This window comes from Barbus barbus (assembly GCF_936440315.1).
Source record: "Barbus barbus genome assembly, chromosome: 10".
Lineage (NCBI taxonomy): Eukaryota > Metazoa > Chordata > Actinopteri > Cypriniformes > Cyprinidae > Barbus > Barbus barbus.
The window spans coordinates 18,794,259-18,914,290 of NC_136738.1; the positions used below are offsets into that span (position 1 = coordinate 18,794,259).

General features: G+C 37.8%; 4 protein-coding genes across 4 annotated transcripts; 3 read left to right on the forward strand and 1 right to left on the reverse strand.

The window, feature by feature from the left end:
- Nucleotides 1-15,059: 15,059 nt before the first annotated feature.
- tmem163a (transmembrane protein 163a) lies at nucleotides 15,060-50,090 on the reverse strand (the record flags this gene model as incomplete). The annotated part of the gene is made up of 8 exons (XM_079427218.1): nucleotides 15,060-15,120; nucleotides 15,215-15,356; nucleotides 18,350-18,461; nucleotides 23,892-23,988; nucleotides 25,451-25,542; nucleotides 25,944-25,987; nucleotides 46,544-46,663; nucleotides 49,901-50,090. 8 exons carry the CDS (start codon nucleotides 50,088-50,090, stop codon nucleotides 15,060-15,062), a joined length of 858 nt encoding a protein of 285 aa, XP_079283344.1.
- Nucleotides 50,091-52,344: 2,254 nt separating this feature from the next.
- acmsd (aminocarboxymuconate semialdehyde decarboxylase) lies at nucleotides 52,345-58,311 on the forward strand (the record flags this gene model as incomplete). The annotated part of the gene is given in 12 exon segments (XM_079427196.1): nucleotides 52,345-52,401; nucleotides 52,986-53,030; nucleotides 54,198-54,227; nucleotides 54,231-54,294; nucleotides 54,483-54,532; nucleotides 54,820-54,951; nucleotides 54,955-55,056; nucleotides 55,214-55,307; nucleotides 57,277-57,372; nucleotides 57,499-57,686; nucleotides 57,944-58,042; nucleotides 58,249-58,311. Coding segments are annotated over 12 exon segments (1,020 nt in total).
- Nucleotides 58,312-58,809: 498 nt separating this feature from the next.
- Nucleotides 58,810-66,363, forward strand: ccnt2a (cyclin T2a). Its single transcript, XM_079427197.1, is given in 11 exon segments — nucleotides 58,810-59,005; nucleotides 59,612-59,693; nucleotides 60,199-60,327; nucleotides 61,382-61,442; nucleotides 61,810-61,872; nucleotides 62,086-62,131; nucleotides 64,497-64,660; nucleotides 64,754-64,824; nucleotides 64,913-66,015; nucleotides 66,017-66,045; nucleotides 66,048-66,363. Coding segments are annotated over 11 exon segments (2,094 nt in total). The 5' UTR covers nucleotides 58,810-58,847; the 3' UTR covers nucleotides 66,236-66,363.
- Nucleotides 66,364-85,508: 19,145 nt separating this feature from the next.
- LOC306875624 (kinesin heavy chain-like) lies at nucleotides 85,509-107,600 on the forward strand (the record flags this gene model as incomplete). The annotated part of the gene is made up of 26 exons (XM_079426310.1): nucleotides 85,509-85,634; nucleotides 90,498-90,585; nucleotides 90,681-90,754; nucleotides 91,256-91,360; nucleotides 92,046-92,094; nucleotides 92,198-92,253; nucleotides 92,359-92,446; nucleotides 92,592-92,716; nucleotides 93,127-93,231; nucleotides 93,402-93,550; nucleotides 93,678-93,826; nucleotides 96,129-96,295; nucleotides 96,384-96,452; nucleotides 97,637-97,843; nucleotides 98,152-98,295; nucleotides 99,053-99,241; nucleotides 99,729-99,846; nucleotides 100,014-100,087; nucleotides 100,249-100,358; nucleotides 100,532-100,633; nucleotides 100,780-100,840; nucleotides 100,967-101,038; nucleotides 101,642-101,746; nucleotides 101,876-102,064; nucleotides 102,310-102,461; nucleotides 107,414-107,600. The coding sequence occupies 26 exons, from the start codon at nucleotides 85,509-85,511 to the stop codon at nucleotides 107,598-107,600; spliced, it is 3,060 nt and encodes a 1,019-aa protein (XP_079282436.1).
- Between the last annotated feature and the right edge of the window lie 12,432 nt (nucleotides 107,601-120,032).

Here is a 120,032-nt window from a genome sequence, read left to right on the forward strand (position 1 = left end):
TTCCGAATGACATGCAAAATTCGCAGTGCTGCTTCTCTGTAGCCCAGGTCAGGCGCTTCTGCCGCTGTTTCTGGTTCAAAAGTGGCTTGAGCTGGGGAATGCGGCACCTGTAGCCCATTTCCTGCACACGCCTGTACACGGTGGCTCTGGATGTTTCTACTCCAGACTCCGTCCACTGCTCCCGCAGGTCCCCCAAGGTCTGGAATCGGTCCTTCTCCACAATCTTCCTCAGGGTCCGGTCACCTCTTCTCGTTGTGCTGCGTTTTCTGCCACACTTTTTCCTTCCCACAGACTTCCCACTGAGGTGCCTTGATACAGCACTCTGGGAACAGCCTATTCGTTCAGAAATTTCTTTCTGTGTCTTACCCTCTTGCTTGAGGGTGTCAATGATGGCCTTCTGGACAGCAGTCAGGTCGGCAGTCTTACCCATGATTGCGGTTTTGAGTAATGAACCAGGCTGGGAGTTTTTAAAAGCCTCAGGAATCTTTTGCAGGTGTTTAGAGTTAATTAGTTGATTCAGATGATTAGGTTAATAGCTCGTTTAGAGAACCTTTTCAAGATATGCTAATTTTTTGAGATAGGAATTTTGGGTTTTCATGAGCTGTATGCCAAAATTATCAATATTAAAGCAATAAAAGGCTTGAACTACTTCAGTTGTGTTGTAATGAATCTAAAATATATGAAAGTCTAATGTTTATCAGTACATTACAGAAAATAATGAACTTTATCACAATATGCTAATTTTTTTAAAAGGACCTGTATATGATCTCACCTCTTTCTTTTAAAAACCACCCAAAAATAAATGATCAGCTCATTTCAGCAACAGGACGTGCTAAAATTTCTCAGTATGAGTGTCTCTGAAGGTGTGAAGTCAGTACTCACACCTTTAAAAGCTGCTCCTGGTTTACTATTCCTTGCAAAAAAGGTTTTTCTGTATACTGGCACAACATTTGCTAGGAAGCTAAATGTTGTGTGTTATATCCACATACTACTGTTCATAAGTTTGGCATTGGTAAAATTGAAAATTTTGTAAAAATAAGTCTCATCACCAAGGCTGCATTTATTCAATAAATACAGTAAAACAGTATCATTACTGTTTTCTATTTCATGTTATATGTAATTTATTTCTTTGGAAAGCTGAATATTCAACAGCCATTACTCCGGTCATCACTGTCACATGATCATTCTGAAATCATTCTAATATGATGATTTTTATTTTACTATGCTTTTCATATTATTTTCAATGTTTTTTTTTTTTTTTTAATGTGTTACTTAATATTCATCAAGATTCTTTAATAAGCACAAAGTTCAAAAGAACAGCATTTATTTGAAACAGCAATTCATCCTTGCAGAATAAAAATAATTTATTTCAAACATTTTACATGGTAATATAAATGACTTTTCAAAAATCAGTTTTCAAACAAGTGGCCCATGCAGGTGATTGATCCGTGAGAGGCATTCATTCATACTGACCAACCTGATTCCATCCCATGATCTCGTAATGACATACAGCTTTGTTTATGATCAGCCCACTTTCACAAGAGTGAGAGGGAATCAAGAGGTTGACATGGCAACCGGTCCATCTGGTCACACTCCAGCTGTCTTGAGAGAATCGAAGGGTTTCATTGGGGGAAACTATTCACAAGAACGCCTTGAATGTGAAACTCTGTACTTCCTCTAAAGCCACAGATAACATTAAGTCCAATGTTCAACAAAATAAATTCAGACAAGACAAGCATCTTTCAAAAACAGAATCTAGTTCATTGTAATCTTTTTCGGCAAACAACTCTGTATTATAAAATGAATACATGTGGTTTGACAGACTTAGAAATTAACATTTCCTTTGTCTTTGAGCTGACTGAAAGTCTTCTTTGTGTGATGTCAACATTAAATTCCTATTTGATTCCTAAATATTTTCATAACTTTTTGTAAAATATATATGACACCACATGCTTCTGTTTACACCCCTTTCCACTTCTCTTCACCTCAAAAAGTTGCTATATAGTCCTCTCCCATTCTTCTAGTGACTGTTCTGTCAGGAAAGGTCTTCTGTGGTCAACATCTGTCATGCCATCTTGCTTCCATCTTCACAGGGATCTATTGACTCTCTTGTGGTTTTTCCCGTTTTCATTGGTCACGGTCAACAGTTGTTTCTTCTGCTCCATGCTGTACAGTTTGCAGTTGTTTCTTTGTACGAAGATTAACACTGTAATCATTCTGCATCAAAGATTATATTTCAAACTAATAAAGACACAGTCATATCCTCTCAGAAAAAAGTTATAGCACCCCTTTAAAAGGTATTTATATAATTTAGGTTGTAATATGTACTATTTATGCACTATTATGTCTACTTTACAGTTTCTAAAATCAAGTAAATGATCATGTAACACATTTTTTTTATTAAACAGTACAGTCTGCAAGCACATTTTTTAAATTGTATGTTTGATATTAAATGAACAATCTATTTTTTTTGGCTCAAATCTATCCCTGATAGCACATGTACATCTCGGAGACGTCTATTTGATGTCTGCATTTACATCTGGAAGACGTATTTTTTAGAGTGTTTGCTCATCTGCAATACGTCTATAGGACGTTTCCTTTTAGATGTCAAATAGACGTCTATTAGATTAAGATGTTTATTATTTAGAATGTATGTAAAACTGACATCTGAAAGACGTCTGTCAGACATTTGTAGACAGCAGATGCTTTCCAGATCAAGAGATCTTTATCTTGCAGAGGTACGTGTGCTATCTGGGATCTGGGCTGTGATTTCTAAAGGCTTTCCCAACTATTTATTCTCCCCCTCTAGACATGCTTTGCGCTGAGCATCATTTGTTATCTTTAGCTGTGACAGAATTGTGTGTGGGAATGTGATTCATTTGGCATCTTAAATGTCATTAGTCAAATGCTGACCATTCATCCACACTTTTTGATGACTCTGAAATTTATTTAGCAGATTCTGTGAAAAATATTGAGAGTGCTAGGCTGTTAGCATTGCTAAATCAATAGCATGAGTCAGGGGTTCATGGTGCAAGTACTGTGACTAATCTTTGTGCTTTAAAGATTTAGACATTATGCAATTTATTCAGAACATACAACTGGATAACAGCGAATGTATTCAGACAGATAATATATAAAAATTCCAATGAAACCAATATCGGTTGAGGAATATTTTGGTGAATGAATTGATGAATTAACATGCTAACATTTACTAAACAATAAGTAGGAATATTACCATTCCACAGAATGTAAACAACCTGGTTGGACATATTAGTGAGTCAAGCTAAACAGAACCTTTAATTTAATCAAAGGGCTGAAAGGCATTTCTCCAGCATCATACAAATAGCCAAAATACCTATCTAAAACTGCTGACTACTGAAGCCCTAAATTCAAGTTACCTTTACTGGCCCTCACAGGCAAACATTCCTCATGGAGAAAAGGACCTAGTCATTCATTGTTCCTTCTAAAGCAGGTAGAATGGCCTTTCTTTGCACAACTACAAAAACAGCAAGAGTGAAAAGTAGGCAGAGAGAAAGAGAGAGAGAGAGACTCCTTGTACAAAGGTTGATTCATGGCTGAGACATTATTAGTCAGTAATAGAAGAACAACTTCACCCTGATGAAAGCTGGGAGGTGGTGGGGGTGGAAGCTAGCAATGAGGAAGGTGATTCTGCCAAGTAATGTCACAGGAACTCAAACTCATCGTTGTGTCCTCTTATAAAGTCTTTTATAAAACAATTATATTATAGTAGAAAGCTTGCATGAGCAATGCAACTTAAGGACATTAAGAGTTATGTAATATTTCTGTCCTTGTTATATTGATGGGGAGAACTTGTAATAATGGCTAAGCTTTGAAAAGTCAGGAAGCATTTATCCTGAACTAAAAATCTACACAATTATCTCTGAAAAAACACCTTAGACATTGGAGAAACAGTATCTTGCCACATTAGATTAAATGATGGGTGGTTTTGGGAATTACAACAAAGAGTTCTTTGTTCTTCTCTTTGTTCTTCTCTTTTTTTCAACCACTCCCTCTCAGGAAGCAATTCCCACACACAGACAGCCTCACTGAGACTACAGCCCTGGTCTTTGTGGGACCGGAGGGTCAGAGGTGGTCGTGAGGGGTCCCCAGCTGGAGAACGTAAATCCAGACAAGCTTTGACTGCCTGTCTTCTGGGCTGCTTGGTTAATTAGCTTTTCTTCATTTTGGTTTGCACTGGGCTACATGTTCTCAAACAAATGGGCAGTGGTGGAAAGAGTACTGAAAAAATATACTCAAGTAAAAGTACAATTACCTTCCAAAAAATGTAGTTTGAGTAGAGTAAAAGTACTTGTCCAAAAAACTACTTGAGTAAGAGTAAAAGAGTAACCTGTTTAAAAGTACTCATGCGTATTGAGTAGCGAGTATGAGCTGTGGATTCTACCCCCTCATAATAATCGCTCTACACTGCAATTTATACATGTGTGACCCTGGACCACAAAACCAGTCTTAAGTCGCTGGGGTATATTTGTAGCAATAGCCAAAAATACATTGTATGGGTCAAAATTATTGATTTTTCTTTTATGCCAAAAATCATTAGGATATTAGGATCGTGTTCCATGAAGATATTTTGTAAATTTCCTACTGTAAATATATCAAAACTTAATTTTTGATTAGTAATATGCATTGCTAAGAACTTCATTTGGACAATTTTAAAGACGATTTTCTCAACATTTAGATTTTTTTGCACCCTCGGATTCCAGATTTTCAAATAGTTGTATCGGCCTAATATTGTCCGATCCTGACAAACCATACAACAATGGAAAGCTTATTTACTCAGCTTTCAGGTGATGTGTAGATCTCAATTTTGAAAAATTTACACTTATGACTGGTTTAGTGGTCCATGCATGGTCACATTTAAAAAACGTTGTACATTCTGTAATTCACATTATCTTGTTTGTCATAAAGAATGAAGAATATCTATCATCCAAAAGTTTTAATTTTGACTGCCAACTCTTTAAAATGCGTCAAAACAGCACGGAAACAGTATTCAGTTGAAGAAAAGATGAAAGTTATTCTCAGTACAATTATCCCCATTTAAATCATAAAGTTAGAAAACTAGATTTAAAATCATGTGTAAGGCCATTGAGACATGCATGCTGTCGTTGCACATAAAATATTAATGTTTAGAACAGTGCAAATACAAACACCATTAGAAACTCATATTTCAGCATCACACACCATGAAATGGGTTAAAATGAGAGCCCATTTATCTCCAAAACGGTGTCAGTTTTAGCATTTTGCAATAAATATGCCTTAAAATACAGATTAAATACAGAGCGCATTACATAATTTGACCATGTAAGATGTAATTATGATTTGTAGAATATCTTTACATCAGTGTAGTTGTGAGAGCACTCAGACATGTCTTAGCTTGCTCCTGTAGTGTTTGTATTCTGAGTCAAACATTATCCAGTCAGAACAAGCACTCTGGGTGTTTCTCAATAACAGGGTGTAGCAATAATAAGAGCTCGACTTTCATGAACACACATGTTGTTTACGTTTAACAAACAAACCTGAAAGTAACACACAGTTGACATTTCATTTATAGCAGAAAACAGTAACTAAGTGCAATTTTGGGATTCATGATGTACGTTATCACATCTGTATGATTTCTGCGAAGATATGCCCTTTTAAGTCAGAAAACAGCTTATTATTAAATAGCTAGCTAAACTTTACAGTTATTTTAAACATAATTTACTGCTATTTATGGAAATGAGATGCGCAAGCTGTCAATTGCTAGCAAACATTAACATGTTAATGCATATCTGATGAAGAGTTTTGTCAGTACAGAGCGTTTCTATTCACAAAGAATTCACAGATTGAGGGTAAACCTGAACAATTAGCTGAAAGTGACACATATATTTGAGGTAAAGTATAGAAAGTGTTTCTAAACTATTTTTTTCATGACATTTGAAATGTTGCCAGAAATTATGCACTGAAGTAAAAAAAAATTATAGATAGTTAGCATTTCCATTAGCTATGTAAACAGTTAAACCTTTTTTTCTACATAAATAATATTTATATATTACATATGTTGTCAAATTTGCATAAAATATAGGGATTTGTAAATCACATGTTTATGAGAATGTGGTTTATGAGATCATGTTGCAGCAGGAGATCCAACCATAATCACATCAACCCCGCAGCTGCTCTTTTACTGTAAACCGTTCTAAAGCAAAGGTTGAATGATATTATCTGATTTACCTCAACCTGCTGACTGTCCAAAAATAGCAAGTATATTTATAGATACGTATAAGTGATAAACCTGATAAGCCCAAAATGGCATGTTAAAGCCAAAACTGTTTTGAAGGAGATAGAAAAGATTAAACACAAGGAGACATACTAAGTGATATATCCACACAAGCTGTTCTACAAATCCCCAGCAGAACAGATAAACTATTTTTGACCTCCTTGTATTTTTCCATTCCAGTTCTTGTTAGCTTGCACACAAACTCACAGTTACATAAATTCTCATGATTGGCCTGAAAAGAAAGCATGTTTCAATCTTGGTAGGATTGACCTAACTGGTTTGTCTTGAATAAATATGAATAAGTTTGGACAGCTAATCCTTTATAGTCAATTATTTCTCTGTTCATCGCACCATTGACGCAGTTATTTCATGGCATGTCGTAACACAAAAGTCTGTGTATTTATTGCGTATAATGTAGGCACAAATCCAGACCTACCACGCCTGTTCTGTGTTCATTCATTATGTTTAAGGAATTCTGTCTGTTGAGATTACACCGGAATCTTTGGGTGTTTGCCATACATATAATTACTCGAACCTCTGTGTCCTCCCTCCATTTAATTTTGTTTGTAAACAGTGCTTTGGAAACCAAGAGCTATACACTCTAATTGCCATTCACACAGAAAGCATTATTGTATTCCAGTACACTGTTTTTCCCAATGGTTTTCTTGGTAAACATGCACTCCCATTTTTCTGAAATTCTCTCTCTGAATGGTCCCTAATTCTGGAAATGAAGGACACTGGTGGAACATTTACTCTGTGATAAAGTTTACACATTAACATCCCCAGAGGTGTGTAAGGCCAGTTCTGTAGTCCTATTCCTTCATGAAACCTTTACACACACCCTCTGGTGCCTATTTGAGACACAAAACTACCGTTTTATGGCACTGGTGCATTTAACTTGACCATGCTGGAATTTGATTCTAAAACATGGGAACATAGAACAACTATGTAAGTAGTAACAAAAACCCTTCGCAAAAACCTATCTCCCCCTATGCTACTGTTTTCTATGTATAACAAGCCATGGTGCTCTCTCTCTCTCACACATTGAAAAATACATTGCAGAGCAAAGAGGACACTGACAATGTGCCGACAGACAAGACAGAGCAGGTTACTTTTGGTATGAAATAAAGTCTCAGCTTTTAAATTTTGTCTTTTTTAAGAAATTAAATCAATAAATATTGTTCTGTTGCTCACAGTAGTGCCTCTGTTCAAGCGGCAATTGCATGAAATAGAATGAAATAAACATTAATGAACATCAGAAGGTATCTTGTTTCAGTCGCAGAAAGACATCAGTACACACCATTTTTCAAGTTCAAGTCCACTGAAGTTAATCTACTCTCCTGTTTGCTTTGTTTGTCAGATGAAAACTGGTGTTGTGCTGTTGTGTCAGACGCGGATATGCTGTTTGGTCATTTACACTTTGATTTGAATGAAAACAGAGTATCCGTGTGGCACAGCTGACACATAACTGCATACGCTGTTTGTGTTCAGTGGATACTCTCCAAAATAGTGCTAGGGTGACGCAGAGGAGACGAATAAAGTTGTTATTTTTGTTTTCTTTGCGTACAAAAACTATTCTCGTAGCTTCATAACATTTCAGTTGAACCCCTGATGTCACATGGATTATTATACCGATCTCCTTGCTACGTTTCTGGACGTTGATCGTGTTAATTCCATTGCTGTGGGAGGGTTCGAGAGCTGTCAGAATGCATCAAAAATACCTTAATTTGTGTTCCGAAGAAGAACAAAGCTTTTACGAGTTTGGAACGACATGGGGGTAAGTGATTAATGACAAAATTCTCATTTTGGGGTGGAGTAACCCTTTAAATATTTGCCAGTTAAATTTCTTTTCTTTTCAACATCACTTGTGTCTTCCCTTGTATTCAGCTTCATTTTTCTGACAGCAAGGCTGAACAGATTCAGAATACTGACAGTTCTGAAAATATACTGGCACATCAGCAGAAAAGCTTTTTTTCTGCCGCTTAAATAATTTCTCAGGTTTGTATATGTGAATGTTCCCTGTGGTAAATTGAGTCCATCTGCCAACACTGCAGACATCTCCATCCACTGCTCATTGGCATTTATTAGATGCCTGTTTTCCCCCTCCCCCTCCATATGGCAAGCTTATGGCTGTTGTCATGGCAACAGCTGCTCCCCCCTCCTGTCTCCCATTGGCTGATACAGACATTCCATAAGCAGCGAATTCTGAGGTCTCAATCAGTCAGTGTCAGTGTGTACTGATGGGTGTTCATTTGTGTACATTGTTCATCTGTCTGGACCACTGTATATATTAATATATATAAATTTGCTACAGCACAACACCAGTTACCATTAGCATGACCCTCAAGGCCTTTGGATCAATACAGTGCTGTCTTCTGTCTGGACTCTTAACCCCATGATACCTGATTTTCATCGAGGAAACTGCATCGTTTGATTGTTTGGTGGAAGACAGATGACTTGACCTACTTCTGACAAAGCACACAACACCTCACAGCAGGGCAAGTGGCTGCAAAGACTCTGAAGCACTTACTAAAGCATGACCTGATATCAGTCACTATACTAAAAATAAAGAAACATCAATGCTGAATATCAGATTACAGTTATCTGCCAAACAAAAGAAGCTGTGGAAACCTGAAATATTATTTATTAATTTTATACTGATTGTAATCACATCATCATGATATATGATGTGCACTCAGCAATGTTTTGTTTATGTTGCTTCCAGTTGTCTTGGACTTTATACTGACATCTAGTGGAGCGGATGCAGCGTCATGTGAAAGATATCAGGTTCAGTTTTCAATGCAACTACACAAATACCTTTTTACAGATGCATGATTAGTTCATTTAAAGTGTTCATAAATGTCCAAAGAGGTGACCATGTAAAACAGATCATGAATCATTGGCCAACAACTAATAAAACAGGTCTAATAATCTAAGTCTTCATTTCACTTTTAAATGCATATCTTAATAATTACAAATAAGTTATTGTACTGCTTTATTCGTTTTATTAAGTAATGTAGGTACACATTGTCGGGTTTGTAATTAAGGGCTTGTTTGTGGTGAACTGAAAACATATCGATCTGAGTACTTAGAACATAAGTACTGTCTTTATTTATCCCTGTACTATAGATTATTACCAAATTCTAATCAAAATGGTTCAAAGAGATTAACTTTAAAAAGCCAACCCCCTGAAAGTCATGGAATAATTCACACACTGGCATAAACCTTATCAATGTAATCATAAAAGACCCTGCATTCAGAAGTTGATACTCTGTTGCTCTGTGGCCATGGAATCCAAAGCAAGGTCAGAGGAGATGAAGATCTGCAGCTGTGAGCTGTAGCTCATATGATCTTTTGTTGTGGTATGCTCACATCACCTCTGGAATGCTGCTCCATTCAGCGAACAAAGCTTCACCCCTGCTTTAAGGTTCATCTACCTCAGAGGGGAGGAGAGTTTCGAACATGTTCTGAGTTACTGAAGTAGCCTGACCAGCCTGGGAACATGCTGGAATGAGAAATGTGAACCACCTTCTTATTAGTCAGATCCAAAAAGCATACTGTACAGAACAAGAGACTTTGACATCCATAGGCCTCTTTCTTTCCAGCTCGCATTGATTCATAGCTTGTGTGTGTGTGTGTGTGTGTGTGTGTGTGTGTGTTTTTATGTGGTTTATGAGGACACAAATATGTATAATGACATGGGTATGACAGCGGTATTACAATATGAAGGTGGTTTATGAGGACACTGCCTATGTCCCCGTAATTCAAAAGGCTTAAAAAACATACTAAATGGTGTTTTTTTGAAAATCTAAAAATGCACAAAGTCTCCTGTGAGGGCTAAGTTTAGGTGTAGGGCAATAGCACACACAGTTTGTTCAGTATAAAAACCATTACGCCTATGGAGAGTCCCCCATAAACCACAAAAACCAACATGTGTGTGTGTGTGTTATGTATATATAGCCTATATTAAACATTTAAGAATGAATGTTTGATACTTAGCTTTAAACAGCCACAGTGATTCTAAAGTAAGTATCCTTGACATGTAAGAGTGATGGAATCTGGATAAGTCAAAGTCCATTTTGCATATAGACTTAAGAGTCCAAAAACAACACTGAACAGCTGTAACTGTCATTTCCAACATGTGAGTCTGGGATTTACACCCGAGGCGGGTCTTGCAGGGGAGGAATGGATCAGGAGATTCCAGCCATTCCCTCTGGCTTTGGGACAACATATGAAAACTCGACTCCCCTCTGAACCGCACTTCCAATTGCCCAAGAGAATTCGGCTGTTGTGGTCTGTCTGTCACCATGGCTCCAAGCTTGAGTTTGACTCTGTGCCTGCATCCAGTGTGAAATCTGTTCATTCAGCACAGTCTGATTCCAGTGTCTCGCAGTCAGAGTTTCTCGCAGAAGCGCTCTGAAATCCAAGTGCTGTCAGCTGAAAAGGCAGATGGTAGTTTGCACAAGTGCTGTTTATTACAGTAGATCACACTGAAATCACAATGAATCTGTAATAGAAAATGACATAATTATATTTATACACGTGACTTACACAACAGATCTAACTCATTGTTAGATGTAATGTTAAAAATGCAATGTATACTTTAACTTTAGATTATCAAGCTTTAGTTAAACATCTGACTCTGATTATCTTTCACCATAAAAAGATACCAAACACCATGGCATTACCATTGTTTACCTGCAGAGTTTACGTGTGAGAAACAAATTTTTTTTTTCCCTGCCTCCCACTGGTTGTATGAAGTATTACAATACGCCACTCAAAAATCTTAAAAAAGTATGCTTACTGAACATAAAATCACCACATAAAGCCCTTGATAACAAGCCCGTCAACTTGTAATTGTATTGCTTAAAATGAATAAAATAGTACAATAACTTATATGTAATTAATAAGATATTTAAATACATTTAAAGTTGCATTGCTTTGTTTAGATGAAAGAAGAATAAAAGGTGTTCTTTAGAAATCTGTAGAATGCGGTTCTCTAAAATAATATAAATAAATACAAAATACGGACACAAATAAGATTTTTGGCTGTTCTGTTGTGTCCTGGTGAATTTTCGGTGTTTAACTACCTGTTAACAGCTCTCCATCTAGTGGCCATAAATGAAAAGTGCAGAACACCTCCTTCTGAAATAAATCAAGATTAAAGTCATATAAAGTGCTGATTATGTTGTTGGAATAGGTCAGGGGCAAGTTGTCACACATTTTACTTGAGAACATTTTTCCTTAGGTAGATTTAGTTGCTGTAACTTAAGCATGTTTATACTTCATCATACACGTCTAACAGATTAAATTATATTCACTGAGGCTTCTCATATATTCATTAACATAGTCAGCTGTGCAGCTGTTACTGTTACAGTATACTGAGTAATGTCACAACAAAAAATAATAGGCCTACAAAATAAGTATAGCACACTATTGTACACAATCCAAACTATGATCAATTAAATCAAGCAGTGTTTTCTTAGGAGATTTTATTTTTGTACAACCTTTATGTCAAGCCATATTTCACACGCTCTACAGAAATATAGATCAGTATTATTATTGAAATAAATGTACATTCAGAATCTCTCATCTATGTGCCAGACATTAGATATGTGTTGTGTGTGCATCTGCTTGTGCATGCGTGTGCTAGTGTGTATCAGTGTGTTTGTGCAGCATCTTGTGGGTAAGTGGTTGTTTTCATGCAAAGCGTAGCAGTGAGTAGGCCTAGGCTATTGCTTAAGACTAAACTACAGCATTAGTACAGACTTCAGGCCTGAGCCAACTAAAGCAGGGTCCAGCTGTCAGTTTTGTCTTTGGAATATAGACTGATTTATACAATCGTCACGACCTAAACTAAGCAAAAGTAACAACTGTGTGACCCTGATGATCTTTATAGTAATGGATAAGCAACTACAGCCACTGAAGTCTATGAACAGACAGCGCTGTTCTCCTACGTGTCAGCTGATGGTACATTACAGCCTAACACATGCGCAAATTTACAAAACTAGCACAATATGCCTGATGAAAATAAATGAAAGCAACTGACTCATAAGAATCCACCTGTCTATCTGGCAGTTGTGACCTGACATTTGAATATTATAAGTACTCAATACCAAATTTTGTAAACATAATACAGCATTAATTCGGCACATTACCATAGGCAGTCTACACACACACATATACAGTCTAGTCAGTACAGTTTATATAGGATTATGGAACACTGAATTTGAAGAAATATTCAAGTTATAACGCAAGGACGTCCACTGATACATATATGGAAGGACGCTATTGCATTACGGCACAAAAACACCAATGGCATCACTTAAGTACAAATCAATAATAAATAAAAACAACTTTGCTGTGATGTAAAAGAACATAAATATGAAATGTCCTGCTTTAAAGTTTACCTCTTCAGATGAGATCACATTGAGCAGAAAGTCAAAAGGCTTTGGGAGTCTGTGCTGCAGTTATTGGTCGACTCGTGATTGTCTGGTAATATCGGTGAGATACATAAATCAGTATGTGTGCAGTAGATGAGCTGTGAACCAATCACAGTCTTTTACATTCAATTACATTTATGTTCCAATTATGAGACACAAGCAAAAATAAGTTATGTTTAAGTTATGATTGCTGATGTTCAATATTGATGATGTAAAAAGAGGAACCAGGAACCCTTTGTGTGACACTGTGCTTGTCAGACAGTAAAAAGATCTTCCACTGATGCTCAGAATTAACAGAATTAGAGTTAATGTACTTGGGATCGTCAGGGACAAAAGCATTAGATTCAAAAACACATCTTTATGCTTAGGAAGCAAGTCGTGTAAAACGTGTGAATAAATAATGTTAATTCAAATTAATGTGCATTTTTATATTCACTGATGTCTTTTATATACGAATAAAATAAATGGATTTTAAAATACACTACGGTTCACAAGGTTGGCGTCAGTAAGATTTTTAAAAGGTTTTTGAAAGAAGTCTTTTGTGCTCAACGAGGCTGAATTTATTTGATCAAAGATAAAGTAAAAACACTAAAAATGTGAATTATTACCAATTTAAAGAACGTGTTTTCTATTTAAAAATGAAATTGTGATGTCAGTGCTGAATTTTCAGCAGTCATTACTTCAGTCTTCAGTGTCACATGATCACTCAGAAATCATTCTAATATGCTGATTTGCTGCTTGATAAACATTTGTTATTATCAATGTTGAAAACTGTTTTTTTCAGGATCCCTCGATGAATAGTTCAAAGAAATAGTATTTATTTGAAATAAAAATCTTCTGTAACATAAATGTTTTACTGTTACTGTATCCTTGTGAAATTAAAGTATTAAAAAAAATCTTACTGACCCCCAAAACTTTTGAACAGCAGTGTAGATCTGTAGGTCAGAAATGACAAACATTTGGATTTATGCTTCAATCTCTTTGGAGAAACAAATGAAAGGTGAAAAACTCATTATACTATAGATTAGTTTTGTTAAACAGTGCAGTAAGACACTAAAATGTGCTGTTTTTTCCAGTGATTTGCTCTCCATTGTGGAATAAGCTGCCCTGCCTCACAAACCCACCATAATACACCAATCGTTCATTCTGTCTGCTGGAGCCCAAATCAATCATTTCTACATCAGACGATACTTCAGGCCATTCTAATCTTATTCTGTCTTGGCACAAAAAGAATATCTGATAAATTCAATAGCAAGTGGCAAATAGACACAGCAAAGCATGCCACAGAAACCACCGGTTAAACATAGCAGATCATCGCACAGCAAAGTTCAGATTAATCGATTGCTATAAAAAATACAACAGTGCAGCTAAAAACATGAATAAAGATATTTTGCATTGAATTGCACAGTATGCAGTACAAGCGAAAAAGTACATAGATTTAGGAACATTTCCATTTTTGTGGTGCTAGAAATGGTTCATGATCAGGAAGTTCAAGCTGCTTTCTGCGCTGGTTAGTCATTTTGACTATTGACTCATAAGGACTCAATGTCTATGACAGATCACTGATGCATTATGGGCCTTTCCTGTTAATATTGAAGCTATTTTTCCAATATCGATATTTCATATAATTATTTTACTGACCCTGAACTGTGGTCCTATAGTATAGTTGTGCCTAATTCAGGACATTTCTGTGTGCTTTCTTCATTTAAATGAGTATCACCTCTAAACTGGAAAAGATGCTGGTCTCTAGCTCTGAGAGGATATATACATTATACACTAATATATAAACATACCATATAATTAAATCATTCTGGGGGACAACAGGTGGGACGATGTGCTGTAACAGAATGATCTCTAAAACTGACCTAAAATGAATTATAATCATGTGGCTTCACATACACATTCACATGATTTTTCATTAAACAAAGAGTGTAATATGGTATAAATCAATGTCTTCCTCCATAATTTAAGAAACAACAACATAAAATGTGGCATAATAGAATTTCATGGATGTGACCAATAAATGCTGATCTCTGTTTAAAACCAGTGACTCCTTTCTGGATGATATCTTGAGTGCCAGGAGTGACACCGATCCACTGACCAGCTCATTCTTCTTCCTCCTTCCTTCGCTTAAACATTGTGCTGAGTGAAAAAGGACATCAGGAGCTGGTCAGAGTGGTGATTCTACAATACATGATGCTGAATTGGCTGCCAGCAGACTTTATTCCTGGATGTATTTGGGTATTATGTGAGTTGAGAGAGCAGCAGGAGCCGAGAGGGATAACTGGATCCATATGATCCTTTTTTGTACTTCTGAACCAGCGTTACTCAAAGCGCTCATAGTTTCGAGTTTGTCTTACTCGTGGCACCATGTCGATCAACAGCCTGCAAGAGAAATGAAGAATGGAAAGATTCATATTAGAGATATTATAGTGTGAATGACATATCATATCAGTATCTTCTCAGTGAATACACTTACTTGACCCCATAAGCTAGAATGATGAGTCCGATCAGGACCCCAATGGTTCCGTCCAGGTACCAGATGTTGGGATGATGTTTAAACACCTCAGCACTGATGAGGATGGAGAATCCCATGATGCCTCCAACCATAGAATTAAAGCCTTTAGAAAAAATAAATGCATTACATTTTATGTGTTGCTATGAATTTCATCTTCATGCGACACCTTCATTTAAGGTTTATAAACAGCAGTGTTATTACTGTTAACTAATTATTTTCATTCATTGAAATAAAGCTTGAAAATTAAATGAAAAAGTTGAATAATAACTTGATGAAAATTAGAAATATTGCCTGAAATAAGCTTATGTATTAAAATTACTAAAACTAAAACTGAAATAAAAAATTAATAAAAGCTAAATAAAAAAAACAAATAAAAAAAACAAGAAAATTACTTAAACCATAATTAAAATGAAAACTCCAATATAAATTCAAAACATTACAATATAATTTATTATTATTGTTTTGAATCGCTTTCCCAGCTCAAATTTTTGATGTTGCTTATTTTTTTCTGAAGAAAAATAGACATGTATAGTTATGAAAGCCAAGATATTAAATATCATGGATGAATATTTACTAACTAATCCACTATTTTGTAGAGGGGGGGTCAAAATGGCAATTTTCACCTGAGATTCAGAGTCAAATTACAGGGGGGTAAAAATGACTTAAGCATCATAATGCTACTTTTACACAGAGATTGGTAGGTCTGTTAGTAAAAATCTGTTGACTTTAGACATCTTTGTTGAATTATGTGCCAATAGTGACTATTCAAAAATGGGGAAACAGCTAGTTTTTCTCCAAAGTTTGCATGCCTGTAACTCAAGGAGTTTTAAATATATTTCAATGTCCTTTTAGATATTGGGTCTTAAACTTTCCTTTTGGTATCTTTATTTTTAAGGCCCCACATAGCTCAGTTCCAGAGATATTGGAATTTGAATATGGCTCCAGGAGTAAATCGTTAAAATGTACACATTTCCAGTGGTCAAAATCCAAAAGTGGGTCAGTTTGCAAAAATATGATACTTCTTTTCTTTTAAAGATGAATGTCTGAAGAACTAATTAAGTTGAAACTAGAGCTGTATCTTGTTTCCTTCTGTCAGGACAACTGCATTTAACATACCTGTCTGAGTGCCATAAATATTATTTTTCCAAAGTTTGCATGTCTATAACTCAAGAAGTATTAAAGAAAGCAATATGTTTTTAGATTATAGTTCTTAATAATTTTTTTTTCTTTTGGAATCTTACATTTCAAGGCCTTACATCATTCAATCCCAGAGATATGGGGATCTCAATGAGGCTCCATGTCCAGATTGTTGAAAATTACCCATTTTCAGTGGTCGAAAACTAGATTTGGTCACTTTGTATGCAGCTGATTCTTATTTTATTTAAAGAACAAAGTCTGAAGAAGAAATAATGTTAATTTTAATTGTATCTTGTTTCTCTCTATCAAAATATTTGCATCGAACATACTCGCCTGAGCGCTAAAAATGCACTGAAATGGTCAAGTAGAGGCACATTATCTTGCTCTCTGTAGTCTATTCATAAGATTATATATTTGAATCAGTTTCCATGATATTTGGAAGAAGGGATTTTGTTCATTTTAACAGCTTCTGCAGCTACTAAGACTTTAAATATGCAGTATTATGATGCTGCCATCTTTCTGAAGTCATTTTTACCCCCCTGTAATTTGACTCTGAATCTCAGGTGAAAATTGCCATTTTGACCCCCCCTCTACAAAATAGTGGATTAGTCAGTAAATATTCATCCATGACATTTAATATTTTGGCTTTCATAAATGGAGCATAGCGGTAGTTCTGGCAGGCCACGTTAGTCAAGCTCGCATTAGCTGACACTCAGCTGATCCACGTCTACCTACAGGATCATGACACCAATCATAATTCCCTTCATAAGGTCCCTTTAGTCATTATTCAGCAGCTATCACTTCGCTCAGGAACTAATCACCCATCTCCATCCCCAGCTCCTCCTCTCGTCCAGTCAGGGTTTGGCAGTGAATATATCATTGAGTCAGACCACTGAATCATGTTGTTAAAATAATCACGTAGAACATTAATGGTATCTGCTACATTTATCATTGATGTTGGTTCTGTTCCGTTACCCTAGGGGGGGTATTCTGCTCTCACTGCTCCTATCCATGCTAGGCTGCGTGGATGGGCAGGGAGTGTTTGCCCAGAACAGAACCATTCCCCCAACCTAAAATGTATGTTAAACGTATATATTATAGCTATATTGACGATAGTGGTCCTGACAGAACTATACATGTCTATCTTCTTTCAGAAAAAATATTAGCAAAATCAAAAATTTGAGCCAGGGAAGTTTTTGAAATTTGGTTCATTTGACACGGAATGACCCTATAAGAAACATTTCTCAATACTTGTTTTTTATTTTTTTTTACTTTTTTTTATTTTTTTCTCCCAACCAACTTTCATCTTGGCACAGCAGTTCATTTCACATTCAAAATACTAAAACTACCAAAACACTTCACACATCTCTAATCAAGTCTGTAACACCAGCAAATTGAAACTGAAAGACTAACACCTGTGTAAGTGTTCAGTTTCATCTAATTGCTTTGATAGGATTTCATTTTTATAGATTTAGAATAGATTTCAGTATGGTATTACTGTAGAAATGTAGCAAATGGTTGTCTGTATTATTTTTAGGTATTTAACTTAAGTTTAACAGTTTTGAACAGAGCATTTAAATATGCAAACTGGCCTTTAGATACACAGGCATTTAGTTGTGTCTAAAATGAGAAAAGATTTCATGTAATTTTAAAGATGTAGTCAGAGAATGCATTTGGGGCCAAAGCAATAAAAATGATCCACAGTTTAGCCCACATAGATAGCTGTTGTGCTCACTATGTGAAGAGTTTTGAAAAAGTGATCAAAGTAGTAAGAAATTGGTTCCTGCAATTGTAAAAAAAAAAAAACTGTAATATATTCGTAGTCACAGTGGCAGGTGGCACCATGATGTTGTGAGCTAATAATATGAACTGAATTAGAAACAGTGACATGGTACGTGCTCATGATGTGTGTGTGTGTGTGTGTGTGTGTGTGTGTGTGTGTGTGTGTGTGTGTCATACCATCAGTGATTAGGGCTCTGCTGGTCAAAATCCTTCCCAGCATGAACTTGACAACTGCAAGAATGACACATATGAGGCCACTGACGATAGAAACGCTGAACAGGAAGTCATCCTGGCAGAGAGACAGAGAGTAACAGACAGAAAGCAGAATTGTTCACAGTAGAAATGATTCAGGGTCCATATGGTCGAATCATAAATTGGGAGGGGGGCACAGGCAATACCAACACAGAGACATTAAAGCCTGAACTCTTATGGAAGTAAAAGTATTAACAATATCATTAGGTCTTTCAGTTATGTCTTGTCGGCTCTTGAGGCGATACAGAGGTGAAGTGCGGTTCATTTTAAGCACAAGTGAAAAGTATCCAACTTAATATTTAATAATTCATTGAAAAAGCATGATAAGAGGATTAGACTAGACTAGATATAAGACTCACAAAAACTGATTTACACAACAAACATGATGGCTTTAAATACAGTTAACAGAACTATTCTAATAGCTGTGGAAAATGAACATGTCTGTATCAGATATATGGAAAAAACTAAACATACATGGTCAGTGAAACTGATCACAAAGGCATCGCAATAAAAAGACATGACAAGATGCAAAACCAAAGACACATGAAAACATTAAGTGAAGATCTCCAAACAAAACACCAACAAAAAGGAAAACAAAAAGGTACAAAAAATAGCTATTATAAATAATAAAACTGCATAAATGACTCGTGTCAGTCCTGAGGACATTGTCAGGTGCATCACAGATGAACTACAGCTGTTTTTGTCTCTTTTGTTTTTCTCTTTTCTCTCCAAATTAAGAATGTGTGCTCTCCACCCACACAACATCCAGAAGCATTTCTCTTACATTTCTAATAAGACAGTTTGTTCAGAGAGCTTCATCTCCGAGGAACAGCTGAGAGACAAAAAATGTGTTTAAATTCAGACTTCGATATTTTAAACTGTAGACTGGCTAGTTAAGACTGGCAATTTGAATGAATTGGACCACACAGTTTTCAATAAGGTCACCTTAGAGATTCAGAGTGATGGCCATTTGCCAGTGAAGGGTGCTGACAAGAAGAGACCAGGTCTAATGAATGTGGAACTGCAGGCTGATAGAATGAAAAAAAGCACATTAAAGAAGGTGGAAGCCCATTTCCGAATCATCCATCCTAATGCAACAGGAGAGGGCCGACAGAACCGATGGCTTCCGGCCAGCACAAATCTATCATTAAAGCTGCTGCTGTGATCTTTCATTAGCACTTATGGGGCTAAACAAGGCTTGAATGAATATATGAATAAATTTAACTATCTGTGATGACAGTAAATATTTACATCAGATCAGCTTTGCAAGGAAGAGGTGACATTCACTTGTTGAGTGATGACACCATACACACACACACACTTAGATGTCAGTCTAGTGGAAAATGTCAATATATCATTTATCATTACATGTACATTTACACTAAATTAGCCATTTAAGTAATAATAAAAAAACATACATAAAAAAAATTAAGGTGAAAAATAACGTGTTAAAATTAATTATTAATCATTTAACGCACTTGCCCCACCCCAGACCTGTCATTTCATAGGCTACAGCTGATTGGTGACAAATATGATGCAGGGCAACAACTCACTGCATTATGGAGCCAAGAGAACGTAGTTAGAATGTCCCTAAAATTCAAGGTCTGTTGAGTTTTTTTTCTCATATTTACAAGGGCTGGACCAGAATATTGGACCGATTATTCTAATATTTGTGCGGTGGGTTGGCATTCGATTTTCAATTTTGAGATTCGAATATCCTTTTTTTTTTTTTTTCTCGAACACCTGGCATCCCCCGCGAAACAGTTCTCAACTTGTCCGCCTGGCTGAACATCTGCACCAGCAACAGACCTTTCGCGCTGTATGGCGTTTAAATAAACAGTGAATATTTAAATAAATAAATAGTTTAAACAGTGCTGACCTATAGCATGCATATAAGCCCGCTTCTATTATGAGCGCGCTTGCCGAAGTTGCCGCACAAATACATTTGAAATAGTGAACTATATAATATATAAAGTATATAGCCTATATATAAATATATATAAAGACGCGACATTAACGGACCCTCAGCTATCACAAAACCGAATGCGATGCATGCGTTTTCTTTCTGTCAACGGTCCAGATGCGAGCGAAAGTCTGGGTCACTGTGCAGTAGAGGTCTTCACGGAGGACCCGAGACCCGAAGACCCGACCCGGGATCCGTACGGGTTCGGGTCTATATTTTAAATGGTTAGCCGGGTCCGGGTCGGGTCCCAATCTATTACTTCGGGTCCCGGGTCTGTTTAACATTGTACGTAGCTACCCAGCTAACAATTTTTGGTTCCCAGAACGTTCTGGGAACATTCGTTTTTGGTTCCCAGAATGTTCCCTTTAGGTTATAAAAATAGAACCTAAATATAACCTACAGGGAACGTTCCCAGAACGTTCCCTTTAGGTTATAAAAATAGAACCTAAAAATAACCTACAGGGAACGTTCCCAGAGCGTTCTCCTTAGGTTATAAAAATTAAACCTAAAAATAACCTGCAAGGAACGTTCTGGGAAGGTTCTCTTTAGGTTATTTAAAAAACAACCTACAGGGAACGTTCCTAGAACGTTCTTATTTGGTTCCCAAAAAAATAACCAAATGGGAACCATACGGGAACGTTAGAGGAACGTTCTGTGTTTGTTGGGTAATACCCGAGTCGATCGGAGAATACCGCACCCGGCAGTGATCAGAGTCAGTCAGCATGCGTAACTTAAAGTTTGTAAAATTAGGATGAGAAAAGTGTGAGCGGGAAATATGGTGAAAAAAAACATGTTACCTCAGCCGCAAGAAGCAGAGCGCGTGCGGAGTTAATGTAGTAGGCCTAGGCTACTGCAAGCGGACAGTGATCGTGGATTCCTTCATGAGTGATATGTGAAAAAAAAGCTGAAACAAAACTGAAGAGACACCTGTTATCGAAAACGCACGCAAGTGTAAAGCACTTCTTGTTTTGTGCGTTTTTTGTTTTTGTTTGTTTTTTTGCAAAAAAAAAAAAATTGCTCCGAGTCTTTATTACAACCAACAAAAAGTTATTGTAGGTTAAACGCAACAGTCGAAGTTGACTCGAGATGAAAAACAAACAAACAAACAAACAAAAAAAACCTGCGAAGTTGCATTAGTCATCCGTCACCGACCATAACAGCAAGTAGACTTTTACAGCTGGAATGAGTGGATTAAGAAGGCTTTTTGGACCCGTGAAGACCTCTAGTGTGCAGTAGCTCTTATAGTGCAGACGAGATGCGCCGATGTGAAGCCGCTTTGAGAGTGAAATAGAGAAGAGAATCACTCACGCTGTTTTCAAATGACTGATTTAATCTGATATTTTGTGTGGATTTATTCACTCATCTAACCTACATGCTATATTCAAAGCAACTGGTGAAAAGCTACTGATGCACGCTTTCAATCACTAAAGAGCCTCTCCCTCCTCTAATCAAATGTCGGATCCGTTACCCCCATTTATTTCGGGACCTCTCAATTTACAAATTAAGCACTGGGCTACCTTATTAAAAGTTTTGCTCTTAACAGACCTGTGTGTGTTTTGTATCACCAGTGCAGTGTCCGTTCTCGGAGCATAAGCTCTGCCCACGTGAAGCGTGCCACGTCCGGCTCGCGCTGTTCTGTAGTTTATTAAAAGTTTATTAATGATGAACATGTTGCGTGTCCATATTACACCAAAATGCAACACTGCACTCCATTGGGTCCGCAGCAACACTCCTGCCACGCGTGAAGTCATTGGATGAACGGTTCAACTTCTCGACATAATAAAAATGCAAACAGACAGACAGACACACAGAGACTCCTGCCTTTTTTAGAGAGAAGAATATGTTCAGCCCCTCCCTCCGAAGCTTCGAATATTCGGTGTTGATTACTCTCGAAGCTTCCAAGCTCAGAAAATGGTATTCGGACCAGCCCTAATATTTACATCACATAGTTAAGCAATATCACACGAGCGATAGGCTAAGTGCAATATGAGTGCAAATATGATACTGATCTTATACAACAGTTCAGTAAGTAAGAAGTTAACATTGTGTTATTTTAGACACAATGTTGTCTGTTTTGCTCAATTTGCAAACGAAAATATAAAGACAAAGCAGAACTGTTCGTCTCCAAGCAACACGGCATTTCATTGCTTAATACACATTTTGAATGAATTGGGTGAATCATTTGCATTTTATAGTCTGGGAAGATGAAAAGGGTGTGAACTGCTATTTCCCAGCCAGAAAAAATAAACACTAAACACTGATTTACATTTAGATTTTCTTTGATTAGAGAGGTGCCTTTAGGCTGTCAATGGCAAACAAAGGGGAAAATATATAGTTTTGGTTGTCATTATTCTTTTTAATTATTTTTTTAGTATAGCCATTTTTTCCATCTGTTATTCTTTTTCCCCTCCTTATGTTTCCTCACTCAGCATAAACAGAGACAGCATTTCGTGATGAACCGATAACTGCAAGTCTCCAGACCTGGATATCAGTTAACATTTTGTTGGTAGTGGATCATAAAAATAATGTTCAGTAATGTCACAGTAGGGATGTATCAGTGCTCAGAGATTTATCAGCGGTGTAAAAGAGATGATTATCATTATTGAAATGATTATCCTGCAGCTATTTGGAGTGGTGCCAGTCTTTAATTAATTAATGGATAAAGACTGAACACACTGCTGTTGTCACGTGTTGGTTTCTGTTTAGTCTCCTGTCCCGCCATGGCCTCCCGAGTCTCCTGTCCCGCCATGGTGTCCCGAGTCTCCTGTCCCGCCATGGCCTCCCGAGTCTCCAGTCCCGCCATGGCTCCCCAAGTCTCCTGTCCCGCCCTGGAGGCTTCCTGTGTCTCCTCCCTGTCCTGGCCCTGCTCCAGCCTCCAGGGCACCCGCCCCCCCTATGTGTATATTACGGTGCGGGACGCACCTTCCGGGAGGGGGGCGATATCTGTCACGTGTTGGTTTATGTTTAGTTCCTGTTTTTCCTTATTTGGGGTTTCCGGTTCTAGTTAAGTTCATCATCGTTTATTCTTTTCACCTGTTTAGTATTAATCATCTCATTTACTCCTTTGTTTCCTGTTCCTTATAAGCATTCAGTTTTGTTGCAGTTTTGTCCGATCTTAGTCATAGTTATATTGAAGTGTGTATTACCTTATGTCCTGAGTTTTTTTTAATTAAATATTATCACCATCGAAATCTCCGTTGTCTCAGCGCCTTCCTGCCTTGACACACTCATAACAGCTGTTAGCTGTGACTGTTGGAAAAATCCACAACTGGCAGTGAGATGAAACACTGCAGTGTTAGAAAGACTTTGTCGGGTAACCTAAAGTCATTTTTAAGGGTCAAAAAAGGTAGAACAAGGTCCTTAAGTTAACAATGTATCATTTGATTTTTTTAATGTGTGAAGATGATTGTATTCCATTTATTTGTCAAACTCACCATCTATTATATTCAATGTAGGAACATTAATCTTAAAATGATAAATATGACACACTGCCAATGAACTCACCACTTCAGGAAGAAGTTTGGTGGCCAGATCATGGATGGCCTTCCCCAAAATACACAAAGAAGACAAGATGAAAATCACTCCCAGGATAACACATGCGCTGTTGATAGAGAAAACCAGAAAAAATATGCCGATAAAATAATACATTTAATTAAACCTTGAATTAGTTTATATGTTTTGAGTTTATATGATTTGAGTTACTTTATCGTTCAAATGTTTGGGGTCAGTAAGATTTGTTTTAAAGATATTAATATTCAGCAGAGATGCATTCAATTATTAAAAGTGACAGTAAATACATTTATAAAGTTACAAAAGATTTGCATTTAAAATAAATGATGTTCTTTTGAACTTTCTATTCATCAAAGAATCCTGAAAAAAAACACATCATGGTATAAACTTTTCAATATTAATAATAATAATAATTGAAATGTTTCTTGAACTCCAAATCAGGATCATGTGACAACGAAGACTGGAGTAATGATGCCAAAAAAAAATCAGATTTTTTAGCACAGAAATAAACTACATTTTAAAACATATTCATATCACAGTCATTTTAAATTGTGATAACATTTTACAGTATTACTGCTTTGGTCACACTGATTTTTAAGCTCTAATTCTTACTATTAACAAGTTATGAACTATGGCTTTTGCCTCAATAAACTCCTATTTACTGCTTATTAATAGATAGTAAGGTAATTGCTAAGTTTTGGAATGTAGAATAATAAACAGCCTGTATACAAGTAATACGCATGCTAATAAGCAACTAGTTAATAGTGAGAATTGGTCCCTAAACTAAAGTGTTACCACTGTTTTAACTGTTTTAATGGTAGGGTATATATTATACCTCTTCTATACTTTGTATATTTTTTGTAGCTGATGTTGATTCAAGGTTGAAGCAACACTGACAGTTTCACAAAGGTGCACCTGGGGAACACTGGCCTCAATTGACTTACAAATGCTTCAACTTTTTATAGTAAACCTGCAGAAACCTGATCCACTCTGAAAATATGAAAGTGCCCACAATACACGTTCAGATTCTCTGTATGACAAGCGGCCACCGGTACACCTGCAGAGACCTGCAATTCCTCTCTAGCATTGCACTATAAATCTCCTTTTCTGACACATCGACCAGAAAAATGAGATTCACAAACCTCCACAGACTGAGGATGAAACCAAGCAGCACAGGCCTTTATCAACGTAATACATCTTCAATTGAGACAGTCAAGGTGAAAGCCAGAAACAAGGCAGATCACTCAACAAACCTGATAAATCGAACATGTTTAGACTTAAAACATGTCGCACTGAATGTTGGTAGGATCTAGTCGAAAGAGAATAGATTGTGTGTTCTACCATGCTCCACCGCAATCCCAAATGCACTAGCTTCACTAAAAATAGCACTGACACTGAAATGTTGACTTATATTTTAAAATGTTTGGAGTGTATTTTTTTGAGTGTTGGTCACAGAGGAAGCATTATTCATCCTTTTTAGTGTTTTGCTGCAGATTTTTTTGTACTATGCAGTGCCCTACATACCACAGACAGCTTGTCTTTTGTTTACTTACATGTATTCTCTATGGGCAGAGTGCACTGCTGCAGCGTTGCTATAGCGCCACAGCACTATAATGGAGGAAAGAACATCTAATATCGCGTCAAACTGAAAAACAACAGTGATTCATCAGTGCTATAGAAATAATGCTCATTACATCTCACCATGTCACAAACTTAGGTCCAGTGATATATTTATTCTAATGAAACACTCCCAAAGCTGCCTTGAGCACAAGAGTGTAATGAATGTAAACGTAATAAATCAAAAACAAAACCTGGATCATAAAAAATATCCTGTTAAGCAGCTTGTTTTATTTTTTTCCCATTGTCATTAGCAACCATCCCTCATATCCTACATTAGGTGTTGGGATATGCTTAACACGGACACCATTTAAATAATATTTACACATAGCTTGACAACTGAACATTAAGCATTAATAAATGCACACCTTTCCAGAAAATCTGCCTAAAAATAAAATGTAGTTCATTAACACTGAAGATTATACTTACGGCAAATCCAAAAGCTGAGGCACTGTGTCTCATGAAGGATACAGCTATTGGGGGAAAACAAAACAACAGAGAAAAAAGAGAGAAAGACATTTATATATTAATGTATTTATATATGTGACCCCTGAACACAAAACCAGTCTTAAGTCGCCGGGGGAATATTTGTAGCAATAGCCAAAAATACATTGTATGGGTCAAAATGATCCATTTTTCTTTTATGCCAAAAATCATTAGGATTATAAGTAAAGATCATGTTCCATGAAGATATTTAGTGAATTTCCTACTGTAAATATGTCAAAACTTAATTTTTGATCAGTAATATGCATAGCTAAGAACTTCATTTGGACAACTTTAAAGGTGATTTTCTCAGTATTTTTATTTTTTTGCACCCTCAGATTTCAGATTTTCAAATAGTTGAATCTCAGCCAAATATTGTCCGATCCTAACATCATATCCATACATAAATGGAAAGCGTATTTATTCAGCTTTCAGATGATGTAGAAATCTCAATTTCGAAGAATTGACACTTATGACTGGTTTTGTGGTCCAGCGTCACATATTAAGTCACAACGCGTAAATAATGCACAGTACATCCCTTTACAGCACTGACTAATGTAAAGAAGCGTCTGATGGATGTTAAACTGTTTCTGAACTATACTATGTCTATTATTCTGAGTTAATGTTTGGTAACAAAACATTAAAATGACATAAAAATAACAGTATTACCATTGTTGTTGGAAATGGTACAATGACAATACTTTTAATTTTTCTGAGCAGCCTATTTCCATGTAAATATTGTCTGTATTATATAATATGTATTATTCTATTCTATTCTATTCCACATTATGTTTAAGGAAAACGCGTCACACAAAAATGTATTTCACATCAAAAACAAACAATTATAAAATAGTAATATAATATTATATAATATAAACCTAAAAGCTGTAACTGAAAATCTAGAAAACATAAAAAATGGAATAAAACAGCATGTCTTTAGGACAGACCAAATCATAGACAGTCAACAGAGGGCAACAGACAAATTGCTTTTGGAAAGTCTGGTGAGATTGTTACATTTATGAAACATCAGTGAGTTTCACACAGAGAGAAAATGCCTCCTGTACATGTTGAGCTCAAAGCACAGGTCTGTTGTACAATGTCAGCCGTTGTAATCAGATGGAAGTGCAATTGTCAAATCATATGTTAATTTATCCGTAACAGAATGCACAGTCAACTCACCCCTCTATTTGCATCTATTAAAATGTGAATTGAAAAAGGCTGCCCACTGTGTTTTGACTTTTTTGACAAAGCTGTAGAGATATGAGGCTCTCCATTTTACCAAGCGTGAGTTTGCATTTGAGAGGCTCTATTTGCTGCCCCCCTCTTGAGTGGAGAACTCTCACCGTTCTATTGATCTCCAACTTTAAAGACAGACTCAACCACCATGTGTCATAGCAACAGAGGTGCTGCACATTGCATGATTTCCCACACTGCCCTTGAAACAGAACAAAGCTACTCGGGAGCTGTTGTTATGTATGAAAAACAAAATATTTTTTTGTCTATTAAATCAAATGATAAAACAACTGAGGACTCTTCTGAGCCTATAACAAATGTTGATGCATTGTAATATATAATATCCAACAAGTCAGTAGAAGTGTTCATCAGTGGTTTAGTTCAAGTTTGGCCCAGATCGTGTTTCTATCACATTCTCTCTCTTCATTTTATTTCTCAACTCTCTCGATCAATAAAAATGTGGCAAAAAGGAAAGAAAAACACTACTAGTTGCACAGCAAAACAAGTACATCTAGATCCCTTGAATTTCAGCATTTAGCAGACCAACAAAGGGCCCACAATTGTGGCTGAGGGGTCATAATACTAGAACGAACAAGCTTACATTCTTAATAACTATGAACTATAGATTTTGTGAACTTGCCAATATAAGCAGCTAAAAAAGTACAGGTCTATCTGGAAAAGATAACATCCACATTCTTCCTGGCCTATATGCATATGAAATATTCCGCCAAAAAACTGAGCACATAGGAAGGAATGTGATGATCAAAGAACTCAGTGAGTGTAGTTACAGCAGAGGAAACATGCCTGAAGAAGTAGGTCAAAATCAGTGTGAATGTCTCCAGTCCTGCATTACATCCATATTAGTATTAACAAGAAAAATGTATTTTTCTGTTGATGTAAATACATGGTTTTGAAATGTTCAATAAGCACATAGCTGTGCTGTTCAGGTGTCAATATACTTTGATTTGTTTACCGTATTTGTTTACTTAAGGCTCAGGTGGAAACCGGAGGTGGAAAGTGTAGGTTGGTCCAGATCTTTTGACAAACAGCATGTCTGAATTGGGGAAATTTCTGCATACTTAAAGTTTCCAAGTCGGAACACAAAACGAAAACTCCCTGTTGGGGGTTTGCTAATAAGACACAAGACACGTATTAACAGGAGAAAAGCTGTAGAGGAAGAAACAGAGAAGAGAGAGGGAGATTGTTGTCTCGAGTGTATGGTCCAAAGGCCCTTTCAAGGAATCTCAGTTCACGCAGCAGCTCTGTTTACAATGTCTCTGGATAGCTATTTCAGGCAAGATCAACTCTTATCTTATTGAATGGGGGAAATAGTGAAATTCCCAAAAATACCTTCCTCACATTTAAATAACATCACAAATCAGCAACAATATCAAACAAGAAATGTCTCATAAAAGTTGTTTTAAATGCTCAAATAGTATATAGTATAGTATATATATATATATATATATATATATATTACAGGTTGGTCCAGTCCAATCAAAACACTAGTGCAGTTCTAAGGGAAATCACAGGTTTTCTAACAGAAACGTCAGTGATGCAATGATTTTACCAATTTATTTAGAAAGGTGAGTTCACATTTGGCATTGTTTTCAGAATTTTCGAGGGTGGAAACCAATCATTTCAATGGGAATCCTTGCAATTCACCCTTTGCAGGGAGTTTGATTGACAGGCAATCTGACCAATCACAATGTTGAATCCGCCATTTTGTCCAACACTCAAATCAGACAGGAGAGTAGATTAACATCGGTGAACTTAAACTTGAAGAATTGTATATATTGACGTATTTCCGTGCATGAAACAAGATACCTTCTGATGTTCATTCATGTTTATTTCATGCTATAACTAGTAAAGAGGAAGAGATAATCAGTTCACGTGCCACTTGAACTGAGGCATGACACATTAAAAAGCCACAAAATGTTATTTATTGTTTGAATTTCTTACAAAATTTGAAAGATGAGATTTATTTCATACCAGAAGTAGCCTGCTCTGTTTTGTCTGTCAGCGTGTTGTCAGTGTCCACTTTGCGCCACGATGTATTTTTCACTGCGTGAGAACGTGTGGCATGAGAGCGGCAAGGCTTGTCAGACGTAGCAATGGTAATGAAGGGTGGCAGGTCTTTTCGAAAGGGTAAATAGGAATTTCGAATGATTTGAATGATTTCCCCACACAGCTTACACAAATTCGCACTGTTTTGAATGTGTCTTCTGTGTGTTTGGTGCTTTATACAGTCAGGTCCATAAATATTGGGACATAGACACAATTCTAACATTTTTGGCTCTATACACCACATTTACTTTTTGTGTGCAAAAAAAACAAATTATAAAAAAATTATAATTTGTTTTTTTGCACACAAAAAGTATTCTCGTAGCTTCGTAAAATTACAGTTGAACCACTGATGTCACATAGATTATTTTAATGATGTCCTTACTACGTTTCTGGACCTTGCTCGTGTAAGAATGATTGCTGTCTATAGGAGGGTCAGAGAGCTCTGGAAAATATCTTGATATGTGTTCTGAAGATGAACGAAGGTCTTACAGGTTTGGAATGACATGAGGGTAAGTAATTCATGACAGAATTTTAATTTTTGAGTGAACTATCCCTTTAAGATGTGAATGAAGATTTAAATTACAGTCTGTTCATCACACAAACCTATCAAATGACTTTGAAAGACTTGAAATATAGCACTTGAATTGTATGGACAACACTTGTATGATCATATTATACTTTTGTGGCACTTTAGTTTTTTGTGGCACTAAACCCCATTAAATCAATATATCTATTAATTGTAACTGCATGGAAAAATGAAAAAGGTCATTCTTCAAAATTTGTTCATATGTGCATATGTGTAAATGATGATACTATTTTCATTTTTGGGGAGGACTGTTCCTTTAATTAGATTGTTAATTTTATATAATTTCAAAAACAATAATCCTACACTGGTCAATAAACTATTAAAATGTGATTTTAATTGCTCCGAAACAAACACATAGGCCTACTGTACGAACTCAATGACAACAACATTTTAAATTCCTCTTTGTAATGAATGAGGAATGGTGGGAGTACCCCTCTCTGAGAGCTTCGGGCTGATAATGGCCACCGGTCCTGCTTTTCATCACACTAATCCTTGTCTCAGAGGAGCCGAACTGACTGAGGATGTCGTCCTCTTGTAAGACTGTATGTGCTATGAATTTCAAAGGAGGACAGAGACGTCAGCGAAACAGAATGTAGAATTTGCTGCTTCCTGTTGATCAGATTTCTAAAGGAAGAACACTTTAAAAGCTTTGAACTGTCACAAATATACGTCAAAGCTTCATTGTTTATTTAAGGTTGTGACTTGAGATGTCACCGGTTGTCCCAGGATTCTCTTTTCAATGCTTTATTTGTGGTGCAGTACAGCTAATTTGTTATGAAAGGAAGAATCTTCAATCCATTTTCTGCAGTGGAAATCCAGCATATTTATAACTGACTGGGTAAATCAATAGCCAGTGTCTCACTAATTCTACTGTAATCTATTTGAAATCAATTTTAAGAGCACTGCAGAAAGCGTCACTTTAAAAAAGTCAATAGGCCTAAGCAAATATCAATACATAAACATGCTCTTAATACCTTAGTGTCAGGATAGTGACTAAGTCATCCCACATACGTGAATTTAACATTAGTCTGTGTGTATGCAAAGGATTTAATCGCCAATTCCAATGCAAATTCCTCGACCTCATGTAGCAGTCAAGTTAGGGGACGCTGGCTATCACAACAATGCTTTTCCTCAGCTCTGCTGCAACATGTTGTCTTTAATAATTCACAACCTACAGCGCTGGGCCATTTGCCACATGCAGAGTGGAGTTTACTGCACTCCCAACCCTCAGTGCATTTCACCAGTGCTGCCATCAAATTTAGGAAATTTCGTTTGAGAAACGGTCAAGTTTAGGCATCATATGAAATATGATCATACAGTGCAAGGGAGCTGAAGCCATGTGCTCTGTGGGTGAGACTAGCATTGAATAAAGAAGTTTAAAAATGCATCTTATGGGTTTAACAACTTTTTTTTAATTGTTTCGCATAACCTGATTTCCAGAAACTCGTTCTCACCACAAACAAACATATAAACCAACCAACCACAGACCTCCACAGTCTTAGAAAGAAAAAAAATAGTAATTGAATCGGGGGGGTTTGGGAAACAAAAAACATTTGCATGATTATTCCAGAAAAGGAATAAGGCACTTTGCACATTCATAAAGTAAGCTGTAATTCACACCATTTTTGGACTTCAGTAGAATATTTGTACTGCTAAGAGCCTTAGTCAAAGTACAAATAAACAGACGTGTTAGGGAAGCAGACTTCACACAAAGGATTAATACAAAGTAGGGATATTTATTGACAGCAGAGCAATTCAACGGATGATGAGACGGTGAGTATGGAATGCAGATATACTTCGGATGAAGTGAATAACTTGACTGACTTGTCTTGACAAGAACTCGTGGACGAAGAGATGACCACACACCTCACTGTTTGAAGACAGCTTTCTTGACTGAAGAACCAGGAGACGGACAAACACAACGCTTGGAGAGATCACGGGAGGGAGGGAGGGAGGTAGGTAGGTAGGTAGGTAGGTAGGTAGGTAGGTAGGTAGGTAGGTAGGTAGGTAGGTAGGTAGGTAGGTAGGTAGGTAGGTAGGTAGGTAGGTAGGCCACTGAGATGGCATACAGGAGTCCACTTCGTAGAAACGAGACCGGACATTTGAGTGCAGTGAGGTGTGTGGCTTTATGGTGAGGAGTGATGAGTTTCAGATTGTGTGCAGGTGTGCTTCATTAGAATTCCGGTGATGGTGTTCGCTGTGATTGGCTAGTTTGGGAGCCTGGTTGATCTGTGACAGACGGAATAGTGAAGCAGTATATCAGTGACTCATTGCCCCAGTGACTTGACTGTTTTCTTAGATTACTGTTCAGCTGTGAGCTGGTGGAAAAGTGTGACTTTAAAATTGATGTGTTTATCTACAAAAGAATTTACACACTGCCTTGCACATGGAAGCACACAAAATACTTCAATGCATTTCTAAAGCATTTAGCATAAGAAATGTGCTAAAAATGCAGGTGTATTTGTCTGCGCATTACAAGACTATAAACCAAAACGCTTTAGTTTGCTTATAATGCCAAATTTGAATTGTATATGGTACTTTTGATTTACTTCAAATTTAAGTCAGTTAATAATGCAAATAAAAAAACTAAATAATAAATAAATTGTATTTATTTATTTATCCATCCATCCAATGGCTATACTGAATAAAATTATTTACAATTATTATTATTGTTGTTGAGATTGATATACATCAGTTCTTGATATTATAATAATTTTTCATCAAAAAAAAAAAAGATTGATAGAGGAAATTTTATGCATAATTTCTAAAGACTTTGATGGCCTGCATCAAAAAAAGGTTTAAAAGAGTATTAGATTATGACTATTAGATTAGATTATAAATTAAGCTGTATGACGTTGACAATAACAAATAGAATCTTCCACACATTTTAGGAAATATTACATTTCATGCAATAGGATGTGACTTTCTGATAAAAATGCATTCATTTCATTATTTTTAACAAGTTGGAGTTAAATCTCTTTTAAGGCAAATATCAAGAAAGAATTCCCTTTATTCACAGAATTATTGACAGATTCCAGGTATTCCTCCTGTGGGACCAGTCACATGTTCGACCTGCCTCCTCGCCCTCAGAATCTCTGTGGTACCGCATCCAGGTTCCAGAGACCTAATCTAGGTTGATTTATTGAGGTCACACTCACAGCACATGCAGCTCACGTCTGAGCTCGGCTTCCAGGAGCCCCTTGAGACTAGAGACTCCCCGGCAATATGGCTGGTCGAGCAGATTTGCTTGGCTGCCGTTTCGCTGTTAACAGGAAGAGAGCTGCACCTGCTTTCTGCTGCAGAACGCTATCAAATACTGATATAGGCTTCAGGACATGCCAGATTGACAGTGTTTCTAAGGAAGTTTTATGGTTTGCATTTTTCAAGGCATTTCAATTTAATGCGGTATATGTGAAGAAGCATGTGACAGGATTGTCATGCCCACAGACACATCTGATTCTCAGTCAGAGCTCATGCTCACATAAACACCACAATGGTGCTCGACTGACTGAATAACTGAATGCATTATGCAGGACTGAAAAGAAAAATTTACATCAGTACACAGCAAAGAGATTTTAGATATTTCTGGAAAAAAGAAAGCTTGAACAATATTAAATGTTTTTAATTGTTTAACCTCTTCTTGACAGCAGAAGCTTATGATTTTTACTGCATGTGGCTGAAATAAAATAAAAATGAACAAATTAATTTAGTGGGCACTGCTAACAGAGATAAAACATCTAACTGGACTGAAGTAATCTGTTAAAATTGCTATTTTGACATTTTTGGGTGGAACTACATAGAGGGACAGATTTACTAAATAGGTGTGCGCTGATCCGATATTCAGTATCGGTATCGCTCCAATATTGGCATTTTCTGCCACATCGGGGTATCGGTCAGACAAGGCCGATCCAAATCCGATATTGTGCGTATACTATTATGTTATTGTTAAACCCCACATAAGTCACAAACACATTATAAAACACCATAAAGTTTTTGTGGTGGCTTTCTAAGACTTGTATTGGTTTTGGAAACTGTAATGGATCCTGTTAGTCTCTACTGGTAATTGTCATCTTCTATTGGTGGCTTGTTAAAACCAATTAATCCTAATGGAATATGTCCCAAAACACACTACAGAAAACCATTTTTAATGGTTTTAATGGTTCAAAGTTGATGGTTTGTAATATTTGTAAGGGTATTTGTAGAGAAAACCATTCAAATTTTCTGTCATGGTTCTATTTTTTTTTTACAGCAGGGTTTTGCTACTGAATTATCCACTAACCTAGTTTATAATAGCATTTTTGTCATAGATTATAATTATGTATGCATTCATTTTGTTGTTTTTCTTTACAATAAAGTTGTGTGTAACACAAAAAGTCACGATCAGGTCAACACACATTGAGGTATAAAAATTTAACACTGATAAAAAAAAAACTGCCCTGGTATCGGATCAATGTCGGTATCGGCAGATACTCAGAATTTATTGTATCGGATCGGGATCGGTTCTGAAAAAGTGGTATCAAGTCACCCCTATTGCTAAACAGGGCAAATTAGCATTATAGCACAGTTACATAAAAGCGTAGATGGGAGGGGAAAATTAAGTAACAATGTACACATTAAAGAACACTGACGCAGTCAGATTATTTCCATAATTACCAGCGCAATCTACCAAGAGCAGGGCAAATTACCACCTGCTTTAAGATATACGCTTTTTGGGTGTTAAATAATGGCGCAAATACCAGTAATTTGATGAGCGCAAACGTTAGTAAATGGCGTTGCATAATTCATTTTAATACTCTCCTCCCATAAATTTTGTGTCTGAAACGGAAACTCCTTTAAATTCATATTCAATAAGAACAGGAGCAAAAATAACTGTGCCCATGCCTTTTCAGCGGCAATTCTTCACCGCGCGTCTTTAGTAAATCCTGACAGTACTATTTTAATGCCAAAAGATGGTTTGACTGGCGCAAGCTGTTAGTAAATATGGCCCACAGTCTTTGATACTAAAAATTTCTGTTTAAAGTTTCAGCCTGTTTAAAGTTTAATCAGAAAATACCTAAATAGAAAAGACCTGCTTTGTTGGTACAATGACTTCATATTACTCAAAAGCCTCTCTGGTGTATTTTAGAAAAGTCTATTAGACTGTGGCACAGTGGAAACTATAATTACATTAATCACCTTAAAAATATATTATTAAAAATTCATTTTTTATTAAAACACAATTAAATATTTTGACTTGAAATTCTTCATGGTAAATTGTAAGGGTTTTTAGGACTCTCGCATACAAGTATGCTTAAAGTTAAAGTGTGTGATATCTGAAACAAATAATGTCACCAAACTGAACAATGCCAAAACAGCAATTGTATTCAAACAGATTTTCTGAACACTCCCCCTGTCTGCCAGTGGTCAAGAAAACAGATCCCACCACCAAACTCATGTAATTGGTTAGCCATACTGCACGTTCTCCCATTCATAGTAATATATGTGCACTCTCTTGGAATTTCTAAAGTCATTGGTCAAGCTGGACGGGATGCTAGAACTGGCATAACAATGTTAACAATGTTAGTGCCACAGAACTACAGTGTTTACACTTTTCAAATAGCTTACCTATGGCTGCATATTAAAGACAGTGCTTTAACATAAAAAAATACACTTTTTAGTTGTTAAATCTTTTTTTCCCCTCTACATTACAGTTGCCTGCAGACTGTGGCACATGTTGAAAGCTGATCAGACGAGCTGACATGCTTAAGGAACATCTGCTAAGCACGTGTCTGTGTGCTGTACACGAACACATGTCTGAGGCCTTGACAACAAGCTACCAGAGCAGCAGCTGTTCCTGTACATATTTTAACATGAGCAGTACAGGAGTTCAGGTGAAATAGACCATAATGTCCTAGTGTTAAATATGGCGTCCTTTCATGCATTCCTACATGACAAATGCAGTTATATTTAACCACTCATGTTTTTCACAGGCTATTATAATTAGTGCTTACTGAAATTGTTCCGATTTTTTATTTTGATTTTTTTAGCTGTATACAATTTTTGTGCAACATTACTCAGAAAAAACATCATTCAACCTCAATCTGGCTTTCTAACCTCTTACAGATCCTGTAAAATTTGCTTAAAACGCCTAAAAAAGGCATACCCAAAGTAAATTGCATTCTGTTCTTGAACCATTTGGAGTATGTGCATGGTGTTGGTCTCTTTTGAAAGGTGACACTCTGAGGTTTGTACCTCAACAGTCAGAATCACTGTAAGTCTTACTGATATTGAGTAATAGAACTTTGAAAACACTGAAAAAGAGAAAAAAAACATTCCGCCTACATTTTTTTTGTAAATAGAAGCCTGCAGATGACTATAGCTGGGAGGTATGAGCTGGAAAATACAATGGGATCACAGAATGAAGCCTTACCAAGCTAAATTTTGATAAACTTGATAACAATACCTTAGATAAACATGTGTAAAACACTAATTTTCTAAGTTTATGTCTAGGCGCTTCCCAAAAAAGGACACTTGGAGACTCCAAATTGCCCTCTGTAACCATTGACACATAAAATGCTGTAATTCTTGAATGCTGTAACGTACAGTTATAATTTTGGTGTCAAATGAAAGGTTACACTTAGAGCTATTCTATTCCTTATCCAGATTCACTGCCAATAATTGTTGACACATAACTGAAACAAACACATTATAGTGTTTTTCAATTCTTGAAACTAAATGTGAAAATAAAGAAACAAAACAAGTGCTATGGTATAATTTTTTTTAATTAAAACACTAATATATATATATATATATATATATATATATATATATATATATATATATATATATATCTCACACTGTATATACCTCACACTGTATAACTATTTAAAAATTTTACTATTTTTTTTATCTGGAACATCAACACCATTCCATCTCTCTTCAGATGTTCTTGCTGACATCTGCTTTCCTGCTGCTGCTGGCTCAGAGGGGGAAGGGAATCCCCCTTGAGTCAACACACTCTGTCACCCCTCCCTCTGTCCCCCTTACTCTGACTCTCACTCTCACGCGTTCTGGCAGAAGTGTGAAATGGCTCCTCTCAGTATGAAATGGCTCCTCTCAGTATGTCCCTCAGTATGTGTCTTCCCAGATTTTCTGTGATACAAAGCACAACAAAATAAATATTTTATAAAACATTTACATCTTTTCTGTATTCAACTATTTTTTTTACATGCTCAAATGTATATAAACATGCACAAACAACCAGACAGATGCATGAGTAACACACAAACACTATTTATATTTTGTGAGTGTAATATGTACATATGTATGTGTGTGTGTTTGTATATACACACACACACACACACACACACACACACACGTATGTGTGTTTGTATATACACACACACACATACACACACACACACACACACATATACATATATGTATGTGTGTGTGTGTGTGTATACACATACATACATACATACATACATATGTACGTACACACACACAAATATAAATATACACATACATACACACCCGACAAAAGTTAGCAGGAACACCTCAAAACACATACCTCAGTACGTGAGGTACTGCATATGAGTAAAAGTACAGTAAAAATGTTATAAAATACAATAAAAAACTCACTTGTGCAAAGTTGCGTCTCCCCATATCCTCCGCTATGGAGTCAACTGAAGAAACTCTCTAATATCATCCTCCAACTCATCACTGTGCTCTTGCATTATAACCTCTTCAAGGGAAAAGTTTGTTTTCAACAATCTCTTAGCCATTTTTCACCATTCAAACACTTTCAACGCTCTCCAAACCTTTCGCACACCGCCGAGCGCGTCTTTCTCCATTGAGCGCACACACACGAACGCGCTTCGCCAACATGCGCACAAGAAGTGCGCACGGTGTTTAGACCAATGAAACATGAACCGACCCCCTAAAACATCATATCAGTCGGTTCAGAAGCTCATTGGCTATCAGAAACGACCGTCATTTCCAAACTAGAATGCCACTGGACCGATCTACTGTCCATCAAATAGGGGTTGACCCATCTCCCATGCTGGACGCTCTTTGGCTGTAGAGGCTTGTTGACCCCTCTAAGATGAACCTATTGGTTCAAATGAGATGTCAATCAAAAGGTCAGCTCTCAGCGGCCATTTTGACATAAAAAAATCCTCTGTTTGTGCATGAGAATAGACGCTGCATTGCAGAAAACACAGAAGATTACATTGCTCCGTCGGCTAATGGGAAATGCTAGTAGTACATTCCGTGGATGTTTATCAAGATATACATGTGCTATGGACTAAATATTGCACTGAATTGGATAGTCTGGACTCTTTACAGTGTAACAGCACCGTTTTTGTTGGAATATCATGGATCAGTGAGCTTTCAGGAGGCTTCATAGGTGAGTTCATGAGTTTTGTTGATTTTTTATTTGGGTGCTGGTGGTCTGACAAAGACACTGATTGTACCTGCTGTGTTGATTGTATCTTAAAATGCCTTACATCGTTCGAATCAGAAGAATCTCAGCTTTTCATAGATATATGACATGTTCAGCTTTTTTTTGGGGGGGGTTTTGTGTCTGAGAAAGTTTACCCCCGGGGGGGGCCGTGTGCCGCCGGCGGGACGCTGGATCGCTAACAGGCTAAACTGTAATAGCCAGGAGGAATTCAGGACCATGGACAGCATCAGCACACTAGGTGATTTTTACTACCTTTGAACAATACAATGAGAACACATAGACAAGAGGATCATACAGCTGGAACACTTGTGCCGGCTGATAACACTGAATGCTGACAATAGTAGGAACATAGTGGATAAACAGCTATTCTCTCAACTTACATATACACAGCATTAGCATATTTTTTCAAGGTATTCTGTGTTTGAGGGCTTACATTGAATCATGATGAGAACCAGTTGTTTCTGTAGTGCAATAATTCTGAACTTTAAAAAAACACAAGCAGGCAGAGAAATTAATTTAGAAGCTAAGATATTATATGTACCAAATTTACCACCACACTCTGTATTCCATCAACAAACATCCTGAGGCATTATTAGGGATTTAAGGAGGAAAGGAAGGAAATTGCAATTTTTGTAAAAAGAAACTCAAGAGATGAAATATATTTTAGAAAGAAAGAAAGAAATATGTATTGCAATTTTTGTAAAGAAAATTTGTAAACAGTATTTCAATAAGAAAGGTTGAACGAAAGGATGGAAGGATGAAAGAAAGAAAGAAAGAAAGAAAGAAAGAAAGAAAGAAAGAAAGAAAGAAAGAAAGAAAGAAAGAAAGAATGTATTGAGATTTTTGCATAGAAACTTTCAATAAGTAAATTATATTTCAATAAGAAAGGACGAAACGAAAATTATATTGCAGTAAAAAATGAAAGAAGGGAGTATTGCAATTTTTGTAGACAAATGATATTATTTCAGATGGACAGATAGACACATAGACAGGTAGATAGAAAGAAAGGTGCAGAGTTTCAGAGTTACTGATGATGTGTCCCATAAACACCAGCAGCATGGCTGCCATCAGGACACTGGTTCCATTATTAGAGAACAATTTTGTGATGGCGGTCCTGCCTAAATGGACTGGAAGGAGAACTCAACACCGAGACTTAATGTGTTTAGACAGGTTCCTAATGGAGCAGAACGGCAGACGTCTGCAACGCTCTGCTCAGGTTACAGAGCCAGTAAAATACATGCAACTCATTTAACCAAACCTTTCTTGATGCTTTAAGCAGGTCCTGCAGAGGAACAAAAACACCCTCAGTTAACAACAGTGGGGATGACAAAACTAGGACAAGACAGTAAACGATCATCATCTTATGACAACACGAATGACAACAAAAAAGCCTCAGGCAGCAAAACACGCTGATAAGGTGAGAGAAGAACATTGAGTACGTGCAGAAAATGGGCTGTGACTTTAGGTGAAATGTGTTGCCGCATTGAAAATGTCACCAGGCACGGTCTTTTAAAGGTGATGTCATATCTCAGTGATGATTCACAAGTGAAAAGGGAGTGTCTTATGATTTGAAAGAACTGGGCTTACATGTGAGAAACTGAGAAATAAAATCAGTTGAAGTACTCGCAATGCATCTGAAGTGAAAATGTTCTCCTAAATGCTTGGTTGAACTTGATATAAGATGCCTGTCATCAGGACAGGAATAAAGACAGACAGCTGAGCATAAAGTTCAACTGCAGTGAATAAATCTTCTTGGTCTTTTGGCACTGTGTGCGTGGATATAATCCATTATACTGTGAAACTAATAGCTGTACTGCATGTCAGGATGAGGCTGATGAAGACAGTCCCAGTGTAAAGATACAGGACTCAAAACAAGACCCAACAACCTCTCAGTGAAGCTGCTCTAATGGGCGATATCATATTTCACACACACACTATTTTCATAACCCCTAATTAACTCTGAGCAGTGCTGCATGTATCTGAAGAACTTGGCCTCAGTTGGCTAAATGTCCGTTCAATTAAACAATGCTAAATTTGGATCTGATGTTGCCTAGAATCCCATTTGAAATGTAAAATTAACATCATGAGATATTTGATCTTTGTAAGTAATAAAACTGAAGACACTGATTGGTTTGAAAAGCAGAGTGACTGCTGCAGTGATGAAGCACCGCACGTTAGTTCAGTTCACTAAAAAGGCTGAAATGACAAGCTAATGACTCATCATTATCACTTCTCACTTTCAGGATTATTTTGGTAGTAAGCAACATGGGTTCACACTGGAAGGGCTTAATTAAAATAGAAGTCTCAAGGATCTAGTTATTATGCCACATATCATGACTTGAAAACAAGAATACTGATTTCCCATGAGGGACACATTCCACCACTTTTGACTGTGAATCCTGTTCTTCATGTAAAACCATTAAAAACTCAATCGCACACCCCACTGCATATATTCACACCACATTTTCAGGAATGAAAAATTGATGATCACTGATTCATGAGTGTACTTTAATTCATGTGACATGTCATTATAATACATCTGAATTTTCTCCCTGCCTTCCTCTTAAATAAGTCATTTATAAACCCTATAAATCTTCAACTTGTTTGTTGCACTTTATCCCATGGAAACTAAAATTGATTTTTAAAGAATTTGTTAAAGATTTGGAATATAGCGTATGAATCGCATAAAATACTTTTATGATAATACCATCCATTTACGTTTTGTTAATCCTTTTTATAGTGTATATTGCGATATACTGGTAGACACAATTAAGCAGTAGAAATTTGCAGTTCTTAAAGTGACAGCAGTCCAATATTCCTGCTATCTGTCATTCATTTTAATTAAACAACAAAATAGAGAAAATCTCCCACTGCTCTTGACTACATCACTTTTGTAACTTTAATAAGAAGAAATATATTTTATATGTTTTTATACATTTGATTACTTTACAGGCTAATGTATGTAGCATTTCTTATTTATTTGCGGTACTACAAGGAGAGTAACAGAAATAGAGGAGGAGATGGGGAGGTGGAGGGATGCCGGAAGAATTGTTGCTGAGACAGCACAATGACTGCTGCTTATATAGGCTCGTAATGATAATTGACAGGTTTGGGAGGAACCTAACGATTTAGTCCTATGTTTGGAACCTCATATAAATAACCTGTTTTTTTGTAATGTGTGAATATAGTGAATGTAGCTACTGCAGTACAAGGAAGGTGACATTGAACGAATGAAAGAGATGATAATTTGCATAAAAGGCAAATGTTCTCTGAGCACATATCTGGCATTTAGCTAGTGCAAAAATCCAGATTTCATTTGTGCTGTGTTGTTATGCTTCACCTGAAACCAAATGCAAAATATTAATGTTGCTATGACATTACTGAATGGTACAAGTTGTTTAAAACACAAAGCATGTATCACATCACCATCTGAATTATACTGACCCTTCATTAATAAGCTCTTTCCACCTTTTAGTTATTTTGCTAGCTCCGCCAAGCTTTCCAACAAGCACTTGATCTGATTTCTGCATTGTAAGTAAATTAACTCTGGAATAAATGGATAAGGATTTAATAACTCTTGCCTGCTAATCATGAAAGTAAATGGCATGACAGAATAATAAGAATGATAATAGGGTAATAGGATAAATCCTAAATAATACAGGGCAAATGAACATCCTGACTTTCCACATTGACCTGAATGAATGAAAGCCTTCACAGATACAGATACATTTCTCAGTACACATACTAGGTTGGCTTAAAAGTCATTGTAAAGTACTGGAAGGCACATTGAAATTATATCGTTCAAAAGATTGGAGTCAATAAGATTTTTTTTCAAGAAATTAATACTTACATTTTTAGCAAGGAAGCGTTAAGTTTTAAGACAGGCCATTATTGTGAAGTCACTGCTGGACAGAGATACCACACCACTACTCATGACAGTGACTGGTGAGAGCAGAAATAAAACGTCAAGCTCTTTTGCTGATCGGTGCATTGCATTGTAAAAAGTAATTAGGTGGAACTAATAAGACAAGGAGTTATGGGTAAATGTTGCTTAATGTTCTTGTAACATCCATCTTATGAGAAGTTATCTGATATGTTGATAGCATATATGTTTCTTTGACTACACAAATCTTTTACACAGCATCTAATTATGCTATATCTGACCAAAGAAGCTGTGCAAATATTAAATGCAGACACCTCAGATAATGACAGAAAACCCGTGACATATGCAGATTAATTATTTCTAACTGCCAGTCAAATACATTATTTAGTTTTAATAATCCTTTATGTGAAATATACAGCCAAGTAAAAGCTTGCACACATATCGTATGTTAAGGGAATGTTAACGATGCATTTTCATGCTAGTCTACTCAGCTGAACTACTGAATAAGGCTGGACTGGAGAATACCATTTCCTTCTAAGAAATATCATGTATATTACACTATAACTACAAAGGAAGACTTTAATCTTTTTCACAGAAATACTGCCCTAGATAAGAGTTTTTCAGCTCTCTTTAAATATATATGAGAACAAATGAGACATTTAAGCAGAACAAGGGGCTTTATGCTGCTGTAAATGTGTGTAACTTAAAAGATCAGATAAATCAGTCATGAAAAAAAAATCTGTAATAAAAAGTATAAAAAATTCTGTTTCAAATAGTGTTAATTAATAGTAAGTAATTTAGGATGATTTGAGAGAAACATTCTCTTATTTAATCCTTTCCTTAAAAGACAAAACCTACCCAGACTTTGCTATCATTTACTGAGAAGTAAACATCTCCGTAAAGAGAAGTTTACTTGGGAGAAGTAGCAATATGCAATTAATGAAAAATCTTTCTTGTGAGTCAAGTCTGGTCAATGAAGCGTCAGTCCAAATCACAAAAACATTCTGAATCAGACCAAGTCAGTACTAAAGGTCATTTCACTGATTCAATGGTCAACACCATAGCTCACTAGAAAAGAAGGTTATAAGTGAATAACAACTCTGAAACTTCAGTCTGTTCATCACACAAAGCTATCGTATGGTTTCAGAAGACTCAGAGTAAACTGAATGTTTAAAATGGACCACATTAATGATACTGTTATGGTGCTTGTGCATCATTTTTGAAGCTTGAGAGCTCCAGTCCTCACATCACTCAGATTCTTTTGTGTTCCATGGAAGTAAGAAAATCATACACGTTTGATAAGACATGAGGGAGAAAAATGCTAACAGTATTTTCATTTTTGAATTAACTATAACTTTAACAATTGCTGAAATGTTCCACTAGACTAGAGAATATCCTGACTGACACTGATTGAAAAAGTGAGTAGAGCAAGCAAACAGTTCCTGTTGTAAGCCTCAATAAATCTCTGAGCTTTCCAAATAAGATGCATTGCCTGAACATAGTTTTTATTATATATTTTACCATGAGATTCTGTAAGAATGTTTTCAGATTCAGCATATGATATGATTTCCCAACTCACTTGCATGAAATATCTGGAAAAATACAAGTATTCAGGCCAAACCACAAAAACAAAGCAGGGTGTTCATCTCCTCCGAATCCAAATATGGTCACAAGCCCCACACGCCTGGCATCACAAGAGTCATGATGTCTGTTTTAAAAATAAAGTGTGACTGTGCCACAGCGAGACAGTGTAGTTATGCCACATCATTATATGTTACAAAACACAGAGGACAAGTTAAACTTGCTGTTTCAGCATGAGACATTCAGACTGCTCACGGACAGCTGAGCCACGGGCTTTACATAAATTAATTGTTCGGAGGCAGAGAAAATCAACTGAAGTCACAGCCAATGTTGAACAGAAATTTTACGGTCTCTGATAACACAGTGAGTATTGTCATGTCAAATGTCCAAAAATCATATGCTTTATCACTGAAGATAACTTGTGATAAACACACTGTCTGCTTCATATGGGCCAAATGCCAACTTCCTCTTCTCTGTTAATCATCGTGTTCCGACACAAAGATTACAAATAGACAGAGATGATATAATGAAAGAGCATGTGGAAGTATGGTTTTGTGTGTGTGTGTTTGAGAGGTATAGGTGAATGTAGCTAGATAAATATAAAAACCTTAAAGCTACAGGGGATGAGAAATTGCTTTTCTTCTTCATTTCAAGGCTGTAGCATAAATCTTCATTTCTCTCAGCGTGCATCCTCAAATAATTCCTTCTCAATTTAATTTAACCTGCTCTTTTCACAAGATGTATGGTCACAAAGCAGCTACATAGAATAATGCCTTACAAACTCTAATGACTGAGACAAAGGCAAAAATGAAGATGATTAGATAGAATGAGGAAGAAACCTTGGCAGGAATCAAGACTCAGCAGGGGAGTCATCGTCATCTGGCAACCAAATACTGAAACATCCTGTAAACCCTTCACATTTAGTTTCTCCTTCACTTCATCTTTGTGCAAGTGCAAAAACAAAGGCTTTATCTTCATATACTCTATTCTGTGTTTCGGTATGATATATTGAAAGCACATTTATTCTAATTAAGAATTGTGTGGAAGTCCTCTTTGTCCTAGTTATCGCTAAATCAAGGATGTGAAGACAGAAAAAGCATCAAAGAAACAAGGTTGCTTGTAAATTCTCAGATCTTTGACATTTTAAATGAGTATCTGCTGCACAAATGTTACACCTCCTTTAAAATGATCAAAATTCCTTTGCTACATTTTGCCTCATGCAGTCTTGTGAGGAGTTAAGAGGCTAACGTCAAGAATGTTTTAATGCAAAGGATCCTATAGAGAATGACCCCCTCCTATTTTAAAGTACACTATATATTTAGCAGCTTAAAAGAACGTACAAAAAAGGCAGCAGAGGCAAGAAAAAAATCCCACTAAAGAATCAATGCAAAGCATTACTGAATATATGTACAAAAATGAGAGATACATACTAAAAAACAAAGAATAAAAAACTACAATATATAACTTTTACAATACATTGTGCAATTTATTTCTGAGAACGCCAATGCTGGACCGCTCAGACCACTTAGTTGTGCCACATTGCCACAACTTCAACTGTATTGCAATTCAATCTATGAATGGCTTACCTAAGTTGTCTCTACATATTAATCTTGTATAGCAAGAGTGATTCAACACTGAATAAATTACACACATCAGCTTTAAATAGCAGCCGAGGTGCTGATGTTTTCTGCTTTCAAATTTTCCACCTGACAAAAAAGCACAAGTCATCTGCAAGACTGCAAAAAATATAAGCACAGTCTATTTTGCTGATAAATTTGATATCTTTCCAAATAATTTAAGGTAAATTAGGTACGTTTCAAAGACACTTTGTATGCTTTATCAATAGTTTTTCAGTTACTTTATTGCATAACAATTATAAATATATAAAAATACAAATAAATTAATTAGTACATAAAATAAATATCTTTAAAATGAATAACTATTTATTTTTTATTTATTCATTTATTTATACCTCAGCTATAAAAAAAAAAATAAAGCTATGTAACCGTGTCTATTTTCTGACCAAAAAAAATACAAAAATGTTTAACTCTACTATGAGAGCAAACACCTCTGAAATCTTTATCATAAACTAACATTATCAATATAATGCAATAAAAATTTCCTGTAATTACCAAAACACACCTCAACTACTAGCAATCCTAAAATATTTAACTTAACTATTCTGACCGCCTACATATCACAGTTGCCAGTTCTAGCCTAAACTTGAATTTACTGAGGACTGTCTCTGCCAGTTCTAGTCTCAACTAGCTGCCCATCCTGATGGATGCCATTGGCAGTTGAAGCAAGTCTCACAAAGCCAGGGCTTTGACTCAACAGCATAAGGTCTGGTCCACATTGCAGCTTATTTAGGCCAAAAATGGCCCTCTTAGACAGGACGAGATTCAACTAAAATGTAATATGCCATTTAGTCCATTTAATTTATCTTAAATTCATAAAACCACAGTAATAGACTAAAAACTAGGCATGAAAAAATTAACTGTGGGGCATCACTGCAAATGCTCGTAAAGAAAATATGTAATCAGAATAATCATAACTCAGTCAGCCAATCAGACTGAAGCTTGCCAGACTGAGAAAGTAGTATTTTCCATTTTTGTGTGTTATATGCACCAGACATTCAGAGAACAGACTGTGGGCGGTCTGTGGGTGATTGAAACTACTTCTAACCTAAACTAGCTGAACATCCTGAAGGCTGCCTGCCACAGACAGGAAAAGCATCAACATGAACTTACTGAAGCCTGCCACAGCCAGGATGAGCGTCACCACAATGGAGATCCAGGACACCCACAAAGCTTTCTTCCTGTAGCTCTGAGCTTCATGAGGCTTCAGGCGCATGCTGCTCTCCAAGAGACCTGTCAAAAGAGTAAATAAAACAGTGGTTAAAGGCCATTATACAATTAGATTAAGTGCACTAGGAGAACAAACAGGGGCTGATTATTTACTCCCTGGACCATGACAGGCATTGAGCCTAAGGCGGGTAGCAATATTAAAGAGCTTTATGTCAGACGCAAAGATGAGCAGAAATGAATATGCACTGTCAGATTAGCATTGGCTCTGTTTAATTAGCAGAGCAAAATGGTTTAAACAAGATTTAGATGACAAAAATTATGTTTAGCATGTATCAAGTTACAAAGGATATGATGCTTTAAATGCTGTTTGCGAGCAGCCCTGGGAGATCTTTAGCTGTTGGAAGACGAGACAGCGATGAAAGCCTGTTTCCACCTCAGAGTAAAATAACATAGGAACAAAGAGTAAATTAAATATATTAAAATGTATTTGTGACTTTATATATCAGAATTAATTTATATCTTGCTGTTTGACTTCATATCACATGTCAGTTTTGTTCAAAGGTTTGGAATTGGTAAGATTTATTTGTTTTTGACAGATGTATTTTATGCTCACCAAGGCTGCATTTATTTTATTCAAATACACTAAAATGCAATATATTGCAAAATATCACAACTTTTTTTATTTAATATGTTTTAAAATGTAGATTATTCCTGTGAATGCAAAGCTGAATTTATAGCAGCCATTGCTCCTGTCTTCGGTGTCACATGATCCTTCAGAAATCATTCTAATATGCTGATTTATGTCATTATTTTCAAATTGGGCCCACACTTATCATTTTATTTTTCACTCTGAGGCATAAACAGCCTTGACATGCAGTTCCTAAAGTGTAGGAAACTACATCTGTGTCCCTCAACAGAGTCTTTGTCAAGGCGTTATTAGAGATAAATCTACACCACAGAGCACAAATTCAATCCATGAGTGTAATTATGAATAAGACTAAGTGAACAGAATCAGCAGAACCCGTTGACTGTCTATTGTATAGCCTCCGAGCAATGTTAATATTGTGCTGTGTTTGCCAAAGAGGTGAAATTCAAATATGCCTCTGTCATCTGTTCAAAATGAATGGCAGCTATGTCATGGTGACAGTGGGTGGCTGTGTTTATCTTCTCCCATGCTCACCAAACTGATCTGTCGGCGTGTAGAAGTCACATGCTGAGGGTTATGAGCACAGAGTCAACTGGTGGTCAATCAGTGTGATTGTAAGAGCTGAAAAACAGAGCTGGGGAATGTGGCCACTCACATGATTTATTTCATCAGCCAGGATCGCGAGCATGTTTTGCTCTCACACAAATATAACCCATAAGATCCAAACTATTTCATTTCCGAACCAAAAACACACTCCAGTCAAGCTGAACTTTGTTCTTACTGATCTATTAGAAACCTTTACACACAGTGAGTTTGCTCAGTTTGCATTTTCCCATGACTATAGGCACATAAAATGTTACAACTCAACATAAAGGTCTTGCCCCCACTCCGCCTGTCTGCTAATCATGTGGAAGCAGGACATCCACATGACCCAGAATTTCTTCCATGCTTAATAGGGTTTGCATGAAAGAGAGAGAAACATTCTTCTTAATGGCATAAAGGGCATCAGCTAAAAGATTTGCTTTTTATTCAACTTGTAGGAAAAGCTGTATGTGGAATTAAGCCATTTCGGCATTAATGATGTAACTTAGAAAAACAGGATATGCTTCTCTTTAAAAACATATGCATCATTTTTGACAAAAGGGCTGCATGTCCAAATTCAATTAATAAATATGAAGAAACTGTTTTTAATCCATGTTATTTTAATAATCAATTGTGACCCCACCATCCCCCGGTTCACAGACAAGGCTTAAGATAGTTCTAGACTAAAATGCTTGTTTGAGCTGTCTCAACTGAATATATCTTGCTCCGACATATCTTAAAATATGTCAGCCCCATTGTAACCCCCATCTGTGAAACCGGGCATTTGAATATCACTGAGATTAAGTAGAAAAAACACAAAATCTGAATTTTTTCTTAAAACGTATAAGACAGCAGTGCCAACAATTCTGACAGCCAACTGGCCATGACGGCCTAAAGTTTATGCTTGCTTTATGTGCCAAGAATTTACTGAAAGCTGCCAATGCAGTTCTATCCTAAACTAGCTGTCCATCCTGATGGCTGCCACTGCCGGTTTGAGTAACTGCAAGTCTTGAGCAGACAGACCTTATCTGAAGTACATGATACCAAAATAGTAGACTAGCATAAATTTTCAAAAAATAAAAAATACTCCAAGTGCTGAGACTGTAAACAACAGACTGCTACTTTTAACTAAAACTCCTGTTTCTGCTTCTTCGCTAATTTGTCTTTTTCTTAGGCTTCTTAGTCTCATTCTAATGCCCCCACAATTTCACCAGTGGAGAATTGAAGGGTCTTATGAATTATTCAGAGGCTCAAACTGATTGCACAGGGGGGTGCTACAGCATACAGCCACACTCAGATCCTGCAGGTGCAGAGACTAATGCTGCTTCAAGAGTAGAAGTGCTGATATGAGATCAGATGCACCTCTGAACAGCTCCACTGGAGGTGCGAGTCAGTGTAGATTCAGTTTGAGGAGTAGCAGCTTTACAGCAGAGACGTAACCATCATAGATGGCCAGATCGTAAACTACAACATTTGTTCCCTCCAAATGGTTAGAGTTTTGTTAACATGCAAGTTAACGAAAGCTTAAGAATGCATAAGTGACTTTATATATAACAAAGTTTATGATAATAACATAACGAACGAAATAGCCTATGCGATATATTAGAATATCCACAAAACATTTTTTTTTCCAAACATGAAACTTATGGAGAAACTTGTGGTGAAGTAGCCTATGAAACAGACTCAATGCGACACAGAGCGCGACGTGACGAAACTGAATGAAACAAATCAAGCTGCTCCATTGAAACACAGAACAATTTCATATAATAAACAATGTCCATCTATTCACTTACAAGCTAATCGTATTTTGTCTGCAAGCCAAGAAATGATGTTTAGTCTCTTTCTCTGGTCTGTTTCTTAACTTAAACTGCGAGTGTTTTGTGCTCACCTGAATTATTAATATCTTCAAGAGCGCCTGCGTGCTCCACTGGACTGCAACCTTCTCCAGCCTTTCAGTCTTATTCACATCACATCCCAAATAAATTCGCCTACACTTTAAAAACGCATTTCTGAAACTACTCCAGAAAAGTATAGCTCGATCTGTTGTATGTTAGAGAGATGAGGCGTGTTACCTTGGCCCTCAACGCTATCTGTGATTTTCATCTCCTGGTCCCGGTCCATGTTGAAAGGATCGCCCTGGCTCCCTCTTTTGGGTAGGTTCGGATCCTGGGCAGCGGCGCATTGTCCGTTTAGCACAGCCGACGGGTCCACAATAGTCGGATTGGGAACAGGGTATGGATCAGAAGTCGTACTGTCTGTCATGTTTGTTTGGTTTCTTCTTTTCTGAAATCAGATGAAGCCCTCAATATATGATCTCACGTCGAAGTGTTACGCGCAGCCATCCAGTGGCAGCATTAAGGGTAGCGGAGCAGAGATGCGGAGATAAACGCAATCTGCCCAGCATCAGCAACGGACCCCCACCCCACCCTTCCACCGAGAACAACTCCAATCCGAGCGCAAGAACTGCAGCCACCCAACTGTAATTTGACATGGGGATGAGGAAGATGTTATATCGCTGTCTGGTTTCAACATATCTTGACTTTTGCGCATCATCTGATCGAGGCGATAAAGCACAGTTGTATAGGATAACAGTGACATTAGAAACGATGTTGTCAGGTGCAATTGATACCTGCCACACATAGCTGTCTCCAACCTTCAGTCAGATAATGACAAACTTTATAATATTATGATTTTTTTTTTGCTTCCAAACATGTTTTATTCTATTTACTCAAGTCTTAAATAGGCTACTGCTGCGCAGCAATAACACACTTGTTTTAAATACAAAGTGTGATTTAATCTAATATAACACAATTGTGATATTGATTTACATATTATGTAGCCAAACAAGCTTTAATTTTTAGTAACTTATATTTCGGGGGGGGTGGGGGATGGGGGGGGGGGGGGGGGGGGGGGGGCAAGGTTGCTCCTCTTTTCCTACGCCCGCAATGGGTTTGAGTTGGTCAGACCAGATACCGACAGAAAGCTGCTTGGTTTGAAAGTGAATTCTGTACGAAGGGTCGGTCATTCATAGGCTACATCTCTTCACGCCTAATAATGGACAGTGGACCTTTTTCGCCCGAATTTGTGTTGAAAGGTGGCTGCGCATATTGGCTATATCCATTCACTGCGAACGAAAACACCTCCTAAAAGAATCCAACGCGCCAAGCTTCGCATGTAACCAAGCAACGGACAGGATTTAAATCAAGTGGAACGGAGCGACAGTAACTTTTCCCTCCCTGCTCAAACCTTTCCGTGAGGCTCATGATCCAGTCCGGGATTTCCATTTCCTCGTTAGTGAAAGAAACCCGCTCCGAGCGATGTACAGGGTTCGAGGGACAACAATTGATGTTTTTTGTCGTTCCATTATCGCTCTCTCTAGTGAGATAAACCTGTACCAAACTGCAGGCAAAAGTCACACACTACTTCGCTTTCATTCCCGATAGAAAACAACACATGCAAACGAAAGGACTCCGTGAACACAGACACTATGCGAATTCCAAATGGTGTTTTTGCGCATTGAAGGACACCTCAAAGAAGACTATGTAGCTCCGCCCTTTTCAGTGTTGCGCTCGTTGTCTTCTGTCTTCCACAGGTATTTCGTACGAATTTAGAAATGAACCGTTCGTTTTAAAGTATTCCACTGATAGCCTATTTGTTATGACATCTGCTTCAAACATTAAGCTACAACATTATAACTTTCGTTAACTTTACAATAAGTAGGCTAAATCCACTTCACCAGCTAATTACTCTTCAACAGTGATGCTACCGCAAAAACGGAAGTTCAAAAACAGAATAAGGTGGCGATTTTGCCGTAATTTGGTCGTGTATTGTCACGTGATCTTGGTGAGTTTTTTTTTTTTTTTAAATGATAATTTTTTCCCCAAACGAGAATACAGTAGCCTGCGTGGATTAAATACATTTTAATTAACACGGATTTCTTAAAAGTCAAATTTTGCTCTTACCAAATTGAAATAGTCAGATATCATCTATGATTTTTAGTTTATATATTTTAAATATTATTCAATATTATTCGCATATGTGGCAATCGATAAAACTGAACAAACTGTCAACAATGAAAAGGTTTCCTGCCTTCCCCAGTAACCGCTAGAGGACACTGTTGTGAAGGATGTAAAGTAAATAGATAAGGCAGGGCTGATCATTCCTGAATTCATTGAAATACTCCTGAAAGTAATTGCAGACAGCAGTCTCTCCTTATGGATTTTTAAACCTTATTTTTGTGTTTATTCATTTTAACCATTGGTATTGCATGTAAAAATCTGCCATATATTTCATAAGTTGCAAAGATATTAATTTGTTCAAACAATAACTTTGAATTCTTGCAGACAAGCTAATACTGGCTGGTGTGTCTCTTCTCAGGGCTTTTCATTGGTCCAGAAGACAGGACAGGGGTGGGAATGTTTGTCTTCTGTTTCACAAACTGCACGAGGGGTGAAGATTCCTTTTACAAGGTTGTCAAATCTTCAGGCCTACGATTTGAGCTCTCAGTATCAACAGAATGAAGATTGATATTCATAATCATATTTTACCAAAGGAATGGCCTGACCTGAAACAGGTAGGTTGCTTAAGGAGGGAAAGTTATCTTTAAATAATGTGCTATCATAGGTTAACCAAGATTACCTTGCTCATAACATATTTGTCAACAGTTTTTCATTATTTAACATTTCCTTGCTTTTACAGACAGACTTCTAAATTGCCCTGCTGGATTTTAATATATTTTGGTCAGCTGTACATCTGTTCTGTTTTCCCCCAGCATTTAATATACAGAAAATGTCTACATATTAAGAAAACTCTGCTTGTCCAATTTTAGATTATCAGATGTTGATGTTAATAGCTAAACCAATAGTCTTTTAAATGCTGAAAGTGTTAAACAAGACTACTACTACCACTTTACTCTAAAAATGTATGCATCTGTTAAACGAAAGGGTTTGATCACTAACCCTGACCTTTATTGCTTGTTTATCTGAGCGAACTGAGGATGATTCTATTAATCATTTCTCATGTCTTAACATGCAAATTAAATCAAAATGTATTTTACATTTATTTAAGTATTTAAGCTGTATTTATTTCTATCAAATGTATTTATTTGTCATAGTAAAATGTAAAATTGCGTCTTAAAATTCTCTTCATGTTTCTCAGAGATATGGATATGGTGGATTCATTCAACTGCAGGATCACTGCAAAGTAAGTTTAACATTGCAAATATCTGCACTGGAACATGATAAATGTTCTCCTAATACACCCTTTACACACCTGATCATTGCTCATGGAGAAAATCAGCTCAGTCTGCAGTTTAGTGTGATGCTGGTAGAAGAACACCAGCTGGACGGAAAGGGTTCTGCATGCTTGGCCATAGATCCAGCTGGCATGATCTCTTGTGAGCTCTTCCAGAGAGAAAGTGTGAGTGTGTGCAAGTATGTTACGACCCCCATGAGGAATGAGTGGGCAGCAGAGACAGATCTGATCCTCCACTCAGAGCAGGAGGATGTTAAAGCATCTGCCAGCTTTCTTTATACCTGCAGGCCTTTCGAGTAATTGGATTGTTCTGTACTGCGCTTCAGCTGGTGTCTCAGGTGGTTTCTGGTCTACTCGGATGCTCAGCTTATTCTGTTCATCGGTGCAGTAGGAAGAACTCTAAAGCAGAAACACTGAATAAACATAAGAATAGTGTACATAACTGCTCATTAAAACATTTTGATGTGAGTCACTGAAGTAGCCCAGTTGTTTGCAGTAATTCCTCTTCAGGCTCAACTGCTTTTCTTTTCAAACCAAATGAGCAAGACTTCCTAGAAAGCACGCATTCTTGAGAATATTGGCAGGATAGTAGTGCTTGTGTATGTGGAAAAAGAGGACAGCAGGCCTTCCCTGCACTCCCTGTCTGAGCAGCTGTAGAGCTCCACATGGGGTTTAGCTTCAGTAAAATGTCAAGCTATAACCAGTTCACCTTGAGCACAACAATACGGCTGCTGCATATATAAACACACCCACACATAGACTTTGATAACTCTTACCATTTCAGCTGTGTCTTAAAAACATAATGTACCTTGTAATAAATGAACAACGATATAGACTGAACAACTGCAATAATGATAATTATAGCAAACATTTTCATCACAATTTACCACTTTGAAATGAAACTCATATTCTCTGCACTGCAGATGAACATTGCTGATGTAAAATGTGCTTGTCATGCTAAAAACTTTGCACCTCCTTCCAGACTAAAGTCCAGCGCATTGAATTACTGTATGCATTTAACCTTTCTCCACACTGCCACCGAGTGGCTGAAAATACGAAGTGTGGAAATCAGTGCATTTTTCCTGTTGAAAAACAGCATGGGTTTGTGTGTACCAGGGAGAATGTAAAATGATGAAGGATGGAAAATAGTTTAGAGTGATCCAGGAAAACTGCTGGGATGCAGAAGCTCGGATCCGAGATATGGACAAGCATGGTAAAGACAGTAAAGCAATGGTTATTTATTTCACAATGAAATTTTTGATGTGGTTTTGTTTTCAGATCCTTTTTTATCAAATATATAATTCATTTTTATATCTAAAATACTTTCTTCATTATCTTCAGACAAGTTCAACTTTAGTTCATTGTTATATTTATTACTGAGATTTGTTTTCATTTTTTTAGGAGTTACAGTACAGGCCCTTTCCACTGTGCCCGTGATGTTCAGCTACTGGGTAAGATGTAACATGAAAATTAACATGAGAATTTAAGTGGTACACTCTGTCATGTCCTTTTAAAATACTAATATGTACCATTTAGGGGTAAATAAGATACACATAAAAACGTTTTTAGCTTTTGTACCTTACCGCCCCAGTGACAGCTTTCTTCCCTTTTAATATTTTTCCCTATGTTCGATTATATATTAGATCATATTAGAGATTAAATTCCTCTATAAATAGACATTCATCACTTTTTCTGCTAAATTCTTTGTTGTAAATGATTGTTCTCTGGATTTCTAAAGGCCAACCCCCATGACACAATGGACCTCTGTGGGATACTGAATGATGATGTGGCTGCTACAGTGAAGCGATATCCAAAGCGTTTCGTTGGGCTGGGTACTCTGCCCATGCAGGCCCCAGATCTGGCAGTACAGTAGATGAGACGGTGTGTGAATCAGCTAGGATTCCCTGGAGTGCAAATTGGCTCTCATATAAACACATGGAACCTCAATGCCCCAGAGCTATATCCTGTCTATGCTGTAAGTCCATTTGCTTTTGGTAGCACATGCCACAGCACACTAAAATATTTGGTCTCTTTTGTGATTATTTTGTCAAGTAGTCATTCAGATTTGTCTCAGTTTGTAGGCCATTTTAAAACTAGAAATATTGTTATCAATATTTTGCATCTCCCTACAGGCCGATGAGGAACTCAACTGCTCAATATTTGTGTATCCATGGGACATGCAGACAGATGGTAGAATGGCAAAATACTGGCTGCCTTGGTTAGTTGGTGGGTTTGATTGAGTGTCTTGACGTAACAACCTACAGGAATGAGTGACAACCTAATAACAAAAATATACGTTTGTAGTCCATATATATTTTGTATCAGCAAGCCATGAATCATATTCAGGACATGGACCAGAGACTAAATGTGTATCTTTCAGACACACTGATCAACAGCAGCAGGCCCATTTCTGAATATTTTCAAATTTTGGCTCTGTATGCCACAGAATAGAATTAAAATGAAACAATCAAGGTGAAATTGAAGTGCAGACTTTAAGCTTTAATTCAAGGGGTTGAACAAAAATATAACATAAAAAGTTTAGGAATTACAACCATTTTTATACACAGTCCCCCCATTTCCAGGGGCTTAAATGTAATTGGACAAATAAATATAATCATAAATAAAATGTTCATTTTTAATATTTTGTTGAGCATCATTTGCAGGCAATAACTGCCTTAAGTCTAGAACTTTCCTGTAGCTCAAATAGTAGAGTATGGTGCTAGCAACGCCAAGATCATGGGTTCGATTCACAGGGAAAGCAAGAGCTGATAAAATGTATAAACTGTAACTTGAATGTAAGTCACATTGGGTAAAAGCGTCTGCTAAATGCATAAATGTGAGCATCACCAAAGACTCTTTTGTGATGCTTTGCCTTTACTGCAGCTGACTTCAGTTGTTGTTTGTTTGTGGGTCTTTCTGTCTTTAGTTTTGACTTCAGCAAGTGAAATGCATACTCAATCGGGTTGAGATCAGAAGATTCACTTGGCCATTGCAGAATATTCCACTTTTTTACCTTCAAAAACTCCTGGGTTTCTTTTGCTGTGTGTTTTGGGTCATCATACATTTGTACTATGAAGCGCCGCCCAATCAACTTTGCTCCATTTGACTGAATCTGGGCATAGAGTATATCCCTATACACTTCAGAATTCATCCAGTCACGTCATCACTAAACACCAGTAACCCAGTGCCACTGGAAACCATGCACGCTCATGCTCATGCCATGCACGCTCATGCCCACTTTTTTCTTCCCGTCATTTTGGTACAGGTTGATCTTAATTTCAGCTGTCCAAAGAATGCTTCTCCAGAAGTGGTCTGGCTTGTTTAGAAATTTTTTGGCAAAGCCTAATCTGGCCTTGTTTGCACCTTGTGGTGAAGCCTCTGTATTTGCACTCGTGAAGTCTTCTCTTCATTGTAGACTTTGACGGTGACACGTCTACCACCTGGAGAGTGTTCTTCACTTTGCTGGATGTTGTGAAAGGGTTTTTCTTTACCATGGAGAGGATTCTCCGATCATCCACCACTGTTGTTGTTACAGGGTAGTTCCTGTCACACTTACTAAATTTTAGTTTACTGGCGGACACATATGGACATTGATTCCGATTAGAGAATCAGGCAGGGGAGAAGTAAGTCATCTTCAAACTTCTCTTTAATAGTACTTGTCAGGCATTGATATCCATAAATAACATCGTTGGGAGTCATTACAGATCAGGTGGCAGTATTTGACAGGTTATTAATTGTGTTGTGGTATTCAGAGCTGGCTCTTGCATCAGTCTGCTGGAAGTAGCAACTACTTTATCAGTCCGTCAGAAACCGTTGCTTATTTTCTGTTCCGGGTGGTCTTCCTGACAGTTGTCCTCTGGGGACGTCCAGGCCTTTTTATGTTGCATAATCCCTCAAATTAAAGCTCAGAGTGTGCTCTTTGAGCCCATATTCATTATATAACTGTAACTTGAATATGTTTTGGTCAACAGCTAAAATAAGAAAAATTGTGCCTTTGTCCAAATATATATGGACCTAACTGTATATATTATAGCAGATTCTGTTTAGTAAATAAAAAACAAAATCTGATTGTAATCTTTTTTTTTATTATTAATTTTTTTGTTTTTTTCATGTTTTTAAATATGTTTGTGGTTTTGTGGAAGACTAGTACTGTGCAGTATGTTGTAATCATTGTTTGGCCCCTTTTTTTCTGAAGGTATGCCAGCAGAAACTACAGTGGCAATTTGTTCAATGATTTTTGGAGGTGTTTTTGAAAGATTTCCTAAACTTAAGGTCTGCTTTGCCCATGGAGGTAAAACAATATTCATATTATTTTTTAGATAATCAATTTATATTTTATTGGAGAGCAAAACATCTGTAATGATAACCTTGAGCAATAAAGACAGGTTTTTCGCCATTGCTCGTCTTGAGGTTCCAGGTGGTGCTTTCCGATACACCATTGGACGAATTGAGCACGGCTTTAAATCTTTCCTGATCCAAAGATCACCTGATCTTTGTGCAACCGACAACAAGAGCAACCCACGCAAATACTTAGGATCTTTCTACACTGATTCTCTAGTGCATGACCCACTTTCACTAAAGTTACTCATGGATGTCATAGGAAAGGTAGCTATTTTAATTCTTACATCAACAATAATACAAAATCTACCTGTAATATAAGAGGCACAATAATATTTAGTTAGCATCTTACATAAGGAGCAATCTAGATGAACTCTAACTGATGAAATGGCAAAGATTTTTGCATCCAGGACCTTTGTATTCTGGAAATAAAAACTGTGCAGCAATATACACTTCTGATTTTAGTTGCTATTTTAGTTTTAGTTTGCTACTTTATTTTTATTAAAGGATTCTGTTTCTTGCAGGATAAAGTGATGTTAGGCACAGATTACCCATTTCCACTGGGGGAACTGGAGCCAGGCACATTAATTGAATCCATGGATGAGTTTGATAGGTCACTAAAGGTAAGATAAACAGCTATCTATCTATCTATCTATCTATCTATCTATCTATCTATCTATCTATCTATCTATCTATCTATCTATCTAGGCTATATGTCTATATTTGTCTGGCTATTTGTCTGTCTGAACACACTAGTTTTCATTTCAAACATGAAATTGCAAATACATTGTCATTTTACAGCTCATCTTCATTGTACTCTTTTGTTTAGGATAAACTGCTTGCTGGGAATGCTCTGGAGTTTTTAGGACTGTCAAGAAAACAGTTTCAGTGACTGCCGATCAGTTGTGCTGATGTGTATCAGAAGATTGATTATGTTACCAAAGAGCTGGACCATAAGAATTAAACACTACTTTATTTGTTTTATTTTGTATTGATTTAAGTAAGACACCCTTTTTAAAATTCTTTGTAAAAAAAAAAACACATTAAATGGTTGAAAATGGTTAAATGAAAGAGTATTAAATAAATTATGTTGAAGCCACAAAGAACAAGTAATATTTATATAGTACATCTATAGGCTATAGCCTAGAAAAGAATGATCCACCTTTAAAAAGGAGTCTGATGTTTGCTTTAAATAATTAACTCAAAAGGATTTCAGTAAAACATAATTTTTTCTTTTAAGCTATTACTCAAACCATCAATTTTTGTACACATGTAACATCCACATTCATACTTTATAAGGATATTAACAATAACACGATGAGCAAAAAATAAACTACAGTTCCCAGCAGAACCGCGTTGTGAGACGTACGTCAAGGATTGACGCAGAGCGTACGTGACGCTCGTTCTCTGTTCGTCTGCTGGACGGTAATGGCGGCGTGCCGGGGATCATCGTCCAAATGGTTTTTTACCCGGGAACAGCTCGAAAACACCCCGTCCCGCCGCTGCGGAGTGGAACCAGACAGAGAGCTGTCGTATCGACAGCAAGCCGCGAATCTTATTCAGGACATGGGCCAGAGACTAAATGTGTATCCTTCAGACGCGCTGATCAACAGCAGCAGGCCCGTTTCTGTCTCTCGCTGTGACTGTTGTTTGTGGCGCCTTCACACCGATAATATATATCATTTTTGTTTACCATTAATATCTGCAATAACTCTGAACTCGGCTGAAATTATTTGAGGTTGTCAATGAAACCCCCTTATGCTAGCAGCGCGCACTTAGCCTAGGGCAGGCGCTTAATGTTGTACAAATGATTAACGTACGATGTTTATATCTACATATCCTCTATATGTAACATAATAATGAGCTAGTTGTACCTTGAATTGATGTTGTTTATGTTCAAGTAGCTCAGGCGTGTGACAGCACGCAGCTCACGCGCGTTTGTGATGTCAGTGGCACGCGAGCAGGCCGGTTACTGTAAATATTAAAGCCGTTCTGCACTACTAAACCCTGTGAAGGTATGATTTATGTAAATATTTTGACGTTTGTTTAAAAATATTAGTATGGGTATTTCTGGCAACTGTACGAAACGTGAATACGTAAAGTATTCGTAATACGTACGTGTACGTAATACGTTCCATAAGTAAATGGCTTAAGTTACGTAACCCTACGCTTTCCTTGACTCTAAACATCAGTTCTCAACTCACAATAAATACTGCCATTGCTTACATGCACAGATTTTATATGTACCACTCTTTCACCAAATTCCACAGAAATGTAAGTGTTTCCATCCACACTGCCTGCATCTATTACATGTACCCTTTTCAACCATATAAATATTCATGAGCCTGTGTTTCCACTGGAGTGTAAATAAGGATGGTCTTTCAGTGCAACTGTTACTGTGGTTTCCAAAATGAAAGTGAAATAGATACATTATAGAACTGTTATGCACAGCAATGAACCTGAGAATTAAAACTCATTGGTTCTATATGAATAAAAGCCTAAATTAAATCCGTTAATTTTAAGCGATTGGGTCTCTTCAGAAGACTAAACTGCACAAGTCATACAGGCTAATTTTTGTAATATTTTTATGAACTTTAAGAAATCTTTCAGGTTACATTAAAAGTATCTGCATTTGTGTTTTGAAGAGGAATCAAAGTGTTATGGGTTTGGAACAACATGACAGAGTAAATGACAGAATTTTCATTTTGAGTGAAATAACTTTATAAAGTAGGCTTGCATCTTTTGACACGACCGTGACATTTTTTTCTTTCCTCTCCAGACCATCTCCCCAACGACATTATTTCTGGCTGCAAAAGTTGAAGAGCAGCCACGCAAACTCGAACATGTCATTAAAGTAGCGCATGCGTGTTTAAACCCCCAGGAGCCTCCACTGGATACAAAGAGTAATGTAAGTAATTTTTTTTTATTTTCTTCTTCAATTTCCTCAACCTTTTTCATCACACTGGATGATTTCTGCTACACTTGCATCCATAAGAGTTTTTAGATTCTGTCACTACAGAATCAGGCGTCTCACTAGTCAACTCCAAACAACTTGACTTTGATTTTTAAAAATCCTGTCCTCTTTTGTCACATGTCTGTCACATACACTAATTAAAAGTTTAGTTCACCCAAAAAAAATACAAATAAAATGTCATCATTAACTCACCTTGAATGACACAAATTAAGATATTTTTAATGAAACGTGACAGATTTTTTTTGCCTCTATTTCAAGTATTCACCCAAAACTTTGACACTTCAAAAAGTTGATGAAGAGATCATAAACAAATCCATATGAATCAAATGACTTAATCTGAGTCTCTGACATGATCACATAAATATGAATAAATGTATTTTCGGTTATTGTGCACATATAAACATTAACCACTTATAAATAAAGCGTATCAAACATAAAGGAAGCTCAAACATGCTTGCTTGACACCAGTGAGGTTTGATTTTGTGTCTCGCACAAGTTCCCTTGACCATATTTAAATGAATGAATTTTCAGAAATATCTAAATTTGTTTTGAAGATAAACTAATCTCTTATGGCTTTGGAACAACTTGGGGGTGAGTAAATGATGACGGAGTTTTAATTTTTGAGTGAACTATTCCTTTAAGAATGACAGAGGGGAGACGGATTAAACAAATGCCTCTGTTATTTCTTTCTCGTTCATGTGAATCTCACAAAACCCGTGACTCCCTTCGATTCTCAAGCAACAACGTAAATGAGGCTCACAACTGATAATGGACTAGTGAGACACTGACATTAAACATCCAGCCAGTGCTGGGACAGAAATCTCTCTTGAATGAGAAAAATTGTCTTGAAAAAGACAAATAGAAAATAATTGTGTTGCAAACAATTAGTTGCCTGTAATTGGAAGAGTGCAGAGAATTTACTTTATGGGTTGAAGATACAGAAAGACACATTACAAGCCTCATGTAATGATTGTCTATTGAACTTCAGGCATACCTCCAGCAAGCTCAAGAGCTGGTGATACTTGAAACCATAGTGCTGCAGACTTTAGGTAAGTCTATGGAAGGAGGTTTCTTTCAACTGAATATTAGAGTGGACATAGAAGACTTGCTGACAGTGGGTCACTTTTGAAAAAAATCAAAAAAGCATTTCCACTCAGAGTATTTGCCTGAAAAGTTGTATCATCATGACTAAATTCTCCAGAATGATGAATTTGAATGTTGTTGCAAGGAAATCAAATTGATTTTAATTTAATCTTGGATGTTATTTTGCAGCATGATACATGGGTATCATCTCAGCAATTCCACATTGTTTTAAAGGCTTTGTTCTAACTAATGCGTGGTTATCTTTCATAATCCACAGGTGTTGATAGAAGTGTGATTCAGCTTTGAATGAAATTTGTGTGCTTTATATTACAGGCTTTGAAATAACAATTGAACATCCACACACTGATGTAGTGAAATGTTCCCAGCTAGTGCGAGGTATAGATTTTCCTTCATTTGCTCTCTGCAATCAACTTTAGATATTAAACAGTGCTTGCTTAATCTTTGAATCAAACTATGGCTAAGCATGCAGTTCATGGAGAGGTAAACCTCACTGTGTTGAGGGTAAATGTGTCTCATTCTTACTCGTCTATATAGTTTTACTCACTCTCATTCTTTTGCCATTCTCTCTCCCTCTGTTTACTTTCACAGCAAGCAAGGATCTGGCACAGACTTCCTATTTCATGGCTACCAACAGGTTGTTATCCAGAACCTCATTTGTTGCACTGTGACTGCACACTATAGCTTCCTTTACTGCAGGTTACCCTACCAGTGTCCAACACCCTCCTTGCACCGGTGGCTACTGGGACGCCCCCCCTCTCAAACATGCCCTCAGAGCAGGGTGGGGAGGGGGTTCGGTGGCACCGGCCCCGGTTGCAGTGCGGTGTATTGTACGGGGGATCATTGTTGGCACAGAGGGGTTGAATGCACAATGTGAAGTGTAGTGGTGCTCTTGAACCTCACGTTTGCTCGGTTACAGAAGTGCATTTGTCTAAAAAAGACACTTTGGTAGCCTGAATAGCAGCTAAAGATTACACAGATGTAAACATTACATAGAAGTCCTCACGGTAAGTACCCAGACCCCTTTGTTTTTTCCTATGAGTTTGTTATTCTCAAAGTGATAATTGAACCCTTTTGTATTCAGACTATTTAGAAATACATTTTTTTAATTTATTTTAATTTGTTTTTGTCATTCAATGCCTGAATTGATTTTGAGATACAGACATCTGTTGTGCTTCCGTTGTGATATGCCGGTTTTAATGCAAATAAACCCATTAAGGACCTGTTTGGTTTTCTTTTTTAATTGAAATAGCTGTTTCATTGGCTATGTATTTGTATACCCATTATAATCTTGAAAAATTGTTGGTATCAGGTGTGTAATAAAAGGTCCTTAAAGGGTGTAGTCATCATTGTAATTGAATCAAATAGAGGATTTTTTGTTGTTGTTTGTGTTTGTCCCTCATTGTGTAGTTATTGTCTTCATTATTTTTAAATCAGGTTAGCTGTCATTAGTGTTTGCCCCCTTGTTTGCATAGGGATACTGCAGCATTGTATACGATGTCTGAACATGGGACTAGAGCGGCATATGCTCAACACATGATCTGCAAATAATGTGGCCATCAAGATTTTTTTTTTGGCTTTTGTTTTGCCCTCAAACAAGAGCATGTTACCCAAAGGATGTGGACTGTATAGGTTTTGAAACACAATTAATGGAACTTAACTGATAAATCAACCCGTTTTGTATGGCAAATGTGTCTGATGCTGGATGGACCTCATCATTTTTATTGTGTTTTTCCTTGCATTTTTTTTTTTATTCTTTTAAATTTAAGTAGAGGCTGTTTTTTTAGGTCTTGATCACCTATAGCTAATGCAATTTATGAATGTTGCAGTTATCATTTGTTTGTCTTTGTTGCATTAGGATTTAAAGGCTCCTCTTACCCCATGTCCAAACATTGATTCTGTTCTGTAGCACAGGGTTACCATCCAGCTTTGACTGAGACTTCATTTTATTGTTATTTGTCTCAAATGTCAGTACAACACTACTATGTTCAATGTGAGATTTTTAAAAGATCGCTAAAAGATTGTTAGCATTTTTCTTCAGGGACTATTGATGTAGTTCAGATGCATTTCCTTTTATCCCCTAGCAGAACAAGTAACTACCTTCCACATACTTAAAAATACTAACATTGTTTTTTAGAGATGTAGACAAGTTTACAGAGATTAAGGAATAAGCACTTGATGAGGCCAAACAGTCAGCCCTGCTTTGTTTTATGTGGGCTTGCAATTCTTATGTGGTAAATATGGATGGTAACCATATGCTTGTTTGCTTTGTGCCCTATGATTCTGTTGACTGCAGGCTTTTATGCCTGATATTGAATGTACAGTAATATGTTTATAGTACCGAATTTATCCTTGATTATGAGTAACAAACCTTTTTTTCTTTTTCTTTTTGCTTGCACAGATTTAATTTCACAAAGTAAAACTTATTTTATAGAATCGTTTTTAGACTTTCTACTGCTATTCTAAACTTAAAATGTAGGGCTGATACCATTGATCAGCTGCTGATCAGAGTTGGCGGATTGCACTCCTACATTAGGCCTTATAGACTGTTTCCTCTTATGCCAATCTGTGTATCTTTACATGGATAACTTGTTTAGTGATCCTGCTTTTTAAGTAAAAAAAAAAAAAAAAAATCTTGATCAGTGCTTCCCTTCCTCTTGTTGGCTTTTGACCTTCAGTTTGAACCCATTGTAAAATACTGTCTACCTTTTTTTTAGAGCACAAAACATGACCTGTAAATTTGGTGGGGGATAAAAAAAAACAACTTTTTTATGTAATGTCTAAATTGTAAAATGTGAATAAATTGTAAGGTGCTAAATCAAGTTTCCGAACTGTGCAGGTAAATTTTTGAAGTATGTTACTCACAACTGGGGAATATCTTAGTGGCTTCAATGTTTCCATAATAGTATTCTCTAACACTGCCTTCTATCTGCTCTGTGACTGATCGTTTTCTGCTATTTCTGTTGTCTTTTTTCTTCCTCCATAATGTGCTGCTCTTGCAGTCTGCACCTCACCACCTTCTGCTTGCAGTACAAGCCCACAGTCATCGCCTGCGTCTGCATTCACCTGGCCTGCAAGTGGTCCAACTGGGAGATCCCTGTTTCCACCGATGGAAAGCACTGGTGGGAGTATGTGGACAGCTCGGTTACACTTGAACTTCTTGATGGTAAATGCAAATTCCCTTAATTACCATGTAAGGCACATTTTGCCCTATTTGTAAGTAAATCATGACTTGTATTCATTTGAAATTTTGTTGTAGAACTGACCCACGAGTTTCTGCAAATATTAGAGAAGACACCCAGCAGGTTGAAGAGGATTCGTAACTGGAGGGTAAGTGATTAGAGTAGATAAGTCATGCATTTGGTGTCTTTTACGTTGGTTAATTTGGATAACGCATAGTTGTTGTGCTTATTTCTAGGCTACACAAGCTGCTAAGAAGCCCAAATCAGATGGTCAGGCCTCAGACAGCAGCTCTTTAGTGGGACCTTCATTAACCTACGACATGTCCTTGATGGATGCCCTTCCCGGGGTTTCTACAAATACAGCATTCTCCAAAGCCTCAGCGTCTTTTCCAGTGACCCTGCCAAGCAACTCAAGCAGCAGTCTTTCTCTTGATTCCATTGCCAACATGCAGGGAACCTCATACACTTACACCGCCCCCAGTGACTGGCCTCAGGACCAAGTGCGCTCAGACCAGTATTCTGTCAAACAGCTTCCCCCACACAGCTCTATGCATCCACACCGGCCTGACAAAAGCGCAGAGTTCAACCCTGCCAAACACGAACACAAGGCCAGCAGTGGGGCAAAGCACCAGGCCACGGCCTATCCTCCACCTGCAGCACCCACACAGAAAATGTCTCTGGACAAGTACAGGGAGAAACACGCTGCTGAGCTGGCTGTGCAGAAACGCAGGCAAGAGCAGCAGAACGTGGAAACGGAGGTCTATGGTGCTCAGACGGATCACCGCAAGCACCTGCCCCAACTGTCTCACGGGCAGCAGGGAGCAGGAGTCACCACTGCCTCGCCCCTGAAGATGAAGCTGCCCGTCCCTGGGCAGGACAAGCTCCAGGACAAACGCGAGAAAGGGAGCTCTTTAAAACTGCGTCTTCCGGTCTCCTCCCAGAGTGAGAAGGGGGGATCAAGTAAGGAGGAGCTAAAAATGAAAATAAAGGTCTCCTCTGAGAGGCACAGCTCCTCTGACGAGGGTGCTGCAAAGAGCAAACATTCCAGCCCGCTTGTGAGCAAGGAGAAACACAGAGATCACTCAGCCCATCGTCACCATCACAAACACGGCCACTCACACACGCATAGCGGCAACGGCAGGAGCAGTCTTGAGGCACCTGCATCTGGATCGGCCCTTCGGAGCCCAGTAGGTTCCGGTGGCGATGGCACAAGCTCAGCTTCCAGTTCCTCACGCAAGAGGGTGAACCCCGAAGCCAGCCACAATCATCACTCCAAAAAGAACAAAAGCTCCAAAGGCTGTGCAGGTAGTTCCTCTCATTGTTCCTCTGTTCAGCAGTGTGTCATCTCACAGCTCTGTTCTTAACCTTCCCTTCCCCCTCCCCCTGTCACATACCAGGTGGGCTACGGACATCTCTGCACCCTAGTGAAACTGGACAGGAAACCAGTGGAGAGCCATGGCCCTGAGGGCACCGGCCTAGCTAATGGCATACACACAGACTACAAAGATACTTTTCACACGCTTGAGTCACTGTTAAGTGCCCAAGGAATGGACTCTTGAACTGATAGGAAAGAGGATAAAATATAAAAGAAAATCAAGCATAGATTTCATTATTAGGAAGAGGAAAAAAACAGGAATGTGAAGAGTAAGAGAAAGAAAATAAAAATGCTTCCCGATATCCTGGCAGTTCGGTTCAGTCTCGCCATCTCTGTACAACTGCTGCTTTCCTCAGTATTCCCTCACAAGCAGTCTGTATGAATGCGTGAGCCAGTATATGAATGTCAGGGCCATTATAGGGGGGAAAAAAAAAAAACTTTTCATGTTAAAAGCGTAATGAGTGATGAAAGTTTTTGCCACAAGGAAAATTTATAAGACTGAAAGCACCCTCTAAAATGACTGACGCCCCTCTCATTTGTTAAACAAAGTTAGTAGAAGGAATGCAGAATCAAGATTTAAGTTCCATAGTTCCTTGAATGTTTCTTTGTTTCCTTTCCCCTCATCTGATACCTTCTATGTGAGCTGCATGTTAATAATGAAAGGGACGAAATAGTTGTTTACTGATTGTGAAGAAAAATTTACATACATTCTCGTATGTTAAAAGCTGTACCATAACTTCTCAGGTTTGGAGCTGCTTGTAAAATATATATATATATATATATATATATATATATATATATATAAATATATATTGGGGTAGGGGGGATTTTGTGACTCAGTGTTAGAATCTATCACATTGGCATTTCTAGCGCAGCCTTCCAGTGATGTGTTCTAGAACTGGTGTTCCATGTTGCTATCAGGAGAGGGTGAACTAGCAGGCAATCCACACCCTGCCAATAACCTGGCATGTTGTCAGGGGCCATGCAATTTGTACCTTTTTTGACCTTCAAGATGACCTTAAGCTGGATGCCAAAGGCTGTGCCTCAAAAAGTATAGTTCTATGAAGTTTACATAACCTTCGCTGTGAAGTGCATTTTATATATTTCTTGGCTTGAAGCAGTAGCCTATTTTGTGCAACTCTAAGTCGGTAACAAATGACCAGAAACATACGTGGGTAAAAGGAGATTGAGTTCATTATCACAGTGCTGACCCAAAGAGATCTGGGCTTTCACAGGCCCTTAACATTATTTCTGAGTATGGATGAATGGTTTTGATTTTGATTCTTTTTAGTGTGAGGATATTGATAAATGAGGCCAGCATTGTACAAATCATCATTTTACTTTAGATCGCTGAATTGCAGTTGGATAAGGCAAGTGCAAACCCTGGCACTTTTTTTTGTCTTTTCCCAATTTTATTTAGATTTAATAATAAATTCCATGGTTTCCACTACCTTAACCTCAGTCTTTATGTGATCATTTATTGCGTTAAGAACTTATTGGCACATTTGTCAAATAACTATTTCCAGATCTTCACTGTGTTATTTTATGAATTACATTTTTCTTCATGTTAAATTATGTTGCCTCACAATGTCAGTTTGCTTTGTATCATTGTTTTTAAGTCACTTTTTGATTTGGTTAAGTTTTCGGTTCGTTGGCCTATTGCAGGCTTGGCTGTGATGAGAGATGAATGGATGTCTTAACAGTTCCTCTGCTGAAGGTCGTTGCTTTGGATCTCTGCAAAGAGGAAAATTGTTCCACTGTTATATAACAAAGGATAATGTGTGGAGAACTTACACCATGTCTACACTGGATGCGAGTGGCGCAGTGCAAAAAAATACCACAGAACCCATTATCACCAGTGACACTGGATGCGACACTACAAACCCCGACAGTGAACTGATGCTTCGTTCTATTTATGATGTACTAATACAAAGTTCAAATGATTTTTAATGGTCGCTTTGTCGCGTCCAATGTAGATAGACATTAGCTGTTGTGGCACAACATGACCACTATCGCATCTATACAACAAAAACAATATACAACAAATTAAAAATTAAAAAATTAGCACAAAATAACCAGAGCAAACATTTCATTTCGGAGTAAAAGAAAATTACCTGGTTAGGCAAGCCTTGACAAAGCCCTTTGCATGTGTAGAGAAGTCATCAGTCAGAGATGGCATTAACCCCTTTTGAGCCCCAATGTAAAAGAGGGCTGCCATCTTGTTCATGTGAGCAAGGGGTGGCTTTCCTGTGGCCATTTCATACACAGTGCAGCCAATGCTCCAGATGTCTGATCTTCGTCCATGACCTGTCTCACTTATCACCTCTGGTGCCATCCAGTATGGGGTACCATGCACAGACTTAAGAAGGTCACTCTGACTTCCAGTTGAAGTCTGAAGACAGCTAAGACGACGAGCGCAACCAAAGTCGATTAGCTTGACCACTCCGTTGGGCATAAGCATAATGTTGTTCCCCTTCAGATCTCTATGGATGACCCTGTTAGCATGAAGATAGGCAACACCTTCCAGAATTTGTCTAGTGTATAGAACAAAGATCTTCTCTGGCAAGGGTCCAAACCGGCTCAAGATATTTGAGATGGAGCCACCTGGAACATACTCCATGAAGATGTTTACAGTATTCTCACAGAGAGCTGTGCCCATGAAACCAACAATGTTAGTGTGATGAAGTGTCTTAAGAAGATCCACTTCTCTCTCAAGGCGTTCATACTCTTTTTCTGCCATCTCTGAAGTTGAAGCATCCAGTGCCACTTGTTTTACTGCAATCAGCTGACCTTGACTGGTTAGCCCACAATACACCTATATGAATAGTAATATAAAATGAAATGTGAAACAACTAAAGCTTTACATTTCATTATACTTGGGAGAACTTTTTGCAAATCATGATTGTTTACGTTATAGCTAAGAAGGGTGCTTTAAAATGATTGCATTTAAACACTTACTGTTCCGTAAGCTCCTTTACCAAGAACCTCTCCTTTTGTCCATGTGATGGCATCATCTGAGCAAGATCCATTAGTGTAATGCAGTTCACCTGAGGATGAACCCTGATGGACAACAGAAACGAACCAGGTTACGTATGTAACCCAGGTTCCCTGAAGGGAACGAGAGATGCGTTGGAAGACGCTATGGGAACGCCTTCGGCGTCATTCCGCTCTGAACATCCTATGTCATCAGTCCAATAGAAGGGCGACGCGTCACGGGCGGGGTGATGTCACGACCAGAACGTATATAAGCACGTGCGGCCGAGCCCGCGTCAGCTTCATGTCATGAAGCAAGCGCTGGCCGGGATGCCAGAAGTATGGCTTCGAGACGCAGCTCTCGTTCCCTTCAGGGAACCTGGGTTACATACGTAACCTGGTTCGTTCCCTTCCAGGAACGTCGAGCTGTGTCGGAAGACGCTATGGGAACGCTATGCCCACGCCGCCAGACTGACAAGTCCCTGCCTGATGTCAGGACGAGAGAATAGAGGAGCCCGGAGTGGCTCGAATGTCGAGGTCATAGAACCTGGCGAATGTCAGGGGCGTGGACCACCCAGCAGCGTCGCAGATGTCTTGGATAGAGAAACCTGCCCAAAGGGCCTTGGAGGCCGCCATACCTCTGGTTGAGTGCGCTCTGACTCCCAACGGATGGGCAAGCCCAGAGGCCTCGTAAGCAAGATTGACAGCATCCACAATCCACCTACTAAGAGTGGGCTTCGTAGCAGGAAGACCCCTCTTAGGCGGACCAAAGCACACCAGCAACTGGTCCGACTTTCTCCACAGGGCAGCTCTGTGGATGTATGCACCCAGTGCTCGCACTGGACACACACAGTGGTGCTTTTCCTGGTCGGGCTCCCTGAAGGGAGGAGGACAGAAGGCCTGAAGTACGACCGGCTGTGGTACGACCGTCGGAACTTTAGGTAGATACCCCGCACGGGGATAGAGAAATACTTTCGCCGAACCAGGCGCAAAGTCAATATGAGAAGGGGCCGAAGATAGGGCCTGAAGGTCACCCACCCTCCTCAGAGAGGTGATGGCCAACAGGAAGACGGTCTTAATCGTGAGGAGTCTGTCTGTTATCTCCTCTATAGGCTCAAACGGCGCCCTACTCAGAGCCTCTAATACCACAGCTAGGTCCCACGTGGGGACACGTGATCGTACAGGAGGCCTCAGCGCACCACGGAGGAAACGTGTAACTAGGGGGTGTCTGCCCACTGAGTGGCCACCGATAAGGGCGTGGTACGAAGAGATAGCTGCCACGTAGACCTTAACAGTGGAGTGGGTTAACCCTGCGGAGAAACGGGCCTGCAGGAACTCCAGAACTGTACCAACTGGGCAGTTGACTGGGTCAAGCTGGCGATCTCCGCACCAAGAAGTGAAGAGCTTCCACTTCAAGGCGTACAGTTTCCTCGTGGAGGGAGCTCTGGATTGAAGGAGGGTCTCGACAACCTCGGTTGATAGACCGGAAGCTATGAGTTGCGCCCCCTCAGAGGCCATACCCACAGCTTCCATAGCTCCGGGCGAGGGTGCACAAAGGTGCCCCCGGCCTGTGAGAGGAGATCTATCCTGATCGGTACCGGCCACGGGGTGCCGTTGAGGAGAGAAATCAGGTCCGAGAACCAAACTCGGCCCGGCCAGAACGGTGCTACTAACAGTAGACTGACCGCGTCCCGGCGCACTCTCGCCAGAACTCCCGGGAGCAGAGCGATCGGGGGGGAAGGCGTACAGACGGAGCCTCGGCCACGTCTGTACCATAGCGTCCAGTCCCAGAGGAGCTGGAGGAGCTAGAGAGAACCAGAGGGGACATTGCGCTGACTCTCGAGTGGCGAAGAGAGACCTGTGCCTGGCCAAAAACCTTCCAAATCTGCTTCACCACACATGGGTGAAGCATCCATTCCCCGGGCCTCAGCCCCTGTCTCGACAGAACGTCTGCTCCCACATTGAGATGCCCAGGAATGTGCACAGCTCTCAGTGATCGGAGCTTGCCCTGGGACCACACAAGGATCTGGTGTGCCAGCTTGTACAAGGGGCGCGAACGCAGACCTCCTTAGTGGTTGATATAATAGACCACCGTCGTGCTGTCAGCAAGTGTTGATCTATTAGGTCTGGGAGGAAGTGCCTGAGCGCACGGAACACAGCTAGGATCTCTAGCTTGTTGATATGCCACGTCAGATGGCAACCACTCCACAGACCGCGGGCAGGGTGGCCACTCATGACCGCACCCCAACCGGTGAGGGAAGCGTCCGTCGCTAGCGAGACGCGGCGACAAGGAGCTCCCAGCATCGGGCCCTGGGACAAGAACCGAGGGTCCCTCCACATGTCTAAGGCACGAACACAACGGCGTGACACTTTGACAGCGCGGAGCGAGTCTCCCCTCAGGGAGACCCCCTTGGTCTTGAGCCACCACTGTAGGGGCCTCATGTAGAGCAGGCCAGAAGGAATCACGCTGGACGCTGCTGCCATGAGCCCGAGCAGCCTCTGGAACTGCTTGACAGTGAGTGGCTGGCCTTCTCGTACTCTCTTGACTGCCGTGAGGATCGACTCGATCCGAGCAGGGGTCAGATGAGCCTGCATCGTGGTCGAATCCCACACTACGCCTAGATAAGTGGTTCTCTGAACTGGAGAAAGCACACTCTTCTTGGCGTTTAGTCTTAACCCCAGATCTTTCATGTGGGCGAGAACGACATCTCGATGCCGAACCGCCAACCGCTCTGATTGAGCGAGAATCAACCAATCGTCGATATAATTGAGTATGCGGATGCCCTGCAGTCGCAACGAGACCAGTGCCGCATCCACACACTTGGTGAAAGTGCGGGGTGAGAGTGCTAGGCCGAAAGGAAGAACCCGATACTAATACGCTTTGCCCCCAAAAGCGAACCTCAGGAACTTCCTGTGAGAGGGAAGGATGGATATATGGAAATAGGCATCTTTGAGATCTATCGTGACAAACCAGTCCTCGGACCTGATTTGAGACACAATCTGCCTGATAGTGAGCATCTTGAACTTCAGCTTTCTGACTGAGCGGTTCAGGACGCGCAAATCCAATATGGGCCTCAGCCCCCCATCCTTCTTTGGAACAATGAAGTACCGGCTGTAGAAGCCGGCGTGGACTTCGTGAGGAGGAACCAACTCTATGGCTTCCTTCCTCAGCAAAGTATTGACCTCTTGTTCCATGACCAGAGCCTGTTCGGGGCGGACCGTGGTCACGCAAACCCCGTTGAACGGCGGAGGTGGCCCATCGAACTGGATGGTGTAACCAATCTCTACCGTCCGCAGGACCCAAAGAGACACATGTGGCAGGTGCTGCCAGGCTGCCAAGTAATCTACTAAGGGAATCAGTCTCTCGAGACTGACCTCTGGTGTTAGAGAAGCGGCCAGACCGCTGTCTCGACGCGGCGTACCGGGACAAGACGCGTAATCTAGCGGCTGAGGCGAGTTTCTCAGGCCCGCTAACGTCACAGGCGGAGTAACCTGAGAGCAACACTCGCTGGGACCTGCTGTGCCCTGGAACTGCAGGGTTGACGGACAAATCCCCGGAGTACACCGAGGGGAGACGGTCACCGTGTGCCGCGGTGCAAACCGCTCCACCCCAGTAGGGGTCGCCCTCCGTAGTCCTGGGGCTCGCCCGTCAGGACTTCTTTGCAGAGGACCTCCTAGCCGACAAGACATCCCTCAGGTCTGCTTTCGGCTTCGAGGCCCCCGATGCAGAGCGCCGCTGCCCTCGGCTCCGCCGCGGGGGAGCGCGAGAGGCGACGCTCTGTTTCTGCGCAGCCCTGTGTGAGGAGCTGGTATGCGGAGGGGACTGCTCCTGCCCAGCAGCCCCAAGAGTTAGAGAGCGGCGGGGGAGAAACCGCTGAAACGCCTCTGCCTGCTTGCGAGCCTCCTGAAATCTGTTGACGACCGAACTCACAGAGTCGCCAAACAGACCAGAAGGCTGAAGCGGGGCGTCCAAGAGGCAGACCCTGTCTTTCTCCTTTATATCTGACAGGGTCAGCCACAAATGCCTCTACGTCGCCACCATAGCTGCCATGGAGCGACCGATGGCACGGGCCGACTCCTTGGTGGCGCGGAGGGCAAGATCAGCGGTTCTCCTAAGCTCTGAAATATCTTCTGGCCTAAAATCACCGCCCTCGTCTAACTCTCTCAGCAGTTCGCCTGTAACACTGCCATAGTGTGCAGACACGCACCGGCCTGACCTGCTGCTGCATACCTCCTGCCCACTAGGGATGATGTGGTGCGCAGAGGCTTAGTGGGCAGGGTAGGAGCCTTCAGAGCCGACGCCCCCGCGGGTGACAGATAGCTCGCGAGCGTCTGTTCGACCCGGGGCATCGTTCTGTACCCGTGCGCGTCCAGCTCCCGCACATTACCATAATAATGCGAAGCGGGAATGAACGGGCGAGATGAAAATGGTTTCGCCCACGATCTCGACACCTCGGTGTGGAGATTGGGGAAAAACGGGAGGCTCCTATGCAGAGGTGGCTGCCGCGCGCACAGAAAACGCTCATCAAGCAAACTAGCACGCGGCACAAGAACTTTCTCGGGGGGCCAACTGATGTCTAGTTTGGCCACTGCCCGTGTAACCACCTCTAAAAGCTCCTCATACTGGGGCGGAGCGGCAAACCCTCGTCAACGCTCACCGTCTCAACCTCCTCGGAGGAAGAGAGACAAAGCGTTGAGTCCTCATCTCGGGAGGAAGGAACTGCTTCCCCGAGAGACGGGACACCAGATCTGGCGGATACGGGAGGAGATAGGGACATGCCTGTCTCACTCTCGCCAGCCAGATCAGCCTGTGAGTACACAAAGGCTCTCTCCTCGAAGAGAGCCCTCCGGGTGCGGAGTGTGCGCAGCGAGAGCCGCTCACAGTGCGAGCAGTCGGCTCCCTCAAGAGCCGCTGCCGCATGCTCCGCACCCAGGCAGACCACGCACAGACTATGTGTGTCCTCCCCAGTAATGAAACGCGGGCAAGGACTAGCACACAATCTGAAGCACGATCCGAAATCGCCCTCTTTTTTGTCTTGCTTTTTGGCATGTCTTACTTCAAAAAGGACAGACAACACTAAATAAGACTCACAAACAGAGAAACGGACTGACAACATACAGAGCGCTTGCTGAATGACAGAAAGCTGACGCGGGTTCCGCCGCACGTGCTTATATACGTTCTGGTCGTGACGTCACCCGCCCGTTACGCGTCGCCCTTCTATTGGACTGATGACATAGGATGTTCAGAGCGGAATGACGCCGAAGGCGTTCCCATAGCGTCTTCCGACGCAGCTCGACGTTCCTGGAAGGGAACTCAATGTAACGGCCCATTAAATAGTGTAGGGGTAGCCAACCCTGCTCCTGGAAAGCTATCATCCTGCAGATTTCAGCTCTAACCCAGTCAAACACATCTAAACCAACTAATCAAGGTATTCAGGATTACTTTTACAATTATTAATTTGTAAATTACTGGTAGGTGTGTTTAAGCAGGGTTATAGTCTGAATTATGTGGGGAAAGTAGCTCTCTAGGAGTAGGGTTGGTTGATGTGAAATATGTTAGAATGTTACCTCATTTAAAAAAATTCTAAATCTTGAAGGCACGTTATGTTTGAACTCTGTGCTATCTTCCGTTTCAGTCTTGAGTGTTTCGACATCTCTTCTCTCGAGTGAGATCAACTCCTCTGCCAAAGACCTCAGCAGGTCATCTGTGAGAGGTCCATCGCCAGCCTCATCTAGAAAGCTGTGGTACACAGGTGAGACTGTTCTGTCACTTGTCCAGGTATTGATAAGAGGCTGCGATGGCAATTTGGTTTCATGTGATATTTCAGGTTCGCTTTTGGTACCTGCATCAATTGGAGTTTGTTCTTGATGTAGTATTTCCTTTATAAGACTTGTTTTGGATACAGTGTCGGAAAGTACTTCCTCAATCACTGATAGTATGGAAGTATGTTTTCTCTCTGCGCTTAATAATTCCCTTCCATCTCCCTCGATGTGCATATCAGATATATTCTGCTGGACTGCTCCACAAGCAGACGTTACAAGGACATGGCATTTATTCTCTGAAGGTGGTGGGTTTTTCTTTATCCCTTTGGTAACATTATCCCTCCGCTTGAGTTGCCTGCATTTAGCTCGACTGGATCTTTCTGATTGAGCTTGTTTCCTTCGGTTAACCTCCACTGTTTTTTGGCCCCTCAGTTTTCCATTGGTTTGTCTTTTAACTTGAAGTGCTGTATGGATCTGTGTGGTTCTCTCTGCAGAACTGTCTACTCTAATATTTTCATAAATAGGAGTTGCAAACATTTCGTAGATTGCTGGACCTTCATCTCCCTGACTGATCTTCAGAAACATGTCGTTGTAAGTGACATAATCCACAGCAGACCTTGTTCGCTGTACTGGACCCGTTGCTGGCTTTTTGGATGCTTTTGCACTTCTTGGATCTCTGTGAATTTGGTTTTGGCTGTTACTGCTTACTTTCTTGTCATCACTCAACTTCATGTGTTGAAAAGGTTCAGAGACCCCCCTTGCTGTTGGGGCTTCATGTGCAGTTTTTTTACAAGGTGCTCTTGGCAAATATTTGTTAGTAGACTCTCCTGCAATAACTAGGTTGGTGGGCTTACTTTCTCTGAGTTGCACCTTTGATTGAATTGGTGAATTTATCCTATTCCTTGTGGTTTTAACAGTACTTTGTTTTCTGTGTGCCAGAACATTGAATGACTGATTTGTCTGAATAGATGTTTTGCCTTTACTGTCATTTCTTTTGATCGTCTTAACTGGTTTCTTTTCATGTGCAGTTTGTTCTACTACACCAGTATCCACAGTGGTGAGGTGCTTCTCGCCTGCAATAAAACAGGATCCTCTGTCTATAGGTTGTGTTTGTCTGATTATGCTTTGGGGTTTTTCAGAGACAGAGCAGCAGTCCATAGTTGGGGACTTCCTCAGAAATTCATCTGTGTTTTCAGTTGTTTTAGTAGACTTGCATCTTATTTCATCCTCGACTTCCCTCACAGTCAGTGATTTGATAGATGTATAGCCTTTCTTGTTGTCTAAAGTTGTATCTTTTCTAGTATTGTGTATTACTGAACTGACAAAGTCCTGAAAATCCAAATAGGTCCCCAGTTCCAGATTCAGTGATTTATCTAAGCCCACATGAATCTTGTGTGTATCCTGAGGCACTGTCTCGTCCTCTTCTTGGCTACTACTGCTGCAGGAGTTGCTCTCTTCGCTGCCTGCTCTGGTGCCTCTGGATCTTCTGGAAGACGACCTGGAGGTCCTTTCCAGTCTTCTCCTGGACTGTGAGATTGGCAAGATGCTACTTTGTTTTAAGAGCAGTGGGTGTTCAAAACTTAAACGTGCAGAGCCATTCCTGAATATAGTGTCCAGCGGAGCAAGATGTTTTGGTGACTTTGAACATGGAGTAGGTAGGGTCTGGAAATCACAACACAACATTCAAAATGGTAGTAAAGGTTTTTGCATTTGTTGAAATGTAAAAAAAAAAAAAAAAAAAAAAAAGCTTTTCATCACCTTTTGTCTACTATCGTCATCCCCTGTGTGAACACCTCCAAGTCCTGTAGTTAATTGAAGACTTTAATTATATGCCTTACTTTCATGTGATAACCTTCTCAACAATGATTTTCATTCATTACAATCAAAGTTGCACACAGACACTAAAACTTAAAAGTAGAGTTGCCTCCGGCTACCTTAACTAAGCGAATGTGTTCTCACTTTTGGTGCCGCAGCAACCACAAGGTAGGAAACGCATGTTTGTTTGAAAACTACCCCTTGAGCATCCTGTAATCCTCTCCCTAATAGATTTTACAACATATTAGTGAAGGTCTCTTCTAATGCATGGTCTTCTGATGACAAAATACCCTAAGTTCCCACACTCATTCTTCTCAAACACAGCTGATTAGGTGAGTAGACCGCTGTGGAAGCTCTCCACAAGCAAACTTCTGGGGTAAATGTAGCTCTGTCAGGATTATGTTCTCTAAAACGGTGAGTTCTTCATTCTCTGTTTTTCTAATTGTAATGCAAGCTCCTGGCAATACGGGTAGATGTCTCCTTGATTACAGACTAACCTAATAACAGTCTCTAGATAACAAAAATGACCAACACTGGCACTACTTCCCTTCTTGATTCTTATGTTACTTGTAGGTGTTCTTTGGAAACTCTTATGAGACTGTAAGAAAGAGCAGTTAATGCTGGATTTCTTGGGCACTTGGAAACCACTCAGACTAGGTAACACTCAAGGTTATCTGGTGTGTTTGGGGAGCAACATAATGATTGTGGCTGTGAATCGACAAACACTTTTGTACATCCTCTCACACCCAGTCTGGATAGCATACAGCTTTACTAAAGGCTAGTTCACACTGCACCAGCAGATGCAGACCAGCGACGAAAAACATCAGATTACAACATATCTTTGGCAATCTACGACCTGATAAATGCTGATTGAACATGTTCAGTCAGTGAAAACAAATGGTGACCCACAGCAACAGATGCTGACAGGGGTAATGCATCGATTGGATTAAACCTGACAAACATCTGTTGGCATTGGTTAGCACCTATCGGTGCAATGTGAAATAGCCTTAACTAGTGGAACCAGTTACTTCACAATAAACAACTGTCTATACTTACTATTATGAATGTTAGTCTGTGCTTGCAGCAGCACACTTGCATCAAGAAGAGGATCCATTAGCATTGCTGCTGACTTACTGAGCTGAGTGACATGAGCAGCAGGAAGAACGGGTATTGAGGAAGAAGTCAAACTGAGTGATGGATGCAAGGACCTTATTTTGCTCCAGTCTTTTCTGTTGTTCCATAGGCTAGGCAAGGATGATGTCCGACTAAGTGAAAATTAGCATGTTCACATTATTCAAAGCATTTACAAATTAGCTACATCTTTTTCTACATGCTGAATGTTTCTTAGCAGTAAGGGCAGAGTTAAATCTTCCTTAGACAAGTTCTCCTCTCTTTCTCTCTCTGGATAATGGTACACCCTGGAACCGTAGTCTTATGCTGACAACGGCTTGATCCTGTAACTGTACTCCTCTATACAGTCTTTGTGTAGAAATGAGAGAGAGCCACTGAATAGACATGAGGTTTCATGCAGGCAAATTGTGTGTGAGGACTGTTTGTGCATTTTATGTTTACACAGCTGCTGTTGGTGGTGCTTGTGTGATTTGTTGACTTTTGATTGGCTCTCTTGTTTATCTGAATGCTAATTTAATTTGATGAGGAAGCTATGAATGGGTATGTGGTCAGCTGGCTAACCTGCTTCGTTTCCTCTCATCTCTGCCATCTTGTCTGATGTCTATCTTTGGCTCCATCCAACCCTCAAAGCAAGTCCTGTTATCTGCAGACACACAGCCAAATACACTCTGGATGAAAAGGGTCATGTAAAATGGTCCTCATGGTTATGCTAACAAAAACTGACAACACCTATATTACTGAAGGAGGATGAGATGAGAATGAATACACAGACACACACACTTTTCTTTCAGAATGCCAGTATATATATTTTCCAAAATTTATATATTAAAAAAAAAAGTTTGGAGTAATGACTACTTAAAATTCAACTTTGCCATCAGGAATAATTAACATTTTTTAAATAAATGACAAAGAAATACATCAGTTTTGTATGGTAAATTATCTTTCAAAAACATTTTTAAATTCTTAAAGACCACATATCTTTGAACTGTGCATATACACACACAACTTGTAACCTAAATGTATATACAAAATATACCTTTCACAAAGTCGGTCCTCTCTAAATTAGCCCAAGCTTCAGTGAAACCAAATGTTTTACAGTTCCTGTGAGTCTTGCATAATCCTTATCTGTGAGTGTCAGAGGTTCTCTGTGGACAACTCTGTGTAGTCTGACTCATTTGAAACAGAGGAGCCCAAAAAGCAGAGTCAGACACGCCCCCTCCTATTGTCATGGATTCTCTAAGGGATGGGCTGAGAGTCTGAGACTGCTCTCTGTGTGTGTCTGTGTGACGCAGAGTCGCTGTCATTCTGTAATGATCGTGCAGATGTACTTATGACACTAAAGTCTGTCTTCTAAGATTAACAATGAACAAGTGTAGTTGTTAACTGACCTTGGATGTCTGCATGATCCTTTTGTGCCATGATAATCTGAGCTGAATCTTTCTGCAAAAAAAATAAAGTTCAGTAAAGGAAAGGCTATCAGTGACACAGCTGGTATGCAGCAAGAAACAAAAGCGGTGAGGTTTGCTGTCCCTTACAATAACCTTTTACAGAATCACACGACTAATTCACCTGTTGACTACTGACCATCTGGAGGCCGTCTATTCAATCAAATAACACCATCATTAGCCAGCTGTGATGCCAGTGACCAAGGCACAGTCAAATGAAACGCCATGAAGGGCTTAATCAAAACATTTCAGAGCAAAGAAACTACATTTAAATGGCTTTGCATTTACAATCCCACTGAGCCTTATTTATTATTTGACTATTATTTGAAGTGTGAGAGCACCTGACCTTCATCCCATCTGAAACTGGTGTGCAACAGCCACATGTAGGAGAGCAGCTGGGGAGTACAGAAGGACTCGGCCAGTAAGATGTGTCCACACACGTGAATATTGTTTCTCCAAAATACAATACAAATACTAAAATAAGTCATCACATTGAGAACATAAACAGGTTTCTAAAGAATTCCACTACAACTAAATGAATGATTTTTCTTATAAAACTGTTTAAACAGTGGTATAAAATCTATAAACAGTGTTTTGAGTATTAAATGTTATAACTGGTATTGCTGGTACCACTACATTCACATGCTTGACAAATAACTTCAATGAAAACATTGATTGGACTACATATAAAATATTAAATGATTACACACAATGTAGATCTAGTCCATGAGTTATGAAGATAAAATGCGATTTATCCACCTTATTACATTTACCATTTACTGCACTTTCACAGAAAATAGCTTACTTCCACATTGCAAAATAAAGGGATAGGTAGTGTTTTACCTGTTTGCATTGAAGAATCCATTATATGGAAGAGTTCTTCCTTCTTGGTGCTCTTGATCTGAGAGGCATACCACAGAGCCGTATGACCTCTTCCATCAAGGATCTTCATGTCACTGGAAATCAGAGCAGGTGGATTAATGACTATTTTTAATGAGAGCGGCCGATTAAATCACCATTGATCTTAAATTCCATTTTACGGTTCACAATTCAACATATTCCAAATACATTGCATTTCTATTTGTTGTTTATATTTAGCATTTCTATTGCAAATAATTGACAAAATTAAGTTGAAATTTGTGTCCTTACACTGGAAAAGACATAAGTTCCTTCACCACTGCCACAGGTTGATATTCCCATGGCATCTCCAGTCCTTCAAACAGATCTACATCCCTTACAGCCAGCATCAGTGGGGTCAGTCCATCTCTGTTCTGTTTATTTAACTCAAAGTCTGCCTGGGCCTATAACACACAAACAACATAAGCTTTATTTGTTGTAACTACTCCAGCCACTGCCTGGAGATGGTCCTCACTGCAGAACACAAGATCCAGGAGGTGTGGTTGGATCTAGATCCAAATCCTCCCACCTTACATAGACCTAAATCTACCCGTCTCCACCCCCTGATCCCTAAACCCACCCATCCCCACCCCTAAGCCTACCCATCTCCACCCCCTGGATGTGGATCCAACCCCACCCCCTGAATCTTTGTTCTGCAGTGAGGGGCTACTGTCTGCCTGAGGTGAGTGTAAAAATATCTCACTCTCACATGACAGGTGGCCAATACTGATCCATCAGAGAACTCCCTATGGAGTCTAGCCGGCTTTGAGTGAACCTAAGGTTGATATCGCATTACTAACAGTCAAATGGCAAGTGGAAGTTGAAGTCTGAGCTGCTCACCATCAGGTCCTGTAGACAGCAGAGGTCTCCCCTCCAGGCTGCTAGTGAGAGCTGCTTCTGATGGGGTACGTCTCTGATCATAGCTGTCAACAGCTCCCTCTGGAGTTCTGGTCGACTAACATGAAGAGCTGTCTGATTGCTATTGTTACACAGTGTAGCATCGGCTCCTCTTTTCAGAAGGAAATGCATAACCTGTGTTCAAAATATGTTAAAAGCAATGTATCTGAATTATTAAAATTATAATGAACCAGGTGAATGATAGGCTTATAGGTTTAAGAAAAGTGAGAGTTCTGACATTTCGATTTCAAGTGTGATATTGCTTTTATACAACAATTCAATAAAGTTAATACTGAGTAATCTACATTTTACACACAATATTGGCAGTTAGTTTGTATATTTTTGCTCTGCTAGCGAAAATAATTCCAAAATGATGTTGCAGCTTCTGAGCGAGTGCTATTGAGCTGTGAATGAATCAGACATTTTTAACTGATCAATTACATTTACATTTACATTTAGTCATTTGGCAGACGCTTTTATCCAAAGTGACTTACAATTGGGGAATACAAAAAGCGATTAATCTTGAAGAGGCAATCAGACAGAGGAAGTGCTCGTAACACCAAGTCTCAATTGAGGAAATGATTCAATGACTTAAGAAAATGCCCCCTACAATCTCCTTCGCTATTCCCTACATTACTCCACTGTTATAGTCCACTAAATGAGTGATTAAATAAAAAACAAATGACCAAATTCAGACAGTGTAGCGGAAGTGCTACAGACAAAGGAATTTATTTGGTTGGACACTCATCGGATTATGGAATTGAATGAGTGCACTTGATAAGTGTCCACAATTACAAATGGTTGTCCCTAAATTGGTGCACTATATAATAAGGAATGATTTCGTACAGTGTGTCATTCCTTTGAATGAATCAGTTGAGCGGATGACTTACTCGCTCATCATAAGTCACTTGTCGCCACCTAGTGGTGAAACAGTGTAACGTGAAGGAAGATTCACTACAAGATTCACCGAAACAGACACAAACAAACAATTCAAAGCCCCCAGTGGACTGTATAGTATTACTCTTAAAACTAACTGTTGTTTAATGCATAATGCAGCAATTCAATCAAGAATACATTATGCCCATTATTTTAATCAATACATTACACCCCCATTACACTACATTAGCTTTCCTACACAGAAGTCAGCTATAGTTTCCACTTTTTGATCGTATCACCCTTTTGTCTCATACCCTAGTAAGACCCGTCCTGCAGGCACTGATAAGAGCAGTGGAGCCCTGTGAATCATGAGGCAGGTCAATCTCTTCCCAGGCGTAGACTCCCTGCTCCAGTCCCAGAACCACAGCCTCGAGCTCTTCCTTCAACAGTTGCTCCACAAATCTGCTTCTTTCATGTTTACTCATGCTCCAGTGTTCTGGCGGATGCACAAACACAGAACATTAGCTGCAGTTCTGATGCAGTAACTGTAATAAATGTCTTCTTCAATATTCACAGCATGCACAAGAGCTGCTTTGTTGCCCCCATGTGGTTGTGTTTATGGCAATGCATAATCTCAGTACTGTTTAACTGCACGGACATTTTATGTATTTTTAACGGTATTTTTTATATCTTTAATAAATTCTAAATATTTGATTTTGAAGTTATTAGCACATTTTTCCTTAAAGCAACTTCCTGTATAATTTACTAATAAATGTAATAGTTAGTAGATAATAGAAATTAATAAATGACCAAGCATTTATTGCATAAGAAAAACAAGCCCTTATAAACCAATAATCACAATTCATAATGCATAAATCAGCACAAAACCAAGAAAAAAATATTTGATGTTAAACAATAGTTACTAAATAAGGGTATGAAAAGTATTTTCTTTTGCTTAAATTTAAGCCAGCAAAACTCACCTGTGTAAGCAGTTTCTTACTTCTCTGGACTGAAATGTTTGAGTTAAATTAGTTCCTGTGTTTACGTCCTTGTCTTTTAAGGGTCAGTCCTTTGTCTTCTTTGCACATTTGCCTGAAGCAGCTTTTAGTTTACAGCCTGTTACCAAGGAGACGCCAGCTTTGGCATGAAAACAATGAACTCACCATGAGACCTTTGTTTTGGTTTCAAAGGGGAAGTGCGCAGAAATGTCCACATGAGCATTTGCATTTGGTTATGATAATAAAATAATTATATAATAATTATAATTACTTTAGTTTTATATAGTGTTTGCCAGACACTTTTTTCCCACTTTTTTTACAGATACATAAGAGACTAAAGGAATGGAAGAAATTTAAATAGCTATTCTATTATGCCAATATTTTACACCTTCATCACAAACCTTATTTCCCAGTCAGCATATTAGTCGTCTGTTGTAGCCTCTATGCACTTGTGTTGAGAAGAAACTCTCCTGGGAGTCATTCTGAGATTCAGTTGCATTGATTGACCTTCACTTGGACCAGAGGCCTTCACAGGCAGAATTACACAGCAGCATTCTTCTGCATATCACTGTAATGATCCACTTAATTTATCGTGATCTAATTGAATCTTTGCTATACCTTTTGCAGTACTTACTGGAACGCCATACAATTTTACAGTTGGCTGTAACACTTTATATTTAACATTTTAGTTTAGACATAACAAAAAAATACAAGACTTGAACAACTACCACACGACCTCTAGTGTTCACCGCATACGAGCGGGTGTGTGTGTGTGTGTGTGTGTGTCTACATACAGTAGGCCTATATATAGCTAGAGAGAGAGAAAAGCAACTGAATAGAAAACGACAGACACTAATAGAAATTTTTTTATTCCTTTATAATCGTACAATTGATATACTAAATATTTTATTACGAAATGTGTGGTGTTTTTATTATCCGTTCACATACGCTTCGATATAACTGAAAAAAATCCATCCGCGGTTTGTTTTTTTTCACTCCAGCAGGAAGTGTTTGTTCCTGTCATACGCATTATTAGACTAGTGTCACGGTACACACAGCAGGGAGGAACAGTTACAGGGACACGCAGACGAGGACGTAAACTCAAACAATACTCTTTAATGTCGACATCAGGGCATGGCAGGACAAGGCAAGGCAGACACAGACAGGAACACCGGGGAGGAGTAGACCAGACGAACTCGTAACTGAACAGACAGGACTATAAATACACAGGTAAATCAGAGATAACGAGACAAACACAGCTAGACAATGATTAACTAATGATCACATAGCATAAGGACAGGAAACAAACCAAATATGGGCATGGAAACACCGGGAGCACGTGGAAACACAAGACACACACAACAGAGGTCTGACAACTAGTCCATGTAGCCTATATTGTTTTCAATATAGTTGTTGTTGTTGTTGTTTTTAAGTCTACCTTGTTTGCTTTGTTTACATGTAAAGTTATGATGTCGCATATGTAAGTGTAGGTCAAATATATTTTGCAAAGGTGCTGTTGATTTATTTTTTTATTTTTTTATTTTTATTAGGCTACTTTTTTTTCCTTTTTTTTGGAAGATTGATATGTAACAGAAATATAACATTACCATAATTATACAAGCTAACAGATTTTTACAGGCACATTTTCACCATGTAATGAAATACAAGACAGAACACAAAAGAGTTTTCCATTCATTTTGAGACCTTACAGTAATATAAACTCTTCCCAGGGAGACAACCCCTCCTCAACACCATTTAACCTCCTCGATTAAGCATAGATTCACAAGATACCATTCTACCATTGCATTGGCCCACTCTTTCAATTCTGGGGCCTTCCAGTGTCTCAAAATAATCCTACTTGCCATTGTAATACATTACATAATAACAGAAAATACACGCTTTGAAACATTAGGTATGACTTGTCACAAGTGATGAGAGATATTTCGGAGCCATACCAGCAACCTAAGACATCCATTGATTCCAGAATGGTTTAACAAGACTACATTCCCAAATACAATGTAAAAGGGTACCTGTTTCCAACTGGCATTTCCAACATAAATTGTCTTTCATCAGTTTCATCCTGTAAAGTCTTACCGGAGAGTGGTAGTAATAGTCTATCTATGAAGAATCGTATAGGCTACTGAGTGAACTTCCCCCTTGCTTCTTTTATATATTTCCCACACCCCACCAAGATGCTGGACCATTTTTTTAGGTCAATTTATTCGCCAATGTGTGCTGTTGACTTGTTTATTTGTGAACTTTGTGATTTGTTGCAGTCATGGGCAGCTCTGGCTGCTGAGAGGCGCTGTTGGACAGCAGAAGCGCGTGCGTCAGTCAGAGCGCGTGGAACTGTCCAGTGCTGATGCTCTTCAGACGCTCGAGCTGCACTCGGATATAGCTCCTAACAGCGAGCGTCAACGACAACCAAATTACACTCATTTTAAATGTTTATGTGATATGTTACGTGCTATTTGAAACGGTGTCCAGGGGTTTATTTTATCTGAGGTTGTTTTCAGTTTCAAAGCTTCTTTCGGTGGGAATGGACCGTACGGGCTGAACGACTGGCAAGCGTCGAGACATTTTGATTGTTTGATTGATGCATTCCTCTGCAGACCAGATCTGCTGACCGGAGAGAAAGTTTCCTTGGATAAAATTATACACGATGGTGGATGCGGCTGAATGTTGTGTGAAGGTGATGTGCCGATTCAGGCCACTTAACGAATCGGAAAACACCAGAGGTGACAAATACATACCGAAATTCAAAGGAGAAGACACTGTGGTGATATCGGTAAGATGTCTTCAGAGTCTACAGATGTTATCAAGGCGCGCATTTTCTTTTCTTTTTTTTGAGCAGGAGCGTATGATGTAACTTCAGATAAATATAGGTCTATTAGTCTAACTTGACTCATTGATGTGATGATTTCATGTCTGTCTGGGTGAATCATATTCGTATGGTTCGTTCATATTATAAAGATAAATTCTGAATTATGTCTAAGTTCTTAGTTTTCCCTCTTAGACTGCCCAGCCTGTGAAAAACAAAACCTCTTTCATTTGAAAAATTGTTGCGCTTTGAGTTATTTATATTGCTGTGCGAGAATCGCTCCACACAGTGCTATGTTGAACATGGTTTCTTTTGTTTTACTTAAGCGAGTTTGTTTCATTTTTGTAATTTTTTATTAATTACATGCATTATCGACTTACATAGAGCTGTTGAACATTCCCCTTATGGCAGTAAGAAGATGCAGGACTCACGACGACCCTATGTTGCTACGTGTTGTCACAGACCGACCATGAAATAATTTATTATAGGCTTCTCAGAAAAAATTAAACGGCAAAACTGTATGAAGCACAAAACAAAACTGTGGGAGGTAATGTACAACAACAACAACACATTGTAACTGATAAATTGCGCAAATCACATAAAACACGTGGGGCAAAATGTCCAGAGATCACAGTTTATATATTTTTTTCTTTTAAAATGTATGCTACCTTTTATAGGCCTAGTTGGCTCTTGCCTGAATGTACTTTGTGTACATACACCTACTGAATAGATATAAGTGCTATTTTAGGTTTTAGAAATTTAGTTTGGAGGGCAGCATTTATAAAAAATATTCTCATATTCTTTGTGACAAATTTCCAACATGTTAACCTTTGAGAATTTCAGTGTTCTCCATATTCCATCTCACCATAATATCTTTGATTACTTTAATATCATAATTTGACCACCAGTTGTGCCAGGGTTTTTAAAGAATAATTTAGAATGGCTAGGTACCTGTCACATATTTCATGTAATTTTATTCGTTTCACTTTAACCTTAATTCAGTCACATCAGATTTATTTAGCTAGCTAGCTGCATTAAATCCATCTACTTTGTTTTGAATGCAGATGTAGAGTATAGAATGATTGTCGGCCATGTGCACTTTTAGGGTTGGAATTATGTGGTTACTCAGTCTGGAAGATACATGCTGATTATGGGTCAGAGCCTTCATTTATCTTTTAATAACAGAATATGATTTATATTTTAGTAGTGGGATCAAATGAAAGAGCATTTGATATCAGAAATGAGAGTCTGAGTGACTGTGTGGGTTTGTGACATGCTATAAATAAGCTGGCCTGTCGACACAGTAAGATACTGATGGTTTTTATGTTTTACAGTAAACCTCCAGATATCCCTTGTGCAAACACAATAGCCCATATTATCTGACCCATTGAGATGGTAATTGACATTACCATGCCTAATCTGCACACAAAATCGAGCATAGCAGGTATTAGACTTCTGCTTCTAATGTAAATTCTCTGTAATGGTACCCTGCAGGCTCTGCACAGCCTGCTGGTCCTAATGCCAGACATTTAGCTTTAGGATACAAGTGTGACTGTGAATGGAGATCTAGGTCATTTATGTGCATTTATTACTGTCAATGTTTCTCTAACTGCATCTCATTAGTGACTGTTTTTTGGTAGTGAATCTTTCCGTGTGGTGCTTTAATGCAATAGATTTGAAATCCTCAATAAACTCAAATTCATTTGTGGGGGAAGGGGGGATTTCACACCTCCTCCCCCAACAGCTCTGATGAACTGGAAATAAATAGGTAGGCTAAATCTTCATTTCTATCTATCTGTCTGTCTGTCTATCTGTCTGTCTATCTGTCTATCTATCTGTCTATCTAGCTATCCAGCGATTTATCTAGTATCTCTAATGATCTATTTGTATTTTATGTATGAAACAAATATGAACTTCCATAGAGTCAGCCTCTGAATTATTGATGAAAATGTAAATGGACTGAAAATGTGAAGAGTACTTGAGTATTTATTTATAAATTGTATATATAAATAACTATATAAATTTTATAGTTTTATAAATGATGGTATAGTATTAGAAGATTTTTTTTAAATATGTTGGGTTTTTTTCTTTATAGCCTACTTTATTTACCCTCTTTTTATTTACACTCTATTTAATTTCAAAATGTACCAACATGGCAACAATTTTGCTAAAAATATTCAGCAACAATTTTGATTAATTGTTTGCTTGCAGTATAATTATTTAATTATTTAATTCATAAAAAGGATACAAGTAAAAATATACATTATTTTCAAATTATTTATTTCTTTATTTATTACTTCATTGTTTAGCATAAACAACCAGCAGTAAAGGGATTGCATGGTTTGTGTGAGTATAAACTCCTAAAATGAATATCCACCACAAAACAATTGCAGAGAGATTTATAGGAAAGATTGTGACAGTGACCTTACTAATCATTTGCAGTTTGTCAATACCAGGCTGGGTTTGATATTTTGCTTTATGAGGGTTATCTGGTCAGCAGTGTTTAATGTGGGTGCTAACGTCTTATTATATGCACAAGGCCACAAAGAGGCCCAGGGCCCCTGTGAGTAATTTATGTTGCCGTAGTGACAGAGGTGCTGTTTGAGGGGCCAGGACTGGCAGGGAACGGTTAGGCTGATTTAGTGGAATATTTAAGCCAGTCCACTGAGGATTGGGACAATTGTTGTTTGGCACGCACAACCACATGCATGTTGTTTGTATAAACCCCCTTCTTGTTGCTGTATTTCTTGTCCTCTTTAATATTTTGACATTATCTTTTGCACCACCTTGCCAACAACCCTACTGCATTATTAGATTTATTTATGATGCACATTTGTTTCTATGTAATTTATATAAATACTGTACTAATTTTTATTCTACAAACCCATCTGAAATGGATAGAAAAACATACATTATTCTTTCAAGTATTTGTTCAGGAAGTAAGCAATATAGATTTTTGATTGAATGTGATAAAATCATGCACTCTTGAAAAAGCATTGATGGTCCCCAGATAATATGCATAAATTATTGACTAAAAAAATGCATCGTCCTGAATACGTGTGCTTTTACATACAGCCAGTGTTTGTGTTTATAAAAGATTGTGTTCAGATTCCAGCACATGGATAAAATGTAGAGTGAAACATGTAAACGTCCTTGCCTATTTACAGACTATATACACACTATATATAAAATACTTGTTTACCTGTTCACAGTGGCTTTCCAGTAATTATTCTTTTTCTGTATTACAAGAATTAATTTCAATCTGCAGTATTCATTTGGCTTCTAACATAAAAGGTTGGACCCATAATGAGAGAGATGGAAGGAAGAGATGGTTTTCATGTTATTCTCCTCCAGTATTGGCCAGGAGACAGGTGCTGACTATCAGCCAATCAGTGCTTTTCTTTCCGGGTGAGATGTAGTTTCCGTGGTGACGGTCTGGGTTTGAGCAACAGCTCTCATTTGTGTCTCGGCAGGGTTGCATGACCCCAACCAGCTTAATCAAACACAGACAGAAACATTATGTGTCTGTGTGAACACTGTCAACTCTGATACAGCAGTATTAGTGTCTGTGTGATGTCTTACACTGATAATCAACAGGGCAGATGCATGTCTGTTTTAGGTCACATGGTCCGTATGTTTCATTTATGGATGTTAAAATAAGGTACAGTATGGACCAGGATCTGTGTAGGTCTCAGGACGCTCTCTCTTTCTCTCTTTCCATATGGGAGAGTATTTGTGTGCATATGGGCGAAAGAGGATGTGGAAAAACTGCTGTCAGCAGTACATGAGCTCCCCCTGATCACTAAATCTCACATCTCAGTTAGCTGATTTATACAGTAAAAGAAATAAGCATCCTTAGATATTTATCCAGCTTAATATTTTTTTATTACTCATTTATATGCTTTTGTCTAAACTTAAGTTTAAATGTAAGGGTTAGACAAAAATGGTAGATTTTGTAAAATAAATAAATTAATAGATTCATTAAATAAATAAGTAAATACGCAAATAAATAAACATAAATAATAATCAAATGAAAACTTAAGTAAATTTAAAAATAAATTTAAATCAAATAAAAATAATAATATATTTAAATATGCAATACACAAATACATGTAAAAAAAAATATTAAACAAAAAATATGAAAAAACGAATGACAGAGAAACAATTAAAAACAGAGGAGAAAAGCTTAGCATGATTAACTTATAGTTTAATTTATAGATTAACTTATAGTCTAGTTTAGCATGATTAACTTATAGTTTAAAGTTTATACTGTGCACGTAGTTCTTTCTTTGGAGCGTTATTTTTCATTTGTAATCACAGTTATAGATTTCAGCAGCAGGTTCAGGCTCCGGCTCAGAGAATCAAAACAAAAGAGAGGGATTTATTGGGGCTCAATAAGATTGATTGGCAGCTGGGGGTTGGGCTGCATTCATCACAAGGTCCTCTTATTTTCTCTTCAACAATGTAGACCCCTCAAACCCTCTGGGGAACTTCATAAATAGCTGTTAGTAGAACCTGTGCAGCATCAGCAAAACAAAGAGGTGCTGGGGCCATTTATGAGAGTGACCTCTTGATACAAAAAGAGAATAATTCTTAAATGAATATGATATATAATGAAAGCAAACTTATTATCTGTTTTGGGCTAAATCAAAGAAAATGTAACACAGAAGCACACATTTACAAACACATATATTATTGTGGATATTAAAGATAGGAATTTATTTTAGAACAAATATTAATGATATTTTCTATTAGAGATGTCTCTTGAACTATTTTATGTTTTAAGACCTGTTCATTACTTGTATCTTGACTAATGTGTTTGTTTTTTAGGGCAAACCGTATATCTTTGACCGAGTCTTTCCTCCAAACACATCACAGGAGCAAGTATATGATACCTGTGCCAAACAGATTGTTAAAGGTTGTGTATACATTACGTATAGCTGCATGGAAGGTTAAATATTACTGGCCTTAAAAGAAAAAAAAAAGGTTCTAACCACGAATCTTGCATTTCAGATGTGCTGGATGGCTATAATGGGACAATCTTTGCATATGGCCAAACCGCATCAGGGAAGACACACACTATGGAGGTAAGGAAAAAAAATTGGTATCAAGTTCAGACATTTATGTAGTTCAATAACAGAATAACCTTTTGTCACATGTACGGTGAGAAAATGTCACAAAATGCTCTAGATGGATGAATCTCTCAGCATCTTTCATGAAATGACTGAAATGCCAAACTGCTGCAACAGCTGCAAAATGCCACTTGACTGCAGGCGTTGCTCTGGAAACAGTCTGTGATTTCAGCAAGTGTTTTGAATAGAAAGTCAATAAATTCAGTTGTAAATGTTGCTGAAAATGAATCACTTTGTAACCATTGAAAGATGCAAATTATCCAAACTGGATGTCCTCATACATTCTTCAGAGGGTATGCTTATATTTTTCTTATTCACATTACACACATAGTGGAAGGAAATAGAAATTATATAATGCAGTGCATTAGTTCTTACACAAACTGTCATTAGTTGTTAGAAATAAAGTGGCATATTATCAAATATTTGCTGTAAATATCCTCTGCAACATGCACACAGGGGCAGCTCCATAACTCACAGCTGAAGGGCATCATACCTCGCATCGCGCAGGACATCTTTGACCACATCTACTCCATGGATGAGAACCTGGAGTTCCATATCAAGGTCAAAACATTCAGCATTGAATCTGCTTGTGTATTTTCACATGTGAATTCATTCAATTTTAAGTTGATTTCAATAATATGTGTATATTAACAAATCGAAACAAAACATTGAGCTTAGCTGTCTACAAAAATAAAGGTTAGTGGAATGTACCTCTGGCATTCAGTAATATACAGCATATTTAATTGTAGGTTATGTTAATATGTTATTGGACTATACTAATACTAACACTATTGGGGCTTCATTGAAAGAGTCTAATAGTGTAATTAATCCCATTCCTAGTGGTATAAAAACTCATTTGAAAGCAGAACAAACTATAATCCTACATCTCTTGACAACACCATTTCAATAGAAGAAATTCTTATTACTAACGACAAATTCAATAACCACTTTGGTTGCAACCGAAAATCTATTCCAGTGTCTTAGTTTCAGTTGATGGCATCTTTTGGAATATGTACTTTTAATATTGCATTTCTTTATTACAACACAAACTCTTATATTCAATACATTGTTAGTTTATTTATTATTTGTGTTAATTATTTTATACATAAATGAAAAATATTTAATTAGAGTCCTCTTCTGTCATTTTCTGATATTATTACTATAATTCCTGTTATGTCTTTAATGTGCCTTTTTCAAAAAAAATACTTTTTTTATTATTATTATTAATGGCCATCCCTCATCACAGGTCTCTTATTTTGAAATCTACCTGGACAAAATTCGAGATTTGCTTGATGGTGAGATAAAAGCAATCTTCTTCATAGTGTTAAGATACTTTTAAAATATATATTAATAGATTTTTTAAGGTGTAAATTAAATTTTTGTTGTCCGATTATACAGTTTCTAAAACCAGCCTGGCTGTCCATGAAAATAAGAACAGGGTGCCATTTGTCAAGGTAGGAAAGATAATACACAATACAATACAGTGTATTTTTAGTCACCAGGCATGAAGCAAACACTTCCTTTATGTCATGCATCTTTTAATGCTGTTCCATTGCCAGGGTTGTACAGAGCGTTTTGTGTCCAGTCCGGAGGACGTCATGGATGTGATCGATGAGGGTAAATCCAATCGTCACGTGGCTGTCACAAGTGAGTGACTGACTATTCCTCATTCCCTGATATAATACATCACATCTCAAATCAAACATAACTAATATACAGTGCTGTTATCTTGACTTTGTTACACTGTTTTTTACCCTAACCCATGATCCTCTGATGTTACATTGCGTTACAGACATGAATGAGCACAGCTCCCGCAGTCACAGCATTTTCCTCATTAATATTAAGCAGGAGAATGTGGAGACAGAGAAGAAATTGAGCGGAAAACTCTACCTGGTGGATCTGGCAGGAAGTGAAAAGGCATGCTTTTATTGATTTTTTTTTTTTTTATATTCTGTTGTTGTCTTTGTCTCTATTTGTATCTATAGAAGCAATGCAAAAAATTACAAAAAGGGTTAAATTAATAACATTTCTTTTTAACTTCATATAATTTCTTTTTTATATCTTATCATATTGTCTTTATATTATGTTTGTTTTTCTTCCCCTCAAAATCCTAAAACTTTATTTCCAGGTTTTAAATTAGATTAAGAACATCATATTTTCAGTATTATCCCAGCCTTTTGTATCCCTCTATACAGTATATGATCAATAATTGTTTTTTGGAATTATAGTTCAAAAACCCTGACATAGTCATAATAAAACTACAAAATAGATTTGAGAATGATATAACATCTCCACTCTCTCTCGACCTCTCTGTGGCTCTTTCACAGGTCAGTAAAACTGGAGCAGAAGGATCTGTGCTGGACGAGGCTAAAAATATCAATAAGTCTCTCTCTGCTCTGGGGAACGTCATCTCAGCCCTGGCTGAAGGAACTGTAAGTGCTCAACCCATTTCAACTGCCCAGACAGTTCATTTTTTCTTCCTCTTCCTCTCTTTTCACTAAAATGCCACTCATCTTGTATTCATAATCTAGGCCTCACATGGTGCAAAGCAATATTTGCTTTATACATTATTTATTGTTTTGCCTTATCTTTCTCATTACAGAAAACCCATGTGCCATACAGAGACAGTAAAATGACCAGGATCCTACAGGACTCTTTAGGTGGGAACTGCAGAACAACCATCGTCATCTGCTGCTCTCCATCCGTATATAATGAGGCTGAGACCAAATCCACACTCATGTTCGGCCAGAGGTGAAGCCATTTTATGCCTTAGAAGATTTCTCTTTCACTGTATAAAGATTGAAATTAAGAATAGTTAGTGAAGCTAAAACAAAAATGTGCATGTACAAATCATTTCCACTTTGCTTTATTCACACAGGGCCAAAACCATCAAAAACACAGTTTCTGTGAACATGGAGCTTACAGCTGAGGAATGGAAGAAGAAATATGAGAAAGAGAAAGAGAAGACCAGAAATCTGAAAATCATCATCCAGCGGCTAGAAAACGAGCTCAAACGATGGCGGAAAGGTAAAGAGAGAAGATGGAGAACAAATATGGGTGTTAAAAAGAAAAAACAAGCTTCAAACAATAAAACATAACAAATATACAGGCCTAATACTATATGAAAATAACACAACTATTAAACATGAAACAAAATAAAAATCTAATTCTAATCAGTTAATATTAGTCAGTATGTAACAGTAAACTAGTGCTGTCAATCAATTAAAAATATATATTTTTTATTAATTAATCACAAATTTAAAATACTAGAACCTGTAAATGTGTTGAAATAAAGGAATGCATGACAAACTAGTTTAAGGAGACATAACCTTTCACATCTCCGCAAGGTATGAGACATAAGCCTTATTATTCTTTTGTTTTAATTCAGCCATTTATACTGACAATAAAACGTTTACCAAGCTTCAATCCCAGTACACATTTACCCAACTATTGTCAAAAGTATTTCTAAATAAATACAACAAAACATTTTCTTGCGACCTTACATGAAGTATTATGACAAAATGCATTATGAAGAAGAATTGGACTGTTCTGCAGGTGCATTAGAGCTAACATTGGCGTCATGCTACATAAGAAAATTTATGAGATTAATAGTGCACTTTTACTCAGAACTCACTTTAAACCACCATTGAGTGTTTGTAATACTTCCTTTTGCGATCACGTGTATATACAGTATAGGCTACACTTTGGGCGGCCGCGGTACATTTTCAATTTTGATCATTTGGTCATTTTAATTTTCAATACTATTTAGGGCAGATAGGGTGTATAGTATGCACATTGGGACACAGTGATTGTGTGATAAGGCGCCGGGCTAGACGAAAGTGAAGTGAACACGGAGAGAGAGAGCACTTATCCGAGAGAGAGAGACAGGTTAAAGAGATCAAACCAAAACACAAAGTAAATTACAACTCTATCGAACTATAAAATTAAAATATGAATTAGAAGAATATCTCATATACATATACATCAACAAATTCACAAACATCATAAAGAACTTTACAGCCATGACTGAAGAGGAACATTTTATATCTGTCTTATGTTCAACTGTTCCACTATTTATGCTCACATCAGATCTCTAAACTCTAAAAGTGCTGAACTTCTTAGCTGGTAAAACATCTATGTGTTGAATCACCCAATAATAAAATGTGACATTCTGTAGTTTTGTCTCATATTCATCTTTTAATCATATTTGTAAATGTCTTGACTCCACAGCCAACAGAGCAAATTTATCTTTACTGTTCCAATACTTTTGGAGGGCACTGTATATCACTGAGGAAAATTTCATTGAAATGATGCTTGACATTTGAAGTGGTTGCTTTGAAAATACTGTAATGGTTGAGATGATGCATAGCATTTTGTTTGCTGGATCAAATTTGCAGAGGCCAGTCAATTTTTGATGTTATTGTCTTAAAAGCTTCGTTTTTGTTTTTTTTGCGTTTCGAGTCCTAAAATGGGCTCTGTTATAAGGAGCCAGTTATTTCTTCCTCCCCTATTTGTCTAAGACTTATTAAAGCCAGGGCAAATTTCTGTTTTTGAGTAAAATAATGATGTCCAAAGAGAAAATGAAGTTATTGAATAGTTTATGTAATTATTTTGTTATATTGATTAGAACTTGACACAAATTGGCCTTCATATAAACCATGCGTGTGCTGATGACAGAAATCCACAATAATTGACAATGATAAACACCAATTAGCACTAATTACACAGATTGTGTAATGATACACACATAATGACTCTGAACAAACAGGCCTGTCATTAAGTGAAAGCATGTTTGCTACATAGTACTTACAGTATGTATGTCAGCACTACCGTATATGGCTAAATATATTTACTTTCCTTATTATAAGGAATTCACTCAGCCTTAGACATGTCTTTTTCCCTTCTATGAATCCTGATGTTTTTGTCATTTCTGTCGGTATGCATCTCTCCTGCATCCCCATGAATAGGTTTTTATTTCTTTGTCAGTGTTATCAGCTCCCTCCACCTCTCCTGCACATAAAACACAAAGATGCTGGCTTCACCCATCCCAGCGCTATAAAGCCCTGAGAATAACTGTGGCTCTGACTCTGTGTGCAGCTGTTCTTTCCTTTACATCCAATCAGTCGTTCTCATCTCTGTCTTTATCTTCAAGTCTGCAGCACTCTTTCCTGAGAGCCTTGTTCCTTTTATTAATGAAGAAACCAATTCCTTTGTTATTTTATTTTATACAAAAATAACTCCATAGTACAAAAAGCCACATGAAAAGTAATTAAAAATAAATAAATAAAACAACAAAAGCTGGACTGACATTTTACCTCTTTATCTTTAGGTGAGAGTGTACCTGTTGATGAGCAGCACAGCAGTAAAGAATTAAAGAATTCTGAAGCCGCTCCCATAATTGACACTTCAGCTCCGCCCCCAGAGCCTATTTCTGATTCAGAGAAAACACAGTATGAGGAGCTGATCAATGACCTGTATCAGCAACTAGACGACAAGGTGATAAATACCTCTCACATACTGTTAGAAAAGTGCATCAGGAAGTGCAACCTTCACAATTCAGACCTTCCTCTCTCTTTCACCACAGGATGATGAGATCAACCAGCACAGTCAGCTGGCAGAGAACCTGAAGCAGCAGATGGTGGATCAGGATGAGGTGAGTCCGGCTCAAGAGCAGCAACATAGAGCAGAAAACTCATGCCCGCCGCAATTTATGATGTCACATGCCTTCCCATGATGCTTTGTCTGCAATGCATCTGAAATTGAAACAAGAAGTAGCCATGAGCGAGAATGAAACCGTTTTACCTATGTAAACATACAAAGGCTGCTAGCTGGTCACTGGCTGGCTCTTATGCATTTCTTCATTGCGATAGAATGTGTTTATCAAAAATCTTTAAAACAAATGTAGTAATTAGTTAAAAATAATTGATGTTTCATAATTAGCTCTAGCATTCTATTGCCTGTACTTAGGAATTCCATTCAGGTACAAAGAGTGGCAATAAAGCAAAATTAGTTCTAATTATACAGGTGGAAGTGAAAGACCTTTTAAATATAAATGTTGTTCCTGTGGAAACAGTTCCACAGGATCTCTTTTGAAACAACCTCAGGAACTCAAAAGTTCCCATATTTCTGTGTCCGTATCATTTTTTGAGCATTCTGATTAAATCTTTCTGAACAGCATCTGATTGTTTTGCTATCTCTGCGTTAGTTTGGGGTTAGTAAGATTTTTTATTTTATTCATGTCTTTATTTGTTTTTAGGAGTTATGCTCACTAAAGCAGCATTTATTTGATCAAATACAAAAAAAAAGAATATTCTGAAATATTATTACAACTACTTTTGTCTATTTGAACATTTTAAAAAGTAATTTATTTCCTGATGGCAAAGCTGTTACAAATCAGTGTTACACAATCCTTCAGAAATCATTCTAATATACTGATTTGGTGCTAAAGAAACCATTATTATTATCAGTGTTTCCAACAGTTGTGCTGCTTAATACAACCTTTACTGTTACTTCTGATCAATTATTTGTCCTCTACATCAGAGGTCTTCAACCCTGCTCCTGGGGACCCACTCTCTTGGAAAGTTTATTTTAAATCTGCTTCAACACACCTGCCTGCAATTTTCAAGCAGTCATGAGGAGCTTCAGGTGTGTTTGATTGTAGCTAAACTCTTCAGGATAGTGGGTCCCCAGGAACAGGGTTGAAGACCTCCGCTCTAGATTATTTGTTCTTGCTGAATAAATGACAACCACAGAGAAGCAGGAATTCTGCAAAGTAAAGCTCCAGACAGTCTGCTGACTAACATAGATGTCTGACACCTCCATCCTGCATTATTACAGTTACTGGCATCCACACGGCGTGACTATGAGAAGATCCAGGAAGATCTGAGCCGTTTGCAGCATGAGAACGAGGCAGCTAAAGAGGAGGTGAAGGAGGTACTCCAGGCCTTAGAGGAGCTGGCAGTGAACTACGACCAGAAAAGCCATGAGGTGGAGGAGAGAAGCAAGACAAACCAACAGCTCACAGAGGAGCTTATGCAGAAGAGTGTAAGCAGAATGAGGAAAAAATGATAAAGCTCATGTGAATGAAGAGTGATGGTGATGTAGCTTTGCACATTGATTTTGTCCTGTTGTGTCCTGTTGTCCTGGGGGTGGTGATGGCGCAGTGGATAAGACACATGCCTTTGGTGTGAGAGACCCGGGTTCGAATCCACTGTGAGACACCAATGTGTCCCTGAGCAAGACACTTAACCCCTAGTTGCTCCAGAGGCGTGCGACCTCTGACATATATAGCAATTGTAAGTCGCTTTGGATAAAAGCGTCAGCTAAATGAATGAATAAATGTTGTCTCTTAGGCAGCTCTGGCTAGTGTGGAGAGGGATCTGTCTGCCCTGCAGGAGCTCAGTGGACATCACAAGAAGAGATCAGCAGAGGTCCTCAGTCTCTTGCTCCGGGACCTTAATGAGATTGGCAGTGTTATTGCCTTGAATGACCACAAGGTAAGAATACACAGCTTAATAAAGTAAAAAGTAAATGCACAACTTATTTACTTATCAAAAGATACATTTTTAATCAGTTTAAAAAGGCGGGGGGTCTATTATTGAGTTGTGCAGATGTTTTTAAATTTTTATATAATGTGTTAATTGCACTTTAGTTTTGTAAAGAATACATGCCTCACAACTACTTGCATACACATGTGAATATGGTTATTTACATAGGTTTATACATTTTATATATGCACTTCCATTCGAATGTTTGAAGTCATTAAGATGTTTTTGAAGGAAGTCTCCTATGCTTACAAAGAATGTTGTTTGACCAAAAATACAATAAAAACTGTAATATTGTGAAATATTAATGTAATTTAAAAGAACTGTTTCAATATATTTGAGTTGTTGAAATACCATTTATTATTTTTTTTACTCTGATGGCAAAGCTGAATTTTCAGCATCATTACTCCAGTCTTCACGGTCACGATGCTTCAGAAATGATTCTAATATGCTGATTTGCTGCTCAAGAAACATTTATTACCAATATTGTCATTTTTGAAAACAGTTCCTCATTTTTGTAGAAACTGTGATACATTTGTGGCAACCATGATTTGTTTTGTTTTTTTTGGATTATGTGATAAATAGGTAAAATAAAACTATGTATTGAAAATAGAATGTATTATCTTTAATGTCACTTGTCATGACAGAGATTCAGAAAGGAAATGAATGGAATAGTTGCGTGCCATTTATTTGGTTTCTCTTTATTCAGTTGGCAGAGATGAACGGAGGCATGGAGGAGGAATTTACCATGGCACGGCTCTTCATAAGTAAGATGAAGTCAGAAGTGAAGTCTTTGGTCAACCGCAGCAAACAGCTTGAAAGCACACAGGCCGACACAATGCGTAAAATACAGGCCAACGAGAAAGAGCTCTCTTCCTGTCAGCTTCTGATCTCCCAGGTACTTGCAGTGATTTATTTAGAGCAGCACCCTCTAGTGGTGATTCTAGATCTGTATATGGGCGATTTTTCACTTTAAACTTATCTTTTATGTCCATTTGGATGATTTAAATGAGTTTAAAAAAATAGGATGGTTTATAGTTGCTTTAAACATATTATTGTTTCTTTTTAATGACTTTTAAGAGTAGTAGCATGGTAAATTTTCCAGAATGTCCATGCCTATTTTAGGCTTGTCCCCTACCCAATTTTAACTTCTTTTCAATATTGGATTAATAAGATTTTTTTAAAGGTGTTAAATCCAAGAAAGTTCACTTTTCCTTTTGAAACCATAAAGTAAGGGATTAAGAACTGAAATGCAATTAATGCCCCTAATTGAATAACAATACTAACCTATAGCCTGCCTGCAATACCTGTATTGCAGCCCATTGATGGAGTTCTCAAGCCAAGTAATCTAAACATTGTTTTTGCATTTTGTTTTTTGTGTCTAGCATCAAGCAAAGATCAAATCCCTCACCGACTACATGCAGAACATGGAACAGAAGAAGAGACAGCTGGAGGAAAGCCACGACTCCCTGATGGAGGAGCTCGCTAAACTCAACGCACAAGGTCTTTGTGATGCGCACTTTTTTTGTAGCGTCTACATGCAAGGCATTGTCACAAAATACCGTGACGTTATATTATATTCATATTCAAGCACAACATGTTTCATTCACAGTGGTTTTACTATATATGTAAAAATATATAGTAAAATAATCATCTTTTGGTTCGTACAGAAAAGATGCATGAGGTGTCAGTCATGGATAAGGAAAAGGAGCACATGACCAGGATGCAGGACGCTGAGGAGATGGTGATGAACATGAACAGATAGCAGAGCAATGTTACAGGAAATCAACATACAAAAGACTAACTTGTAGCTGTCTCTGCATAATAAACTGATAAAAGGAAGCATTTTATTTTTATCATTTCATTTATATTGAATGTATAAATCCCATATGCATCTGCATGTAGAAAGCCCTGGAACAGCAGATGGAAAGCCACAGAGAGGCTCATCAGAAGCAGCTTTCACGTCTGCGAGATGAGATCGAAGAGAAACAGAGGATCCTTGATGAGCTGAAAGAGTAAGTACTTTATTTCTGATTACTTCTAATCAGTTCTGTAATTGTTTTATATCTAATATTCAAAATAAATATTACAAATGAGACATTTAATGCATCTGCTTTTGACTGGTATTACTCCAAATTAATGAACTTATCAAAATAGTTTGATTCATTCAATAATTCCCTGCTGTTAGTGTGAACCAGGCTCTTCAGCTTGAACAGAATCAGCTCAAGTCTGACTATGAAAAGCTAAAACAAGAGGAACAGAAGAAGGACGAGAGGCTGCAAAAGCTTCTGTGAGTCAACTGCTCATATTAAAAAGTCATAGAAATGATCTGCTCATGGAATGTCAAAGATAGATTTTAAGAGACAATGTTTCTAAAATAGCTCTGTTCCACTAATAAAGATATTTTGAACACATTATCATTTTTGTTGTAATCAGCCTGTTGAATGAGAAGAGGGAGCAAGCTAAAGAAGATCTTAAGGGTCTGGAAGAGACTGTGGTGAGTACGATTACATTACCTGGCATTCCTAGAGTTTGTCTCTGAACACCAACATCTGCTATCTCAGAGTTGTTTACCTTGAATATTCAGCCTGTAAAGCTGTTATGCCGTTTTCTTTTCAACAAGGCCAAAGAGCTGCAGACTCTCCACAATCTGCGTATGCTGTTCATCCAGGACCTCAATAATCGTATTGGACGAGTGAGCATCCAAAACAAATACTGTTTTATCTGAGTGATAAATGTGTTAGTATTCTCTGACCAACAGCTGCTAGTTACTGTTTGCAATGATGAAATCTAGACAACAATAGGAATAAAGCAAGACACTACATTCAAAAGCACTGTTTTTGGGATTTTTGCTTCCATAAATTGTCTTCTTTCAGACTAGTGGATAGAACATAGCCAAACACATTTAAGTGTTTATTGTATTGCACTGTCTATGCGCATCTGTAGATATTAATACAAATGCATATCTTTTAAAGGCTGTTTTTGCTTTTTATTTTATTTATTTTTTTCCCATGCACTGAGCCAAAAATCTCCATTCAGTATAGGTTTATTCCTATCTAAATTCTAAATAAAATTCCTGTTTTATTTGTTTGACATTAAGAGCTAATTTAATTTGATGCATATTTGAATATTTAAACAACTTTTTAGAAAATATAAAACTTTTTCTTAATGTACTGAGTTATCAGCTGAGGAATTATGGTGGTGTCTGCAGTATTAGTTATCAAATGTTTACCTATTAAACTGCCTTTAAAATGGTTCAGATAAATACAGTGTAAAAATATACATTTCTGTTTTATAGAGTGTAGAGTTGGACATTGATGAATCGGGGGGAAGTCTTGCACAAAAACAGAAAATAATTTTCCTTGAGAATAACCTGGAGCAGCTTACTAAAGTCCACAAGCAGGTTTGTAGGATTTTTAAAACTTTTCACAGAAATTACAATATAATAAACTTTAACATGGCAATAGTAATGTATATTGTGATTATAATACGATATTAATAATTCTGTTTATATATTCTGTAACTTTCATAGTTGGTGCGTGATAATGCAGACTTAAGATGTGAGCTGCCCAAACTGGAGAAGCGCCTGCGTGCAACTGCTGAGCGAGTGAAGATCCTGGAGTCTGCTCTGAGAGAGGCCAAAGAAAGCGCCATGAGAGACCGTAAGAAGTACCAGCAGGAGGTGGACCGCATCAAGGAGGTCATCCGAGCCAAGAACCAGGCCAGGATGAAACAGACTGCACAGATTGGTCAGAGCTGCTTTATCTTCAGATCTCAATGTTGCATTATATCCAGTAGAGGGCACCACATACTCATTAATACCTTGTCTCTGGTTACCTGGTGCCCAAATGCTCTCATGTATTGCTGCATGTCTCCCATACATTATGCATGTTCCATATATGTATATTCATGCAAGTTGTTTTTTTTTTTTTCTTTCTCCATTTCAAACTGCACTGTCCCTTATAGCGAAGCCTATTCGTGCTGGACCTCATCACCCAGCGGCTTCTGCCTCACCAGGCCACAGTATCAGAGGGGGTGTCCCAAGCCCACGACGACACCACCAGCACCAACAGCAGCAGCCGCAGTACCATCACAGGAGCAAGTGAAAAACACTCTATGTACGTTTGGTTTAGTTTCTTTTCTGCTACAATGATATGCATTGCTTCATTTTAACCCTGTAACAACTGGCATGTGAAATTTTTTTTATTTTTATTTTTTTAATTTTAAGTATCAAATTTGATACATCAGGCTTTTATGGCGCATATAACACCTTGATTTTATTCAGAGCCAATAAAATATGCAATTTGGTATATTTTAATGCTATATAGCAGACTACTTGCATACATAAAATGTATTTAAACATCAATTGTCACACTATATGTCCCAATAATGTATCTTAGTAGATGATATTGTACATAATTTATGATCTGTAGTTTTGATAGGGGTGACGCGTATAGTCCAGTGCAATACAATGATGATTGAGAGAGATACAAATAAAGCTTCCTCTAAAGCCTGATGTATCTTTTCACACACTTCCATTTTAACATGATTTTTCCAAAAAAAAAATATGCATGCGTTTATATAATCAAGAGAACCTAAGTTGCTTCAATATGACTAACAATTTAGAAGTTGTTACATTTATCTTATAAAAATCAGTAAAGATTTCACGGCAATAAGACAACCCTATACCACAACCTTAAGGTTTTTTCCGAGTATATTAAAAGTTTTTATATTTATACAATTTTACTAAAAGTCATGGAGTTATGTTCCTACAGATACATATGTTTTTTTTTTTCTTCTTAATTTGACACTGGAACAAGCTGGTGTGATTCTGTTTGGCATAATGTTGAGATGAATGGGTCTGTGCTGAAAAATGCTGCTAATTAGGTTTCCAGCATGTGCTGCATGTGGGAAAGCACAAATAACTTTAGTCAGAAAGTTGTGGTGTAACATTAGTTACTGTGCCAACTGTTTGACAAAGATGGAGCAACATGGTTATAATAGCTACAAAAGACTTGTGCCCGAATGCTTGGGAAAGTCAGTGAACTCTGGAAAATGTCTTGTGCCATCTGGCGTTTGCTGAAATGTTGTCAAAGTTTATGGATCTATTTCAGGGTAGGTCACTTTAGTTTACCCAGTCATGAAAATAACATTCATGTTCTGGGTGACAAGAAAATCTGTTTGTCAGTAATGTGGTTCAATGTTTCTTGCTAATATTTTTTTTCTGACCGGTTTTCTCCCAACACAGTGTGTCTAACTCTTCACATTTCCAACAGGGGACAAAAAAGGACCGGTCTGATACCAGTCGGCACATTCTTTCCATTCCAGCTATGTGTGCCAACAAGATGATGTCTTTTTCCAATGCAGTCTTCTCTATTCAATGAGGGGGGAAAGAACTTTTGTCATCTTATACAAAGTTCACTTCCTGTCTTTACCATGACCTCCTTACATTCATCCTGTTTAAGTGGATATTTGTGGACTCAACTATGAATAAACAAACCCAGACCCACAAAGACTAAAGGATATTGAATTTTAAAGCGATAAGTGCTATTTCCTTTTTTTTTTTTTTGCTTTCTGCCAAGAGTCATTTTGTATTTGGAAAAAGTCTTCAGTGTTTCCATCACATTCTGATTACAGTAATTCAGTTTGTCTGTCATTATACATGCCAGGTTAGTTTCCACAGTAAGAAGTCTGGAAAGATGAAAAGTTGTCACTAGAACCTACACTGGAAGTTTGTATACCCTCAGGAGTTACTTTTAAGACCTTTTTGTGGTTCTTTTAATTGGCACTAATTAATTCTGTCTTAATGGCTATTGAAAGCATGCAGTGACATGACTTGGGAATGTAGCTTAGGAATACACGCATTGCTTCATGCTTAATCATGATTAACTAATAGTGCTATTGCTAGATGTTAATTTTTTTTTTTTTTTTTATATATATATACATTAAGTATTGGAATTGAGTTTATTTTATTTACATGTGGTCTTATTTTTAAGTTTCTCTCATTAGATCCAGGTCATCATGTGTACATGGTTTTTATACAGAATATAAGTGCTTTGAAAATATATTAATTTATACCGTAAGGTAATCTGGAGCAAACAACAACTGTAAAATATGAGTATTAATACCACATTAGTGGTAAAATCAGGAGTCATTGCTCTGTCATATATTGGCTGTTACTTAAACTGACCTGTTTTGAAAGGCATGAAATGCAGTAATTTAGAGAGAGCCAAAGTCAGAGACATTCCAGCATATGAAAAAATCGGATAAGTTCAAGAAAGCAAAAGATTTTACAGCCGATTGTTTATTTGCCATTTATGTGCTGAATTTTACTGCATAATTTAATTTAGCATTTTTTTAATAATTATTTGTTTTTCTTTATATTATATGAATGACCAAAGGAAAAAATATCAGACTTTTTCAAGAACCACAAATATTTCATCAGGTAAACCATGCCATCATGCCATAGCTATTTACAATCTTGTGCTAATTGAAAAGTGTTGCCTACTAACTGTCTGGTGTTAATTGTCTCTGGTACGTCTATGTTCAGCATTGTTTTATCAGCTGTAACTAAGTGATCAGTACATGAAAATGTTAATATGGTGGAAACAAATTCTTACTCTTTACTGTAAAAACTGACCAACTCCGTGATAAGTAATGTTTCTTGCAACTTTCTTGTTGGATGTTGTGAACTGATGAAGAAAAACACAAATGCATTGATGTAAATTCATCTCTGTTTCTATTTGAGAACCTGTCCTATCAAAAATACTTAATCACTGAATTAGTTTTTATTTTTTCTGTTTAAAAGATTAGCTAAAGTATACAAACACCATATCCTAACAAGGTCTGGTGTTTTTGTATCCATGTCCTTGTACTTTGTTTTTCCATGTACAGCTCTATTGTGGTGAGTTACTGTACGGCACACAGAGACCTCGTCAGTTTTGTCTTGTTCATCAGTGTTTCTATGTGCTATAACTTTACCTCAGCAGTGTATGAAGCTTTTGAAAATGAGAAATTAAAGAACATGGAATGAACTTCAAATGATTCAGTTGCTTTGTAGGTGAAGGAAGAGCCACAACAAGGATATGAAAAGGTTCCTAAAGTTTGTCTCAAGATAAAGCACACGTGTTATGGATAACAGGGTTTTACCTACAGAGTGTGACGCTCATTTATCAGATGTTGATGTGGAATAAAAACTTTACTAAATGTATCCTGCAGTAATTTTGTATTTTCTTGGCAAACAAGTTTATATAGTGTTGATCGTAAAGAACTGTATAAAGGCAAGTACACCTTTTCCGCGAATCGATTCTTTTGAACAGTTCATATCAAAGAACCGTAGCTAAATAGATTTTTTTTTTTATGTATATAAAAGTGATCCTGACATCGCAGTGAAAACATTACAACATGGACTAAAATGACTGAATAAATCCATAATGTAGCAGGTACATTACTATTGAGTTTTCATTAAGTGTTTTTGTTTTTTATCACGTTAATGAATCATTTAGTTATGTGAACTGGTTCAATCGATTCATTAAAGATTCGATTCAGAAGAAGAGGAATTCTAACCTCGGGACCAGTCGACCAATCAGAGACTGTGTTTGTGAGAGCGGTGAGACGCACTCATTTGTAGTTGACTGCGGCTGCAGTGTAGTCCCGCGTCGCAGAGGGGATGCGGGTGACCTTCACATAATACAAGGAGATGCGATTTTATTTTTGTTCATATGAATTAAGTCACACACGTCGAGGGTGAGTATGCTTTGAGCTCTCTAAGTTTGACCATTAAAATTGTTGGGACAAACGCAAGATCTCTTTGCCAACACCAAACTCATGAACGAAACGCCAACACAGCGTGACTCACGTGAGACACTTTTACATGATGTTAGTCTAAATCTTTTACCCAACCGACTTAGACCTAATGACCACCTTAGCAAGTTCTTCGCTTCAGTTTGAGTTCCCTGTCATTCACAGCTTCAAAGGGGGCAGACCGGGGCTAGTTGTCACACGTTTTATTTCACTGACTCAGCATGATGTTATTTTATAATATCCTTTTTTGACACACCTCTTGGCTGCAAAAAAAGTAAATGCAGTTCATTTAAGCACGTTCGGATATGTTCATGTTGACACTGTATTTAAAATCAATATGCCATTATCCACAATATACAAAGTAGGAAAATTAATTATTTTTTCTTCATAATATGATCAACAAATAAATTATGAAAAAATATTAATAAAACAGAATAAATTGAAAGGCATACAAAATGTTAAAATATTTATCATTTATTTTTAATTATTTATAAAATTGACATTTATGACAAATACCCTTGTCCTTCATTTTAGTTATTTAAGCCATATCAAAAATGACTGGAATTTTTAGTTCGGTTGACAATTCACATTTTTTATTATTATTACGTTTAGTTTTTGCTTTGTTTGAAACCACCTTTCATTAGCATTGCTTTAAAAAAAAATACGATTGAACCCAGAAATCTGGGTTGATCCGACAACAAAAGTCATCCGGATGACACAAATGCAAAATCAAAGTTGAAATGAAGTTTTTGGGCAAAGGAAACATCATAGCCCATTTTGTATTCATTCATTCATTCATTCATTCTGCTTAGACAGCCAAGTTTTATTAAAAGCTCATCTTTCCAGTTGTGAATTTCCACTTTAAAACCATATAACAACTGACAACTTGCCCCGGTCTCTCCTTCATACATGATTTTAATGAACGCAAGATATATTCTCCAGTTAAGGTGACCACATTATAAGAGAACACAGTTCTAGATACATTCTTGTTCCTGACTATTCAAGATGGCATAGCACCTGTTTTGAAAGCAGTTGGTTTATAACTGTGTAGTGGTTACACAGCTGTTTTGTGGTTATTCACAGAACAGAATCCATAAAATATATCTTTAATATACGTCAACACAAATCTGCTGATGTGACTCCCAGGGACTGAGAATATCATATCAGCTACACATCATTTTGATGGTACTGTGATCAGAACCTCTATTGGCCCTCACTTCCACTACATTGTCCTCTGCATCTCTTCCGCATGTGTAATTTCTAATAGGGAAGTGATCGAGAGCCCCTCCTCTCTTCTTACCTCAGCCATCACTCATCTCCTCTCTCATGTAGAACTGGAGGACACTAGCAGATCACAGGCAGGATTGTTGTCTTTGATGTGGCCCTCAGCTCCTCAAGATATCATTGAGGCTCCCTCTCTGGCTACAAGAGAGCTTCCATTAGTCTGTCAGTGAAAGCTCAGTCTTACCCGGGGATCAGATTCTGCTGTCAGCTGCCATGTATCTGTGCAATCGAGAGTCAGACTGTCATTAACAGTGTGTTGAGAAGCCCACAAGATAGAGATGAACTGGTCACGTCCTGTCATTCAAACCCTAGTTTGTACTACGCATCGCTAAACCCAAAGAATGAGTGGTTCTCCCTCACTTATTTAATCTTTGCAAAAACCTTGTGTGTAATTTAGCTTGTGGCATTTGTAACATGTTTAGGTTTACTTTGTGTACACAGAAAAAAACGTTAATATAGTTTCCTTATTCATTGAATATATTAGTGTTATTTACTACTATTATAGTATTTTTTATTGTGTTTTCTGTACTTGTTTGTTTATTTGTCTTCTGTGCAAATATAAATCATTTATATGATTTATTATATATACGAAAAAATCGAACAACAACAGTTCTGGTCCTCCAATCTGATTGGCTGAGAGGAGTGCGATATTCTAGTGATAACAGAACTCAAACTGTTTGTATCACTCTGCTTGCGTTATTTCCAAAGACTATAGAATACTCTAGACGTGTCACTCGTATAGTTTTGAATGGGGAAAGATGCAATGCTCAATATGGCCACTTATTTGCCTTCTGAATGAAAGAGCCAATCGCTGATCGTAAAGTCAGCGCCGTTAGAAGTCCCTTTGCTATAGAAACAGTCAGGGTTCTGAGCTGTCCGCCTAGGACTGTGCATGATCTAGCCTAAAAAATAAGCTTTTTATAACGCTATTTGAGCAAAAGAAACAATATTAATGATACAGTTGTTGTCAGATTTCTTTGGTGATTTCAAATATGAAATTTAATCGTAAGCTTAGTGAACAGTTTTGGAGAATTTGATGTTTCCCCATTCAAAGAGATAGGAGCTGCACTTGCATGCCCGAGAGGCCTTTCAAAGATGGCCGCCGAGTGACATGACGTCTTAAAGTAGTCTCAGCCTCAGACGTCACGCCCACGGACCGTTGGCTAAACGTCTGATGCATATAGCACATTTATCTGGAAACACTTCAGGAGTTTCAAAGTCGTCGTCGGATTGGTGAGATTATACAGGATTTCCGGGAGACATGTGTCTCGCTTTCTTTAACGTATTTCTTACAGCGAGTGTCATGGCGGATGCCCAAATACTAAAATTGTATAAATAATATGGAATGTAGTTTTAAAGGTGCCATAGAATGCATTTGATACAGTATTTTAAATTGTTCTCTGATATCTACACAGAAGGTATGTGGCTTAGGTAAGGGCAAAAAATCTCCAGAAACGATTTTACATGTCCATTTACAACCCTAGGATTTCTGCCTAGAATGAAACGGTCTGTTATTGGCTTATTTGGCAGGGTCATGAATAATAATGAGCTCTGCTCTGATTGGCTGTTTCACAGTACGGCTCATCAGCAAGAAGGACGCACAGGGAGGAAAATATATATTTAAATACTTTCTCTCGCAGTTATATCGTCGGGTAATTATACTGTATATAAAACGCGGGCATCAGGGAGCCGTTATTAATATGCGAGGCATTGAAACTGCTTTTGAACGATCCATCGATCGCGTTATAGTTTCACTTTCAAGAGACGTGATCACACAAACTATGTTTACATTATGGAGCAACAGTACTTACCACACATTTCACAAGATCAGATGCTTGTCAGTGGTGCTCAGGATCTGTAAGTCATTCGCCATCATCCTCATCTCTCCTTACTGAGAGTGAAATCTTATGTACTGTAACAGGCTACCGCTAGCAAGGAGCTAACCATGTCCCTTTAGTGGCTCGCGTTATTTGCTTTCTGTGCCTTTCTGAATACAGACACCAACCCATCCGTGCACTTCACACCCCCTGCACGGCCTGGAACATAACATTTATTGTGTTATTTCCGCTGTTGTCCGCGCTTGTTTATTTACAATACCTGCAGAGCTTCTGATGGTTCGGCCGGCTTAGAAGAAGGACGGGTTTATGCAAATGTTGGGGGCGTAGTGATCCTGACTGTTGCGTCACAGTCGGTGTTATGTTCTGATTCGCCTGTTTTTCAGTGGTCTTTTTTAATCACGAGATTTACATATGAAGGAGAAAACTATGGTGTTTGAGGCTCACTGTATGTCATTTCCATGTACAGAACTGTTATTATTTAAATATGCCAGGGTAAAGACAGTTTTTCATTCTATGGCACCTTTAAGAGTTTTCAGGTGAGAATGTGCTTGTTTGGACTTCAGATATGCAGTTTGTTAATAAAGATAACATCCATTTGAAAATTTGCTTCGGTGTTTTCGGAGATGTGAGCTTCAGGGCGTCAGTGGCTGTTCAGCGCTCATGAACCCACCAAGAGAAGCCTCACCTCGCCCAGATCTTCTGCAATTTACCACTGGCTCTGATGTCTTTATAGTGCTTAAACATGAGATATAATTGTTTTGGGTAAATCTAACATTTCTTCATTATTAGTTTGGAAACACTGTAGAACAGGGAACACCTATTCTCTTAGTAAACTGCTAATTTGCTGCTTATTAATGGCTAGTAAGGTAGTTGTTATATTAGGTTTAGGTATTGGGTAGGATTAAGGGATCTAAACTATGGTCGTGCAGAATAAGGCATTAATATGTGCTTTATAAGTATTAATAAACAGCAAATATGTTAGTAATATGCATGCTAATAAGCAACTAGTTAGTAGTGGGAATTGGGCCTTAAAATAAAGTGTTACCACTAGTTCTAATGTGACGTTTTCAAATTAGTAGTGTTGTATAAAGGCAATATCACACGAGTAGCAGTGTGATATGACTGGATATCGACACGTTGTGATTATCTATGGCTGTTACCATTCTGGCAATTGTTTATGTGCAGCTTCCAAAAAAGAATAAGAATTTAAAAACATGCTCATCACCGAAGAGGTGTATTAGAGTTAGTGTTTTTATGAATTGCATATGTATTTTTTTTAAATAAATGAATAGACCCAGACAAAAAAATTCAGCAAACCAATTATAATTTAAAGAGATGTTGTCTAAGTAATTGTAAGAATGCCATTTCCATGCAGCATCAATTCAGTTGGGTTTTTAGTCAATACTTTGCTTAGGATGTTACATGTTACATGTTTAGATGTTTTGCTACATAAAATAGTTTTGATCAAAGCCACATGACTGTTTTGGTTCTGATTCAGACCTTTGCAATTACTGTGGAATTTTAAGAGTGGCTGCATGGCGCACCAATTAGGTTTTTATCACTTGCATAGAGAGTAAGAGCCTTGTTTGCTTGCCCTCTTTGATTCAGAAGGACTGTTGTTGCTGTGGACAGATGAAGGGGGACAGATGGCACGAAGGCTTGATGTTCTTAGAGGTCGCAGCTGCTGTTGACTGACTTACACAGCATTGTGCTCGATGTCAAACTACTTCTTTTCAAGTTTGCATAGCAAAGATACTGTAATTTCAACTCATGTTTACTGTATAATCAAGAGAAGATTCATCCTTTATTTGTTTTGGATGCTCATGTTTTACCACATTTTTGAGCGGGTTTGTTCCTTTATGGATGACTTGCGGAGATCTTTTTGTTTAATAGGTGTTTGGATGTACTTTAAACACAGGGTTGTTTTACTCACTGAAGTGGTGCTTACGATAGCTAAGAGCTCAGCTATTTTACTGCGGTCTATCATTAGAGTGAGTCATGAATATCAGCTCTTTACAGTTGACTTGAGAGGGAGCTCAGAGCTCACAAGTGGGTCTTCATCAAACCTTAAAGTGCATGCTCTTGACTGGTATCACATGACTCTAGTTATGTCATGTTTTAACTCAAGGAATGATGTAAAGATGTCGTTTCAGTTCATAGAAAGGTTCTGACTTGTATTTTTTGTGCCCCACTTTTTAACGACTACCCTGACAGGCCCTGCCTCACTGTGGGCATGTTTAGACCAATACATTCAGGTTTAAAGAGGTCGTTTGTAGTAGTTACTATTCTGTTCTATGATTACATCCTGAAGATACCAATTCTGTTTGTGCTCCAGAACAAAAAAAAAGGAAAAATGGAAAAGCAAAAAATGCAAATGTGCTTTGGCTCAAGTGAGTGCGCCCCTCTTGAATGACTGGGGATGGTCAAGCGTGGAGATAAGCCTGACCTGAGGCCCTGTGTGTCAGGACTTTCGTAGTGTCACCAAGTAGAATGACAGGGGAGGGTCACCTGCTTTTGCCCTCAAGGTCATGATAACAATAGAGGTTTCCTAGAGTCATGGATGAGAAACACATACTCTTTTATCTCCAGAGGAAGCATTAGTAGAGTATCTAGAATAAACTCTTTATATAGTTGAAGAATAGGTCTTCAACTATACTACCTTATACCTTATAAGGAGAGTTTGTTCATTATTTACTATGTACAATTTTCCCAAAACATCTTGGCGTCTAGGTGGTTCCCCTCATAATGAAAAGGATCAGATATCCTCATAAAAATAATGCCTGTTCAAGAGGGCTAGATTTTTTGAGCTAAGCAGATTTTGAATGCAACTTCCAAGAATTAAAATTAGTTGTATATTTGATAAGGTGCTCAAAAACAAAAAAGTGTTCATCTGCAACATTATGGCTGCAAATACCATTTTTAAATGCAAATGTTCATCCATTTACATCGCTCTTTCAATTTTACTGGGTTTATGTGTGTGTGTGTGTGTGTGTGTGTGTGTGTATGTATGTGTTATTAGTAATTTGGGGTTTGTACTTTTTTTATAGAAATTAATAAGCTTATTCAGTAAGGATGCATTTAGGCCTAATTGATCAAATGTAACAATAAAAATATTTATAAAGATACGGAAGATTTCTATTTCAAATAAATACAGTTCTTTTGTATTTTCTATTCATCAAAGAATTGTAAAAAAAAAAATTATATAAGTATTATTTATAAAAATTATTATTTATTTTATTTAATGATTTATTTATTTAATTTCTTAAACTAGGCAATACATGAAAAATATTGTATATTGTAGTTTATAACAGAATCTGGTTAAGCCAACAGTCGCAGTCTGCAGTTCAGGGCAGGGCACCTTTTCTCATTCTTCAGGTAAACTGCTCATGACCTCTGCAGTATTATGGTACTTAGCACAGTCTGCATTCCATCTCATTGCTCTCTTCAATAAGAGCGCTGTAATCCTCATCAGATCCTGAGAATGCAGGGAGACTCTCACACAGAATAAATGTCCAGGCATCTCTATTCAGTTACCTTGGCCACAGTCCCAGGTGAGACAGCTAAAGGGTCTATTTAATCTTAAATGACGAGAGCACTTTGGAAAAGAACCCAATCTCTCATCATCTCAGGAGATTAGATCCGCACACCCACAAATCAGATGCGTCGAAAGCAGTGGCCAGAGTAATAGGCACTTAGGTATGGGCTTCTGAACCCAGTGTGTTTTTTAGATGAAGCACTCTGACCGGTTAATTAAGCATGAATAGAAACGTTCTAAACGTTCTATTCAACGTTCTATTAATTGGGAATAAGCAGCTTTTGACCAAATCAAATTATTCAGTCCCATGAATTACTCATTTGCACCCAATTATTAGCATTTATATTAAATTTAACTTCTCAGATTATAACTAAATTTCAATGTTTGCAGAAAGGGTTGTGTAGTTTTATGATTAGCAAATGCAAAAAGAAGTACATTAATTCATATCTTAGTGATTACAAAAGCAGCACATTTTAGGAAAATGAAGTGTTGCGGCCTTTGGGCGTATCTCTTTCTCTGCAAATCTCCTGATTACTCTTTCTGCCATTCATTGCCAACAACTGCCAGCTATCTATTCATGATAACCAAACACTTATACTGTACTGTACCTGTTCCGAAGGGTTTTTTTTATATATATATAAAAAGAACGAGACTGAGAGCATATTTGTTAGACCCTTTTGCTGGCAAGTTTTGTATACAATCAATTTTGTGAGTCCTTTGTGAGTTTCAAACCTACTATTGTGTGGAGGCTTGGCCCACTGCCTTCCTTGCTGTGTGTATCAGTTCTTGTGCTGGGATGTGAATAAGGGACCCATCACATTGTGCAGCACATAGACTCATTTACCTTTGTTTACTCTAGTAGTTTAGGATGTCAGTGAATATTCTGTGTAGTCAGGTTGAGTTGTGACTATTTTAGTCAGCATCACTTTCATTTTGTCTTTCTTTGGCAACACTTTTGCTCTTTTTCCCCCTTTTGTTTACTAATTATTGAGTCAGTAAATAGACCGTATATAAAAAAACATTCACAGTTTTTGGAATAAAAGTCTGGTTGAAAACTCTGGCCTTAGACTAATCAAAGTGCAACATAAAGAATTGAATTCTGAATAAAATAAGTGAATATTAAAAGAGCTAATTCAGTCAAAAATGAAAATTCTGTCATTATTTATTTATCCTTATGTTGTTCCAAATCCATAAGACTTACATTCTTTTTCAGAATAGAAATTAAGATATTTTTTATATTTTCTCATCATTTTTGTCCATCCATATAAAGTCTAATAATAATAATAATTAACATTTTCACACTTCAAAAAGTTAAGAAATCGTAAAAGTAATCCATGTGGATCAAGTGGTTTCATCGAAGAGACATATCACTTAATAAGATGAACAGATCTAATTTAGTTGTATACTGACATATAATCATTGATTAACACACATACATAGAGTACATCAAATAAACAGAAGCTCAAACGTGCTTGCATGGCACTCAAGAACCATTGAAGTTTGTTCCCAAGCAAGTATGTTTATGCAAGTACATCAAGCAAGTATATGTGCATTCATATATTTTCTTAATGTTCTGCTGTAAAAACTCATAAGACACATAATTGCAAGAATTCATATAAAATTATTAATAATCTGTCAATATCCTTAAGAGCTACACCTTAATATTACAGAATGCAGATTGGACCAGCTTTGAAACAGCTATTCTTTTTCAAATTTAATCATAAATCATACACAAACGTGCCTACAAATTTAAAAAGGCTTTTGATACCGTTAATCATAATGTTCTTTTATCTAAATTATCAAGGTTTAATTTTTCTACTAATACATTAACATGGATGGAGTCATACTTAAGTTTAAGAAAACAATGTACAAGAATTAATGATGCGTGCTCACCATTTCTTGACTGTAATATTGGAGTCCCACAGGGGTCGGTTCTTGGACCAATTTTGCTCAGCTTATACATGAATGATCTGCCTACAGTTTGTCCAGAGGTCCAGGTTCAGATGTATGCAGATGATACAGTTGTTTATACTTATGCTAAGACAAAAGAACAAGCTGCTATCAAACTTACTGCTGCATTGAACAAAGTCTCAGATTGGCTATGTCATTCTTGCCTTACTCTTAATGTGAGTAAAACTGTGGGAATGTATTTTTCGATAAAAAATATAAAAATCAAGAAAGTTGATGAGCGTTGTCCAGATATTTTAGTTAAAGGAGAGGTAATAAATATTGTTGAGCTTTTTAAATATTTGTGTATGATTATGGATTCTAACTTAAATAAAAAAAACATATTAAAAAGGTCTCTAAAAGTACTAGAGCAAGCTTGATGATCTTCGGGAATATTAGGCACCAATTACCTGTGGCTGCTGCTTAACTCTTTATGCATACATCCTCCCTCATTTATCTTACTGTGCTACAAGTTGGTCCCATACAAGTATAACTACATTAAAATCATTATATACTATTTATAAACCAGCTGTGAAAATGTTAGCTAAAAGCCAAGGAGTTATCATCACTGCAATATTAATAAAAATAATAAATTATTGCCGTATGGCAATTTGTATTTTTTGCTGATGTGTGTTTGATGTACAAATTATTTCATGATCTTGCACCACCACCTCTTAAACAATGTGTTTCTGTAAGGACAATATCAGACAGACTAGGTCATCAGTTAGACGTGACTGTTCAACTAAATTTGAGAAAACTGTTTTTGGACAATCATCTTTTTCAGTTAGAGCAGCAGAAAGATGGAATTTAATACCTGTTTATACTAGAGACTAGAGAGTGGGCAACATTTAGTATTTTAAAACTACGCTTAAAGGAAAATCAAATATGTGATCATTGACTTGATTTTTTTTATTTAATGGAGTATGATGTGATATTGTATGTGTTGTATGTATTGTATTGTTTTTGACTGAACATTGTAATTTTGTAACAACATCCTGCCCAGGGACTGCAGACACAAATTAGCTTTATAGCTAACTCTTGTGTTGTGCGTTGTCCCTGTATAAATAAATGAAATAAAATAAACTAAAAAAAAAACAAATCTAAAAAAAAAAAAAACAACCCCAATTCCAGAGTAGTTTGGACATTTTGTAATATACAATAAAATCAAGAATCAGTGATTTGTTAATTCTCTTTAAGTTTTATTTAATTGACAAAAGTACAAAGAAAAGATTTCCAAAGTTTTCACTGACCAACGTAAATGTATTTTGTAAATATGAACAAATTCTGATTTTGATGGCTGCAACACATTCCAAAAAAGTTGGGACAGAGGCAGAATAAAAGTGAAAAGGTTATAGAATATCCACGTTAAACTGTTTTGAAACTGTTCACAGTAAGCAGGTGAATTGGGAATAGGTGAGGGTATCATGTTTGGGTATAAAAGGAGCTTCTCAGTCTTTGCAAGCAAAGCTGGATCATGACTCATCACTTTGTGGCAAATTTCATGAGAGAAGTGTCAAACAAAAATTGCATTTTACAAAATCACAAAAATCGCAATGCAAAATTGCAAAAACTTTAGGTCTTTCACCAAATACCATACATAATATTGTGAAAAGATTCAGGGAATCCAGAGAAATCACAGTACATGTAGTGCAAGGCAGAAAACCTGAGCTGCTGAAGTCTCGTATCAAGCGAGACTGGACAATAATTTTGCTTGCAAAACTTTAACAATTAGTATCCTCAATTCCCAAACAATGAAAAATTTAAGGAAGGATGATGTGACAGTGGTAAACATGCCTCTGTCCCAACTTTTTTGGAGTATGTTGCAGCCATCAATATCAAAATTTATTCATATTTACAAAATACATTTACAGTGAAAACTTTGGAAAACATTTCTTAGTACTTTCGTCAATTATATAAAAGTTAAAGAGAATGAACAAATCACTGATTCTTGATTTTATTGCATTTTACAAAATGTCACAACTTTTGTGTGTGTAAAAATGTTAGGGTAACACTTAGTATAGAGACCATTTCTCACTATTAACTAGTTGCTTATTAGCATGCATATTACCAGCATATTGGCTGTTTATTAGTACTTATAAAGCACATATTCTGCATGACCATATTCTACATCCTTATCTAATACCTAAACTTAACAGCTACCTTACTAACTATTAATTAGCAGTAATTAGGAGTCTATTGAGGGAAAAGTTGCAGTTAATAGTTTGTTAATAGTGAGAACTCAACCTTAAAATTAAGTGTGATCGAAATTATAAACTTTCTTGGCTCCAGTGTAAGCCAAATAATTTGAACATCTACGGTCATGCTGGATTTTGCCAGATCTCATCCAGTTAGATATCAGTTCAGAGCCATATGCTTCACCTGCCGTTAGTGATATCTGAGCCCACGTTTCTCCCAGGGCCCCATCCAGCCCTCGCTGTGGCCTCAGAGGCAAATGGACAAACTCATCTCCATTTCCCAGCCCAGTGAAGTACACAAAGGAAGCCCTTGTTGCGGGGCTCTGATCTCTCTGAAACTGCAGGCCAGAGAACAGGAAGGCTTCTGAGAGTCTGCAGGAGAACGGGGGGAGCAAAAGAGCGTATGCGCTGTAATCAGTTGGCCAATTAAACAGACCCTGGTCTCTCACCCCCATGTAATGAGAGAGGCTGACACTCAAGGGTTCCTTTCTCAACATATGAACCTTGAGAAGGGATGCCTCTGCTTCTGAGTGCACAGATAAGCTATACACATTTGTTATACACTGTTTACCATGAGATTGTATTAAATTGTTCTTAAAATGAAGATTAAAATAATATTTTTGTTAATTATGGAAGGCAGTTGGTCTAAATGGTCTAAAAGCCTTTGGGACTGAAGACCAATTTGCTTCGCAGTTCATGATGGACTTTTGAGAGTATTCCTTTAGAAAGACCCTAATTTTAACTTGGATGGACTAATGAAGGGCTAGGTCAGCTAGAATAGGTTGAGACCCCAAATGCACATTCTCAGAATTTCTTAAAAGCTTTCTAAGCTGCTTTTAGGTGTCACGTACCAAAAAGTAATCAATACATGGGAAAGGGCCCACAAAGAAATTTAACGAGAAATATGAGAAGTGTGTAATTTTACCAGGATGGCCGTTGAGCCCTTAAAATTGCTGTGGAAGGAGACGTTCAGCTTCCCTTTCGGAAACCTTTTTCCTGGTTCAGTGCAGGTGTCAAACAGTGGCTCACTCCTCTGATCTTTTACAGCAAAGGTGTTTTCTGCATCTTATTGACTTATCGAAACTTTTGAGCAGTAGTTTGTCAGATTTTAAAAGTTGCCTTGAAAATATGTCCTTTCATTATTAGCCAAGATGTTAAGTATAAAATTTACATTTTCTATAATGATTGGAAGTTTATAGATTTGTTATAGTTATTTATTATTATTCAAGTAAACTGAACAGCAAGTTGCAGCTAGTTCAAACAACTATGAAGTTGTCACAAAAGCAGTATTCTGAATGCATGAGCAAAAACAAGATTATTTTTCATAAATATCAGTTGTTGGAAGAAGTTGCCACATTTTAAATGTTGGAAATGTATACATAATTGTTGGTTTATAATTGAGTTATTACAGTTTTTTTCATGTATTTTAATTTTTTGCTGTTTACATTTTGCTAATGGCAAATTAGTGAATGATTTGTATCTTTTTTCCAGGACAGTAACAGTGGAAATGTTCAATGGCTTTTTGTAGTCATGATATTATACGTGCCTAAGCAGAAATTGACTTCAACTGAAAAATTCAGACTAAAATCTTTAGAAATATTCACTAAATGTGTAAAAACTAGTCCTGGGTTTCCCTACTCTTTTCAGTTCAGATGAAATGCCATGACACAAGTTAAAATGATCCACTGCAAGCTGCTTTTTATATCCTAACTTACCATGACCCTCATCTTCACATACACATAAATACACACCTCAGGGATTTTCCACACAAATCTCACTTAGGCACGACTAGACCTGATCGGATAACAGAAAGGCATTATACTGAATTTATTACCATACGTCACCTCCGTTATCCACATGACATAGCTTGAACGATATAATGGAATCTTTACTTGGCAGTTTTATATAACAATGAACAATTGCAAGTCTGATGTTGATCTGTTGATGGAAAACATTATGCAAGTCAGTAATAGATTTACAGAATGACAGATTTAACAGATGTAAGCTTTTAGCCTACATCCTTCCCTGACAACTCATTTGATAAGAACAAATAAAGACCAGAATAAATAAATTACCACAATCTGCTCATTTTCTTTCTTTTCTTCTCAGTACAAATTATTTTAGAAGCTCCTTTAATTTATTTTTATTTTTTGGTTTGTTTCATTTTGTTTGAGTTCAAATGCAGTTGTGAGTTAGATTTATTATTTAAAGTGACTTTAAAATATTAATACGTTTTTAAAAATAAAATAAACTGATATGTAGTCATATGAATAATCAATATACAGTAATTTACCTTACCTAAAATATTACTTAAATGGTAAGCACAAATATTTTTTTATTAAAAAATTATCTGCTAGTCCACCAGAGTACTAATAGCCCCCTTTTTGAGTTGTGGTGTAATTGTCCTCAGGGCCTTTGTGTTTTACAACCTACATGTCTGTGCTGACTTGGTCAGCATTGATAAATGAGTGGGAAAGGCACCAATCACAAATGAGCAATAAAAGGAGTCACACAAAGCCCCCTTGGGTTTATATCCTTGACCTGGTGTGTTTATGACAGTCTGTCTTCCTGTGAAGGTGGGCTCACATACCTAACCAGTCACTGACCAATGGAAGACAAAGGAGATAAAAAAACGTGGTGAGATTGTATCTTTCAGTCCAGAGAGGAAATGAAGATGTTTGTCAAGTAAGCAGTCTGGATAGATGGATTTAATTGTGTGGTTACTCTAATTGTTTTTCCTTTTTTATTAGTTGTTTCATAAGGAGGAAAGAGAGAAATTGGAAGTGTTTACCCGTTTAAGGATCTCAACAGGAAATCTCAGGTAACTGGAACATTTGAATGTTTGTATTGTTTTTTCATTGTTGCTATGCCATGGTGATTCATGAGCTTGGTAAATATACACACACTTGAGTGTGGCGTACTTGAAATTCTGCCAGTGTTACTGTGTACTGAGCAACATGGAAGTCTTATAAATATTGCTTTGATGTCACTTTCTACCCATATTCCAAAATAAATTTGATTCCTCAAAGTGTCCTGGAACCGGGGTGTTTAGGTCTTTAAAGCTTCATTTTCTAATTCATGCTAAGC